This window comes from Macaca thibetana, chromosome 7 (genome assembly GCF_024542745.1).
Source record: "Macaca thibetana thibetana isolate TM-01 chromosome 7, ASM2454274v1, whole genome shotgun sequence".
NCBI classification, from domain to species: Eukaryota; Metazoa; Chordata; class Mammalia; order Primates; family Cercopithecidae; genus Macaca; species Macaca thibetana.
The window spans coordinates 147,252,826-147,397,004 of record NC_065584.1 but is presented as its reverse complement, the minus strand read 5'-3'; the positions used below and the strand labels follow the sequence as shown (position 1 = coordinate 147,397,004).

Here is a 144,179-nt window from a genome sequence, read left to right as displayed (position 1 = left end):
GGCTAACACGGTGAAACCCCGTCTCTACTAAAAAATACAAAAAACTAGCCGGGCGAGGTGGCGGGCGCCTGTAGTCCCAGCTACTCAGGAGGCTGAGACAGGAGAATGGCCCGAACCCGGGAGGCGGAGCTTGCAGTGAGCTGAGATCCGGCCACTGCACTCCAGCCTGGGCGACAGAGCGAGACTCCATCTCAAAAAAAAAAACAAACAAACAAAAAAAAAAAATAAAATATCCATAAAGGAGAGACTTGCAAGAGATATTGCTAAATGTTAGCCAAAGGTTGTTGGTAGATAGTTTTCCCCCTGTAATTTCTACTTCTTTATTATCTTCAAGTTTTAAATAGTAAATTTAAGGTTGGGGGAATTAAATCATGGACAAGGTTATTCATGTATCTTTATGTTCATTTTCTGGACAGGGATATTGTGGTGATGGCCCTGATTCATGTAGTTGGAGCCAAAGTTTCCAAAAAAGAAGTTGATGCCCTTATTGTTATTGATGTGTGTGTATGTGTTTAGTGGGGTGTGGTGTCAGGTGAGTGCCTCCTGAGGAACACTGAAGATTGACAGGGGGTCTCTAGGAAAGGGAGACTCAAATACAGTCCCCCAGGGTCCCAGGCACAACCTGCTCATCACTGCCCTGGCAGTACTTGAAGACACATTGTCCTCTAAAAGAAAGAGCCAGCTTGACATCTCAGATTACTGCCCAGAGCCAGGGAAAGAGAGTGAAGAGATTCCCCAGGGGTGGGGTGCCTCCTCCTGGATGTCTTCAGGACAGTTCCTTTGGCCGTGGAGGTTTTGGAAGGCCCTAGCTGGAGCCCTGAGGTAGGCATTGAGTTGGGCCCTGAGGGAGCTAGGAAACAAGCTGGAACAGAACAGCCATAGCAGCAGAGTAGCTGCTGTTGACCGAGTGCCTACAACACATGTGCATACAGTGAGCTAGTCTGTGAATTTTTCTAATTTAACACTCATAATCATCCTAGGAGAAAGGGTTCCAGCCCCCATTTTGTGGATAAGGAAACAGACCCAGAGAGGTTCGGTCACCTGTACAGTCACACAGCGGGGACTCACACTCAGGTTCAGCTGACTCCAACACTCCCACACTTTCAGTGACGCTGCCATGACTCTCCATGGAAGGGAACTAACACTATTGGCCCCCTTGCCTGCTTGACCAGTTCTGTCAAGCACTGGGTAATTGGGGATGTGGTAATAAATCAAGCCATACTTCCCAGGGGGATACAAACCACATTGCTGCTTCCACTTTTTAAAGTCAACTTCATCTTAGCCTTCTTGGGGCTGCCACCAATGCCCAGCCACAGAGAGGGCTAGGGTCCATGGAAAGTGCTGAGATGCTGATGTGTACACATGTGCTCTATTGTGGCCTCACGGACTGCACTCTACTTCATACAACAGTCATGCTGATTTCCTTCATATTAATGGGACAGTGTATGGCTGGGTACCCCCCTTCCTCCCTGCTTCCTTCTCACTCATCAGCTTTCAGCCTGGAGCACATACTTGTGGTTAAATTATTAAACCTTACAACAGGATAGAAATGATGACAGCTGTAATCCCTACACACACACACACACAAACACACACAAACAAACACACACTTTCACGCCACTAACAATGTGCTGAAAATGCTGACTTAATGTTATTAACCTAATGGCTGGGTTGGAATAATGATAATAATGATAACGATGATAGTAATAGTAAAAGAATTGCTCTCAAATCATTCTGAGAGGTATTGCAGCTTCAGTTGCCACACTCATTCCCTGAGAAAGAATTTGCATTTTAAGATTCAGTTCGTTTCAGGCAAACGGCTCCCCAGGAAGATAAATGAGCCTTTAATGAGGTTTTTCCTTGCCCAGAGTGAAATCTTACTCCTTTCTGCAAAAGCAGGTGAACACCAATTTCCAGACAGGATTCAGGCCAAACCTCTACATTTCCAGACTTCCAGGGGTTAGATTGGAAAATGACAACTATTAAAAATCCTGCACTCACACCTGTAATCCCAGCACTTTGGGAGGCCAAGGCGGGTGGACCACCTGAGGTCAGGAGTTCAAGAGCAGCCTGGCCAACATGGTGAAACCCTGTCTGCACTAAATATACAAAAATTAGCCGGGCATAGTGGTGGGAGCCTGTAATTCCAACTACTCGGGAGGCTGAGGCAGGAGAATTGCCTGAACCCGGGAGGCGGAGGTTGCAGTGAGCTGAGATTGCGCCATTGCACTCCAGCCTGGGTGACAGAGTAAGACTCTATCTCAAAAATCAATCAATCAATCAATCCTGGGCTCTGCGTTAAAGTGGTCCCCAGTGGGGTGTCACTGCATTTTAGCTGTGTTTTGGGTGGGGGCATGATGTGGCAGGAATGTGGCTCTCTGGCTGTCTCTGGCCCAGCGATGGTGGGAGCTTTTTGGGAACACCCCTAGAAACCAGGGGAAGTATCTTCCCTCCAGCCATAGCAGTCAGGCCACGGTTTGAAATGCTCCAGCCAGGTAAAGTAGTGTTGGGGTGCAGGCCCCAAAGGTCTCTCCACAAAGACTTGCTGAATGCCTACTGTGTATGGTTCTACACAGATGAAGATGACTAGGATATAGCTTGAACCCAGGAGGCGGAGGTTGCAGTGAGCTGAGACTACACCATTGCACTTCAGCCTGGGCAACAAGAGAAAAACTCCATCGCAAAAAAAAAAAAAAAAAGCTATTTGAGAGATAGTCTTGTTCAGCCCTTCTAAAACTCTTCTGTTCACTTGCCCTGGTTTTAAGGGTTCTGGTATCTTAGCCTTGGGATGTCCCTGTGCTATGGAGTTGTCTGTGGGACAGTAACTATATTTGTGTTACTCTTTACTATTTTGCTGTATAATATTCTATTGTCATTATAGTTTATAATTTCCATGATTATTCGAGGGCATTCAGACATTTTCTTAACACACGGATTGTGTGGCAAAGTTTTGGTCACTGACGTATAATTTTATTGCGCTGAGGTTTGTGAATGTGAGCTGCCTTTTGATATTTTCTTTGTGGCCTAGGGTACATGGTTAGTTCTTGTAAGTATGTACTTGAATAGCTGTTTATTCTTTATTTTTGAGGTGCAAGTTTACATAAATAACTGTGGTTCAACTCTGCTGTATCCTTCATAATTTTTTGGTTGATTAAATGCTTTCTGAGAGAAGTGATTAAAATCTACCACTTTGATTATTAATTGTCAATAATATCTTTTTGTCAGTTTTTGCTTTATATATTTTGAAGTTGTATTGTCAGGTTACACAGGTTCAGGATAACTATGTTTTTTTTTTTTTTTGGTGAATTGTTCTTTATCAAGACCTTTATATTGTCAAGTTTTTGTCTGAAGGCTCATTTTGTTTCAAATCAATATTGTTAAGATCAACTTCTTTCAGTTAGTATTACCGGGAATATTTTTTCTTAATCTTTTGGTTTTGATCCTTTCCTGTCTTTCGTTTTAAATGTGTCTTTTAGAATAGCTTTTAGCTGGATTACAGTGCCTGGACCACTGCCTAGTATGCATAGTAGGTGCTTAATAATTATTTGTTGAATGAATGAATGAAAAAATTTAATCTAATCTGAAAACATATCCTTTAACAGATGAGTTTAATCTGTTTATACTTGTTGTGATTATTGATAGATTTGATCAACTTCTACCACTTTTTGTTTCCTAAATACATGTTTTATATTTCCTTCTCTTTTTTTTCCTGCTTTATTGACTTCTACTGGATTAGTCGAATATGTTTTATTTCATTTCCCCTTCTACTATATTGAAATGATTCATTTTCTCTTCTTGAGTTGAACAATGGCACAATCACTTCCTATCTCTGTGTTACCAAGAAGAAAATAGAGAACAGAAATACTAACAGCTATTTATTGTATATCTTGGACAACATTTGGAATAAAGGACATTTGCTAACAATGCCCTTTGATCAGCACAATAACCCTGTAAATTCAATATTAGAATCCCCATTTTACAGACAAGAAATTTTGGATTCAGATAGTTTAAGTGACTTGTCCAAGGCCCTACAGCCAGTGACCAGCAGATCTGGGGATGAAACTTGTTCTGTGTGATTTCACAGTATGCCTTTCCTGCTGCCAGCCACACTGCTGATGCAAAGGCTGACCCCAGATTGCTGTAGGACAGTTATCACAGTATTTCTTAGTTCCCACAGCCATATTCTGGTCACCAGACCTTGTTATCTCTGTGTCCTTGTGATAATTCAGAAATGGAAATGAATGAACACAGGCCTGGGTACAAGTACTGGGCAGAGACAGCCATGAGCTGAGAAGTAAGCAGAACCCTTGAAGCCCTCCAAAATTAAATTTGTCACAATCTGAATGGATTCTGTCAAGTCTTTTTAATAACTTCTCCAAATCAGCCACTTACTGTGTTGGGAATGCATTCTCGTCTCCCATTGGATACTTATCCTTAGCCGGAGCCTGTTAACAAGCAGACACAAAGAACTGTAATTCTTGCTACTATCTCTGCAAATTGCTCTTCAGCTATGTGTTCTTTCTTCAAACAGCTTCCATTCTGCTTGTATTGTCTCCCTCTGGAAAGGGTCTGAGGGCCCAGATTAGAGAGAGGGAGGAACATAGGGCCACACGGTCTCTGCTTATAGGAGAGCAAGGACAGAAGCTTCTGAAGCTGTATTAATATTCAGTGCCAGTGGCAGGATGGATGGGAGAGGGGACAGGCTGCAGGAGCCTTTGATGAGGTCACCCACGGAGGAGGCAGTTGCTATCAATAAGATTACCCACAATCCCTCTAGCTCCTGATGAGTTCCCATTGCAGTAAACAATGTGCAGTGGAATGATAATCCTGAGGTTGGATGTCCTGCTGATTTTGCAGGGGTACAGGTGCATCTTTGTCTGAAAGGGCAGTGTTCCTTTCTAGGACGAGAGTATGAAAGAATGTGACCAAATTCCTGAAATGCCGCTCAGGGACTGCAGCCATGCCCAGTAACGGCACCTGCAAGCGTGTTTGAAAGGCATGCAGCCCAGGCTGGCCAGAGCGCCTCACTGGGCCCTGCTCAGGGTTTCATCTCTAGGGGAGGCACGTGTGTCAACTTGCCCTCGAGAGGCACTTTTCAAAGTGGGGACCATCTGAATCCAAGCCACTTGGTGGGGGTACAGGGTTGGTTGTGCCTGTTAAAATATGGGCCCCACCCTAGACTTACTGAATCAGAATCTAATAGGAGGATGCCAGGAATCTACATTTCCAATAAAGTGGCCAGGGTGATTTTGGTACCAAGTCTAACTTGTGCTTCAGGGGCTCTCTGCAGGTGCTGGCAGCCTCCTGTCGGGTGGCTGGGCTGGTGCGAGGGGGCACATGCTGTTAGAGTAGACGAATAGTTAGACATAAACAAAAAAGAGAGCCCCTGGGGAGGAAGTTTTGGAAAATGTGATGTCCCAGAGACTACTTAAAACCTGTGTGTTAAATATAAACAGAGAGGAGGGAAAACACCAATGCAGAAAAAGTGCCCCCAAACGCTCCTTGTAATTTTGTAGTTAACCTGTCGAAAGGTAGCCAGCTACTTATTAATAGAAAGATAAAAAGGGCAAAGAAAAAATTTCCTAAGAGATCGGCAGGTGCGGTAAGCACAGGTGTAACCCCCTGCGACCCTTCTGTGGTGGCGGTAAATGAGCACGGCCACTGTTAGCAAGATTCGTATTGATCACCCGGCCCTGCACAAGTGTATCAGCGACAGTAAGGGAAATCCCACAAACCTGGGTGGAAACTAGGTGGGAACAAAGGCGGAGACTTAAAAGCAGAAAACTAAACAAAGACAAAGGTGGAGTCTTAAGAGGGAGGCAGGAGCTTAAAGAAACAGTCTGGCATAATAAAAACTGCAATACAAAAGTATCAGGGCTGCCCCCAGCCAGACGAACCCAGTCCTCTCCTGGAGTTTACTCTTATTTCCTTTTGCTTACTTTATTAATTGATCTCTTAGCCAAATTCTTTCCTCTGGAAGGACTAAAAACCGAAGATCCCATACTTCCCAGTAACAATAGGAAGTGGCAGAAGGGCCCTGGATGAGGAGTCCTGACCCCAGCTTTCTCTTTGGCTTGCTCTGTGACTTTGAGCATGTCACGTTGCCACCGCGGGCCTCATTTTCTTGTCTGTTAAGTAAGTGCCACCAGAGCTTCTTAGTAGAGGAACAGGACCAGAATTAAGGGCCTAAGTATCTATTTTGGACATAAGAGTCTGAGGTGAGAGTAGAACTTCTGACTGGAGGTAATAATTACAGCTGGTTTTTATCACGTGCTTACTGTGTGCCCGGCACTGCTGTAGAGATTTAGGCATGAGTCTTTTTCTTTCATCGTAGCCCCATGAGGTTGCACTTTCATATTCTCGGTTTACAGATAAAGAACCTGAGGCGAAGAATAGTTAAGGTCATAGCTAGTAAGAGGTGGAACAGGGTTCCAAACGCAGACACTCAGACGCCAGAACTCTCACTGTTTCAACAAAGATCTACTATATCTCTTCATCGTAAATGTCCTGCTGGCAATTGGAAATACCTGAAACAGCTAAGAGGCTTGCTCATCAGGCAGATGTGGCAGTCATCAACATAGAGGTGACAGGTGGAAAGCTAGAGAGGTATTTAAAGAGCATGGAGTTGCAGCACCAGTAAATACCTGTTGACTTAACCAGCCCAGGGTAACAGCCCTATGCACTTCTGTATGGTTGTAAAAATGTGACTTGGGTTAGGGGAGTTTAAAGCATGATTGCAGGTGGGTGTGGAAATCTTGGGGGAGGGGAAGGGGACATTTCCTAGCACCCTGGCCCCACCTGCCCAGAGTGCTCTAGGGGTAATGGCCCTTTCCTTTATAGAGATTTAGGGGTGGAAATGGCTCCCTGCTCATTGTTTCAGGGCTTTGAAGACACATTTGGGAAGTTACAAAGCAACCATGACTCCATACTTCCTTCACCATAGAGACTTGTCTGGTAGATGACACTGGGTATAATCTGGCCTCAGGCTGACACTGGGCCAGAATTTGCTAGTGGGTAAAGCAGGTCCTTGCAGAAGGCTAGATTACAGGAGGTAATGCCTCCTTGCTAGTCCTCCTGGACTAGCAAGGGGCTGGATTTTCCATGGAAGGGAATGACCTTGTTGGTGGCAGATGCCATCCTATGGCCTTCTCATCTCTGTGTACTCTCCTGGGGATGGGAGTGGTCCCTTTTCTGCCCCAGTGTCAACTCTCACCTTCATGATAAGATTCCATAATCTTCGCCTCTAGCCTGGACCTCTCTCTGGCCGCAGGCTTTTATTTATATCCAGCAGGCCAGCTCCTGGACCTTTCTATATGGAGGCCCTGCTGGTAACTCACACTCCATTTGTCCTGGTCTATTTCCCACAACTCCTGCCCTCTTTTGCTCTTCTCTTGTTAATAGAAGCTGTGTTCACCAAATTCTTCAGTGGTTTCCATCACCTGCAGGGGAAAGCCCAGACTCCTGGCCTGGAACCCAGGGATAGTCAGGTGCCAGACTCACCTACGTTTCCAGCCCCATGCCCAGCCTTTGCATTCCAGCCACACCTGTGCCCTTTTACACCTTGGTGTCTTTCCTTTGACTGATTTTTTTATTAGGATGCCTTTGCTTTCTCTAGCAGTCTGATTGCTCCTTTTTATCCTTCAAGACCTGGCATAACACCTTAGAGAAGCTTTGTAAGACTGTAATCCTCTCCCTCCCCAGGAGAGGTCCTCCTTCCTTGGGGCTCCCTTGGCCTTTTTTTTGGAAATACAATCTTGCTCTGTCGTCCAGGCTGGAGTGCAGTGGTGCAATCACAGTTCACTGTAGCCTTGACCTCCCAAGCTAAAGCAATCTTCCCACCTCAGCTTCCTGAGTAGCTGGGACCACAGGCACTTGCCAGCACACCAGGCTAATTTTTAAATTTTTTGTAAAGATGAGGTCTTGTCATGTTGCTCAGGCTGGGCTCAAACTCCTGGGCTCAAATGATCCACCTGCCTCAGCCTCCCAAAGTGTTGGGATTATAGGTGTGAGCCACTGTGTCCGGCCTCCCCTGGCCCTTTCTGCATGCCACTAGTTCATGCTTTCCATGTTGCATTGCTAATATTTGTTCACACGTCCTTCCTGCTAGACACCAACCTTCTCCATGGAGAGAAGCTCTCTGTTGTAGACTCTCATACTCAATTTTGTGTTCCCAGTCCCAGGAAAATGCTCAGGAGATGTGGTTCAATAAATGAACACATGGTTCAACAAATGGGGCAGAATTTCTGGGAGAATGGGCCTATAGTTTACTGGGCCCATCAGAATTTTATCCAAAGCATAATGGTGGTATAGGGAAGGACAGATGTCTGGAGAGGCTGCCCAGATACCATGCCGCCCAGGACTCTGCATATGTGAGGCCCTTGGGTCTCCCTGGCCCATCCTCCCTTCCTCCCCTGTTGTCTCACATCTTGCAACAACTCACCACCTTCCTGTCTCAGCCCAGGACACTCCCTTTGTTCCAATCCTTTCGGAAATCTCTTCACCTCTTCTAGGAAGCCTCTCTTCATTAGATAGGATGGGGGAGAAAAGATGAGCTTTCCTAAAGCTCCTAAGTCAAGCATTTTCCCCCTCTCTGGCATTTCAGATTAATTGAGAGTGAGGAAGGGGAAGCACAGAAAGCACAGATTTTAGTCCTGCTAGGCTCTTGGTTCCATTAGAGAAGCAGTTAGTTCCCTAAACCCTTCATTAGGATCATGCAGGTATTTGTTCAACATACGGCTCCTGGGCTCCATTCTAGATCTGCTGGATGAGAATCTTCAGGATGGGGGCCTGGAACCTCTATTTTTAACAAGCGCCTTGGGTAACTTTTAAAAATCATCAGACAAGTTTGAGAATTCTGTTTAGGTGCCAGATAAGCAAATTAAATAAGTTTCTGTTGGGCTCCTTATATGAGAGTGCTATGTATTAATCATTATCCTTGTAGCAAGAGTTTATTGAGCACTTACTATGTGATTGCTCAATTTCTCTTTCTTTCTTTCTTTCTTTCTTTCTTTCTTTCTTTCTTTCTTTCTTTCTCTTTCTCTTTCTCTCCTTCCTTTCTTCTTTCTTTTTTTCTTTGTCTCTTTTATTTAGAAATAGGGCCTTGCTATATTGTCTGGGTTGGCCTTGAACTCCTGGGCTCAAGTGATCCTCCTGTCTTAGCCTCCCAAGTAGCTGAGACAACAGGCATGCACCCCTGCACCTGGCAATAATTTTGAGCCATTTATATGTATTAACTCATTTGTTCTCGATAACAACCTTATGAAGTAGATACTATTATTATCTTCACTTAACAGATGAGGAAACTGAGGCACAGATTTAAGGTACCCAAGGTCACCCAGCTAGGAAGTGGAGAGCTAGGATTAAAATCTAAGCAGTGTGGATTCTGAGACTTTGCTCTTAGCCTTTGACACACAAAAGAGGAACATTACCAGAGCAGGGGTACGCTGCTCCATGCTGCAGACGATGAGTAAATAAATGTTCACTGAAAGGAGAAATTGGAAACAGACATGATGGGAATGTTTGATTTATTAGTCTGTTCTCTGCCATCAATAACTTATTCACGTTCACAGCATCCCAGGGGAGCAGTTCTGGGGGAGGTAGTATTCTTGGTTTTGTAGATGAAGAAATGAAGCCAGGAAGGAGCAATAATCAGACTTCAGCACAGACCCCACCTCCATTCAGTGGATGGCCAGGGAAATCTACAATCTAATGCTCTGCATTCACAGGCAGAATTTCCATTTACAGGTCCCCTTTCACATTACATCACTGTCTTAAGGCTACAGGGATCTAGTGCAATGAATCATTTCTAGAAATTTGTACATTGGAAGATAGTAGTGATGACCAACTGATAAGCTGACAGCCCAAGGCTGTCACCTCAGTAACACCTCACTCTCAACGGCTTAATCAGGTGGCATCAGGTTAACTGGATTGCACTGCTCTGTGACCTTGCCTCCTGTCTGCCTCCTCTCACACTCTCAGTGAATCCAGATGAATTCCAGACTATGTTCCAGTTGCTGCTGGCTGGAGGAAATCACCTCCTTCCTAGGAAAGCACCAAGGATGTGGCGTGGGGCAGGGCAGGCTGAACTCCACAAAGGGAAGGGAAACCCCATAACACCATTTGCCTGGGTAGAGTTTTGAAGGACTTCAGGCACTGCTGTTCCTTCCCTGCATTGCTGAGAAAATGCCTAAGACAGCAGGGTGAGTAGGAGGAGGGTGAATGAGCTCTCCAGCTAGGCTGGCGCCTGCCTGCTCCAGGCCCTGGTTTCCCTTGGGATTTGCACCTGGGGCTGGCCTGGCCGTGGGTAAAAAACAGGATATAAGTCTCTCCTCACTCCCCTGACACCTCTGAGGCAGTGAGTGGGGAGAGAGTGGTCCCACCAAGGAGAGCTGGCCTACCTCTGTATACCAGGCCCAGCCTTCCAATTTAGCCGAGCAGACTGTGATGTGGCTGAACAGAAATCCTTAATGGCCCATTGCATAGTGGCTCTCTTATGCCTAATTTTTCCACCCGTATTACCAGGAGCCTCCCTCCAAAGGCCCCTTTTGAATGGAACTTTGGGATCCGAGAGTCAGAAGTCAAGCCCTTGGTGGTGATGGACCCAGGAGCACGTCTTGGTCCCCGGGTTAGGTGGCTGGGATAGAGCAGATGTGGGCCCTCTGATAATAGGATCAGGGGAGGGGAGCTGCTGGGGTGGACATGGGGAGGCAAGGGATGAAGGAATGAAGAAACAGAATTAGAATATCCTGTGTCCCTGCACTGCCCCAACCTTTCCCTTAGAACACTCCTTTACAACGATGGCTGCACATTAGAATCAGGTGGGGCACTTTTTAAAAAAGTACTGCCCACTCCCACCCAAACCCACTTTCTGATTTTGGTAGTCTGGGTGGGCCTGGCACCAGTATTTTTATGATTCTCCAGTGCTTCAGATACAAGCCGGGGGTGAGCACCGCCACTTTGAGAGTGTCTGCAGGTCTCCCCTCTGGCCAGGGGGAGCATTTTTTCCCCATACTCAATGTGGGCACAGCTTCAGTCCATGGAAAAAGCAATGTCTTTAGCCCTTCACTAATTGGTAAGCTAAAGACCTCTACACGGGAAGAATGTGCAGGCCTGCAGTTCTGTGAATTTAGCCTGCAAGCTCCGTGAGTGCAGGGACCACAGCTACCTTGTTTTCCCGGGACCTCAGCAGCTTGTAAAAATAAATGTTTGGCCTCTGAGTGCTAAGATAGCTGCTCATGTTTCCCTGGATTTTTTTTTTTTTTTCCAAGATGGAGTCTTGCACTGTCGCCCAGGCTGGAGTCCAATGGCGCGATCTTGGCTCACTGCAAACTCCACCTCCTGGGTTCAAGTGATTCTCCTGCTTCGGCCTCCCAAGTACTGGGATTACAGGCACCCACCACCACACCTGGCTAATTTTTTGTATTTTTAGTAGCGATGGAGTTTCATTATGTTGGCCAGACTAGTCTCGAACTCTTGACCTTGTGATCCGCCCGCCTCGGCCTCCCAAAGTGCTGGGATCCCTTGGAATCTTTTGATCTGGAAATGCTCACTGCTGTAAGTGATCCTTAGCTTCCTCAACGGTAAAATGAGTTCAGCAACAATGACATCTACCTCACAGTGCTGGGAGGATCAAGTGGGGTTGGTATGGAAAAGAGCATCGGAAAGTCTGATTCAGCTGTGACTTGTTGCATCGTTCCCTTGCTCTGCAGTATGAACTCCTATTCAATCTTTAAAACCCAGTTCAAATGTTACGTATCTGCAAATTCTTCAGAAGATTAACCACCCACTTTACACAGAACTCCAGTATGGCATTTATCATTCTACATTCAACGTGAGGTTAGCCAGTGGCTACTGAGCCTTTTCTCTTTCAGGCACTGGGTCAAAAGCTTTAATGCAGTGATTTGATACTTGTTCCTCTACCTCGAAAGAGCTGGAACTCCTCAAGGGCAGATGCCATAAGGTAAATCAGTATATCCTCCACAATGCCTAGAAGGGTTTTCCTTCTGGAAATTTCTTTTGGTAGCTAATAACATGTCTGTCAGTACTTGTGTTGATAAGTTTTGAGTAGCTGTTGGGTATTTGTAGGAAAAATGGGATCTTGGAGTTGGAAGGACAGTGAGCAAAGGGGATAGTGATTTGGAACAGATGGCTTTAGAATGCAGGGTAAGGGATGGTGTAAACGCCACCTGAGCCCCACAGGGCGCTTTGAGTTGATGAGACAGGCTGTTTTAGAAGGAAGACTTTGCAGGTGGAGGGCCAAGGCCATATAGCCCGGTGAACTGGGGGAAGCTTGAGCAAGATTCACTCAACTATAGTGGGAAGGATCCCAAACTCGATCCATCTGAAGGTTCAGAGTTTTTCTGCATGCTTGAGGTTCCAAAGGGACCCAGTGGAGTGAGACAATATCTCAGAATCATAAAAGTGAAAGGCATAAGCTTAGGTTGAAAGATGACTACAGAAAACAATAAATGTCTTATGGTGTAGGGTAGCAGCAATGGAATTTAACTGATTTATAAGCCTCTTATTAGAAGTTCAGACAAGGGAGAGGCTTTCTAGTGAAAACGGTGTAATTCTGATAACAAAACTGACAAAGACAGTGTTTCCAAAAGGCATGCCTCAGACATGAGTTCTGCAGGATGTTAAGAGGAATTATGTGAAATAGGGGGTCTGTGATCAATCGTGTTGGGAAATGCTGGATTATACAAATTGAAGCACAGCGTGCTCCCTTGCTCTTAACTCTAGCAGATCTTAGAATCTTTAAAATAAGAATGTACCTTGTGACTCTCCAAGAAGGATATATGTTATTTCCCAAACCTTGCAATGCCAGACATTTCCTTTCCTTTCCTTTTCTTTCCTCTCTCCCCCTTTTTATTGTCTTTTCTTCTCTTTCCATTTCTGGTGGCACAACTCATAGCAACAGTGTTCTGTAGAACACACTTGGGGACATGCTGCTGTAAAGTCATCTCACTTGTGTGTATAGCAGTTGTGAAATCCTAAATATAATATAAATGAATCAAATTCAATAGTGCATTTTAAAATTTCACCAGAGGGGCCAGGTATGGTGGCTCATGCCTGTAATACCAGTGCTTTGGGAAGATTACTTGAGGCCTGGAACTGGAAACTAGCCTGGGCAACATAGCAAGACCCCTCATTTCTACAAAATATATATATATTTAAAATTAGTCAAGTGTGATAGCACATGCCTGTTATCCCAGCTACTCAGGAGGCTGAGGCAGGAGGACTGCAGGAGCCCAGGAGTTCAAGGCTGCAGTGAGCTATGATTGCACCACTGTACTCCAGTCTGGCCAACAGAGTGAGATCTTGTCTCTAAAAAAAAAAAAAAAAAAAAAAAAAAAAAAAAAAAAATCCCCAGAGAAAAAGAGTTTTGATTCCAGAAATGTAAAGCTATTGTAGTGTTAGAAAATTATGAGGTAATTCTTAACATCAACATGTAAAATAAGAAAAATACAATAATCTCAACAGATAATGAACATGTATGTGATAAATTTCAATACCCATTCTTGACTTGATTTAAAAGTCTAAGAACTAAGATTAGAAAAGTAGATCCTTAATGAGATAAAAATAATCTATGGTAAATTAAGATAAGATCACTGATATTATTACTATTAACATGATTCTTGAAGTTGTACAGTAACTCATGAAAAAGTATTACAGTTATTCAGAGAGTAAGATAATAGCTAGATGCAGGATATTTTTTCCAAACCATAGTTCAAATTAGAAACATTTAGAGGAAAAAGATACCAATTCCCAATGGCCCCCCCAAAAATAAAAAATTTATAAAAACCTCAACAAGAATGTTTAGGACCCATTTGAAAGAAAACTTTGAACTTTATTGAAAGATATTAAAGTCGGTTTGACTAAATAGATAGCCATATATTATTCTTTGAGTAGAAAATCCTAACACTGTAAAATGCCAATTTTACCCAATAAATTTATAAATTTAATGAACTTGCAATCCATGATGGGCTTATCACAATAAGTCTAAAATTAGTTGTTTAGACAATTTAGAAAATAAGTCTAAAATTCATCAGGAAAAAGAAGTAGTTGAGAATAATTTTTAAAATGTTGAAAAAAGGGTGATGATGGAGGATTTGGCCCACTAGGAATTAAAGTCTATTATAACACAACAAGAGTGTAAACACTGTGGTATGGGGGCAGGAACTGGCAGGCACAGCGATGAAAGAACGCCACCTGGAAACAGATTCTAGACTACATATATAGTAGTGTGTATATGTGTTCTAGACTACCTATGTATGTGTGTATATATGTAGTCTACATATGCATACATATGTAGTCTAGAACACATATACACACTAAGACACAGAACTGAACACATACACACTAAGATACTGAACATATACACATTAAGATACATTCACACACACATACACACTCAAAGAACTGGAAGGAAATATGGTGAAGAGTTAATGGAGGGTTTATGGGTGGTGGGATTATGGGTTCTGACTCTCTTCTTGGTCTTTTTTGTACTTTTCAAATTTTCTATGATGGACACATTTTAGCCAGCTAATCAGAAAAACAGTAAATGTTGTGTGTGTGTATGTGTGTACATGTGCAAATGCTTACAGAATGTGCTCTATTAAATAGGAAGGCCCCCTGGGAAAGAATACCCTGCTGAGTATTCTATACGGTGGCTATATGGTGGCTCATGCCTGTAATCCTAGCACTTTGGGAGGCCGAGGTGGGCGGATCACCTGAGGTTGGGAGTTCGAGACCAGCCTGACCAACATGGAGAAACCCCATCTCTACTAAAAATACAAAATTAGCTGGATGTTGTGGTTCATGCCTGTAATCCCAGCTACTCAGGAGGCTGAGGCAGGAGAATCACTTGAACTCGGAAGGCAGAGGTTGCAGTGAGCCAAGATCGTGTTATTGTGCTCCAGCCTGGGCAACAAGAGCAAAACTCAGTCTCAAAAAAACAAACAAACAACAACAAAAAAAAAACCAAAAAGACTTCCCTTAATGCTGACGCACTGCTCTCTTCCTTCCCGGTGTGGGCTGCTGTGAGTGTGGAAAGGGTGGTAACGAGGGCCCAGGCGGCAGGGGTGAGAGGGCCCTGAAGGGAGAGAGGGGTGCAGAGGAGAGCGGCTTCAGGGGTGGTAAGGAGGAATGCTGCCCTTTTGCCCTGAGCTGGGAATTATGAATCCAAGAAAACAACAGTCATAAGCTATTTTCCTTGGCAAAGGAGCTGTGTTCTGAGGTTATAACATTGCCTTGAGGATTAAATGATGGTGAGTGGAGGAAGGGGGGAGATGATTAGGCTTGATCTGGGAAGTTCACCCCCTGTGCTGTCAATAAAATGCCCAACTGGCAAGATTGAGAGGGTATTTGTAGAAGTTGGCCCTAAACGTGGGGTGTGAGCAGCAATTGTTGGCACATACCCTGGGGGCTGCTGTGGCTCCGTGTTGGGGGACTTGCGCCCAGAGCAGGCAGGGTGGGCACGGAGAGATCTTTCCAGTGCTGGCTCCTGCCGGTCTCAGAGCCTCCGTGCGTGCCCGGGCAGTGCGTGCTGTGCCGAGGCGTGTGGGCTGTGGAGGCAGAGGGCTCTGGATTCCCTCCTGACTTCTCCACTTGCCGAGTGGCCTTGTGTAAGTTATAATACTCACCTTCGCTAGCTGCTATGTCTGGAATGGAGATGGTAACTCCTGTTTTCCTTTAGAAACTCCACTTGCCCCTTAATTGAGATTTTCTAAAATCTGTGAGGGATTCAAGTTTGGGTCAGAGAAAAAGGAAGAAAAAGGAAAAACCAGCCTTTGAGCAATAATTCGACCTGTGAGACCCAAAGAGACTTTGTTAAATTCTATAATTTCTGGAATGGTAGTCCTAGAGGTGGCGGCCAGGCCAGTCATTTGAGAGTTGGGGGCCGGTGAGAAGGAGACACCCAGGATCCTGCTTCAGGCTCCAAGGACACTGGGCTATGTTGATCTTTGGTTAGAGAATCACAGACTTCTAGAACTGGAAGAGGTCTCAATTTAACAGGGAGAGACGGGGCACTAAATAATTGGCACACAACGCCGGGCGCAGTGGCTTACACCTATAATCCCAGCACTTTGGGAGCGCCAGGTGGGAGGATCGCACCACTGCACTCCAGCGTTGGGTGACAGAGTGAGATCTTTTCTCAAACAACAACAACAACAACAACAACAACAACAACAACACACCCTCGGCACTGAAGATTGTGTGGCAGATGAACAGCGGATTCCTAAGTAAGGAATATAGTCCCTCTTTCTCTTGGTGTGGCTTCCTGCTTTTTTCTCCTGGTTGCTAGGCTATTAATTTACTGCCAAATGAAACACGTGTGAAAACTTTATACCTTCCTTAGTTTTAATTTTCTTTTGAAACACAATTTCACGCAAATATCTAAGTCCAGATGATTTAGTAGAACGATCCTTTCAGGACTTTCTGTTCTCTAAATGCTGGACAAAGAAAGACTGAAAATGAGAGAAAAAACAAAAAGACACAGGGAGAGTCAGATGCTAGATAAACAGCTCAGTGTTCATTCAACAGCACAAGGCACAGACCCTCGGGTGAGGGTGAATGAGGCTAGGGCTGGGTGGTTCTGGGTCTCGACGAAGGCAGCAACACTGGCCTTCTTGGCCTTTCTTGACATCATGGGGAGTGAAAGCACCCCATGTCAGGTGGGAACCAGTGCCAGGACCACTGTGTGAGGTTGGGGTGGGACAGGCCTCCTCTGCCCAGGAAGGGAGATTGAAGGAAAGCAGTGACTGTTGCCTGGCCTCCCGCTTCCTAAAGCTGCCTCCCCAGGACTACAGAAGGGAGCAGATACCGCTATGTAGCCAGGTCCTGGGCAATGGCAGCCTCTGGCTCTGTCCAATCGCCGGAGTCAGCCCCAGGTAGAGCCTTGAGTCTCCAGTATTAGACTTGGTTGTGAACTGGGGTTCCTGGGTCAGAAAGGAGGCAACGAGGATACTGCCATAGAGGGAGGGAGGGATGACACAGAGGGAGGAAAAATGCAAAACAAAACACAGCAAGCTGCAGCTCCAGAGGCCCCTGCAAGCCCAAATTCCAAAAAGGAAGAGGAGAAGGGAGGCTAAGAGAGGTGGTCAACAGCACCAACAGGCGGGAGAACCCACTTCAAAGAGATACAAGGAGAAATTGACTTGGCAGCAGAAGTCCTGGGAATCTGTAAAACAAACATTAGGCAGCTGTGAAGCAAGATCAGATGGATATGATGAAGAAACAACAAATCCTGGAAATAAAAAATTATTAGCTAAAATGTCAAATTATCTGTAAAAGACTAAAAGTTGTGAGTTATTGAATAAACTCAATAATCAGGATAACGTTTAGTTGGGTAGAGTTGAAGAAAGAGAGTGAGATGAAGAAGAGTATTGAGGACTTCACCCAGAGTACACACGAAACGTTTTTAAAATGCGAGAGAGAACTTATGAGAAAATTAAGCCTGACGGAGAGACTCCCATATGTATCTCATTGAATAGGAGGCCAGAAGGCGAGCGTAGAGGGAATGGTGGAGCACCACTTGAAGAGATAATGGCTGAGACTTCTCTAGACTTGAAGTAAACACAGATTGGGCCAAGCAGTGCTTTCCAGGCGGACGTGTTGGGGAGCTGGCCTTTTCTGTCAGTGCCAGACACACAGCGGGTTGCTGTTACATGTGCTATCTCACGTGATGGCCACCACCGCTTTGCGGGATAGGTGTGATCATCCTTGTTTTCAGATGAGGAATATAAGAAACCTGTGGGTGGAGAGGCTGGCCCCATGTCACATGGTCATAAGTGGTAGAGCTGAGCTTCCATCTCAGGCAGAAGTCTCCAAGTCAAGATACAATGGTCAACTTGTCCCTGTTTGCCTGGGACTTTCCCGGTTTTACCACTGAAAGTCCCATGTCTTGAGCTACACTTCACTCCCTGGGAAACTGGGATAGACCACCCTAGGTGACGGGCATGAACTTTGGAGTTTGCCAGATCTCAGATCCCATTTCTATACTTACTGTGTGTGCCTTAATTTTCTCATTTGCAAAATGGTAATAACAGAGCCAATAGGCGGATGAAATGGCAATTCATTTAAAGCGCTTAGCCTGACACCTGACATCTGCCATGCACTCAATAAATGTTAGATGCTGTTATTTATTTATATCATTACTACATAATTTGTGTGCTTCTTATTATGGTGCTCCACTTCTAGAGAGCAGGGCCTGCTTCTGGAGGCCCTGAATGCCAAGGTTAAGGGTACAGATGTCAACCTTTAGGAGAGTAGTTTCAAAACATGATTGCACATCAAAATCAGCTGGGAGCTTTGACTAAAACCTAGATTCTCCAGTGGCTCACACTTGTAATCCCAGCACTTTGGGAGACCAAGGTGGGAAGATCACCTGAGGTCAGGAGTTCGAGTCCAGCCTGGCCAACATGGTGAAACCCCATCTCCACTAAAAATACAAAAAATTAGCTGGACATGGTGGTGTGCACCTGCAGTCCCAGCTACTTGGGAGGCTGAGGCACAAGAATTGCTTGAACCCGGGAAGAGGAGGCTGCAGTGAGCCAAGGTCACACCACTGCACTCCAGCCTGGGTGACAGAGTGAGACTCCATCTCAGAAAAAATAAATAAATAAATAAATAAATAAATTTTAAAAACCTAGATTCTCAAAACACATAGTCTAAAAGTGTGATTCAGCATGTCTGGGATAGGATCTCCTGGTCTGCAATAATTGGTCTTTGAAAATTGTTTAAATACCATTGAAATTTTAGAAAACATTCTAATCAGTGTGTTGGGCAGTTTTGCTATGTATGAATATTTTGAGTTGTGGCAAGCCTTAACTGTGGTCAGATCCACCAAGTTAATGCAAGGTTGGGGCCTATCCTAGCCAGGAGAGGAAAAAGGCCTATTGTTTGCATTTTTCCTAGGACTTGAGCCTGCAGGAGGGTGAAACTACCAAGCAACCTGTTGAGACCCCAAATGGTTTCTAACCCACAGAATTTATCATCCTCTTTCCATCCATCTGTCTCAGGGCCTGTGCCTACCCAACCATGCTCCTGGCCGCCTTCCCAGGCTCCCGTCTCTGCTGAGGAAGGCATTCCCTCCTCATGACCTCATCAGAAACGGTCCCTTCCTCAGGGCAGTACTTCCCACCATAAATTCTCCATCAGCAGAGGCCCCTCCGGCCAACTGAGGGCGAGTATTATGTTCCAGACAGTGTCCTGTAGCTCTGAGTCAACACGGAGACTCTGCCTCAGTGCACCAGTCATCCCTGGAAGCAGTCTGGCTTAGAGGGCGTTTCTTACATGTTTAGAGATTGCAGAACAGTCATCAGTTTTATCCAGAACACTTGTAAATAGTTTTTTGAAACAAATTATCAGAGCCAAAAAGCAAAATAATTCTCGCTTCTACTCCTCTTCCTTTTTGAATTGACATATCTAAACAAAAACCAAAAGGAAGATGCTAAATTAGGCTTTGCTGCAATGAAGAGATAGTGTCCTATCTCACTGTCCTAAGAGGACATATGTAAACGCTGAGTTATTTCTTCTCTCATGACACATCTGTGTGTTGTTCAGGGGACCAGCATTCTGCCAAAAAACAATTTAGGAACACTAGGTAAATGAGAAAACTTTGAACCAGGAGACAGAGAGATCTGGGATGTTGATGTGGCTTTGTCACAAATGGGTCCAATGGCGTCTGGGAAAGGCCATCTCTCTAAGAGTCTGGGTTCCTCCTTTGTGATGGGTAATGAGGTGAGGTGGGAGGTGCCTGGGGGTGGGAATGGGTGGGATTAATTTAGAGTTGTTTTCTGATGAGGTGGCCACTAGCCACAGGTGGCTATTTAAATTTAAATGCAAAATAATTAAAATGAAATAGAATTAAAAATTCAAATTTTCAGCTGCACCGGCTGCATTGAAAGTGCTCCAAAACTATGTGTGGCTAATGGCTACCATATTGGACAGCACAGATGAAACATTTCCATCGTTGTAGACAGTTTTATTTGCAGTACCTGCCTAGACTGGAAAGTATAGTGTATGATTCTGTTCTACCTCTCCTCTGCATAGTGTCCCTGTGACAGACATTGCTAATTGATCACAGCATTCTTGTCTACTATACCCTGATGTGTCTTCACCATTTTCCTTGGAGATCCATTTGTGCTCAGTTGACCTGGAATATGCATGTGAGACAAACCATGTGCTTCTAGGGACCAGATCTGAGTTCTTAACCATTTTTGTGCTGTGACCCCTTTGGCAGTCTGATGAAACTTATGAACTCCCCTCCCAGAAAAAAAAATGTTTTTAAATGCAAAAAAACACAATGTGAATTACCAAAGAAACCAATTACAGTGAGATATAGCTATCAAAATGTTAAAAGAATAAATGTTTGACATAACAATAGATATGCTTTTTTATTATTACATCAAATAATAAGATTTGGTGACAGGTAATTTTTTTTTTTTACTTATAATTTTATAATGTTAATGTAATTTTGAAGTGGTGCTGAAAGTAAATGGTATTTTAAGTATTTTGCCAAAGCTACCATGGGATATAAAAATAACTTTGATGTCTTTGATGAAACAAAGTCACAGATATTGCCAACATTATTGTGTGATGCTTCCATTCATAACTGAAGAAAATGCTAAATTTCAGTTAGTAGTTAGTAAAAATAAAGACGCAGTTTTCCCATTGTTAAAAGAAAAACTTCAGCTGAATTAAATGTAACGGAGTTTAATTGAGCAATGAATAATTAGCGAATCGGACAGCCCCCACAATCACAGCAGATGCAGAGAGACTCCCGGGATGCCTGCTGGTCAGAACAAATTTATAGACAAAAAAAAGGAAGTGACGTACAGAAGTCAGAAATGAGGTACAGGAACAGTAGGATTGGTACAGCTCTGCATTTGCCTTATTTGAACACAGTTTGAACACTCAACAGCGTATGAATGGTTGAAGTATGGCTGCTGGGATTGGCCAAGACTTAGCCACTGATACAGGTGCATACTCCTAAACTAGGTTTTCAATCTTGTCTACCCACTAAGTTAGGTTGCAGTTCATCCACAGGGCTCAAATATAGAAGTACGGAGTCCTTCTCAGGACATATCTAATTTGCTTTAACACCATCAAAATTCATGGACTCATTAAGTTCTACTGACAAATTTCTTAAGGTTCCATGGACCTTTGCAAGGAATCCCTGAAGTAGGTGATCTGTGAAGTTCCTTCTGGATTTGCCATTTTGTGGCCACATAAAAAAATTTCTCCAAATTGTTCATGCATTTATGGAATATCAGTGTGCCAAGGCTGATGTCCCTAACCATAATCCCCCTTCTTCAAGAGCATCTCATGCAGTTGAGGAGACGTGGTCGGGAGTGGTGGAGAGGGGAGCACAGAGTGAAGAAAGGGGTCAGAAGAAGGCTAGAGAAATCTGCCACCTCCGTCACTTCCTGTGGGGCAGATAGGGAGGGGAGGGGCTCACTGTCACTGCTGACTGCAGCAACCACAAAGGGCATTCCCTCCACAGTGAACTCAAAATTAGTGCCGTGAACTCCATAGACAAAGCTAGAAAACCAAATGGTCAGCATCTGAAAATGACACTCCCTTCTCTGAGCACCCTCTAAAGACCTTTTATGTTGTGGCCTTCAGTGCCTTTGGAACAGTTTTATGTCTTTTTCAAAACCAATAGAATGCCCACTTGTGAAAAAGGACTTGCTACAAATACCAGTGACAGTGCAGAAATAAATATTTATAGCCTGGGGTCTGAGACCTACATATTCTCATGTCTTATAGAGCCTGGAGCCAGGCCTATGCCAGTGAAAATTGATTTACACAATAATTTTTTTCCCATTTATAAGAAACATATGCCTGCCACTACTTTCTTTTCTTTTTTTTTTGTTTTTTTTTTTGTTTTTTGTTTTTTGAGATGGAGTCTCACTCTGTAACCCAGGCTGGAGTGCCCTGGCGCGATCTTGGCTCACTGCAAGCTCCGCCTCCCGGGTTCACGCCATTCTCCTGCTTCAGCCTCCCAAGCAGCTGGGACTACGGGTGCCCGCCACCACGCCTGGCTTATTTATTTATTTATTTTTTATTTTTAATAGAGACGGGGTTTCACCGTGTTAGATAGGATGGTCTCGATCTCCTGACCTCGTGATCTGCCTGCCTCGGCCTCCCAAAGTGCTGGGATTACAGGCGTGAGCCACTGCGCCTGGCCCCCTGCCACTACTTTCTTCTGGGGATCTGGACAGATCACAAACTCAGTCAAATGTATAATAATCAGCTGGCTGTAGCAGCAACACCCAAATCAAACTCGATTTCCCATTAATTGACATTTCATCATCTCCAGCCTAGTAGCACATAGCCCCGCCACAGTCTCCACCAGCAGAAGCTCTCCCCCGCCAGCCGGGGACAGGCACTCAGTTTCTTTGGCACTGTCTCTCTTGTGGACTCAGAATGCGTCATTTTATTCTTTGAGTTCTTTGTCATTTACTCATGCATCATTCACTCATTCAGTTTGCAAATAATTACTTCACAGTTACTGTACCCTCAGCTCAGGAATAGATATTGGGGGGATGGGAACTAACATTTAGTGGGTACCTTCTATGTGCTCCGCACAGCACCACACACTTTCTCATTCCTTATTACATGTACTCGCACAACCATCCCGTCATTCTGGAATTATTATCCCCCAATCTTAGCTATAAAGAGCTCAAGGCTCAGAAGAGTAATTAACTACTTATCTAATTCTCTAGAAAGAGAAAAATGAATAACATGATTCTGATTCTCCAGAAGTTTGCAATCGAGGTGGGGAGACAGTATGATACAGCTGAGGAACTATAGATACAAGAAAGAATTAAATAGCAACGCAAGATAGGGTGATTACATTTTGAAATGAGAGAAGATATAAGAAAGGCACAAGTCACATCTGTAATCCCAGCACTTTGGGAGACTGAGGCAGGCAGATCACGAGGTCAAGAGATCGAGACCATCCTGGCCAACATGGCAAAACCCTGTCTCTACTAAAAATACAAAAATTAGCTGGGCGTGGTGGCACACGCCTGTAGTCCCAGCTATTCAGGAGGCCGAGGCAGGAGAATCGCTTGAACCCGGGAGGCAGAGGTTGCAGTGAGCCAAGATCGTGCCACTATACTCCAGCCTGGTGACAGAGTGAGACATGGTCTCAAAAAAAAAAAAAAAAAAAAAAAAAAAAAAAAAAAAAAAAGAGAGAGAGAAAGGAAAAGAAAAAGAACGGCACAGGGATCATTGTGGACCGGGATAGTCAGTGAAGGTGGGCTTACATCCAAAGATGAAGACTTGGGGATGAAAGAGGACATTCCAGGAAGCAGGGTGGTGTTGAGCAAATGCCTAGACTCAGAAGTTAAATGTAATTTGGGAGATGGAGTGGAGCATGCCATGAAAACTCAGACATGTGGAGTGAGAGTATTCCTTAGCACAATGCCTTATGTGAAGGAATGATCAGATGCATCCGAGAATGAAAAAGTAAGTGGTGGATACTGGTATGTAGGTGGGAATGAAGCTGGATAGATGTGGTTGGATTGGGTTTTGGAGGGCTTTGATTGGCAGGTTGAGGATTGACAACCTCTAGAATCTAGAACACCTAGCTGGAGATTTCATCTGTATAGAAGGGAATTGGATGTTATTTGTGATTCTTTATTTGTAAAGCCTACCCTAGAGTCAAGTATATGAATATCACGAAATCCGAATCCAAGCAAACAAAGAACACGAGTAGCTAGACATTTTTTTAAAAAGTGTAATCATGTACAAAAGCCCTAAACATCCCATGATGCAAGAGTGGTTAAGCAAATTGTGGGGTAAGACTGGAGAAAGGGAGGTCAGTTCAGAGGCTGTTGAGGCTGTGATAGTAAATAGTATCGGAGAAGTGACAGTAGGAATGGAGAGAGGTGGATGGATCCCAGAGATACATCAGAGGTAGAATCTACAGGACACGGTAACTGATGGAGTGAGAGATGAAGAAGAGGGAGGAGTCAAGGATAATTTATGCCTGGGTTTCTGGCTTGGGCAACTGAGTAGATGAAGGTGCCATTTCCTGAAATAGGAGAAGATAAAGAAGTCAGTGTGTCAGGGGAAATGATCAATCTGGCTTTCGACAGTTTGAGTTTGGCATCTGACTAAAGGTGTTCGCCAAACAGCCGGCTGTGTGGGTCTGAAGCTCAAGAGAGAGACCTGAGCTAGAGACTAGATTTACAAAGCACCAGCTTCTAGCTGGTAAGTGAAGGTGTGGGATGGACAACACTGCCCTAGATACACAAGCAGGGTGGGAAGCGGAGCTAGGATGAGGCTGGAGGAACACCAGCATTTAAGTGAGGGGAAGAATTGGAGCCCAGAATGGAGATGGGAAGGAGTGATCAGAGAATTAAAAAAAATGCCAGGGAAGGAGGAGTGGTCAGCACCCTCAGATGGTGCGAAGAGGTCAGGTAAAAAGTGGACTTCATGGCGGCTATTGGATGGAGCAACAAGAAGGCCTTTGATGACTGTGGCAAAGACAATTTTCATGGACTAGTAGGGACCGAAGCCAAATCCAGTGGCTTGAGGAGCAAGCGGGAGGTGAGTCTAGCCACGCCATTCCAGAAGTTAGGCTGTGAAGGACATAAGAGAAATACAACAACAGCTGAAGGAGAACAGGGGATAAGGAAAGACTTAAGATGGGCTAGAATGGGATAGACAGAAACATCTTTAAATGCTTCATGTGGAGGCAGTGGAAAGGACATAGGAAAAACCTGGAAGGCCATATACCCACATGTTAACAGCAGTAACCTGTGGGTAGTGTAATCTAGAGGTTTCTGAATGTTCAAAAACAGGCTAAATGATGTTTGTCGGAGTTTTGGTCTTGTCTGTTTAATTGCTACAAAATTCTCCAAGATGTATCCATTTACATGTAGCATCACACAAGTATGCAGAGATTTGATAAATGGAAGCATCCCCCTGCCTGCCTACATTGGACGGCAGGGAGGTTTGCCCAAAGCATCGCGATGATGAATACCAGTGGTGCCCCGCATCCAAGACGGCCCCAGTGAACCACACCTCCTGGCTTTCAAGCCTTTGTATGAAAGCCCTCCCCACACTGAATCAAGGATGTCTGTGTGACCAACAGAATATGATAGAAGTGACAATTTGGACCAAGGCTAGGTCATAAAGGGATTGCCATTTCAGCCTTAGTCTCCTGCATTGCTCACTCTAAAGAAAGCCAGCACCATATCACAAAGACACTCAAAAAGCTCTGTAGAAAGACTCATGTGGAGAGAAACGGAGGCCTCTGGCCAACAGTCAGCACCCGCTTGCCATTCCTGTGAGTGAGCCATCTCAGAGTGGAGCCTCTAGTCCCAGCAAGCATTTGCCTGCAGCCCCAGCAGACCCTTGACAGCACTTCAGGAGAGACCCTGAACCCGCACCTCCAGCTGAGCCTCTCCAAATCCCTGCCCCACAGGAATCAGGAGAAATTCCCAATGATTAGTACAGAAGCTGCTACATTTTGGGGTGATTTGTTACGTAACAATTAACTATTGTGGGCACCCTACATGTGTTGTGGGGCTCATGGGAGCGTCATCCACTAGACAACAGTCTGGCTATAACAGCATTTAAAAATAGAGGTACCAATTGTGTGTTCGATTTAAACAAGTCACACGCTCCGGTACTCTCCTGTGTGAGGAGCACAACCACTCCTACCACATCACACACACACACACACACACACACACACACACACACACTGATAACGCTACCTGTTTTGTAGATAGTGTTTAGTATGTGAGTGTTGTGTATGACTCAAGTATGAGTCAAGCATATGTGGAGGTTTTCAGATGCTATAGTTTTAGGATTTAATTTTGGAGGAAGTGAACTTGAACAGTTTCAAACTGCATAATTAATGACATTCCATTTCCATGACAACTACAATAAATCATGCCTGTTATCATAAACTTTTAGCCTGTGGGAGTTTGGGTCTTCCTAGCTCACATGGGAGAACAAACTGTGTTAGACTTTCATTTTTTTTTTTTTAATTGTGAAATGACTGGGGTTGAGATGAAGTGGTGGGAAGGGGTGGGGTGGGTGTGCTCCCTGAGAACCGCTGGACCATTCATTTAGCACCTGGGTTTATCAAACCCCCTAAAGTCAGGGGTTAGCTCTTTCACATCTGCCCCATGGCCAGTACAGTGCCTGGCACATAATGCCGGTTCCTTAAGTATTTGTTGAATAAATACTAACTCTGCTTCTCTCCCTGTTCTTTCATTCTACTCGTAGAGTTTAATAAAAACCCTGTGGAAGGTTCAGTATGTTTCACCTCTACAGAGAAGGATTGAGAAAAAGTATTTCACATTTCTCTGGGGTCAGTATGACAGGACAGTGAAATCTCCCTTCCCTTCTCCCTCCTCATGCCCTGGAGCAGTGGACCTGGAGGATAAGAGCTAGGCTCCTCTCCTGGACCCCTTCCCGCTCTGTGAGCACTAGTTGAGGAGTGTGTCAACAACAGCAATAGTGGCAGATACTTGGGGGTGTCTGGAATATCTGAGGAATGGTCTTGTGTGCAGAAGTGAAGTGACTTAATGAGTGAGACCCATTGTCGTTCAACGGGGCCCTTCTGGTTTCATTGTGCGGCCTATGGTTAGAACATGGCAGCTGGGAGACACTTTGATTTCCCAAACAAGCTTGGCCAAGTCTCCCTCTGTCCTCTGAAGAGGAGGCAAATCTCCCCTCAGGGCAGTCAGTGGATTTGCGCCTGGCCCTGGCGAATGTGGTCATTTCCAGAAGGAAACAAGAATACTTTTCCACTCCCGCATTCGGGCCACTGCAGGGCAGGGAAACCACATGCCAAGTCAGACAAAGACATTCCTGGCTCGTCCTGGGGCATTCTTTGAGCTCATTATCTGAACCTGATGACAAGAGACAGGAATTGCTGTTGTGAGACTCATGTGTCAGGGAGCTTTGCTGGTTCAGAGAGAGGATTGAGGTCATGAGACCAGGCAGGCTACCATGGCCACCAGCAGCTCTTTAACTTCCATGATGACTTGTAGATAAGCCTGGAGAGATGGTTGGCTGCAGAATGGCAGGAACACTTGTCCTGGATTTGGGTGGCCAGGGACACCAGACTGCTCTTGCTGGAATACTTAGAGCAAGAGCACTTGTTTCTGAAACCAGATATCTTATCTTATCATAACCAGCTCTTGCCTCTCCATTTATAAAGGATGGGGTCAGCTAGACTTGGGAAAGGACAACATGACACAGACATTAAAACAATTGTGTGTCCAGACCTGCCCAAAGGCTGTGGGCGAGTTAGCCAAGTGTGTTTCTGGTGCCCTCAGGTGCCCCTCTGTGGAGCTCATTTTGGACCCACAGATGCCCCGTGCTTACTCCCTCCTCTGCTCCATCAGAATTTATTTCAGTAAAGGATTCTATATCAGTCATGCATACTATAGTGGGAATTAAAGCCATTTAAGCTTTTCCTCTGAGTGTGGCTCTCATGCCTTAAAAGGCAGTCTACTTTGATTTATCAAAGGCCACAGTACAAACCTTACTTAATTCAAAGAAATTCTAGTTTTTTGCTACTTTAGAAAAAATGAATTAAACGGTTTTTACTTAAAAAAAAAAACTTACAAGGGATGTTAATTAACTTTTTAATCTTGTAACTTTGGGAAGTAAGTTGGACAATTATTATTATTATTTTTAGAGATAGGATCTCAGTCTGTCACCAATGCTGGAGCACAGTGGTGCGATCATAGCTCCCTGTAGCCTCAAACTCCTGACTCGAGTGATTCTCCTGCTTTAGCCTCCTAAGTAGCTAGGTCTACAGCCATGTACCAGCATGTGGAGCTAAATTTTTTTTTTGTAGGAATGAAATCTTGCTATTTTGTCCAGGCTGGTCTCAAACTCCAAGCCTCAAATGATCCTCTCACCTTGGCCTCCCAAAGTACTAGATTTGCAGGTGTGAGCCACCATGCCTGGCATGGACGATTAGTTTTATTTCTATGTTGCAGGGAGGAAACTGAGGCAGAGAGCATGAATGATGTGCACAAGCTCCACAATGAATTAATGAGCTGGCATTAGCATGAAGGGCTGTGACTCAGGCACCAAGGTCTTTCCAGGGACCCTATATTCCCAGGTAGGCCAAAGAAAGCTCCATATACCTCCCCTCTGCAGGTGACAAGTATTTCATGCCTGAGTATCATTCAGCCCACAGAACAGTCCTAGGAGCTAGGGACAGTGCCTGCACTCACAGATGCAGGCATAGGGGCTCAGAGAATTTTTAAAAGTTTTTAAATGTTTGTGGGTACATAGTAGGTGTATATGTTTATGGGGTAATGAGATGTTTTGATATGCAATGCATAATAATCACATCAGGATACATGGTAAGCAACTTGTCCAATTGCTTACAACTAGAAAGAGGCAGCATGAGATTTGAGTCCAGGTCTTTCAGGCTCCCAACAGTGCTCTTTGCTGGTAGTGGGTCATTTACAGAGTCCCCAGACCCCTCTCAGCATCTGAGCAGAGAGGGGAAGAATGACATGCGAGGTCATAGCTTCCAGGCCTTTAGCTCTAGGGGAATAGTTGGTGAGGGGCTCCTGGGACCTTTCTAAGTCACCATGGCACTGGGAGTTCCCATGATGTGAAGATCTGCTGAGCTGGCTGGAAAAATGTAAATGATGCACTTTTGGCTTTTTGAAGCCACATTCCATTTTAGTGATTTATCATCTTATAAAGGCAGAGAAGGGCAAAAACAAAGTATGGGAAGAAGTCATTTCCTCTAGGGAGGAAGAGACTAGTCCCTGCTGTGCTGTTTATTTATATAGGGTGGCAGATGCCGTTCTTCTCCTGGATGTTAAGGAGAGGGGGTCTGATTCTCTGAATTTTTCCTCTGTGCTGTCATGAGACAAGGTGTCTGGTACAATCAAGAAAGGGCTTCAGTGTCCACTGCTGACTGCCCAGCCCCCAACCCTCTCCCCACCTCCATGAGCCTGTTAATTGGAAAGAAAGGTCATAGTCTCTCTAGCAAAGCTGCCAGCAATTCATCGAAATACTCAAAACATTTCTCCCAGTTCATCTACTTTCGTACATTCATTCATAAAACGTTCACTAAGCATCTGTTCATATGAGATGTCATGTTACATACGTGTGTATATTTATATATACACATAGTATGAATAATGTATACATGTTATATGTATACATGTAATATATATGTAATATAATATGAATATATTGCATATAAATTTATATTACATCTATGAATTTATATTATATATGAATATGTTACGTGCATATTCATATTATACACATGTAATATATACATATGTTACATATATTTATATATGCTATATATTATATGTATGCTATATATACATATATGTATATACATATGAACATATATACACATAGTAATAAGAAGCTAATATTTGGTGACACTTTCTATGTCCCCAGGCACCATTCCAAGAAATTTACCTTATAACTCACCTCAGCCTCATATTTGACCCCATGAGGTAGGTATTTTATAATCCTTCATTTACAGATTAGAAAAACAAGGCACAGAGAGAGATAAAATAGCTTGGCCAGGACAACATAGAGAGTTGAACCCAGTCTGCCTGAGTGCACTGTAGTGCTCTCACCCATCACAGAATGCCATCTTCAGGAAGACAAGGCATTCTAACAGAGGTAGGAACAAAGGCCTGGGGAGTGCGGAGGAGGGCGGGGCCGTCTGCCAGGGACAGGCCTGTGGTGAGAGAAGTTTTCACTGAGGAGGTGGCTTGTGAACTGAGAGCTCATCTCTGCCTTGAAAATAATTGCCAGCCAGGTGCAGTGGCTCATGCCTGTAAAACCAACCCTTTGGGAGGTCTAGGTGGGAGGATTGCTTGAAGCCAGGAGTTCGAGACCAGCCTGGGCAAAATAGTGAGACCTCGTCTCTACAAACAAACACACAAAGAAAATAATTGCTTTTATACCAGTGTAATCAATGGTTGCTCCTTCGTCTCTCCATGGGAATACATTGACAATGATCACAGCAGTAAGAGTAGTAGTAGCAGCCGCAGCCATGGTAGTATTAATCATGATGCAATGCTTGATTTGCCCAGCACTGTGACAGCAATCCAGGGCTTTAGATCTGCACGTTTCCCTGGTAACTGATGCCTACTCTTTCAAGAGCAACATCTGTGCTGGCTCCAGTCTATGTTCTTTTTATTTTTATGTTTTTATAGAGTCTCGCTTTGTCACCCAGGCTGGAGTGCAGTGGTGAAATCTCAGCTTACTACAACCTCTGCCTCCCGGGTTCAAGCAATTCTCATGCCTCAGACTCCAAGTCGCTGGGATTACAGGTGTGTGCCACCATGCCTGGCTAATTTTTGTATTTTTAGTAGAGATGGGGTTTCGCCATGTTGCTCAGGCTGGTCTCGAACTCCTGGCCTCAAGTGATTGGCCCATCTCAGCCTCCTAAAGTGCTAGGATTACAGACTTGAGCCACCGCGCCTGGCCTGTTATGTCTTTTTAGCCACTCAACAATTCTGTGAGGTAGCTCTTATTATTCCCATTGTGCACATAAGGAAATGGAGGCTCCAAGGTGTTAGGTAAACTGTATGCCTCAAGGGCCAGGTCTGGATGGAGCTGGATTTGAATCCAGGTCTGCATGACCTTCCCACTTTACCTTACTACCATTTTTAATTGATATCTTTCTAAAACATGCCTCACCTGTACCTTCCTTAGTAAAACATAGCACAACACAATGTAACCTTTTTTTTTGTTGACTCAAAGTCACCCTTTTGAACATATTTGTGAAGCCATTGTCTGTGGTGTCCGTTTGAGCACTAAAAAAGGACCTAGCAGCCACCTGAGCCATCATTGACTTAGCCCAAACTACTCTGCTGTTCTTTACCTTCCCAGAGATACTTTTAGGGATTATTAAGCTTTATGAGGTGATGGAGTTTTATAGCACTATAAATAGCTCAGTCTGTTCTGTCCTTAGAGTTGTTGTTTTTTCAGATTCCCTCGCTGTGACCTTCTTTGTTCTCTGTCATCACTTCTTTAAGCCAGGTGCCTGTCCATCTGTTTCCATGACCTCCACGCTTCCAAACCAGCATTTTCCCACTCTCAGTTTGGAATTTAGGGTGGAACTGATGAAAGGTTGTCCAAGGAAACCAAGGATTGTGTTTGAAATGAAATCCAATATGATCTGTGCCCAAGAAAGAATGAAATGCATGAGCTCTGAGACAGCGGTTTAGATGGGACTTCCCAGATAGCTTCCTCGTTGATTCCTCCCAACAAGACTGTGTCATGGGTAGAGATGGTGGTATCTCCACAGTTTTACTTGCTTAGGGTCATGCAGACTCATGAGCTGGAATTGGAAATCAGGTCTTTTTTATTGCCTAGTTTCCTGCCACTCCCCCTGGTCAGTTTGCAGCAAATGGTCAGACACTTCTGGCCATCCACCTGTGGCTTCAGTGGGACCTATCAGGTAAGATACGGTTGAGAAGGTCCTTGGAATTTGGCTCCATAAATTTTAAGGGCCCCCAAATGACTGCCTCAGCTCAAAAGCATCTCTCTCAGGAACCCTGATGCCACTCTGTGAGACACTGATGGTAGCTGAAAATGGTTTCTGGGATACTAAACTACTATAACCCATTAACATCTTAAGAGTAATTAATTTATCATTCATTCATGCATTCATTTGCATGCCAGGTGTCAAGTTCTTTGGCCATTAAGATACCAATGAAATAGCCTCAACTCCATCCCATATATGGTGGGAACTGCTTTCTTTCCTTCCCTTCACTGCTAATTTTCCCAGGGATTTGGATCAGGAAATGGGCTTGAGTTTTTCTTTGTCACCTGGGCTCTGAGCACCAGCTTCTGCTGAATTCGTTCCGTGGATGGATCAATTCCCCATCCCTATTCTCTCTGGCTTCATTCCAGATGTACAACACAGTTGCATTTCTTTGATTTCCCACAGAAAACATCACCCATACAGGGTACCTGAGGGTGCGTACCCTATAAGCCGCAGATTCAAATATTAACCCCTCTTCCTCCCATTTTAAAAAATTCCTTGCCCGTTTTTACTTATGCAGGTTCCTATCGTGTTTATTAGCTCTCTCCTTTTCTTTTTTATCTTCTGCCTTCCAGAATTCTATTTCATTTCTTTTGCTGGTCAGTTTTGTTCTCTCCAGCTCCAACCTCTCTGGATAACATTTTCTCCTTCCATTACACGTTCATTCGTTCATTCAACAAGGATTAAGCAGTATCTATTCTAACATTTATTAGCAATAGGCTGCCGAATCATTCAGCTTTGGTACACGATACAAGTCATGCCAGGCACTGTTGAGGATACAAAGGTGAATTAGACATGAATCCTGAGCCCATGGTACTGATAATCTCGTAGGGGAGATGAGTTACATGCCAGATAACCAGAACGGAAGTTAGAATGTGTTAAGAAATGTAAATGTGTGGGAAGAGAGGCCATGCTGCAGGTGATGAGATGAACAGGGAATGTAAGGACATACTAGGATACAGTATCAAAAGAGGGATTAGGCACAGGAAGCCTTTGGGATCAATCTTTCTCCCTCCATTCCCCCACCTTAAAATCCTGACTCTTCTCTCAGACTGAGCTAAAGCAGGGATGAGAAGGGAAGTGTGTCCCCTTCCCTGGAAGCATGGCTTGGACCTCTTGACTCTGTTAATAGTGATAGCCATGATCAATACCCCCAGTTCTCTGTGTGTAACTATTAGAAGAAGCACCTGCCACATAGTAGGTACTCAGTGTCCCTTTGCTAAATGAGTGAATGGATGTTGAGGAGGACTGATAACTCATTTGGGTTTGGTACAAGATACAAGTCATCCCAATGAAAGCATAGAAAGATATAAGAACCTGGCTGGGAGTCAGGAGATCTGAGTTTTAGTTCTGGGTTTAGTCATCTTTTACCTTCTACCTTGGGCAGGAAGTCACTTATCCATTCATTCATTCATTCATTCACTCAGTTGTTCAAAGAGCACTGGAAGTATCTCCTTTGTGTCTGACTCTAGGCAATGAAAGCTGAAGAATGGGCACAAGTGGGACAGACAGAAACATACCCAAATGATAAAGAAGTTTCATACAATTTAGGTAAGAAATTTAATAAATATTAGAATACAGAGGTGCTCTGAGATCCCTCTTAAACTGTTTTGCGAACAGAGAGGATGGGATGATTGTCTTAACCTTCCTTTGTCCAGCCTGTCTGGACAGTCTAATTTAAAGCAATATCCTTAGAGTGCATTTAAATTGCTTATATCCTGTGACACTGGGAATAGCGAACTCTGCTTCATTCTGAAAAGCATGATTGCATCAAGGAGTAAGATGTAGGACATATGGGTCACATTTAATGAAAACACATAAACTAGTTTTTCTTTGATCCCATCCACTTAACATCCTCCAGGTGAGTTTAGGAGGCACTTACACCTCTAGGTCGGAGGAAGGCTGCAGCACGGTTACTGAGGAGGGATGCGCAGTGCCTGTGTGGGACTCAAGGTATAGGACGCAAGCCAAGCTCTGCTTCCACTTGCTGCTCTGCTGGAGCTGAAATAATAGCATTTATTCCTTATTCTAGAAGTATCCTGGGACTCAGCTTCCACTTTTATTATATGTGTGTATATATTTGCAAAAATACATTTGCAAAGTTGAAAACAACAGAGAAGGCACATGTCAAAATGTTATTAATAATAGCAGTCCAGCCAGGCACGGTGGCTCAAGCCTGTAATCCCAGCACTTTGGGAGGCCGAGACGGGCGGATCATGAGGTCAGAAGATGGAGACCATCCTGGCTAACACGTTGAAACCCTGTCTCTACTAAAAAATACAAAAAACTAGCCGGGCGAGGTGGCGGGCGCCTGTAGTCCCAGCTACTTGGGAGGCTGAGGCAGGAGAATGGCGTAAAACCCGGAGGCGGAGCTTGCAGTGAGCTGAGATCCGGCCACTGCACTCCAGCCTGGGCGACAGAGCAAGACTCCGTCTCAAAAAAAAGACAAACAAACAAACAAAATAATAGCAGTCCACAGAGTTCTTACTATGGATCAGGTGCTTTAAAAGTATTTTTCCAGTTAATCCCCATAACAAATGGATATAGCTAAGTATTCTCCCCATTTTACAGATGAGGAACCGAAGGCATCATTAGGTGGAGGTGCTTGCCTGAGCTCAGTGCCCAGCCCTCTCTCTGCCAGGTACCAGGAACCAGAGTCCTCCTCTGCAAGGAGCTCCCAGTCCAGCAGCATCTCTTCTCTCACAGTGGTGATGTCATCTTTTCAGATGAGAGTCAGGACCCTGAAGGAATTATGACATCAAGGTAGGTCAAGATGGGAGAGTGGCCACATTACTTCAGTTATTCGAAATATACACATAAGATTTAAAATAACCAGATTTCAATGTTAAGCATCATTCTCATTTTTGAAAATAGAAAAAAAAATGGAAAAAATGTGACTAAAGAGAAAATAAAGTGAAAGCAAAAATCGAAGAGATTTACTATGAGGAAACGAGGTGTGATCATAGATGTAGAAAATTACAATAATTGTAGGCAAGTGCAGGTGTAGCTCTACAGCAACAAATTGGAAAACCTAGAAGAGATGAAGCATAAATAGATGCAATAGGAGGTGAAACACTTGAATAGAGCAATGCAATTCTTTGTATATAATGCTACTTTATTTAGATGACCACTTCTACCGAGGCAGGTGGATCATGAGGTCAGGAGTTTGAGACCAGCCTGGCCAGCATGGTGAAACTTTGTCTCTACTAAAAATACAAAAATCAGTGGTGGTGCACGCCTGTAGTCCCAGCTACTTGGGAGACTACCACTCCTATATTCCTCAACAGATTTAAAGGAGGAGAATATGTGATCAGATTAATAAAGGCTGATAAGACATCCAATAAAATTCAGCAGGCTTTCCTAAAAAAAATTCTGAAGAAGAATAGAAGGAAATAGCTAAATGTGATAAGTATTATCTATCAAAAGCCAACACCAAATATTACAAATGGTGATACATTAAAACATTTCCATTTAAATGTGAAGCAAGGCAAGGGTATGCACTATCTCCATTATTGTTCAACATCATTTTGGAGGTGTTAACAAGTTCTATAAGATGAGAAAGTGAAATAACTTGTACAGGTTGAGCTTCTCTCATCCCAAAACCTGAAATCTGAAATGTCCCCAAATCTGAAATTGTTGAGCACTGACATGTCGCCACAAGTGGAGGATTCCACTCAAAAGTACTTAACACAAACTTTATTTCATGCATAAAATTATTTAAGATATTATATAAAATTATTTTTAGGTTATGTATGTAAGGTGTGTATGGAACATAAGTGAATTTCATGTTTAGATTTGAGTTCCATCACCAAGACATCTTTTATATCTATGCAAATATTCCAAAATATAAAAAAAGTCTGAAATCTGAAACACTTCTGGTGCCAAGCATTTTGGATAAGGGATACTCAACTTGTATAAAATTTTAGAAAAGAAGAGATAAAATTGCCCTTTTAGCCGATGCCATAATTGGATCTAGAAAACCCAAGTATTCTAGAGTTGGTAGCACAGGTATGTGAATGCTGTCCTTGGAGGTGTGTGCAGCACACTGGCATTGGCTGAAACGTGTGTGTAGTGGCTAGACATGGGAACTCAGGCGACAGCCTCTCAGTGGACAAATGGCAGAATGAGTAGAGTGGACGCATACCATGGAATATTGGGCAGTCATTAAAGAGAATGACTCAGATCAATACTACCTGACTCGAAGGAATTTCCAGGATGTATTGTGAAATTAGGAAGGTAAGGTGCAGACAAATTTGTATAGCAAAGTCCCATTTTTGTGACATAAACTGTGCTCCCATGTTTGAATGAGCATGAAGAAAGGTACTGGAGGATACATGCCAAGGAGGGAGATGGGGAAATGAAGCCAACCAAGCCAAACCAGACCAGACCAAACAAGATCAGACCAGATCAAACTACACCTGACCACAGCAGACCAGACCAGACCAAACACAACTAAACCAGACCAGACCAACTAGTCCTGTCCAGATCAGACCAAGTCAAACCAAACCCAAACGTAGCAGACTGTTAAAGTGTCCCTGATTAAGCAACTTGAGTGACATCCCTTTTATGTTATGTATGTGTGTGTCTGTATGTAGATGCATATAATCACAGATGAAATGATGGTCATTGAATTATTGATGGTGACAACTCAGTGTATGGGATCTCAGGTGACTTTTTATTTCCCTTGAACTTTTAATATTATTTGATTTTAAAAATATAGAGAGTATGTATTATTTACATAATTAGGAAAAAATGGAAAATTTTGTTTTCATTGTAGAGTGATTTTTGGAAAAAGGAGGGAAAAAAGGAACCTCATTATTCTGCAAGTGGCAGTATAAGGGGGCCACTCTCCTCGGTGGCCCTTCTGCAGCCCACTTTGGTAAGGTGTATCTATCCCAGAGCCCGCTGGGGAATGCAGAGGCTGAACACTGACCGCACAGACCTGAGGGACCCTCACGCACACAGTACGTTTCTGGACTCCAGCCACATTGCGGTACATCTTCTATGTCTCTGGCTTTTGCTCTGAACCTCTTCCCAGAAATTTCAGGAGAGAGATTGGGAGGGACTGTAGGAAGCAGAGTGAGCTCAAAGTCCTCTTCCAGGACAGGAAACCAAGCCCTGCTGTGGCCCACACAGAAATGAAAAGATAAAGCTGATTGGGACACAGGACTGAGTCATTCCTAAGGGAGCTCACATTTTCACATATTGATGGATAAGAAGAATCTCTAGTTACACTGGTGTAATTCCCCAGGCTTTTCTCTTTCCTGGTCCCAAACTGCTCTGGAGCATGTGGCTTTCCAGGGGGACCTGTGGGATTAAGAAGAGAGTGGGCCTACGGCCCTATTTCCAGTTGTCTACTGTGGAAAACAAAGTACAGGCTCTCATCTGAATCCGTGGCAGAGTCTCTGGTTGGGCTTTCTATAATCCTTTCCTGACTCTGCAACGAAGGGTTGAGCACGTCCACACTCCCTTTCTCCCCACAAGTCTTGATGCTGGAAAGGAAAGCATTGCAAAGCCACAGCTCAGTGTTGCAGCTCTGTTTTCGTGCAAAGCTTGAGCTCTCTTTGTTCTCAACTCTGTTGTCCTTTTACTTTTATTTACCTGATGTGAGGAAAGAGTTAAGTCTAATGGCTGAAACATGAAAAATGTCAAAGACCAGCATGAGAACTAGGCCCAGAGGTGCCTCTCCCTGTCTCTTTCTCCAGTAGCTTTCTCAGTTTTGGGGGACATTGACGAAGTCTCCCACAATATCTTGCACTAAGTAGTTGTTTGTTAAATACGTATTGAAGTAAGGTCTTTGTCTCCCCCAATACCGCATGAGAGGCCATGCATGAACCTGCCTGCTTCACTCACATGTCAGCATGGGCTTGTTTATCTGGTTAACTCACAGACCTACCCATCTGTTAGAATAGCTGGGTGTTGTGGCGGGGGCCTGTAATCCCAGCTACTTGGGAGGCTGAGGCAGGAGAATCTCTTGAACCCGGGAGGCGGAGGTTGCAGTGAGCTGAGATCATGCCACTGCACTCCAGCCTGGGCGACCGAGCAAGACTCCATCTCAAAAAAAGAAAAAAGTCCCCTTTCATTCTCTGGGACTCCTTAGGCCCTGATAGAATGAGTCAAGGGCAGACATCTTTTGAGGCCCGGGGCAGTGGGGAGAGGACAAGCAGAGAGGGAGTGGTAGATCCAGAGAGGCCCTGCCACAGAGAAAGATGGAAGGGAATGCAGTCAGGAAAGGGGAAGGAAAGCCCTTCAAGAGAGCTTGGGGGACCTCAAAGATAGCCAAATGGTAATGGCGACAATAATAGGGTAATCACCACTGGGCAAGGATTGGAAGAAAAATCATTTTCTCTCTTGCTCTCCAGGGGATGTTTCTGGATTGCTTTTTCTTTTACTTTTCAGTGTTCCAGCCCAGGAACAGCAGGAAGGGATCCCTGGGCCAATGCCACATGCATTGGTTCTGGGCTTTCATGCCTGGGTTGCTACGTCTTTCAGTAGGAGATAATTGGGTAAGGCAGGAAGAAGGGCCTTGCACACCTAACAAGGCAGGGGCCCTTGTCCAGCCAGCTGGGCAGGGACAAGGGAGGTTCAGGAGAGGCTAGGGCAGCAAAGAAGTTCACTGTTACAAAACCAGAGAGGTAGGTTGAGCCTGAGCCCCGAGCCCTGGGCCAAGCCGTTTCAACACCACTCTAGCTGGCCTGGGGAAAGGGGTTCATTGCTGGTGCCAGCCCAGGTCTGAGCAGCCTAGGTTCAGGGTGGGTTCCGGTTATACTGTCTGCTTTCCTGCTCCGGGCCCCTCCCCAGCAGGACTGGCTGGCCTGCAGGCCTGCAGAGGGTCAGGCCCACCTCCTCCCTGGGGACAGGAGCTACCCTGACCTGTGGCTCCCTGTGCACCTTGTCTTTGTAACCCAGTGTAAGCTATTCTGGATAGATCCTCCATCTCTTTTCAGGCCTCCCCAGCACTTAGCCAGGTGTCTCCTACACAGGTGATCTCAGAACCAGCTTTGTGTGACCTTTCTGAGGTCACACAGACTTGGGTGCAAATTCTGCCTCTGCCTTGAATCAGCTATGTAGCCATAAGCCGGTGGAATTCTCTGAGCCTGTTTTCTCGCCTATAAATCAGTGATAAATGCTTCTTAGAGCAGTTGTGAGGACCGAATGAAGTAATGCATGGAAGATGCTTGCAGCTCAGTGCCGTGCCACACACACACATACGATGGCCACCAAGCCTGGAAACAGGTCTTATCACTTTATTATGTATTGCAATGTCATATTGATAAGTCATTTATCATGATTTTGCCTGTGTTTGCAGAATCAGTGGCCACTGACTGATTCTGGATTGAGTTGAAAGCCCTCAATCCATGGTCATCCATTCACAGTGACAACCAGGGACAGCAGGTGTCTAAGCACTTGCTGCCTTTCATGGTCGAGATTTCCCTTGGTTGTTTCCCCTCCAGGACACCCCAGCTTTCTCCCACTTTTTGGAAGGGATGCCATCCAGGTCTGTTTCTGATGAACAGGGAAGGTGCTCAGAGGCAGGCGGGGCATGAGGATATCCCAGGGTAAAGTCAGATCAGGGCATCTGCTGATGCGGATGGGGTTGGGCACAAGCATTCCTTAGAGACCAACAAACCATGTGGTACTGACACACCGCCTTCAAGGCCCCACAAATCAGCACTTGGATCTAATTGCTGTTTGCCTGCCACACACAGAGATTTTAAATATTCAGGAGGATCAGAAAAGTGGGCAGATTTCAGTGGTTGCTAAATCATCAATCTGACTGTTCTATGCACAGTTTTTGAGCACCTATGTGGCAAGGGCATAGGCACAGGTACTAAGAGATGGTCCCTGTCCACAGGGGGCAATGTCTGTTTTCGGGGGAAAGGAGAAAGTGCCCAGGATAGCATAAGCTGGAGAAGCTCACAGGGAGAAAGACCACCCAGACCTGGGCATTTAGTGAGAGTTGCCCAGCAGAGCACCCACGTTGATTTAATTGTTTGTTCTTTCATGGAAACATCACACTTAGGCTACTTTGAGAGAATATTGGTGGTGGTAGTGGTGGAGTGTCAGTAACCTGTGACACTCCTCATTTTGGGCTTCTAGAGCAAAGGCTGGCAAACTTTTTCCATAAAGGTCTAGATAGTAAATACAGTCTTTCCCTGTCCTCCTCCTTCTCCTCCTTTTTATAACCCTTTAAAAATGTAACAACCAAAATAAATAAATAAATTTTAAAAATATATAACAACCACTCTTAGCTCAATGGCCATACAAAAGCAGACCAAGGGCTGGATTTGGTATACAGCAGCAGTTTTCTGACCACTGTTCTAGAGAATTACCAGAAGCCTGATATTATTATTAACAATAATAATAACTTAGCCCTGAGTTTAGTGTGCAGACACCAAGCTATGCACTTTACCTACATTATCGTATATGCTTCTCATAACATCCCAGTGAGTGAGGTACTATTATTATACCTTTTCTAGGTGAGAATTAAGGTGCAGAGAGGTTAAGTAACTTTCTCAAGGGCACTCAGCGAGGAAGTGGTAGAGGCTGAATTTAAATTTAGGTCCATGTGATGGAAGCACCCACTTTCTTAGCCTGCATCATGCCAACCTCAGCACTGCCATGTGGGAGCACAAGGAGGCTGGGATAGTGCTTTTCCTTCCAATGGCTCCAGGGAACAACCATGTCACTAATAGGAAAATGTAGGCTGGGTGCGGTGGCTCACGCCTGTAATCCCAGCACTTTGGGAGGCTGAGGCAGGCGGATCACAAGGTCATGAGATCGAGACCATCCTGGCTAACATGGTGAAACCCCGTCTCTACTAAAAACACAAAACAAATTAGCTGGGAGTGGTGGCGGTCACCTGTAGTTCCATCTACTCAGGAGGCAGAGGCAGGTGAATCACTTGAACCTGGGAGGCAGAGGTTGCAGTGAGCCGAGATCGCACCACTGCACTCCAGCCTGGTGACAGAGTGAGACTCTGTCAGAAAGAAAAGAAAAGAAAAGAAAAGAAAAATGTAGAGAAGTAGATGGAATTGGGTAGAGGGTTGAAAGACACACAATCTGGCTTTCTAGTGGTTTCCCTGTACTCCAGGTATTGCTACTGACATAAAGAGGCAGTAGAAGCAGAGAGGATTGTAGCAAGTCGCACTGATTGCAAAGATTATCTTCATTTGATCATATTTAAAATGGGGGTACAGTGGCCACACCTGTCCCCACTGCCCTCCTCTCAGCTCGACTATGATAGAGGACTCTCTGCAAGGACTCTTAGTAGCTTCTGGGGCATTAATTAAATGAGAGTCTGGATTTATTCATTCATTCCATATACACATGGCTCCATTCCAACAAGGATCTGATATATATAAAAGATTGCATATGTGATTATTCTTTCTCCAGTGAGAGTGGGAAAATAGCTACCAGCTCTGAGAACATACTTTAAGATTTTTTTTTATTTTTTTGAATCCAGAGAGGAAATTAAAATGAAGAGAAGAAAATAAATGCATTTATTACTTCCCAGAATGAATTACTTAGAAATTTTTTAAAAACCCAAGAAACAAACAAAAAAACACACACATACACACATAAAAGAAAGGGGTAATTTTGGGTTGTTTTCCCAAAGACAGGCCCTGCCGCAGTACACAGGACCCAGCTGTTGCCCATTAAGGATGACACAGAGGGCTGGGCATGGTGGCTCATGCCTATTATCCCCTTGCTTCCAAGGCAGGAAGATCGCCACCAGTCTGAGGGTAACTCAAGGTAGCCCAACTGAGTGGCACTGACCTCTGTTCCACAGACCCTTGGGCAGCCCTGAGACTCAGAGGGTTGAGAGGTCAAAACTATTTTCATAACAATACCGTGCTGTGTGGACACTTGCACTCCAATGGTGCAAAAGCAAAAGGAGAGTATAAAACGGCTGGTGCCTTAGCATGAATCAAAGCCAGCCCTCAAAGGTGCTAGCAGTCTTGTTCTTCTCTGCTGCTATGCACTCACAAGGAAAAAAAAAAAAAAGGGCAATATGGGTTAAGAATATCCTGATGAAATGGTAAAATAATTATATGGAATCTCAGCCCTGGAGCAGGAGTCTAGTTACCACCATGTGACGGAAGGGACTGAGGCAGAAAGCATGGCGGGGAGCTGCAGCGGTGCTCTGGAGCGAAAGCACGCGTGTGAAAACCGAACTAGCCACTTCTCTTTGAAACACCACTTTTAATCAAAAGAATGACTGACAGGCAAACTCTGTTCTCTAGACCTATATTTGGCAGACAATTTCCTGAATATGGGTGAACTAGATGTCTACTATCGGCCAGAATGGAACAACAGGAACGGAATTACTTTCTCCCACCTTAAAGAACTAAGAAAAAAAAAAAAAGCCAGCTAAAATACTGAAAATAACAGGCTCAGGACAGCGAACCCTGAGAAGGGACACAAACGAGCATCCCAGCTTGCTGTCTGGAGCGAGTGTGCAGGCTACAGAGCAGTGGGGGGATCCAAACAGAGCCAGGGGCTCCCTGAATTGAGAAAACAGTGTTGAGAATTCAGGGAGGTTAAGGTGGCTAGAATTCACAGGGCAGAGCACTAGAGGGGAGAGAGCTGCTCAGAGAAAGAGAGAGATTGCTCCAGAGATCTGCAGAGGAAAGCTTTAAGCACTGAACTGAGCACTGAGCTAGGCCTAGAGGCCTGTGCAGAAATCACTTCCTCATAATGGATGTCAGGCAGCAGGGACTGTAGGTAGATGAGGTTTGGCGGGACGCCTAGGGGCCCCATGACTCTCCATGCGTTTTTGTCTTTTATCCCCAAACCTGTCACCCTTCAGAGCCCATTAACCGAATGGGCTGTGGCTCAGGAAATGGAAGCTAGAGGGGACAGAGCTCGTGGGCTAGGAGTTCTCTTTGCTGGTGTCTTTGGCTCTAAAGCAGTGCCATTGGCAGAAGTGTCCTGAGACACGCTGGGCTGCCTCACCAGGAGCCTGAGGATGGAGTAATGACGCACACGCTGTACAGTGTCTCACGGTAAGTCCTGGAAGTGGCCTACATACGTCCTTCTATGTCACGGGTTTTGTAAAATTTATAGTATAATTATTACTTTTTATATTTTTTTCTTTAAAGGGGCCCCCAAATTAATAAGGTTCAGGGTTCACAAAAATTGGATCCTCCTCTGGTAAGGCAGTTTCCCACACCTAGATTCCTCTTGTTACACAAGAAGCCCCACTAAAAAACCACCCGTTTTTCCTTCCTTCATTCATCCATGTAACACAGAAGCTCTGGGGGCTCGCCACGTGCCGGCCCGGCCAGCTCTGGAACTCAGGGATGAGCGCCACACCACAGCTGCAGCCCCTGCCTTTGTGCTCTTCAGTCTGATGGGGACCAAGGGAGAGGAGGAGTCACCCGAAGCAGTTGAACTGAACGGGTGGTGGGTGCGTTGAGGGAGGGGATGGGCGCTGTAAGCAAGGACACGTCCGGGCCCCAACTGCTGGAGAAGCGGCATTGAGTGCAACTGTGAACAGGAGCAGGGGCTGGCCAGGCAGAGGGCAGAGGGCGGCTGCCGGGAGGGCTGACTTCCAGGCAGAAGGGGAAGGCAGCTGTGTGCAGGGCGGGGACTCAAATGCCGTGGCACGGTTTCAGCCCAAATCATAGGCTCTTTTTACGATTCTTTGTAATTCTGCTCACATCAAAGTGAAAATTGCCTGCATCTGGACAGCCACTCTCTCCAGGCCAATTACAGACACCGTTTCTGGAGTGTCTCCTGGTAGCTCACCACTTCCTCCCTGCAACACCAGCCCTGTGGGCTTGGCCAGAGCTGGTCCTTGTAGGAAAGCCAGAGCAGTGAGGGACAGGGGTGTGGGGTGACGGATGGACAGCTACAGAGGTGACCAGCAGGACCACACCCCCAAAGGGGCATCAGGAATCTGACCTTGTCAGGGAATGTTGGCACCCAGAGTAAGTTGCTCCTAAGCCTCTGCTAAGATGTCTGATAGGTGTGAGTATACTCCCCACACCAGGTCAGAACTGACCGCAAAGCCATTTTCTAGGAGGAGGCAGCTGCCCACAAAACCTCCAGCAGCTCCCTGGGCCTGAAATGCCCACTGTGAGAGTTATCCCTTAAAGAGACATGTCCTGTGCCGTTCAGTTAGGCTGAAGCACGGCTCTCTGGGTCAGCGGATGGAAGGATGGAGGCGAGAGGAGGTGGTGAGATCCGGCACTTAGTGAACACCTGCCCATCTTGTACCAGGCATCGTGCCACTGGGCGTTTACAGGTACATCATCAATTCAATCCTCCAGTGCACCTTGGTGGTGGATAGTCTTGTCTCAGATAAATCGAGGCCTCTTGGTTTGCGCTTTAGCTTTCATTCACAAGGTGTTGCATTCAGAAGTAACAACAGAGCTACATCCAAACATAATTGAAAAGCAATTTAAATAGTTTCTGTTGTCTCTTGAAAAACATCTAAGGGGATTATATATCCATCGAGCATAGCAAAATGTTTAGAATTCTGTGCCACCGTGTAGCTGCTCCCACTCCCCGACATCAGAGTAGGGCAGCTGCTCCGAGATCTGCCATTGCCCCCTCTCAAAATCCCCCCTCACTCTCCAGGGACTTCTCCCTTCTCCCCTTTCCCTTTGTGGATAGCTCTCTGCTCTTTCCAGTGGCGATCTAGCTGGCCTTCCCCGTTCTGCTCAATCCTGCAGGCACAGTCCCCAACCTAGGAGGGCCCAGAACCTCTTGCCAAAGGTCTCTGACCCCAGGGCTACATGTTTGTTTTGTGAAGCCTTTGACGTTTGCGGGGAGGGAAGAGGAGGAAAGGGCCAGGGTCTTGTAAAACTGGAGTCATCACGAGGCTGGCCCGCCCAGCACCCGCTGCGGTCTGGTCCTTGTGCCCACTTCAGACCTGCAGGCTGAGCGACTGAGGGAAGGGAAGGGAGAGAACCCTCCGCCTGGGGAGGGGAGGCCCCGAGTCAAAGGGGTAGCCTTCCAGGTGTGCATCGAGGTGTGCAGGCTGGCTGCAGTCTGCAGGAGACAAATGTTCCCACCTCTGTGAGGCTCTACTGAGAGACTCAAGGTCATCAGTCAAGATAAAAAAGGACTCTCTGGGCAGAAAATTCAAGCCATTGATTCTTTCTCCACTGGGAATGAGAAGAAAGAACCGTGACCTTCTGTAGCCTACAGACAGCAAGACAGAGGCAGCTGCCATTTGGTGTGAACTGTCTTCCCTCCTGCTGCGCTTGCCCTGTTTCCCCTCCCTCTTCCCTTCAATCTGAGAAATCTCTTGGTGTCAGTGGCTCTGCTTCCATTCTTCCCTCCCTCCCTTCTTTCTTTCCTTCCACTTTCTTTTTTTTTGCGGGGGGATGGAGTCTTGCTCTGTCACCCAGGCTGGAATGCAGTGGTGCGATCTCAGCTCACTGCAACATCCATCTCCAGGATTCTAGCAATTCTCCTCCTCAGCCTCATGAGTAGCTGGGAGCACAGGCATGCACCACCACGCCCAGCTAACTGTTTGTATTTTTAGTAGAAACAGGGTTTCTCCATGTTGGCCAGGCTGGTCTCAAACTCCTGACCTCAGGTGATGTTCCCACCTCGGCCTCCCAAAGTGCTGGGATTACAGGCATGAGCCACCATGTCTGGCCCCTTCCTTCCACTTTTTTTCACTCTTATCACCAAGAGGACTGGTTTTTAAAAAAAGTCCTGATCTCATTGTCAGTGTCTGCACATAAGATTCACTTGGGGAACTTTTACAAAAAGGATCTCCCCTCTTTCCAGACCAATTAAATCAGAAACTCTGGGTAGGGCTGGGGCATCAGCATTTTTGAAAAAGCTCCCTCCAGGAGATTCTAAGAGGAAACCAGATTGAGAACCCAGACACCCAGAGACTGTTGGAACTGGAAGGCACCTTAGGGCTTGCCAGGAGCCCAGGAGCCCAGGCCTACAGAGCTGGGACTATGCCCCTGCACTGGGTTTGGTGCCTGGCTCAGCAATGGAGGCCTCTGTGGTGTGGGCAGGAACTGCAGGGCCTCTGAAGGTCAAGCTAACCGGGAAGCTTTATCTGCCCCCCAACCCCTCCTATGCACCCCCACCCCCGCCCCCAGTATCCCACCTCATCCTGAAGGTCTGAGGCACCCTCTGAGAAGTGAACAGAGAGGCTGGAGGGTCTGGGCTCTGCTTGGCCACCACATCTCCAGCTTTTATAAAGAGCAATACTGTGGCTCTAAGTTCCCAAACCTGGGGCATTTTTGGCAAGTTATTAATCCCTATTAAGCCAGCCATTAATCTCAATTAACTTGATTGCTTAATTAGGCAGTGCAAACAAAGAAGGAAGTCCATAGAGATTGCTCCTGGGGCACCAACAGGCTGTGTGGTCTTTGAGAACCAACAGGAGTCAGGGGCCTGAGTTCTGTCAGCCCTTTTGCCAAGATCTGTGTGGAGCACAGCATTTCGCATCACTAAGCCAGGGGTTGATGAATGGGCTGTTCCAGTTAAAGGGTTATGTAGATAAGCAATTTTCAAAGACTTGGAAAAAAAAAATAGATTCAAACTTAAAAACCGTACTAAACAGTCTATAATTTCTCTTTGCTACAAATTGCACTTCAGATGTGTGCCCTGTCATTAGTATTGCACTGTGAAGGTTGATTAGAATCACATAGCACTGTAAATGGTAATAACAGGCACTCAATAAAAAGTTACTAAATAAATAAAAATATTTCTAAGATTCTGAACTGGGCTATCAGGGAATTAACTTTGATTGGTTTATATTAATACATGTTGCCCAGGCACAGTGGCTCATGCCTGTAATCCTAGCACTTTGGGAGGCCAAGGTAGGTGGATCACTTCAGCCCAGGAGTTCAAGACCAGCCTGGGCAGCATGGGAAAACCCTGTCTCTACAAAAAAATACAAAAATTAGCCAGGTGTGGTAACGCACACCTACTCCGGAGGCTGAGGTGGGAGGATGGCTTGAGCCAGGAAGGTCGAGGTTGCAGTGAGCTGCAATTGTGCCACTGCACTCAGCCTGGGCAACAGACTGAGACCCCGTCTCAACAACAACAACAACAAGAATGTATGTTAATGTAGCAAAATTGAAAGTTGTGGAAAAAGACAAGAGAGTCAAGCTGAGATCACCATTGTAAAGTTTTGTGTTGGTGTTTCTAGTTCTGTTTTTTCATGTACATATGCATAACTTTCAAAGATAAAATCTCTGCTAGGCATAAGTGGGGCTGGGCAGATGGCCTGCATGAGTTTTAGGCCCTCATGCTAGATTCTGTTGGGAGCCTGCCTGGATCCTCTATACCGCGGGGGCACCTGCCCCCAGCTGCTGTGAGTGTTGCATGCTGATGGCTCGTGGTTGTTTACTTCTCTGGAGACTTGCCCTTTACCAAATGGGAGCCGCCAACCCTGAAAATGCCTGGAGGTTATCCAGGGAGGGCAATGTCCTTCTCCCAGGGGCATCTCACAGCTCATGACTGCCTGATGCTGGAAGCAAAAACCTAGCTCCTTTGCCTCAGCTGACACTGGAACAGCTTTATGGTGTTTTATGTTTTCTCAGCTTTATGAGTCTTATGTCCCAGAGCAACCTGTGGATCAGGCTGAGGTTAGATTTTTAGCTGAAGCCAGCTCTTTGCTTAGCTTCTCTTCTACCTCATTCTACTTCCTCGACTATGTTACTGGTTTCTCTGGGGCCATATCTATAGGAATTGCTGGCTTAGCTCTACTTCTGGAGCACCTGACCTCTGGCAGCTCCTTTCAGCTCTAGCCCTTTAGGACCAGAGCGTGAGACTTGCTCCTCAAAGCAGCCTCAGCATCACCTGGGGTCTGGTTAGAAGTGCAGAATGTCAGGCCTCAAGCCAGACCTACTGAGTCTGCACCTGCATTTTAACAAGATCCCAGGGAGATTCTTATGCACATTAAAGATTGAGAGGACTATCCTAGATATCAGTGTGGTAGGAGAGAGTGAGGTAGGGCTGGAGGGGAAGGTGGTTCTTCTTTGGCCTAATCTCCACTGGAGCCCAGGGAGGGTGAATGAAGAGGGAAGACTATGTTAGGAAATCTAAGGATTTACGCAGCATCCCTGAAGGCAGGGTGAAGAACACCTTTGCAGTGGAAACATATGAGGAGCTGACAAAAATGGAGGATTCATTCTAGGCAAGGAGGGGTGGTCCCTGGACAGGGAGGGTTGGGTGTGTCGTCTGCGGGTTCTAATTCCTTACCTTCCGCCAATTCAAGGGTGCGTGAGCTGGGGTGAGCCTCTCAGCTCTCTGGGTTTTCTGTCCTTCCATATATAACATATAGGATTTAGACAAGTTGATTTCAAAGATGCCCTACAGGTTACACCCTATATAGGTCCAAGAAGAAAACAACAACAATGAAAATGGCCCCTATAGCTACAGTCACAAATCTTAGGCAAAGATGACAGACACATCAATTGACAGAGGCAGTTGCTGGGATGTAGAACCCATAGCCCCAAACTTAGGACCTGTGCATCAATTCTATTTCATTGCATCAAAACTTTTTTAAAAAAAAGAAAGAAAAAAGGAAGGAAAGAAGGAAGGAAGGAGGGAGGGAGGGAGAAAGGGAGGGAGGGAAGGAAGGAAGGAAGGAAGGAAGGAAGGAAGGAAGGAAGGAAGGAAGGAAGGAAGGAAGGAAGGAAGGAGGGAAGGTGATGAGACCAGCTAGGTCGGGGAGACCCTAACCCAGTGGCGCTAGAGGAATTAAAGACACACACACAGAAATATAGAGGTGTAGAGTGGGAAATCAGGGGTCTCACAGCTTTCAGAGTGAGCCATGTATTTATTAACAGTATTTACCCATGTATTTACCCATGTATTTATTAACAGTAAGCCAGTCATTAGCATTGTTTCTATAGATATTAGCTTAAAGTATCCCTTATGGGAAACGAAGGGATGGGCTGAAATAAAGGGATGGGCTCTGGCTAGTTATCTGCAGTAGGAGCATGTTCTTAAGGCACAGATCGCTCATGCTATTGTCTGTGGTTTAAGAACGCCTTTAAGGGGTTTTCCGCCCTGGGTGGGCCAGGTGTTCCTTGCCCTCATTCCAGTAAACCCACAACCTTCCAGCTTGGGCATTATGGCCATCATGAACATGTCACAGTGCTGCAGAGATTTTGTTTATGGCCAGTTTTGGGGCCAGCTAATGGTCATATTTTGGGGGGCCTGTTCCCAACAGAAGAAAGAAGGAAGGAAAGAAGGAAGAAAAGAAGGAAGGAAGGAAGGAAAGGAAGGAAAGGAAGGAAGGAAGGAAGGAAGGAAGGAAGGAAGGAAGGAAGGAAGGAAGGAAGGAAGGAAGGAAGGAAGGGGTTGAAATCACAGAGTGGGTGCTCTCTGAGAGGTACATGCAGTGACCAAGAGAAACAACGGAGTGAGCAGCAATTCTCCCAGCTTGTGGGACCGCATGATATAGACAGAATGGCCCTGACATTGAAGAATGCTCACTGTCATGTCACATTGCTTCCTGCAGAGCAATGTGCCTCCCAGAGCTTGCACAGAGTTTGGAGGTCAGTTCCATACTGTGGAACCATATCTGCCTGGTCAAATTCCAGATGCTTAATGAAGAGGGTTGTTTCTGGACAAACTTGGGCTGGCGAGGCTGTCACGCTTCTTAGTCAGCTTCCTTCCTTTGGAATTTCCCCTCCTGGCCTCAGATGCCCAGAGCTGCTTAGGAAGCCCTCAGGGTGGTGCCTGATCAAGGCTGACCCCCTATAGACAGTGGTTTATGTTCCAGAATTTTCCCAACCTTTTTCCTTCCATCAAACTTTTAGGTCAGTTTCCTCTCCTGTGCCATCTAATCCAGGAGCCAGTAGTTACATGTGGCTGTTTATGTTTTAAATGCCAATTAATTAAAATTAGGCAAAAAATCAGTTTCCCAGTCTCACAAGCCACATTTCAAGTGCTGAAGAGCTATATGTGGTTAGTGGCCACCGTATTGGACCATGTAAAGAAAATAGTTCCATCATCACAGAGAGTTCTATTGGACAATACTCGTCTATCAAAAAAGAAAGAAAAAAGGAAGGAAAGAAGAAGGAGGAGGGAGGGAGGGAGGGAAGGAAGGAAGGAAGGAAGGAAGGAAGGAAGGAAGGAAGGAAGGAAGGAAGGAAGGAAGGAAGGAAGGAAGGAAGGAAGGCGCTGAGACCAGCTAGGTCGGGGAGACCCTAACCCAGTGGCGCTAGAGGAATTATTCAGCTGGCAATATATCTGACCAGTATATGGCATGCAGGAGGGGGAGTATTCAGAATGCCTCCAGGTTCTGCCTCCATATATCCACTGCTCTGGCAAGCCCTCCTTTCACTCTTCCTTCAGATCCTACCTGCTGTTCTCTGAAAGTTCTGCCTCTGGAGATCTCTGTGTCCCTCCCCTCCTGGTCTTCTATCACCACAGATAACTGAGCTGTCTACCTTCCATCACTGTGCTGAAATCCCCAGTATGGCCTCAGACTTGCCAGCAGCTTCATGGTCATTGCTCATATTAACTAAAATATCAGGCTGGTGCAAAAGGAATTTTTGAAAACATTGAATTGAAGGTGAGGATTTAAAACAATCAGGGGCATGAAGTCCCTCAAACCATCTTCTGCTTGCTCTTCTTACATCCCTAGTACAGCAAGGAGGCCTCAGAGTCTTGAAGTTGAGAGCCAGCTAAGTGCGTGAGATAAGGTTCCAGTTGGCCTGCCTTTTACCCAGCCAATGGCATGCCTCTTTTAGGCCCAGCCTAATTCCCTGGAAGAACAATAGTTGTCATTTTTTTTTTTTTTTGAGACAGAGTCTTACTGTGTTGCCCAGGCTGGAGTGCAGTGGCGCCATCTCGGCTCACTGCAACCTCTGCCTCCCAGGTTCAAGCAATTCTCCTGCCTCAGCCTCCTGAGTAGCTGGGATTACAGGCATGTGTCACCGTGCCTGGCTAATTTTTATACTTTTGGTAGAGTTGGGGTTTCACCGTGTTGGCCAGGCTGGTCTCAAACTCCTGACCTCAAGTGATACGCCTGCCTCGGCCTCCCAAAGTGCTGGGATTAAAGGCGTGAGCCACCATACCCGGCTAATTGTCGCTATTGGACATCACATATGGGACAGGTGCACCCATCATCTCATTTAAGATAATTGAAATATTTCATTTAGTTGGGTATTGGGATGGTTTCTTTCACAGATAATTCCTGTGGTCTCTATTGGGATTAATTTAGTTATTAAGGCAGGGATAGAGGAAGGAAGCAAACACAGCTCAAGACCTTTGCAGATATTCCCTCATTTAATCCTTACAAAAGCCCTGAGTGTAAATCAGGCAGCTTTGCCCACATGAGTGTCCCTATCTCCAGGTTAGCACTGTCACCTGGGTCCCTGGATGGCAGTGACAGTAACAATAAAGAATAGCTATAATAATGATGTTTCACAGTTGCTTACCACTTGATGCTTTTCTCTAATGATGAACTATTTTAAACATATACAAAAAAACACAACACCCAGCTACCCACCCCCTAGATTGAACAAATGTTAACATTTACCATATTCGTTTTAGATTAAAAAAATTATTGCAACAGTTGTAGTGTCCTTTGTATTCTTCCTTGATTCCATTCCCCTTCCTCCTCCTCAGAGGTATGGATTATTCTAACTCGGTGTGTACATTTTTCATCTGAGTTTAGGACTTTTATTGGTACGTGTATATTCAATAAACAATTCATAGTATTTTTGTGTGCTTAAAATTTACATCAATACTGATAAGATTTGGCTGTGTTCCCACCCAGATCTCACCTTGAATTGTAATGATCTGCACATGTCAAGGGTGGTACAGGTGGAGGTAATTGGATCATGGGGGTTGTTTCCCCCATGCTGTTCTCGTGATAGTGAGTGAGTTCTCCCGAGATCTGATGGTTTTATAAGGGACTTCCCTCCCCCCGCCCTCCTTGACACTCATTCTCTCGCCTGCTGCCCTGAGAAGAAGTGCCTTCTGCCATGATTGTAAAAAGTTTCCTGAGTCCTCCTCAGCCATGCGGAACTGTGAGTCAATTAAACCTCTTTTCCTTATAAATTACCCAGTCTTGGGTATTTCTTCACAGCAGTGTGAGAATAGACTAATACAAATACTTTATACATTCTACAACTTTTTCTCTCAGCATTTTGTATTCAAGATTTATGCATATTGATACTTGTAAGATCTAGTTCATTTTATCTGCTGCATAATATTCCATTGCATGAATGAATCATGATTTTTTTTTTTTTTTTAGTAGAGATGGGTTTTTAAACATTAAGACCTTTATTAACAGGTGCTTGGAGTTTGCTGACTTCTTTGAAAAAATCAAGTTGTGAACTTTTATTAAAAATTAAAAATGAAGTTCTTAAAAATCTCAACTTGACCAGCTATGAAACAATTTAAAAACCTTTAAAGACGTATTGAGAAAAACCAGGCTTTAAAAACAAAAAAACACGTTTGTTATTACCAAAAAGAGATCTTTAGGTAAAATTAATAACCTAATGCTGCATAGATAATGCAAATAGTTCTATTTATCTGATCAACGGGCAAAAAAGCAAGCACTTAAGGTCTTCGGCTCCAATCTTTTGTTTATTTCTTATTGCTGGAATTTCATATTTCTTGTTGGATGACTAAACTGTATAATGGTAGAGATGGGAAGCCGGCATTTAGCCCTCCCTGCTCAGCCTCGGGAGCAGACGAATTCTTGGCTGGTGGATGGGCTGCTTTTGTCTCTTTGCCATCTTGTGGTTTAGGGTTTTCTAGGCGTCTGTGTCGGTAATTGAAGTTGCGGAGGTACCGACGTTGAGGTGACTGCTGACCTTGGGTGTCACCTCCTTGATTTTCTTTATCCTCTTCATTGCCGTCCTCTCTAGGTTGTCTTTGGCAAGGAGAGCCCCTGCGGAACGGTGGTCTATATCCCCGATACATACTCTGCCTCACTAGTCTACCTTGTTCTCCTGCACTCTGGTTGTCAGCAGCCTCCATCCCTCCTTCCTGCATGGGAAGGTTGGAATACTGTGGTGGACGCCCATAGGGTCTCCGCAATGGAGTCAGGTGGGAACCTTTGCCTGCGGTAGGGCCGGCGTCGTTGGGCCTGGCCTTAGGGAGCACTCTCTGATCCCTCGTTCTTTTCCCCACTCGATTCTGGTAATTTTGCTGGTAATTGCGTGGAGGACTCCTACGACGTGGACAGCGTCTATAATGGTTACAGTCTGCTGCATATGTACTGCCTTGAACTGGAACACCACCAGGACCTGTAACGGGTGCTGCCTCCGCACCCTTTTCTCCTTCAACAACATCAAGCTCCACAGTTTCTCCATCTCCTACACTGCGAAGGTACTTCCTGGGGGGTTATTCTTTACGGCAGTCTGGGGTACAAATACATCTTCCTTGGTGTCATTCCTGTTGGTGAAACCATATCCGTTCCTTATATGGAACCATTTTACTGTTCCCACAACCTTCGTTGCGATGACCTTCTTGTCCCCGCCAGTAGGCGTCGCCTATGTGAGGCCACCCGGGACACCGCTCCCTGCACCGCTGCCCGTGGTGCCGGGCTTGGTGTCGGCGGCGCTGAGGGCGTGGGCGGCAGGCGGCTGCTGGGTCTCAGCCTCGCTGCTTAAGGTTAAAATGATGGTGACTGGGGCCGGCTGCGGCAGCTGCGGCTCCTCCCGGGGTGTGATGGTAATTAGGCCGGCGGAGGCGGTGGGGCTGCGCAGGGCTCTCTGGTCTGCTCTCAGCTCCCGCTACCGATCGAACTCGAGATGGGGTTTTACCATCTTGGCCAGACTGTTCTGGGACTCCTGACTCAAAGTGATCTGCCCGCCTCAGCCTCCCAAAGTGCTGGGATTATAGGCACATGCCACCGTGCCCAGCCATCGTGATTTCTTCATTCTCCTGCTGATGGACATTTCGGTTGCTTCAAATTTTTCACGGTTACAAAACAATGCTCCAATGAGCGTACTTGTATGCCTCTTCAGGCACATGCTCAGGAGTCCTGGGCTGTGTGTAACTTCAGTGTTCATGTGATTCCACATGGTCTCACGTTTAATCCTCATAAAGTCCCAGTACGTTTCATTGACTAGGTGTAATTGTCCTGTGATAGACTTGAGGCAGTTCATAGACATTACAACTCACCCAAGGCAAGTCAACCGGCTTAATAAGGTGCTAACGTGTATTCCCTTAGTCCAACATCAACGGATGTGGTTCAAGTGATGGCCCTCGAACTTTCCAGTTGTGCAATTTGAGGCAAGTTACTTATACTTACCGAGCCTCAGTTTCCTGTAGCACTACGAATTATACCATTTGTTTTGTACTGTTGTTGTAAAGATTAAATCAATGTGTATAAAAAGCATCCAGCCCAGATTCTAGCATGTGGCAAGTGTATATTCCATATTATTTAAAACTAAGAATGATAAATGCTCAGAAATATTTTTAATAAAAGTAATGGGTTATATGGGCATTTAATTCCCCAAATGTGACATTGTTTTTCCAATTTCCCCCCACCATTCTGAAACAATCATAATTGTGTATAACTAGTTCCTCAGGATTGTACAGTATGCCAGCTTCTGTGACAGAAGAATGTGAACTAGGAACAAAGGCCACTAGGGCAGAAGCCATCTGACTGTTTTATAAGAAGGTGCATTTTGATAACTAATATTCACATGCCAAAGAAGGACTTTGCATGCCACCAGAACACAAACACATCTACATGGTAAAAAAAAAAAAAAAAAAAAATCTCGTTCTTTCCCTTACCGTTTGTGAGCATCTCTTTGGAATTTGGTTTTCCTCATCTGCACAACAGATCTTTGTTCAAGAATCTCTGTTCAAGTGTATGCAAGTATATGTGAATGTATAAAATGCCCCATGGGGCCCTTAAGTAAGTATAGATCAGTATAGATCATTCAAACTAATTTTATTCAATGACGCTTGTTCTCAAGTTTCTTGTTCTGATTTTATTTAAATGTGTCAAGATCCTTTCAAGCAAGGCTTGGGTTTCCCACTTTCCTGAAATGTGCTTGGGGGAGGGTGGACATGTAATAACAGTAGACAGAGGTCAGATTTCAGAATTAGACAACTTGGGTTTGCCATATGCAAGCTGTGAGGCCGTTGGCAAATGACATCACCTCTCTGAGCCTACCTCACCTGACAAATGAGTGCAGAAATACCTGCTTTGTGAGGCTGTGGCAAAGATTTGATGAGGTCCTGTACACAAAACACGAACTCTACAAATATTAGCCTCCCTCCTCTTCCTCCTCTCCTGCTAAACTTAAGGCTACTGCCCTCTATACCAAAATTCAAGACGGCAAATTCTTTTCTTCTCCCTCTAAAGGCTTTAGATGCAGCAGCTTGTCATTCCTTCTTTACCACCAACACTTGGAAAGAGGAGGCTGTATCATTGGCAGTATTCTTTCTTTCCCAACTGTGCCAAATTCTCTGCAAACCATCAGCTCTTTATTTTGTGGCTGAGTTTTATAATTTACCAGTTGATGTGGGTATTTACCATCCTTGGAAACAGCCCAGGGATGCTTTTCTCTGGGGGTTTATCAAAACTGCTGAATTTGAACTCTTTCTGCCAAAGCCCCTTCTATAGGATTTGGAGTAGGTTTGTGGGTTGGCAGATGCTGTCATAGCAGGAGACATCCGTCCATAAAATGAGGGTTCCACTGAATATGCCAGCATGATGTGCCCATGCACCACCAGAGGGGACACCCAGCAGAGACTGACAGGTCAGGTACAACACAACCCATCCCCGTTCTGTCAGGTGACGCTAGAGCAGAGGCAACGGAGCCCTTGGTAATCAATCAAGGTGTCAATCCAGATGGCCTGTGATGGAGGGATGGGGGCTATAGGAGGGCGGGTGGGTAATGAAGCTCTCACAGCTCTCTCCCATGCATGGTTAATGCATGAGGCGACATTCAATCACCTCCCAGCGCAGAAGTTGGGAGCAGGAGAGCAGCTAACTGTGCACCTAACTACATCCCTACCCACACTGCTGGAGTCAGGCTGTAGCTGGACAGTGGCCTTGGACTGTTTCCCAGCACGTTATTTCCGATGGGGCCAGAGAAGATTTCCCAGGGACTGGATTAAATTAGCTGGCATTCTTCCCTCACCCAGAAGGACATGGCAGCAGGGCTGCTGGGCTTCTGTCTCATGTTGAGTGATGGCACAGGAGGTATCACTTTCAATCCTATACAACGCTGGAAAAGGCTGGCGTACAGGAGGGAGATCAGGCATGAGGAACTGGGCCAGGATAAGAATAAGATTGGCAGGAGCACTCTTATTAGGCCAAGGCTGGGGACAAGAACCCAGGGAAGGCAGAGAGGCAGAAGCCATGTGAGGCAGAGAAGCATTTCACAAGTAATATGCTAACAAGAGTTGGCTGCAATGACTGCCTTTGAACAGAGTACCTACCTTGGTCCTGCTGTCCAAGGAAGCTGTCCACCATCCAAGCAGTCATCCATCCATTGCTCCTGGCCTGCAAGGGACCCAGCTGACTCCTCTCCTCCAGCTCTGGAGGTCTCTACACCCACCTGGGAGTGAGGGCAGGTACAGTTCAGTGCCATCAAGGGAGGTGGGAACTAGAAAGAATGCCCCATCTTCTTGGGCTTCTTTTCTTTCTGATTTGTTTTCTGAGGTCAGAGCTAGGAGTAGTTAACAGAGAGAGAGAATGCTATTCCAGGGTCAGGGGACCGTGAAAAATTCCAATGATAAGGAAAAACATCTATGCGGGGAGTTGCATGCAGTTTAGCAAGGTCTGGGCATGTGATTAGCGATGTCAAAGTTCACATGTCCCAAACAATTCCTCATTACGTGACTTCCCCCAGGTCTTCTCTACTCCTCATTCCTTCTTACCTGGGGAGAAGTAAATGGAACTCCATCCTTGTAGCCTTCTAGTAACCCATGCCAAACCCTTTAAAGTCATCCTGACTCCTCACAAACCCCATATTTAATCTCTCAGCAAGTCTTGTTGCTCCTGCTTCACAAATTCCACCATCCAGCTCTAAACCAGCAGCCGTTGTGTTCCTGCTGGTCTCCCTGCCTCCAGTGGTTCCCTCCAATCCACCGTCCAACCTGCCTCCTAAGTGATCTTCCAGAACATGTCACTTCCCTTTTAAGATCCCTCCGGTGGTTCTCTGCAGTTTTTTTCTTTTTGAGACAGGGTCAGTCTCTGTCCCCCAGGCTGCAGTGCAGTGGTGTAAACATGGCTCACTGCAGCCTCGATCTCCCAGGCTTAAGCTATCCGCCCACCTGTCCCCCAAGTAGCTGGGACTACAGGTGGCCATCATACCCAGCTAATTTTTTGTAGAGACCAGGTTTTGCCATGTTGCCCAGGCTGGTCTTGAACTCCTGGGTTCAAGTGATTCGCCCACATCGGCCTCCCAAAGTGCTGGGATTACAGGTGTGCGCCACCATGCCTGGCTGGCTGTCCTCTATAGGATAAAATGAAATCTCCTTTATATGGCTCATAATGCCTTTTGTGATATGACCCCTTCTTACTTTCCAGGCTCCTCCTTCAACATTGGCCCTACCTTTGCCCCAGTAAACACAGCCCAGGCCATTTATTTTTTCATTTTATTAATAAGCCATTCATCAAATATTTATTGAGTGATTACTAAGTGCCAGACCCTGTTGTGGGTACTGGAAATGTAGCAATGCAATAAACAAAATGAATTATCTGCCCTCAAAAAGCTTAGATTCTCTATGGGTTGGGGGAAGTAGGACAGAAGTATTTAAACAGACAAATGCACGGTACATCCGATAAGGGCTAGAGGAGATAAAGCAACGCAGGAGAATGATTGGTAGAGGTTTCTGGTATTCATCCATATTCAGTTGTTGCCTCCTTCCAGACTGCGACTAGGAGGGTTACCCTTCCCTACGCCCCTCACCCCTTGCAGCTAGATGGAGGCATGCAATTAGTTCTTACAGTGGATTGTGTCCCTCATTGGTGCAAGATGTGCCAGCATTCACTTTCCCTGCAGGAACCAAGGAGACCATGTGTACCAGTACCAGTAGCTACAAGATGGCAGAGCCTCCTTCAGCCTGGATGGCAGAGTTGCTACTTGGAGGACAGTGGTGCTGGCAAGTTGGTCAGCCTGCAGCAGAACTTGGGAGAGGGACAATAACAACCTAACTGGAGGCAGTGTGTACTAGGCTGCCTAGAGAAATACCTGAGACTAAGTAATTTATAAGAAAAGAGGTTTAATTGGCTCATGGTTCTGCAGGCTATACAGGAAGCACAGCAGCATATGTTTCTGGTGTGGGGAGGGGGGTGGCTCAGGAAGCTTCTAAGCATGGCAGAAGGCAAAGGGGAAGCAGGCCCATCACATGGTGAGAATGGAAGCAAGAAAGAGAGCATGGTGGGGCGGGGAGGTGCCACACACTTTTATATGACCAGATCTTGTGAGGACTCACTATCACGAGGACAGTACCAAGAGGATGGTGCTAAACCATTCCTGAGAAACCAATACGATCACCTCCCACCAGGCCCCACCTCCAAAACTGGGAATCACATTTCAACATGAGATTTAGGCGGGGACAAATATTCAGACTATATTACAGTGGCAGTGAGGATAGAGCGGGAGGGGGCCAGGATCAAAAACTCTTTTAGGAAGTAGGACTTATAGCAGAATAACCAAGGGGTTAAGGATGAGACAGGAGGCTGGGATGAGTCCCTGGATGGGTGCCTGGGTGACCTAAAGAACACAGAAGATGAGGTTCCAGGGCTGGGGGAGACATGATGAATTCAGCATGGGGCATGGGGAATTTGAAGAGTCTGTTGGAGCCATCTCATAGGTATTTGGATCTGAGTCAGGCACCCAGAAAAGTGGTCTGTGGTGTTTATATAAACTGAGGAGTCCATGAGAGGCAGATGATATTTGAAGCCATGGTAGTCGCTGAGATGACCCAGGAAGAGGGGCAGAAGCAGAAGGAAAAAAAGCAGAGAGCCTCCCAGCATTAAAAGGGGCTGGTAAAGATGTCCTCAAGGAAGACTGAGGAGGAGTGGCCAGGGTGTTATGAGAAGAGCAGGAGAGATTATGGTATAAGATGGGCTTCTCAGAGTTCAACATATACAAATTGCCTGGGGATTTTGTGAAAATGCAGATTCTGGCTCAGTTGGTCTGGGATAGAGCACAAGATTCTGCACTTCCATAAGGCTCCAGGTGATGTTGATGCTACTGGTCTGTAGATCACATGTTGAGTAGCAGAGATGTAGGAGAAATCATGGGAGAGACTTTTCAGGAGGATAAAGTAGTTGGCTATGACAGGCATGCAATGCTTGCCTGTCTAAGGTAGGAGCAGAGAATGAGGAGTACTGAGCTGTTTGGGATTGAGAAATTCCAGGGCAAAAAGACCCTGCTCCTAGTGACCAGGATTACTTTGGCCAGGTAGTGCCATGAGACTGAGCTGCATTCTTGGATTTTGAAGCACATGCTTGCTCCTCTCACCTTTGGTAGAAGGTTCATGTCTCTTGGGACCCTCAGGCAGAGCAGGTGTGTCCCCTCCACCATGTAAGTAGGGCCAGGGCTGTTTGAGCCGACCTCTGATAAATAAACCTGGATGGGCTCTCTAGACTCTCCTTATCCTGTTGATGAGTCAGCACTAATGTTTTAAGCTGCCTTCTGCATGGCATGGTCCTGCAGACACCTGACTCATGGGCTTCCTTAGCTGTTGCACATGTCAGCTAGAGGTACCTTTGGAAGGCAACAGTGTGAGTTCCTCTTCCATGACAACCCCACTTCTGAGAAGGACCCAGGATGCCAGGCTGGAGAGGGAGTTCTCCACTCCAACCTTCTCTGGCTTCCTCCAAGGGCACATACCTCAATGAGACACTTGAAGTGCTCCACAATTTGGACCTTATTCTTAACTCCTACATCTTCCTTAGGCCTCTGTTCCATTCTTCTGGCTCTCTTCTCCTCCAGCCCCAACAATCTACATCTGCTTCCTAGAAGACACCTTGAAATACTGTGCCTTCTTTCTCCACTCTCATATCTGCCAACATTTCAGGGTCCAGCTCAAATTCTACCTCCTCAGGAAGCCTTCCCAGATTTCCCTGTCAGAATGAATCTCTCCTAGCAATAGGACCCACCATTTGCGTTTCTGTTTTAGCATTTCCCACAAGCTGCTTTTGTTCATCGACTGGCTATACACATTTCTTTGCCAACCAGTTTATGAGCTTCTGGGAGCTGAAGGCCCTGCCATGTTCATCTGTGTCTGGGGATGCTGCATTTGGTTGTTTAGGTTGGACACTGCACAAGAGTACCCAGCTGAGGGGGAGCTGGTGGGAGCTGATGTAGCCTGACCTCTGCTCCCTGGCAAGGGTCCGGGTTGGCCCAGAGAGAGAGGTGACTTTTTCTATTTCACACAAAGGTGCTGTACAGGGTAGAAGGAGGCTGGTCTGTATCCCTCTCAGTCCGTGATTGTTTTGCTTTGTAGGTGACAGGGGCTTCATGATTGTTGTTGGAGTTGATGCTTTCCTGAGCTGAACAGCAAATAGAAACACTTTTATTCCGTTGATAATCAGAAGCCCTCTCACTCCCTCTCCTACTTCTGTCTCTCTGGACCCTCAAGCGATCTACTTTGTTATTCTGGAGAGGCCGTGCTTCTCTGAAAGGGTTTTTAAAATGCTGTCCAGATCCTGACACCTATCTGGAAAGATCTCAGTGCCTCCCTCCCAGACAGCCTCTCTCTGTCCTCAGGCGGGATCTCATAGCTGGGCTCCATCTCTGGGTGGCTGGTAGAAGACTATTATCCGAATCGTATGAGAACTGTGTGTAGCTGAGTAGATAATTGTACATATTTCCCCCCCACAAAGTGAAACTGTCCATTTTCCTATTTCCACCCAGTCTGGCCCTGGGTGTTGCCATGGATCCCCACCCTTTGCCCAGCTCACATGGGGAAATCTTGTTAATAAGAAATTTCCTTTGGGGGTATCTTGAGGCCACTTGGACCCCATGTCCAAAAGTCATTACAGGGAGAGAGAAAAGGGGAGTTCGCCCACACGTGCCCTCTTGCCTGCTGCCATGGAAGACGTGACTTTGCTCCTCCTTGGCCTTCTGCCATGATTGTGAGGACTCTCCAGCCATGTGGAACTGTGAGTCCATTGAACCTCTTTCCTTTATAAGTTACCCAATCTTGCGTATGTCATTATTAGCAGAGAGAGAGCAGACTAATACAGAGAGAATGAAGGAAGGTGGGGGAGACAATGGAGGCAAGCTGGCCTTTCTGCCTGAGGCCTGACTGCCTCTGAGGCTGTGAGACACCTGAGAGAGCTGTTCCTGAAAGCCCATTTATCAGAGGTCCTCAGGGGGGCTTGGCCTTCCAGCCTCCTGCCCTTCGGACTTTATCTTTGCTGCCTCCTCAGACACTTCCTGGGCTCCTCATCTCTGCGTGTCCCGGTGGTCACCTTACTTCTTGAAAGTCTCTGCTCTCCTGGTTCCCACAATATTGCATACTCTGGGGTCTTCTGCATCCATTCCCACCCAGGTATCCATGTCTCCTGTCCCACTGCCCACCCACTGAATGTTGGGGGACCTCTGCTCTCACACTGCGGGCTTCCCTGGCTGGCCAGTGGTGTGGTGTGTGGCCTCAGAGCTCTTCTATGCCTTGACCACTATGTGAGTACACACTTGTAAATTATTTTTAAAATAAAAATGGTATCCTATCTGCAATGGCTGTGTTTTGTTTTGTTTTGTTTTTTTTCTGAGACAGAGTCTTGCTCTGTCACCCAGTCTGGAGTGCAGTGGTGCCATCTTGGCTCACTGCAGGCTTCGCCTCCTGGGTTCATGCCATTCTTCTGCCTCAGCCTCCCGAGTAGCTGGGACTAGATGGAGTCTCGCTCTGTTGCCCAGGCTGGAGTATTGCGGCACAATCTCGGCTCACTGCAACCTCCACCTCCCAGGTTCAAGCAATTCTGCCTTAGCCTCCTGAGTAGCTGGGACTACAGGCACACACTGCCACGCCTGGCTAATTTTTTGTATTTTAGTAGAGACAGGGTTTCACTGTTGTGGCCCAGGCTGGTCTTGAACTCCTGAGCTTAACAATCTGCCTGCCTCGGCCCCCCAAAGTGCTAGGATCACAGGCGTGAACCACCACACCCAGCCGGTGTTCTTGATTTCAAAGGGTAGCATCACCGTCCCCTAGTACCCAAAGCAGAATTCTAGAATTACCCTTGATTCTTCCTAACCCTCACACTTTCCAATTTAACCTCCTAAATAGTTCTGGAATCGTCCTGCTTCTCTATTTCAATTACCTTTACCTACTTAACATCTCTCACCTGGATCATTATAATCATTTTCCTAATTGGTCTTACTATCTCCTGGTTGGTTTCTTTTCAATTAATCCTCTATACTGTTAAAAATATGTGCTCTTATTGAGATAGAGTTCATATAAGATTCACCATATTAACCATTTTAAAATTTACAATTCAGTAATGTTTAGTGTATTTACAATGATGTATGATTATTATCACTATCTAACCCCAGAAAATTATGCCAGTGCTTTTTGAACTGTTAGCCTTGATTTATTGGTAGTTTGTGAAATCAGTTTAGTAGTTTGCAACCACAACCAATATGCGTTTCTTCTTTTTTTTTTTTTTTTTTTTTGAGACTGAGTCTCTCTCTGTTGCCCAGGCTGGAGTGCAGTGGTGTGATCTCAGCTCACTGCAACTTCCACCTCCCAGGTTCAAGCAATTCTCATGCCTCAGCCTCCTGAGTAGCTGGGATTACAGGCATGCGCCACTGTACCTAGACCACTATATGTTTTTAAAAATGAAGTAGCTGTAGTATAGCTAGACCAGCATAGCATAGGCTAGGATAGAATAGCATAGCATAGACTAGGATAGACTAGAATAGCATAGCATAGAGTAAAATAGCATAGCATAGACTAGGATAGACTAGAATAGCATACTGTAGACTAGGATAGACTAGCATAGCATAGACTAGACTAGGATAGACTAGCATAGCATAGACTAGACTAGGATAGACTAGGATAGAATAGAAGAGTAGAGTAGAATAGAATACAAAACACTGCAAACAGTGAAAAGTGAAACTACTGTTTCATGAAACTTTTATTTCAGTTAGACTTCTATGTGTGTTCATGGTCATAGTTTAAATGAATGTATTACTGTGGGTCATGATGAAAAAGGTGGAGAATAGCCATTGTGAGTCTACACTATTCAGCTAGAGTGATTTTAATTTGTAAATCTGAGTATGTCCCCCACCTAATGCCTATCAGTGGTTCCCTAGCTTGGTCACTCATTAATTAGGAAATATCTGGTGAGAGTCTGTTGCGTGCTAGTCACTGTTCTAGGTGCTGGGGACAGAGCGGTAAACAAGGCAGACAAAAATACCTGCCCTTGTCAAGTTTATATTCTAGTTGGGTGAATATAATATAGAAATAAACAAGAAAAGCATATACATCAGAAAATTATATAGTATGTTGAGGTGGTACATGCTGTGAAAGAAAACTACTGAAAAGGGTCAGGAGCTTCAGGAGTGTGGAATGAGGACCGGAGGGTGCCGCATGGTGGTCTGGGCAGCCTCATGGAGAAGTAACACTTCGAGAAGACTTGAAGGGGGTGAGGGAGTGAGCCGTGAAGGTATCTGGGAAAGGCACATTTAGGGCAGAGGGAACTGTGGCGCCAAGGGCCTGGGCAGGAGCTGCCTGGGTGGTTTGAGGGAGAGGGAGAACGTGGTGAGAGGGTACAGGCGGGTGGACATGGGAAGGAGATAAGATCAGACAGGCACCTGGAAGCCAAGCTATGTTGGGTCTGTGGGCCGTTGTAAAGACACTGCAGGGGAAACTGAAGTAAAACCTGCAGAGCTTTGAGTAGAGGAGTGATATGCTCTGGGCTACATTTGAAAATATAGGGTTCAATCCTCTTAAACAGGTCCGAGGCCCTTTATATTTGGTTCTAAAATATAAAGATCCAGACTCATTTCTTGCCATTTCTATCAGCAACACCAAAATGTTCACAGTTTTTCCGTGATATTTCCCCCTTCTGGGACTCTGCCTGGATGGCTGTGCCTCCCGTCCCTCTCTTTGGCCTGGCTCACCTCTACTCATCCTTTAGCAACCAGCTCAGACACCACCTCCTATTACAACCTCTCCCCCTAGGCTGGGAGACGTACCTCCCACTCAGCCTGCTAGCACCTTCTGTCTCTCCATCAGTAATGTACTTCATTGTACTCGAACTCACGTGTCTGTGTTCTTTCAAATTCTTGATTCCTGGGAGGTTCAGGAACTTGCTTTTTGCATCTTTTTACCCCCATTCCCTATGATAGTGGTGCACATAGGGCATGCATGCAATACACAAATGGTTGTTGAATGATCTGTGGCTGATGAGGATTCCACAAGGTCTGAATCAAGTTTCCAAGGCCACACAGCACAGTGCTCCCCATGCCCTGCCCGGTGCTCCTTCCGCCATACCACGAGACTCCTTTCCCAGGGTGCTCTGAGGCTTTCCTTATGGGGAGGGGTGTGATTCCCCATTGTCCCTGGAAGAATTTAATTTAATAGATGAGACAAAAACCGCGTGGCGGGAGGGGTGGAGGTGGGGAAGATGCTCAGAGAGGCGGCAGCCTGCTTAAGGTTACACTGTGCTCATTGAACTTGGGAGTCCACTTGCAGCGTCTGGCTCTGCACCGAGGTAAATGTACATGGATACTCCACTGGGCCCAGCTGTATCTCTTCTCCATGGAAGATCCCCTTTCACCCAAAGCGCTTCATCAATATTACAACCAGAGAAGGGGGGCCAGCCTGGGCTTTCCTGTGGCCTATGGTGCAGATTGGGGCTTTGACATAATTTGGGAGCAAACTTGGGGACCCCTTCAGGCATCTGAGGGCATCCTGCCCTGGGCCGGCTTACCAAAGCTTGGAGGTTAGGAAGGAGGACAGGCAGACTCTCCCTGTACGTTTCCTGATCCTGTAATGAGAAAGGCTCACAGATATACACAAGGCCAGGCCACTGTTGAAAATGAAATACACCATTTCCCTGCCTAATAAAACTGGTAGCTTTCCTTTCTTTCTCCTCTGTCTTCCTGTAGGCGACCAAGCATCAAACTTTCTGTATACAGTGTAAAGTGCTTCTTCCAATAACCTTTGCAGCCTAGATTTACAGTTTGTCCTTCCCAGGTCTGTTTCCTTATAAATATTCCAAGGTGAGGCTGCCAGAGGGTGATTTATTTACAAGAGGTATCACTTCTTGCAGCTGTGCCTGGTGTCCAAGTAAATGGCTGACTCCAGCTCTCACCAAACTCAGCCTTGTTATCTATTTTAGATGAGACCAGGGTGATTCACTCTCTCTCTAGTTTCAATTCTCACTGAGCTAAAACGATTTCTGCTTTAAAACTGTCCAGAATGTGGGGGGGAAAACAAACAAACAAACAAAAAACAAGCCTTGTTATTCAGATAGAGACAGTCAGATGGAGAGGGAGACAGAGACTACTCGTCTTATCTGAATGCTGTCACGGAGAAAGCACACCCTGACACCACAGCCTGGAGCCTCCTCAAAGCTTCCCACCCAAAGAGGAAGCCCTACAAAAGAAATGGAGGAGAACCCCCTGTACCCTGCCAGCTCTGTCTTACTAAAGGGATGTATCATTCAATACCTTTCCAGGCTTCCCCATTCCCTCCCAATAGTTCTAAAGCTCTTGGGGGCCAAGGACTCCTTTGAGATTTCCCAGAAAAATATGCATGTCCACATATGCCTAGGATTTCAGGAGGGTGCAGGGGAGTGAAGGGAAGCAGGTGCTGCGGGGGCCAGAGGGGAAGCATCTTAGGGGGTTGCAGGGTTGGAGAACAGGCTGTGTGGACAGGGCCAGGGCTAGGACCCTGGGTTGGATGTGGCTACGGGGAGGATATGAGAGGGCATTTTAGGCAGGAGCGAGGCTAAAGGTAGAGGAGCTGAGATGCAGCTGGCTTGCCTGCAGAGCCGCAGTGAAGGGAACAGAGCTAATGCTTGTTGACCACCTATTGTGTCCCAGCCACTATGATATGTGCTAAAGGGCTGTAAACAGGCGTGCTCCCTTGCCTGAAGGAACGCAGAGTCTAGCAGGCCAGGCAGCCAAGGACTGGGGCAGCATTAACCATGATATGGTCAGAATGAGCTGCAGTCCCTCTCAGCAGGGAGTAAAGCCCTGAGGCTGCAGATGGGAGTCGGTGACCCCTGACAGTCTTCATCACTGGGGCAGGCCCCGACGGCAGGGATGGGACAGGCCAGGCCTTTTGATGTGTCCTTGGCTGCCCCTCTCCATTTAGGGGCTGGACGCTGGGCTCAAATGGGCAACGTTCCAGGGCTTTCAGTGGTCCAGAGATCCCAGCTGGTTCCAGCTCCTCAGAGCAGACATAAAGCGGGTCATTTCTTGCTTTCTGGCATGGTGACTCAGCTGACAAAAATAACTCACGCTAGCAACAGCTCTTTCTGCATCTTATGGGCTGGGAACGGGTACTAGGAAGGATAAAAACTGCTAAGCAGTGAAACAGGACTCCTCCATCTGACTCAGCCACGGAGACACATAGAGAGACAGACACAGAGCGACAGCAAGAGACAGACAGAGACAGAAGCGGAGACAGAGACATAGAAAGACAGAGTCAGACACCCCCACAGATGTGTTCTGAGAAACTGGGGCTTCTTCTCACACTGAAGCCAAGGCACTCCTCATTTCTAGACTCAGCAGCTGGGGAAGTCACAGGGCTCAACTACCAGGGAAAACAGTTTACAGGTCCCAGGACTTAGAACGCTTTCCCAGGTCCACAGAGCACAAGGTTGTGCGACCCCCTGCAAATGGACTTCTCCCAAAGCCAGTTCCTGTGGCAGCTCCCAACTCTTGCAGGCTCCTGCAGCCCCGTTTGCTCGGCTTGAGTGTGGTCTCTGCATTCTGCTCCCAGGAGCCTTTTGTTTTGGTCCCTGGGCACAGGGTCTGAATGTGTACCTAGGATAACTTACCACATGCCCCTTTCCAAAGACTGCCTTGTTCTGTGAGTTGGAATTCACTGATGAGGAGGGATGCCATCTGTCTTTCCCACTTACCCACATCCAGTCCACCCACCAAAGCTCATTTCATCCCCCTTCTTTCATTTACAGTCAGACAAGGAAGTTCACATTTTCAAATGGGTCTGGTGCCGTGCTGGGTGTAGACAACATCCTTTCCCTCCACCTAGACAATAATCCAAGACAGGTATTATTTAACACACGAGCAAACTGAACTTAAAGAGAACAAATGAGGCCAGGCATGATGGCTCACACCTGCAATCCCAGCACTTTGGGAGGTTGAGGAGGGCGCAGCAGATCGCTTGAGCTCAGGAGTTCGAGACCAGCCTGGCCAATATGGCAAAAAATACAAAAAATTATCTGGGCGTGGTAGCACATGCCTGTAGTCCCAGCTACTTGGGAGGCTGAGGTGGGAGGATTGCTTGAGCCTGGGAGGTGGAGGTTGCAGTGAGCCGAGATCGCACCACTGCGCTCCAGCCTGGGTGACAGAGTGAGACCTTGTCTCAAACACAGCAACAAAGAGGATTAATGATTTGCCCAAGACTGCACCACTGGTTAGAGTGGAGCTGGAATTTGGGCCCAATGCGGTGTTGTACCACATCCCATGGGATGCCTCCTGTGGTATCATACTGCATCCCATGCCTGTGGCTGCCATTGGACCCCATCCCTGCCTGTGTGCCTCTCAGAGTTTGACATGCTCTCGGAGCCTGGACAACTCATCTGAAAATGAAAATTTTATCATTGGAAGGTCTCTTGTCCTATATAATTGGGACTAGTAGTTGGTTGGTTAACCAAAGAATTTGATCAAGGTGAGAAATCATAAAATACGACACATATAACCTCTTTTGGTGTGGATCAAAGGCCTTTTCTCAAAGAACCTGGTGATGAAAATTCTACTTTTCTGTCTTGCGTAAGCTACACTAATAATTTCCAGTGTGTTTTCATAAAGAAGAGAGAATCCAACATACTCTTGAAGCAATTTGAGTGCGGAATCCTTCTAGATTTATACAAACTTGCTCTTGTTTTTTTACAGTTATCTCGTCCACACCTCATTGAACAAGTTTCTTAGTGATTCACTTTTATCAAGTCTTTCCTAAAGCAATGTGTTTGACATAAAAAGCAACAATGTCTTTTGTTCCACACTCTTCTTTTTTGGTTTATGTTCCTTTTGGTTAAATTACATAATCATGGTGTCAAGTATAAGTGGTATGGCATAAATAGATTTGGGAACATGAATAACTGATTCTCGGTGAATGTTCTACTCATTTGGAGAGCAGAAGTGTGGAGGCGTGTTATAGATAAGCTGCTAGCTGGGATCATCAACTGCTGTGTTTGGGGCAGAGAATGGAAGCTGGTTAACCTGGCCAGTCATGGGGAATGCGGTTAAGAGGCTCTGCACAGGACCTGATGGAAGGGTTGGGGTGAGAGCCAATGGAGATACCAGGTGAAAGGATTGAGTAAAGTGGTATCTGTATATAAGCCATCTTCATGATTTTGAAGCCTTCCCTGATGCTGCAGCCCACATGGTCCTCTCCTCCCATGAACCTTCTTCCCCGAGGAACATTAGAGAGCCCCCAACCAGCAGCCAGGAGACCCAGATCTAATCCCAGCTCTGCCACTTCCTACCTCTGTGACTTTGGGCAAAAGACTTAGTCTTATCAGCCAGGTTTTCTTCTCTGTACACTGAAGGAATTGGGTAAAATTGTCTTGAAAGTCTCTTCTGGCCCTGTTCTGAGCATCCCAGGGCCAGGTTTCTTACTAACTCCACTCTTCTCTTTGGGGTTCTCAGTCACCCCCAGGGTTCTAGAACACTCCCTATCTGATATGGTTTGGCTGTGTCCCCACCCAAATCTCATTTTGAATTCTAGCTCCCATAATTCCCATGTGTCATGAGAGGGACCCAGTGGGAGGTAATTGAATCATGGGGGTGGGTTTTCCTGTGCTGTTCCCGTGATAGTGAATAAGTCTCACGAGATCTGATGGTTTTATAAATGGGAGTTCCCCTGCACACGCTCTCTTTGCCTGCCACCATGTAAGTTGTGACTTGGCTCCTCATTCACCTTCTGCCATGATTGTGAGGCCTCCCCATCCCATGTGGAACTATGAGTCAACTAAACCTCTTTGCTTTATAAATTACCCAGTCTTGGGCATGTCCTTATTAGCAGTGTGATAACAGTCTAATACACCATCCCAAACCGTATCAACAGCCTCACCTGTGTGCTGTGGTGAGTGGCAGGAGAGCACCCTGTTTCCACCTGTTACCTGGTGCCCTACAAGTGGGATGGCCTGACCTCTCGTGGATGACCAGGTGAGAGTTTTTAGACCCACCAAATACCAAACCATATTATCAAACAAAGATTATTAAACTGTGACTTTGGAGCAAAATGGACCTTTTATAAGAATATAGTATATGATAAAGGAAGCATCACAAAACAGTGGGAAAGGATATAATATTTGGTATTGGAAAAGTTGGATAATAGTTTGGGGACAAAAAAATTTAGGCCCACATCTCAAACTATACATTAAAATAAATGAGGGGTTATTTTTAGATGCAAGATTGCTACAGAAAAAACACAAGAGAAAATATAACTGAATGTTATTAAAGCCTTGGAGAGCAATGCCTTTGAAAGTCTAGAGGCAATAGAAAATTCACAAAGGAAAAGAGAAATCAATTTCATTTTGTAAAAATACATAAAATCAATTTGTAAAATAAATAGGCAAATGAGAGAAACAGATAAAACATGAGAGGTTTATATGTTTATTAAAAACTCATGTACATCAGTAAGAAAATCATTAATAATTTATAATAAACAAATGGGCTGAATACATAGGTAAGTTACAAATGAGGAAATTCAACTGGTATAGAAAAAACCCAAACCTTTCTAGTAGTTAAATGAATGGACATTAAAATAAGAATTAAGAATCCACTAAATGAAGCAGAACATTAAAAAACTTGGCAGATCTAGTGCTGCTGAGGATAGGGCAAAATTGCTAGATGGGAATATAAATCCCAGCCCCTTGGAAACCAATTTTACTACCCAAAATTTTAAAATTGCCTTGCTCCCTTTGACTCAACTTCTAGAAAAGCATCCTAAGAAGATACTAAATATGGATAAAGTTATTTTTAATGAAGATGTTCATTGCATAATTTTATGAAACATATGTTACAAATGAGGGAAGAGTTAAGTATTGTGAAGTATACTGACCCAATTAACTATTTTGCAGACATTAAAAGAAACAAGAGGCTGGGCACGGTGGCTCATGGCTGTAATCCCAGCACATTGGGAGGCTGAGGTGGGTGGATCACCTGGGGTTGGGAGTTCAAGACCAACCTGACCAACATGGAGAAACTCTATCTCTACTAAAAATACAAAATTAGCCAGGTGTGGTGGCACATGCCTGTAATCCCAGCTACTGGGGAGACCAAGGCAGGAGAATCACTTGAACCTGGGAGGTGGAGGTTGCAGTGAGCCAAGATCATGCCATTGCATTCCAGCCTGGGCAATAAGAGCGAAACTCCATCTCAAAAAAAAAAAAAAAAAAGAAAAGAAAAAAGAAAAAGAAACAAGACTACAGCAAGGTAGAAAATTAAGTTTACAAAAAAAAAAAAAAGAAAATTATGTTTACATAGCCAGTCAGTTAATCTCTCTAAGTTTCAGGTCTCTCATTAATAAGGTGTAGATAATAATAATACTACCTTCCTCATCCGATTGTTTTGTGGACTAAATGAGATAATATGTGGTATGTGTTTAGCCCAGCACTTTGGCTATGGTAAACATGCAGTAAATGTTAGTTAATGTTATTGTTTTTGTGATTGTCAAATACAGTTAATACAAATGGAATATGGAAAAAATGATAATAGCTGTGTTAGGGTGTTGGGATTATAGGTGATAATATATCACCTTTTTCTTTTCCAAACTTTATTATTGATATGTTTTGTTTATAATCTTAACAGCTTTATAGAGGTATACTGGACATATAAAATTTACCTACTTTAAGTGTACAATTCAGTAGTGTTTAATATATTGACAGAGTTATACAATCATCACCACAATCCACCACCCTAAAAAGATCCCTCATGCTTGTGGGTAGTCACTCCCCAGCCCAGGCAACAACGAATCTGCTTTCTGCCTCTATAGATTTACCATTTCTGGATGTTTCATATAAATAGAATTATAGGATATGTGATCTTTTGTGTCTGGCTTATTTTGGTTTATAATTTTTAGGAGTTCAAAAACATAGTTTGCCACAGTCATTGTAAAACAAAAACAAAACAAAAATACAACAAAAAGCAACTTCTTAGCATGATTTGCATTTTTAACCAACCTACTGGCATTAGCCACGGTCCTGCCAGGAAACAGGTGGCTCACTCATAAAGGATAACGGGCGAGTTTAACGAAGGGACTATTTACAGAGAGGTCAGGTGAGAGGAGCCAGGGGTTCAGTGAGAAACAGTCCCTGCCCCTGGCCCTAAAGAGACCAAAGGGAAGAGTAGTGTTGCTGGGGCCTGGAGAGGGTTGTACCATGAAGGAGAGGCTGCCTGGAGGGAGCCATGGCCTGGCAGAGAAGGCAGCCATGGCCAAGACTGTGACTGGGCAGGATAGAGCTGGGGACTGTTGAGAATAAACACCCCACCCTCACTCTCTGTCCTCCATCCGAGCTGCTGCTGGCACTTGAGGCACTGAACCTAACTGGAAGGCAGCTGCCCAGGAACCCTGGTGCTGCCGCCCACAGAAGTCAGCCTCCAGGGCCAGAGCAGGGCAGAGAAAGGCCGAGAGCAGGTCTAGAGGGGCCAACGGAGGCAAGTTAGCAAACCACTTTTCCCAGCGTGCCACCCGCCCTCTCTAACCTCCTACATTGTGCACTTAATCACCCAGAAGTACTCGGGATCCTTTAAATGTGCCAGGAACAGTGACATCCTCTTGCCTGTTTCCATGCTGGCACCCGAGCCTAGAATGCTCTTTCTGCCTTCCTGCCTTCGACCCTGGCTCAGGCACCTCCAGGGGTGGGGAAGGGGATTCTCACCTGTGGGATCCCACCATAGGCGTTTCGTTCTGCCAGAGCATCAGCACACTTGGCTGTAATTATTTGCTGGCATGACTATTCTCTACACAAAGCCACATTTCCCTGGAGGGGAATGGCTGTTTTATACATGGTGCCTGGAATAATGCCTGTCATATGGTAGGTGCCCAATAAATATTTCTTAAATCGAACAACGTCCTCTATTTTGTGTTTCTCCCACCCCTACCGTCTACTGGTTTAGAGAATTTATTTTAGTATGCTGCTGGGTGATGAACAATTTCAAATGTGAGAGTTTCTCTCTGAGATAAGTAAATTCCTCTGATTTTAGAAAGATGCGAACAACCTAATAACGGTGGAAAGAACAGGTGTGACTGTCTCTTTTGAACAGATGTGATGCGATTTCCTTACAGTTGTAAGTGGTTTCCATTGTCTCGCTATTTTCTCTATGGTATTTCTCCCACATAAAGTCAACCTCGCTAACCTTTTTGCTCAGCTCTGAATGGGACTTGTCATTTCTGGTTAGGGAGACATTAACCACCCTTCAGACAAAGAGCGAAATGAAGTGAACCCGGGGCACACACCCACAATACAGCTAAGGGGAACTCAGGCGAGAAAAGAAACCTTGCTTTTGAAATTACCAGACCGTTCTCCCACTTAGCTAGTTCTCAAACTCATGCAAGAATCTTCAAGGGAAAGAAAAAAAACTCAGTGATTTTCATACTCAGGCACCCTCCCGGCTGAAGTAGATACTTCTATGTGCAGCCTTGAGGCCAATGGCATTTCCTGACTGGCTGCCACAGTGAACATTCTGTCAGGGGCGTTGTGCTCCAAATATTGTCCCTGGCAGAGTGTCTCTGGGCTGACACCCAGTTTTCCTGCCTGACAGGCCGGAGGATGCTTGGGAGGCCACAGAATTGGGATGAGTGCCACAAAGCAGGCTGGAGAAATTCTAGTTGCTGGGCCTAGGGGCAAAGTTAGTTCTCTGGAGAAAGGAGAGAGGATGGTGTTTGGGAGGGTGACTACTGGTTCCCTAGAAAAATACAAAATGACTATAATGTCACCCAGATTACCATGAAAATGTCCCTTTCAGGAATAATTCAGAGAGGCAGACTGGTATAGTGAGAAGATGATCCTTTGAGAAGACCCATGTTGAGGCCGGGCGCGGTGGCTCATGCCTGTAATCCCAGCACTTTGGGAGGCCGAGGTGGGTGGATCACTTGAGGTCAGGAGTTCGAGACCAGCCTGGCCAACATGGCAAACCCCCGTCTCTACTAAAAATACAAAAATTAGCCAGGTGTGGTGGCACATGCCTGTAATCGTAGCCACTTGGGAGGCTGAGGCACAAGAATCACTTGAGCCTGGGAGGTGGAGGTTGCAGTGAGTGGGGATTGTGCCACTGCACTCCAGCCTGGGTGACACCCGGTCTCCAAAAAAAAAAAAAAAAAAAAAAAAAGGCCCTGGCTCTGGTCACTTATTGCCTGGGGACTTGAGGAATGAGGATTCTTAGGAATCTATTTAAAAATAATATTCTATTAGCTTCTTAATGTAGTCCACAGGGCACAGCTTTTGGATCATACAGACCTGAGTTTGAACGCAGGTCCTTGTCATTTACTATGTGTGTGGATCATTTTTCTTTTGCATAGAACTTTTAGCTGGGCACAAAGCCGCCACGCTAAATGCTCCATTTTCCAGCCTATCTTAAAGCTAGGTATGACCATGTGACTAAGCTGTGGAATTGTGAGTGGGAATGTGCAGCTTCCTCCTTTGCCCTGACAGTGAGAGAAGGTGTCCTGCCCTCCCTTCAGGCTTTTCCTGTTGTCTGGAATGCAGACTTGGTGGGGAAGCCATCTTAGATCATGCCAAGTGTCCCAGGTGACTGGCAGAGCAAACACAATTCATCCCTGGATTTTTTGCAATTTCGATCCAAGCCTTAAAAAGTTCTACAAATAAAATTCTAAGGCACGTATGCTCACTGTAAAGGTATACAGACTTGGAAAAAACTATTTGCAGATGACATATGTGACAAAGAATTTGTATCCAGAATACGCAAAGAACTCTTACCACTTATTAATAAAAATATAAACAATTTAAAAATAGGCAAAAGGGTGGGCATGGTGGCTCACACTTGTAATCCCAGAACTTTTGGTGGCTGAGGTCGATCACTTGAGGCCAGGAGTTCAAGACCAGCCTGGTCAACATAGTGAGACCCCCCACCCCAGTCTCTTAAAAAAAATACAAAAATTAGTGGATACGGTGGTGCCTGCTTGTAGTCCTGGCTACTCAGGAGGCTGAGGTAGGAGGATCATTTGAGCCCAGGAGGTCAAGGCTGCAGTGAGCTATGATCATTCCACTGCACTCCAGCCTGGGTGACAGAGTGAGATCCTGTCTCTAAAAATAAAATAGGCAAAAGATTTGAATAGACATTTCACCAAAGAAGATATTCAAATGGCTAATAAGCACATGAAAAGATGCTCAAAAGTATTAAGGAAACACAAAGTAAAACCACAATGAGATACCATTTCACACCCACCACAACAATCAAAGACAGACAAGAACTTTGGGCCAGGATGTGGAGAAATCAAAATTCTTCAACATTCCTACTGGGTAGGAAGCTACTTTGGAAAACAGTTAGGCAGTTTCTTAAAAAGTCAAACAAATACTTGACACATGACACAACTTTACACCCTGTAGTATCTACCCAAGAGAAATAAAAACCTATGTCCATAAAAAGACTTGTATAATGTTCACAGCATCAGTGACTGAAAAGTAGAAGCAACTCAACTGCCCATGAGTTAGCAAATGGATACAATGAGATAGAGTCATACAGCAGAGTACTAAATGGAACGCTAAATGAAAGAAGTCAGACATAAAAGCCACATATACTCTGGTTTTTTTTGAAATGTCCAGGAAAGGCAAATGTCCAGGAGAGACTAAGGTTGCCTGGGCTTGCAAGCAAGGATGGGGATTAATTTGAAATGGGTACAAGAGATATTATTGATATGTTATACAAGCTGTAAAACTGGATTATGGTAATGGTGACATAACTTGATAAGCTTACTAAAAATCATTGAATCACATGTTTCAAATGGGTGAATTTTATGATATATATACTTTATACCTCAGTAAAGTTAAAAGGCATAGAATTTTACACCAATAAAACTTTCAGGAACGGGAGCAAAATAAAAGATTTTCAGAAAAACAAAAATCAAGAGAGATCACCGTAACTACATTTTCTATTAAAGGAGCTTCTCAAGGGCATGTTTTAGAAGAAAAATAATGTCAAAAGGAAGGTTGGAGGTATTAGAAGAAATGACCACCAAACAATCTAGGAAAGAAGGAAATGTATTAACCCAATTTGCAAAAGCCTACAGCAAGCATTAATCTAATCGCAAGATGTCAGATGGTTTCTCTTTACAAACAAGTTCAAGCTAGGATGTGTTTCATCATCAGTTCTCTTCAATTTTGTCCAGGCCAGTAGCAAAACAAGAAGAGGAAATAGAATAAGGATCAGAAAGGAGGAAATAAAACTGTCATGGTCTGCAAATTGTATGATTATCTTCTCAGAAAAACCAGAAGAATTTATGAATACATTATTAGAATTGATGAGATTTTAGCAAAGTTAATAAAAAATTAATACACTAAGTTCAACTGTATTTCCACAATCAGTTTGAAAGTATAACTGAAACAATATTTATAAGAAAAACAAAGTGCAAAATACTTATGTGTGTACCTACCCAAATATGTGCGAAACTCTTCATGGATAGTTGCAACACTTTACTGAAAGGCATTAAAGAAAATGCAGATAAATTAAACCTAAATCATATTCTTGGATAGGAAGATTCACTATTGTAAAGATGTCAATTCTCCACAAAGCAGTTTAATACAGTTTCAATAAAATCCTAAGAAGATTATTTGTGAAACTTGAAAGTTTTATTCTAGAATTTTAAGAATTTATTGAAGATTTTAAAAAAGCCAAGAATAGCCAAGATACTCTTGAAGAAGAACACAATCTTGGAAATCATCCTGCCATATAGCAATATTTAGTATTAATATAATTAAAATAGTACCATGTTAAAGCAGGGATGGATAAATAGATCAATGGAATAGAATGGAGAGATCAGAAACAAACCTACACAGATGGAGAAACTTGATTTTTGTGAGAAAAGGCATAGCACATCAGTGGGGAAAGGGATGGACTATTCAAAAAAATGATACTAGAATAATTGGTTATCCATTTGGGAGAAAATAAACTGAATCTCCACCTCACATCGTGCATAAAATCTATTTCGTTGATTAAACACAAAAAAATGCAAGCCAAATTTATACATGTGACACCAACTTGCATAAAAACTACACACACATACATCCTCAACACACGTAAGAGTGCATGAAGAAACTGGTAAAAACTGAATAAGTTCTGATAGCAATGTTTACCAATGTCAATTTGCAGGTTTTTATATTGTACTACAATCATTTAAGATATTGCTATTAGGGAAAACTGGGGGTAGAATTTGCAATTTTTTGTGAGTCTATAATTATTTCAGAAGTAAAAGTTAAAGTGAAAGGAAAAACATAAACGTACTTAGAAGGCAATATAAAATATTTTATGACTTCAAGGTAGAGAAAACTTTCTTGGCCTAGACACAAGATGCAGGAGTCCTAAAGAAAAAGATTAATAAATATATACTATGTTAGAAACTTCTTGAAATGACACCATAAATAGGATGAAAATGCAAGAGAAGACATGTGGCATATGTAATCACCAAATAATGTCCAGAATACAAAAATAACTATGAAGCACTGAGAAAAAGAAAACCCAATAGAAAAATAGGTTAAACAGACATTTTCACAGAAGAAATCCAAACAGCCCAGAAGCATAAGGAAAAAAAGCATACACAACCAAACCACTCAACCTAATGAGTGATCAGGGATGTATTAAATAAAACTCAACAAAATACCATTTTGCATTCAACAGATGAGCAAAAGTTTAAAAATCAGACAGTATCAGATGTAGACAAAGATGTAGAGCAATAGGAATTCACATATACTGAGGATGGAAATATAAAATTTATATATCTGCTATGGAAAAGTGTTTGGCAATAGCTACCAATGCCAATCATACAAAACTGCATGACCCAGCGGTTCCAATCCTGGGTCTAGAGAAACTCACGCACATGTGCACCAGAATACGTGAAGAAGAATGTTCCCGGCAGCATTATTCCAGATAGGCAAAAACCGGACACAATACAAATGTCCATCAAGAGTTGATTAGATACACTTTAGTATACTTATATGATGGGATATTATACAACAATTAAAAAGAACAAGCCATAGCTCTACAAAACAAAATGAGTGACTGTCACAAACATAAGTTTGAATGAAAGATGTTAGGTGCTAAGAAATACTAGCGGATGACTCCATTACTAGAACAGGTGAAATTAAGCTATATTCCTTAGGGATTATATATATATATGGTAAAACAAAGGCAGGAAAGTGGTTACCACTGAGGTGGTGGAGTGAGATTTGCTTTCGATGAGGGAGAAGTAGACAAGGGACTTCTGGGGAACTGGCAACTAATCTCAATGTAGACCTCGGTTATGGTTTTATTGGTGTCCATTTAATAATTATGTTCATTTGTATGCATGGTGTATAGACTTTTCTATATGGATATGTCCCAATGTAAGAGGAAAAAACTACCCCACCTTTCATCACAGCATTTATCGTCAGATGATAATTGCGCATTGAACTATCAGTTAATTCCATTACAATGCAAGATACAGGAGAGCAGGAGCTGTGACTCATGGCATGCTCACAGCCTTGCTGAGCATTCAGTGGGTGCTCAATGAGGGAATAGTAAACTGATACTATTTACAGTTAAGCCTGGGCTTATGAAAGGCATCTGATTTTGTAGCCCAGGAATGGCAGAGCAGGACTCAACCAGTTCCCCTCCCCTGTGTGTGGGGACTGTGACCAGAAAGAAGCCAAGAACTGAGCAGAGACCGAGGATGGACACATCCTGTTAAATCTGCTGGGCCTTGCCTCGACAAATTACATTAGACAACTCTGTGGTAGGAGATTACAGCTCAGCTGGATGACAGCCTCCTGATCGAGCTACTCTACCACTTACCGCCTTCGACATAACATTCTTCAGCGATGGTCTTTGGCAAGAGCCTTCACGGAAATGTGCCTGCCTGGAGCCAGCTCCTGTCTGGAGAGGTTCCTGTAGAATCTTTAAATGATGACATCAGTCTGCATATGCCCCAGCATCAGGCTGCTCACCCAGCTGCCTGGAGATAGTAGCATCTTTTCTTTTCTACATGGGCCCTGGGGACAGAGATAAGGAGGAGAAAGTTCAGGGGTTAGGCAGTCCATCATTGCACAGGCAAGTTGTGGTCTAGGTGGTCCAGACAAAAGTCTGTATTTCCGCCTTCCTGCCTCCACAGGCTTGCAGTCTGGCCTCTGACTAAGCCTGGGGCAAATTAACCCAGTCATGGGTTAAGCCATGAAGAAAGGTGCCAGGAAGTTGGGGCACATACATGAGATGTATTAAGTCTCGGGGGTATACACTTGGTCTTCATTCATTCCTTCAATAAGTGTGTGTGGAGCGCTTATATGGGCAGATGCTGCAGCAGGCACCAGGGATACTGTCCAGCAGGGGACTGTCACACCAGCTTTTCAGATTAGACTGTGTGGATGTTGTTCAAGAAGGAACAGATAGGGTAGAATTGATCAGCAGTCTCCAGATATGGGTTCCAGAGGATTCCCCTTAAGGATGGAAGGCAGTAGTATTAGGACCAAGGAAAGGAAGCACCTGGTCACATTGCCAAATTTCTCTATGGCAAGTACTGGAACAGGTTGGAGAATGTAAATGTTTACAACATACATTTTTAAATGAGCACACCATAAAGGGAGACACAGATGTGTAGGGAAAGACTCCAGACATTTGAAGCGACAGCAGGAAGGGCGATTGTTCTTCCCAGAGAGCTGTGCTTGGTCCTGCTGCTAGAGACAGCATGCTTGGCTGTAAAAACCTCAGTGTGCCCATCTCCGTGGCCCACAGCATTTATGGAGCACCCCCTAGACCCAAGCTCTGTGGTTGAGTGGTAGAATCCAGACTGAGTTACTCAGCAGTATAGTTCAGCGGGCCCGTGCGGTGATGTGCCTCTATAAAGCACAGTGTCCTTTTTTTTCCTCAGAGTTCATCTGGGCACCTTTTAAAATTTGATCACTCCTGCTAATGACCACAAAACATTCACCGGTTGTGTGAGGAGCATGTGTGTTACTTGTATAAATGTTGACACTGAGAGGTGACAGGCAAGTGTGGAGCTGTGTATAAGAATCAGATACATTTCTGATCATTTATGTAGTTAACCTTCTTGAATTTAAACTTAGAATTCCTACTTTGTGTAGTGTTTTTTTTTTTAAACTTTGTGTAATGTTTTGTGTGAAACACAGGCATTTCTGACTGTATATTTACTTAAAGAATTTTATGCATTCTGAGCTCTTATTTGTTTAATCATGGATTTGAAAGTTTTAAGAAATACAGAAATAGTTCAACTATCAGTAGGAGCTTTGAGAAATCACAGAAGAAACATTAGTTAACCATTACAGGAGAAAGCAGATAGACTGCAAGACAGATTTAAACTCTATGATAAAGAGGATAGACAGCTGGGTGTGGTGGCTCACACCTATAATCCCAGTAATTTTGGAGGCCAAAGCAGGAGGATCACTTGAGGCCAAGAGTTCAAAACCAGGCTGGGAAACATAGTGAGACTCCATCTCTTAAAAAAAAAAAAAAATTTAATTAACCAGGTATGGTGGTGTGCACCTCTAGTCCCATCTACTTGGGAGGCTGAGGCGGGAGGATCACTTGAGCCCAGGAGGTCGAGGCTGCAGTAAGCTATGATTGTGCTACTGTACTCCATCCTGGATGTCTCAGGAAAAAAAAATAAAAAGAACATGGACAAAGAACTTTGAAAAAAAAAACCTCATTGGAATTGAAAAGCCTGAAATGCTACAGACCTTAAAAAAAAAAAAAAAAAAGGAAAAGAAAAAAAAGTAATACCAGCTGCAAACCTTGAACAAGCTGCAAGCAGTATGGAAAACTTTAACACAGGATGTTCCTGTTATGATAGCGAGCCCTGCACTGGAGTGTGTAGTGAAAAAAGAGTTTGGACTAAATCACAGAAGATTTAAAAGCCAGGGGGATATTGTCAGACCTGGGGTTTTATAAGTAACCATGGTAGCACTGTAATGTGGGTTTAGAGAAGAGCGAGGCTGGAGTGAAGGAGGCCAGGCTGGAGAAGATGCCAACAGCCCAGGGAGAGAGGATGAGTCTGCTCTAAGGCAGGGCAATCAGGATGAGGAGAATGGCCAGTTTGAGAAGCCTGTGAAGGGTAGAGACAACAGACCTTGGTGGCAGGTAGTTGATGGAGAAGGAGAGCCCAATAGGACCATGATTCTAGAGAGGGTGAGCCCAGGCCAGTAGAGGGGCTCAGGCTGAGGGCAGGCATGGATCCAATGGTGGGCATGTTGGGATCCTTGTGGAAATGTCAAAGGGACCACTCAGAGAGAAAGCTTAAGGCAAGAAGGAGCATTTAGGAGAGGGCAGAAGAAGACAAAGGCAGTAGGCGAGGCTGTGAGAGGTAAGTTAGCCTGGTAAGGTTATTTCTTATCATCGTAGCAGTGAAAACAATTCCCCTTGACTGGGTGCCTCCAGTGTCCTAAGGTCTTTGCCTCTGGTACTTCTTTTTCTTGCCTCTTCCCTGCATTATTGAACTTCCTGGGTCCCTTCCCACATTGCCCTGGAGTTGACCGTGGACTCCTGGTTCTGGTGGGGAGATGAGTTCTGGAGCTTCTTCCTTTACTGCCCACGTGGGCCAGAGCCAGAAGCGATTCTTGGCTCAAGGCAGGTAGACAGAAGTGAATGACCGGAATGATCCTCGGACCTTACCCTGCTGCCTTTAACAATTCAGCTCTAAATTCACACCCCATGACCTATGGGAACCTATAGTTTCCAACGCACAGGAGCAGTCAACCTGAGGGGTTATTTCCCATAAGATTCCTCTGCTAAAATAGCACCTTGTGATTCTCTTGTTCAAACAAAAGCACAGCTGGGAAACAAAGATGCACTTGGGAAGACATTTGCACATTTGCCTGGAATGTGGTGTCAGAACTCAAGACCAGGCTCTTAATGGAATAAAGTTGGGATAATTCTCATGAACTATTGAAGACAGAGCAGTCTTGAGGGGAAGAGCACATCCTGAGGGCTCAGACTGTGGCTGTGGGTGTGGTGTGGATTCAATATCAGAATCTGGAGAAATGTTTGCCAGTGCCTCTGTGCCAGGTGCTGTGCTAGGCCCTGAGAACGGGAGACAGTCTGGCTGTGCTTCCCTTTCTGTTTGCTCCAAGGAGAGGGAAGGTAGACGCTTAGAGTTTGTCAAGGGAAGTGTAGTCCATCTTAGAGAAGTCCTACGTAGATAGTCAGTGGGCGAATCCATTATAGTGAAATAAAATAGCAAAAAAGAACACCATATGAAAGAAATTTGGATGGCAACTTAAGATCCTCAATTTTTATATACCTCAAAGACAGGAATATCTAGAAAGACTTTTGTTTTACAGTAATAAAGGGCAAATCAGAAGCTTCCTTTCTGTTTGGGATTGAGGGACAACCTGTATTAAATACTGCAGTAAAGCCAAAAAAAAAAAGATAATGCAAAATATATTTCATTGAACTAAAGCATTTGTGTTTCTTTTAATTTTGCTTAAGTTGATATGCATTTAAGTCTTGTTTAAAATTGTGTATTTTTATATAATGTAAAAATTTGCAATTGTTTATTCTCTGCTATTTTGATATTTTAAAATTATTTTTCTACAAAAGCATAATGGAGTAGGGTCTTTAAATTATTTATCCATGCCTCAGGGAAGCATGTCTGTGAGATTTTAAGATTAGACATAGGCTCTATTATTCAGCTGGTAGAGGGTTATCTAGATGACAGGAATAAGAAAATCTCTATGATAACACATATGCATAAAAATGATTATCAAAATATTGTATATAATAGCAGTAAACTAAAAACAAGCTAAATGTCCAACAAAGAATTGAACAAATTTATCATGGGTATAACCATACAAAGTATTTCTACATTGCCATTAAAACATGATCATGTAGAGTATATTCTAGGGATTTAGGGGTGAGTTTGGGTGTAAGAGTTCTAGGCAATAGAAAATCCCTAGGCTAATGGGTATTAAAACAATAGCTTTATTACTAACCAGGCAAGCACCAACCGTTCCCTGTGCAGGGCTGTCTTTGTTCATTTGGGCTACTATGACAAAATACCATAGACTGAGCAGTTTATAAACAATGGAAATTTATGCCTCACATTTCTGAAGGCTGGGAAGTCTAAGATCAAGGTGCCAACAAATTCTGTGTCTGATAAAGTTATGCTTCCTCATAAATGGTGATTTTCTCACTATAACCTCACAAGGTAAAAGATTCAAGGGTCTCTCTGGGGTCTCTTCGTTAAGGGCATTAATCCCATTCCTGAAGGCTCTGCCCTCGTGGCCTAGTCACCTCCTAATAAGGTCTTATCTCCTAACACCATCACCTTGGAGGCTAAGATTTGAACATATAAATTTTTGGGGGGACACAAATAGTCCATTGCAAGGACTGTTTTGAATCAGCTTCCTGGGAGAACAGAACTTGGAGTTGAAGCCAAAGCAGAGCCTGCTACTCCTCTGGGATCAAGACCTGAGGACCTGGCTACTGGGAGAGCTGGGCCTACAGAATGGACTCTGAGTCCAGTACCCCAGCTGGCTTCCTGGACTACCAGCCTGTCTCACTTGCCTAATTACTGTGGATGAGAGAATAAAAGAGGCAGTTCTGGGCCTTCCCCTGGGTGAATTTACCCCATGGAGACAGGAAGTCAAAGAGAGGTCATGTAAGCCTGCCCCACAGGCTGACCTTTAACACTTTAAACCCTGTCCACAGCAAAATATGGCCTAAGTATCAGCCTTACTAGCTCATAGCTACTTCAGTACGCCTGAAAAGAGTAGCTGAGTATGGAGATAAAAAACCAAGTGGGGCTTAGCCTGTGAGGGTTCTTGGCTGTGCCCAGGGAATTCAAGGGTGAGCTGGTGGTCACAGAAAACAGCTTTAAGCAGCAGTGTTACAGCTCTGGCAGTGTCAGAGCTCTGTGCCCGCTCCTGCAGAGCAAGGCTACCCCATAGGCAGTGTGCTAAGAGTGGCAGCTCAGGGCAGTTTTGCAGTCATGTTTAGACCTACTTTTAATTACATGTAAATTAAGTGGCATTTATGCAAAAATTTCTAGGGAAAGGCTAGTAACCTTTGGGTTGTTGGGTCATTGCCATGGAAAGGCACAATAATTCCCAGGTGTTGCCATGGCAGCAGTAAACTGACATGGTGCACTGGTGGGTGTGTCTTACAGAAAGCAGCTTCTGCCCTTTCCTGGTTTTAGGTAGTCCTCAATTTGGTCCAGTGTCTGAACCCTGCCTCTGGAGTTGAGTCCCACCTCCTACCTCTCTTACAACATTCCCAAGGGGGAGAGGAGTGGCAGTCCCCTCTTCTTTGGGCTGCAGCAGGAATATGGAAAGAGTGAGGACAGTGTCTCTCCCCTCCCATATATGCTTATTTGTTAGGTTTTGAAGGGAAGGCAAGGGTTAAAGACACACACACACACACACACACACACACACACACACACACAGAGAGAGAGAGAGAGAGAGAAAGGGGGTGGCTCGACAGCAAATGCAGGCTTTATGTCCAGCATAAAATCTACGGAAGTGGGGGACCAGCCTAATGCCAGAGCCCACCGCTGCTTACAGGCTGGTGCGGTTTCTAGGTGTGGGCAGGAAGGGTCTGGGCAGTATGGCTCGCTGCCCAGCAGGATATTGATAAGATGGTCCCATGTTGAGGCGATTCTGGCCCTTGTTCCTGAGGAATGTGGTGCCCCTTGCTCCTGCATATGATAAGAGTCAGGCTGTTTCTTCCGTTGGGCCTTTGTCTACCTGTGGTCAGGTGGCTAGGCAGGATGTTCCTCACAGCCCAAACTCCAGAGAAATGCTTCACTTTGACCAAGGTCTGCAAAATGGCAGGCAGCTTACAAAATGGTACAGTTTGGACTAACACTTAATAAATTGAGAAAAATGTGATATGTGAATATGATATTTACATTTTCATATGCAAAATATATTTTAAATATACTTTATATTTTTAATATACTTTATAATTTTCTTCTACCATTAACATTCATTACTTTTGTACTCAAAATACAAATAAAAAATACTAACATTAGGGGAAGCTGTGTGAAAGTTGTACTGGAACTCTCTGCATATATTTGCAACTATTGTTCAATTTTTAAATTATTTCAAAATGTAAAAGTTTAAAATATGCTAGCCTTGAAAACACTATAAGATGGTGGAAAAAACACGCCACAAACATCTTTAGGTCAACTGGGTTTATGTATCCTTTCTGTCCCAGCCAGGATGAAGTAGCAGTGACTGAATTTACTTTCCCACATGAAACAACTAAACAACTGGGTCAAGTGTATGAAATAATGGTTTTCAAGACATTAGACAACAGGCAATGAAGGTTGGAGATCCCTACAGTTACCCCAGCTTGCTGCATGGAGAGTTTCCAGAACGTGGCATCGGGACAGGGAACCCAGGCAGAGTCTCGGTGGGCTCCCTGAGTTGAGGAGATGGAGTTGGGATTCAAGGATGCCGAGGTGTCTAGATTTGACAGGGCGGGGCACCAGAGAGGAGAAAGCTTTACAGAGAGGAAATTCCAGAGACCAGCAGCGTAGTCAGCTGCCTACTGACCAGCGTATTCATATGAAGACACTACCCAAGGCCGGAAAACCACCCTAAAGGATTAGAAGGAACAATCCTTGAAGACCACACAGAGCTGAAAATAGAGCCTGTTTCCACAGCCAGACTGGAAAATTCAGAGAACACTGGGTAGAATACATAGGAAGGCTCTGCCTCAGCAATGGGGAATAATTAACCCTAGGTGGAGTCTTGTTCCAGATATACTGAATAAATCACAAAAGCAAGATCCAAAAGCATCAAGTTGTCCCAGAGTAAAGCTCCGAAAGATTTATAGGAATACAAAAATATCCAACACCCGACAATATCTGGCACCCAATAAAAAATTATCAGGCAGGCAAAGAAGTGGGAAAATAGGACCCACACCAAGGAGATCAATCAATCAATTGAAACTGACCCAGAACTGACACAGGTGTTACAGTTAGCAGAGAAGGACATTAAAACAGTTCTTATAACTGTGTTTCATGAATTCAAGAAACTAAAGACTGAACAGGTGAAGTGGCAACATGGAAGATATATAAAAATCTGAAAGCAAACATCTAGAGATGAGCACTACAGTATCTCAGGTTAGAATAATGGAAGATAAAACACCGTAGAAGAAAGATTAGAGAACTTGAAGACATGGAAATAGAAACCAGACAGAGAGAAAAAAACATTTGAAAATGAAAAGCATCCATGAGCTGTGAGACTATAAGCAGCCTAATATAAGTAACAGGATTCTTTGAAGGAGAACGGGAGAAGATTGGGAAACAAAAAATTATTTGAAGGAATAATGGCCAAAATGTTTCAAATTTGATGAACACTGTAAACCCACATATCCAAGAAGCCCAATAAACTGTAAGCATGGGATATATGGAGAAAGCTACACTGCAGCACACCATCATCATATTGCTCAAAACCAGGAGTAAAGAGAAGCTCCTAAAAGCAGACAGAGAAAGAAGGCAAGTTACATACGGAGGAACAAAGATAAGAATGACTGCTGTTATTTATGTATTTATCTATTTTGAGGAAACCTAACAAGAATGGAATAACATCTTTAAAGGACTGGAAGGTGGGAACCCAGTCAACCTAGAAGTCTATACCTGGCAAAAATATTTTTCACCTGAAAGTAAAATAAAAATTTTCAGACATACAAAATCTTCTAGACTTCATCACCAGCAGAACCAAAGTAGGAGAAATGTTTAAGGGGCTGGGCGCAGTGGCTCATGCCTGTAATCTCAGCATTTTGGAAGGCTGAGGCGGGAGGATTGCTTAAGCCCAGGAGTTTGAGGCTGCAATGAGTTATGATGGTGTCACTGCACCAAATAAAAAACAAAACAAAACAACAAAAGTGTTAATGGAAGTTCTTTAGACAGAAGGAAATGACACAAAATGAAAATATGGATCTAAATAAAGGAATGAACAGTATAAACTGTTAAACTTCATGGCTAAATAATAGCATTTTTCAATTATTTAAGTCTCAAAGGTATTTGGCTGTTTTGAGCAAAAATAATAGCAATGTAGTGTAAAGTTTATAAAATATGTAGAATTCTGTAGGACAACAATAGCACAAAGGTGGAGACGGGAGAAATGGAACTTTCTCTGCTGTCCAGGGAAATGGAATACTCTGCTGTCCAGTTCTCACACACTATGTAAAGGGGTGTGATGTTGAAAGTGTTGGGTGGGCTGGGTGCAGTGACTCACGCCTGTAATCCCAGCACTTTGGGAGGCCGAGGCAGGTAGATCACGAGGTCAGGAGATTGAGACCATCCTGGCTAACATGGTGAAACCCTTTCTCTACTAAAAATACAAAAAATTAGCCAGGTGTGGTGGTGGGCGCCTGTAGTCCCAGCTACTCAGGAGGCTGAGGCAGGTGAGCCGAGATCGCACCACTGCACTCCAGCCTGGGTGACAGAGCGAGACTCCGTCTCAAAAAAGAAAAAAAAGAAAGTGTTAGGTGATAAGTGAATGGTGTGCACTCTGTTTTTTTTCTGTTGGGACTGATAGAAGAGAACAAATGGGAAAGGACATATTCCAGAACATAAGCAAATAAGCTTCCATATTCCCAGAGGGTGCCATATTCTGTTCCATATTTTGAGGCCAAATACCATCATGTGATAAGGTGAAACACTCAGATTGAGGAGTTACTCCGTGAGACTGAGGCGCTGTAGAGAATAAACAAAGTGGAAGGAAGGTGGGATTCAAAGAGCGAGTCAGAGGGGATATTGAAAAGGCCAGGTTTCAGGAAATAAAGTTTAATGGAGGGCGGGCTCCTAAGTACCAACAGTGAACTTGCACCAAGAAGCCCCACGTCTGCTACTTGGTATGCCAGGTTTCCCTACATATAATAAAGCAGCCAGCTGTGAGACACAAGGAGAAAGCCTTACCACCACTCCATGGATGAAAAAACCAAGGCACAAAGAGACGGATTTGCCCAAGGAGATGATCAACAGTCAGAATCAGCTCTAAGATTCAGGCTTCTTGACTGGTGATTCCAAATTCTGTCAATTTTTAAATTGGTGACTCTTTAAAACTTTTTAATGAAGTATAGTATCTAGACCAAAAAATGAACAAAAAATGTTTCAGAAATGAACACACCAATAGGGCTAGCTCCCAGATCAAGAACAATGTTCCCAGCCCCAGAAGTCCCCTCCTGTCTCTTTTTTTCAGTCACTGTCCCTCTGTCCCTCCAAAATAGCCACTATCATGACTTCTAAGAGCATAGAATACTTTTGCCTGTTTTTGTCCTTTCTAGAAATAGAAAAATAAATTGTGGGTTTTTTTTGTTTGTTTGTTTGTTTTGTTTTTTGTTTTTTGCTTCTGGTTGCTCTAAGCATTATTTTTGTGAGGTTCGTCTATATTATTGCATATTCAAATAGATCATTCTCATTGCTACATAGTATCCCATTATTTGATTATACCACAATTTACGTATCCCTTCTATCAAATGTCAAGGGCACTTGGGTAGTTTCCAGTCTGGTGCTGTTACAAAGAGTGCTGTTATGAACATTCTTGAAAGTGTCTTTTGATGAATATATGTACACAGTCCTATTGGATGGATATTTAGGACTGACATTGCTGAGTCTTACAGTATATGCATATTAAGCTTTAGTAGATACATAGATACTGTAATTGGCAAGTTTAAATTTTGTCTATCGAAAGTTAAAACTCACCTGACTATAAAATTCTGTATTTGTTTACATCCGGGCATCTGTCTTACATTGCTGGATAATTGTCTTCTCTTCTCATCTAGATCTTGAGGAGAGGATCATGACTTAAACTTGCCTCGAATCTCTAGAGTGCTGGGTACTTGGGACTGGATACAGAACACTTGTTACATGAATACTTTCTTATTCAAATGTACAAAGAATTGCATAAACATAGTTCTGCTTCTAGAAGAAAGCCACAGACTTACATTCAAAGTCTAAGGCAGGGCCACAAAACATCTCAATAGAAAGAATAACTAAACCAAGATTGACTTAAAAACTTGATAGCAGAGGTCATGGCTCATTAATCTTTGCATCCTTCACAGTGTCCAACACAATGTCTTATACATAGTAGGTGCTCAATAAATATTTGCCCCCAAAAATGGAATCAACAAAGAAATGATTGTGAATTGCTTATATCACATCTAGCTCAAAGTCAAGTGCTTTTTGAGACAGAAAAACAAGATGAATATAGAATTGGGTAAAAGTTGGAGGAAAACATGCATTAATCCTACTCATGAAAAATATTTCATATAAGGAAAGCAACTTCATTGTTTTATTTTTCAGCCACTCCTCCCAGAAAGAGAATTCCTAAACCCCTTGCTCTGATCCTAAACAATGTAAAACTAAAGAACAGATAAATTTGAGGGCTGGAGGTTATATTTTATTCCTCAATAACTAGATGTAGCAGGAGAAGAAAGATTTGAAAACTTTTTTTAAGACCAGAACTTTGTCTAAGAGATCTCCCCTTCAGAGGCTCAAGGTAAGACCTGGGAGTGGTGAGGACACAGACCAAGGGAAGGCCGGATCTTTGGCATGGGCTTGAGTGTCTAGCAACTAAGCCTGGACTTCTCTCTCTGGGCAGCAACAACATTCATAAAGACAGCGCAAGTCACAAGAAACAAAGATGAGATGCTGAGGCATTCCTGAAGGGCCTTTGTGAAGAAAAGGGGAGCTTGGAAAAGAGATCTGAAGTTGACAGCATCTCTGAAGTGTCCCGCAGTCCCGGAAAGACTGAGAGCTGGTTACACAGTTGTGTGCATGTCTGCTGAGGGCAACATAAAGGAAGTGCTTTTTGTTCATTTCAAAACCAAATGAATGAAATACAAACCTCGGCAAGTTATGCCCAGTGGCATGTTTTGACATCTCACTGGAAATCAAATTTCTGCCCCACGAAAGTCAAGAGGTTTTGGCCAGGACCCAAAAGCCTTTCTCAAACTTCTCATTAGCAAACAAGAGAGTAATCTGAGGTTTCTAACCCATTGTGTAAACTGCAGTATCTCCCTTTCCCTAAAACCAGAAAAACCCCAGAATATGTTCTAAATGGAAAAAGAGCTTTCCTGCAGCTGAAGACGGGAGCGGAGTGACCTCAGGGCCGCTGTAGTCAGGCGAGCCAAACCCCTGGGTTCTAGAGAGGAAGGAAAGGGAACACAGCTGGGGGTAAGGGTGAGAGGGGTCATGAAGGGAAAGGACGGGAAGAACAGGGAAGTACTAGGAAGGTCAGAGACAAAAAAGAAAATGAACATTTATTGAGCACCTACTGTGTACCAGATTTTTTACATAAAGTATTTCATTTGATCCTCAAAGCAACTCTACAAAATAGGTCATGGTATCTGTATTTTGATGGTCAAGAAGATTAATCCTCACCTGAAATTTCATGGCCAGTACTCCCTGACCCCTGGGCAAGTCGGCTCCTAATGTGGACTCCATGCCTTAGAGGGCTTCACTTTGGCCCTCCTCTGGCCACACTGCTATCCAAGAGGTAAACAGTCCCAGGAACAAGGAGGTGCATCCACGCAGAGCCTGTGTGACCCTACTTGACAGTACTCTAGGTTCCTAGAACCCCAGAATTTTCTGCCCAAACTTCTGCTCACAGTCCACTGGCTAGACCTCGTTATGTACCTCCATAGAGATACAAAGAGAGAGATGTAGAGCCTGACTTCCCAGCAACAACTTCACAGCGCGGAAGGGCAGCATGAATCTTGTGGTCAGTTAATCATCTTAGGCATTCATGGCCTCAAACCCAGGTCAGTTCTATGTCGTGAGGAATCTGTGTCCCACCGGATTGCTACTGTATTGCCTGAATTTGGTCTTCTGTGTCTTGTGTGTGCATAAAGGGCCTTATCTGGTCAGGTTGCTCAACAGAGATGAAAACACTAAGGAGTCGCTTTAATGTAGGAGAAAGAACATCGAATGCTCAAATAGATGTCAGCAACTTGGACTTAGTAGATTCGGTGCAATTCTTCATGGGTCCTGAAGTCTTTAATCTGAGAGATAGGGAAGTTAGCTACATGCAGGGACCATAGAAATCATAGCCACAGCCGGACTTTTCATCCATTTTTTTATCAGATGGCAATCCCACAGTCTATGATAATTTTGAAAAATTATTCTGGTCCCTAATACAGCCAGAATACCATTTGCCACTACTATTAATCAGATTTTACATGTCCTTTACCCCATGGTTAGGGCCAAAAGGTTTGGGAGTCAGGCAGTCTTTGGTTTAAATCCCGGCTCTGCCTTTTACTAGCTGTAAGACCTTGAGCAACTCTCTTCACCTCAGTTTCCTCATGTATGAAACAGATCTCAGTACCACCTAATAGTGTTGTTGTGTGAAGATTAAATGAAAGCATCTGCCCTGGTGCTTGACACATGGTAGATGCTCAATACATTTAATTCCCTTCCTCCTATCTGTAGCTGACAGGAGCTAGTTACACTTGTGGTAGGTTTATTCTCCTACCATCCATCTAGTGATAGAAATATTCAGTACAAATTCTTTTCCCAGTATCCAGTGTTTATACAGGTACATATTTATGCAAGCTATTTTGACAATTTGAATTAATTTAGTTTTTTAAAGAAGAGCTTTATTGATGTAATTCTTGTACCACAAAACTAGCCTTTCCAATTATACATTTCAGTGGATTTTAGTATATTTAATGGTGCAAGCAGCCATCACTGCTATTTAATTTTAGGACATTTTCATCACCCCCAAAAGAAACCCCAAACCCATTACTAGTCACTTCCCACTTTCTCCCACCCCCCTCCCAGCCCTAGGCAACTACTAGTCTACTTTGTCGATATAGATTGGCCTATTCTGGACATTTCATGTAATTTGTAGTCTTTTGGGCTAGGTGCAGCGGCTCATGCCTGTAACCCCAGCACTTTTGCAGGTCGAGGCGGACAGATCACTTGAGGTCAGGGGTTCAAGACCAGCCTGGCCAACATGGTGAAACCCCATCTCTACTGAAAATACAAAAATTAGCCAGGTGTGGTTTCGGGCACCTGTAGTCCCACCTACTCAGGAGGCCGAGGCAGGAGAATCGCTTGAACCTGGGAGGTGGAGGTTGCAGTGAGCTGAGATCGTGCCACTGTACTCTAGCCTGTGTGACAGTGAGACTCTGTCTCAAAAAAAAAAAAAAAAAAAGAAGTCTTTTGTGTCTGTTTTTTCTTTCACTTAGCATAATGTTTTCAGGTTTCACCCATATTGTAGCATATATCAGCACTTCATTCCCTTTTATTCCTGAAGCATAGTCCATAGTCCATGTATACTACATTTTGTATGTTACATATACTACGTTTTGTTCATTCACTGGTTGATGGTCACCTGGATTATTTCTCCCTTTTAGTTATGAGTAATACTGCTGTGAACATTTGTGTACAAATTTTTGTGTGGACATTTGTTTCAAATTCTCTTGGGTATGCACTTAAGAGTGGAATTGCTGGGTCATGTAGTAACTGTATGTTTACACTTTTGAGAAGCTGACAGACCTTCCAAAATAGCTGCACCATTTACTTTCCCATCAGACAGGTAAGAGGGTTCTAATTTCTCCACAACACTTATTAATAGCTGTCTTTTTAATTATTACCATCCTAATGGGTAAAGTGCTATGTTATAGTGGTTTTGATTTGCATTTCCCTGATGGTTAATGATGTTGAGCATCTTTTCATGTATTTATCGGCAGTTTGTAGCTTTTCATTGAGGAAATGTTAATTTAAATCCTTTGCTCATTTTTAATTGGGTTATTTGTCCTTTTATTGAGTTGTAAGAGTTGTTTATAATTTTGAATATAAATGTCAGATATATGATTTGAAGTGTTTTTTCCGCTTCTGTGGGTTGTTGTTTTACATTCTTGATGATGTCCTTTGAAGAACAAAAGTTTTAAATTTTTATGAAGTCCAATCTGTTTTTTCCTTTTGTTGTTTGTACTTTTGGTGTCATATCTAAGAAGGTGTTGCTTATCTAAGGTAATGAAGATCTATTCCCAGGTTTTCTTTTAAGAGTGTGTGGTTTTAGCTCTTACATTTAAGTCTCTGATCCAGTCTGTGTTAATTTCTGAATATGGTGTGAGATAGAGATTCTGATTTAACTCTTGTACGTAGATACCAGTTGCCAGACCAAGCACCATTTGTTAAAAAGTTTTTTTTCTCCAATGAATTGACTTGACACTCTAATACAAAACCAGTTGACCACAAATGTGTTTCTTTCTCAGCTCTCAATTCCATTCCATTGATCTATATTTCTATTCTTATCCTGGTATCACATAATATTGATTGCTATAGCTGTGTAGTAAGTTTTGAAATTGGGGAGCGTGAGTCCTCCAATTTATTTTTCAGGATTGTTTTGACTATTTTGGATTCCTTGATTTTTCATATGAATTTTAGGATCAGCTTGTCAAGGTCTGCAAAAAAGACAGCTGAGATTTTGGTAGGGGTTGCATTGACTGTGTACATCAAATTGGAGAGTAATGCCATCTTAATATTAAGCCTTCAATCCATGAACATGGGACATCTTTTTATTTATTTAAGTCTTCTTTAATTTCTTTCAGTGGTGTTTGGTAATTTCCAGTGTACAAATTTTAAACTTTTTTGTTATATTGACTTTTAGTTTCATTTTTCAGATTGTTTCTTGTTAAAGTATACAAATACAATTGATTTTTGTATGTTGTATAATGTATAATATATAAAAGTACTTTTTTGTTTGTTGGTTGGTTTGTTTTGATGGGGTCTTGCTCTGTTGTTCAGACTAGAGTACAGTGGTGTGATCTTGGCTCACTGCAACCTCCACCTTCCGGGTTCAAAGTGATTCTTCCACCTCCGCCTCCCAAGTAGCTGGGATTACAGGCATGCACCACCATGCCCAGCTAATTTTTGTATTTTTGGTAGAGATGGAGTTTTGCCATGTTGACCAGGCTTGTATAAGTGTGTATTTGTATTTTGTCATGTATCCTACAACCTTTTGAACTTATTTAATAATTTTAATAATTTCTAGAATTTTCTGCATACAAGATCATGTTATCTATAACTACAATTAGTTTTACTTCTTCCTTTGCAATCTAGATGCTTTTAATTTTTTTTTTCTTGCCAATTGCCATGGCTAGAACCTCCAGTACAGTGTTGCATAGAAGTAGCAAGAGTGGACATCCTTCTGTTATTACTGGTATTAAAGGAAAAGCCCCCAGTCTTTCACTATTAAGTACGATGTTAGCTGTGGGTTTTTCATAGTTGCTATTTATCAAGTTGAGGACATTTCTTTTTATTCCTAATTTGTAGATTGCTTTTATCATGAAATTGAAGTGGTGTCATTGTCTGGGGTAAATATCCAAGGTTCTTTGTCTCACACCAAGGAAATCAAGGACATGGACACACAAGGAATGAGGTTAAGAGAGGAGGTTAAATAGGGGAAAGAAAGAGAAAAGCTCTCTCCTGAAGAGAGGGGTCTCGAGCAGGTCTTCTGGTCTGTGGTGAAATGCAGGAGGTTTTATAGATGAGCTTGAGGAGGTGGTGTCTGATTTACATAGCGCATAAAAGATTGGTCAGACCAGGTGTGCCATTTGCATAGCGAGTGAAAAATCTAGCCGCCTCCAACCTATTTTATTATGCTACCTGGCCAGCACCATGTTGCCTGCTTCTTTGTGCACATGGTGACAAAGAAAAGGGAAGATAGAGCCTCCATGCTGAATATACCTGGCTTCCAGGTAGCCCTTTTCTATTGGCACAGCTGCCGGCATTCAGCTGTGCAAGCTTCCAGCTTGCTTATCTCTGTTTGCAGCTCGATTTTTCAGGCTGCTCTTTGTTAGAAAGGAAATTACTTTGGGGCTGGCTACTTTTTGTTAAAAGGGAAATTCCACTGATGACTCTGTTGCTCTTGCTATCTGCCTAAATAATTTCTCCTGTATCAAAAGGGTGCTGGATTTTGTTAAATGCATTTTCTCTGTCTATTGAGATGATCATATGGTTTTTGTCTTTTTATCTTGTCCTTTATTTCACTTGATTGCTTTTTGTATTTCATACCAAACTTGTTTTTCTGGGATAACTCCTTACTTGATCATGGGATACAGTCATTCTGATATGTGGCTGGATCTGGTTTGCTAGTATTTTGTTGAGTAGCTTGTGCTTATATTTGTAAGAGATATTATAGTAAATATCTTTGTATGCTTTTGGCATCAGGATAATACTGGCCTCACAGAATGAGTTGGGAAGTGTTGCCTCCTGTTCTCATTTTTGGAAGAGTTTGGGAAGGATTGGTGTTAATTCTTCCTAAGTACTTGGTAGAATTCACCAGTGAAGGCATCTGGGTCTGGGCTTTGCTTTGTGGGGAAGAAAGAATGTATTACTGATTCAATGTCTTATAGGTTCTCTTAAGTTTTTTATTTCTCTGTTAGTCAGTTTTGGTAGTTTGTATGTTTTTAGAAATTTTTATGTTTCATTTAAGCTATTGAATTTTTTGGCACACCATTGTTCACAGTATTCTTTCACAATCGTTTTTATTTCTGTAGGGTCTATAGTGATATTTCTTTCGGTGTTATTCCAGATCTTCATAATTTGAGCCTTCTCAATTCTTGGTCAAGCTAAAGTTTTGTCAATGTTGATCTTTTCAAAGAGAGGTTGTCTTTTAACCACAGCATAGCTGAGCCTATTCTTAATTAACACGTGAGGAGATAACATACATAATTTTCCAATCTTCTCTCAAAGGCTTCTAACCTACAATTCATTCAAGGGCTATGGCCAGCCCAACTTCAGTATACACCATTCACATTGCCAGTGTGAACATTCCACAAACATTTGTGGAAGCTCTACTATATAGAAGCAGCATTTGCCATGCTGTGGACCTCCAAACTGAGTGGCACATGCTGGATAGTCCCTGTGCTCAGCGTTACAGTCTCGGGTAGAGTTCAGGGGTGGAAGTTGGAGTCAGTCTAGGATAACAGCTAGATAGTACAATGGGATAAGACTGAGGCCACCTAAGTATGGCTGTGTAAGCTATCTACTCCACAACTCTAGGTTCCAGTGACCTAGGCTACTGGCAATATGAATGGTGTATACTGAAGTTGGGCTAGCCGTAGCCCTTGAATAAGTGCTGACACTGGAATATCTGTAAACCAGAAATAAGATTCTAAGCCTCCTCCCCCAGCTGACTGAATACACCTCTTTTCCTGACCAAGGAGATTCCAAAAAAACCTGAAAAACTAGTTCAGGCCATGAGGCAAGTGGGGTGGGGGTTGGATATGCCTCAGTATACTCTCCTCTCTTTGGAATTCAGGTACAACTGGCCAGCATTAACACAAAAACAGAGGTTTTAAGACTGGAAAAAGAGAGCCCGGCATGGTGGCTCACGGCTGTAATCCCAGCACTTTGGGAGGCCGAGGTGGGTGGCCTCGAGGTCAGAAGATCAAGACCATCCTGGCCAACACAGTGAAACCCCGTCTCTACTAAAATACAAAACATTAGCCGGGTGTGGTGGTGCATGCCAGTAGTCCCAGCCACTCGGGAGGCTGAGGCAGGGGAATCGCTTGAACCCAGGAGGCAAAGGTTGCAGTGAGCCAAGATCACACCACTGCATTCCAGCCTGGCAAAAGAGCGAGACTCTGTCTCAAAAAAAAGAAAAAGAAAAAAAAGACTAGCAATAAGATACCAAATTCCAGCCTGACTCTAGTATAGCATCACATGACAGACAGCAGGCCCTGAAAGAAATCAAAATATTTTACCCCAAAATATATTTTTTGACATATTTTGATACAGCCCGTAAAACTGTCTCCTGTAGAAAAAATTTACATTCTGTAGAGAATCCCCTTCCCTTTCCAGGTCTTTTTCTGATCCTGAAGAGATTAGCTAAGAATATAGCACATTTTAAAGGTCTGAATAGAAAATATTTGCCATCGATTGCCTCTAAGGGCGGCCGTCTATAAGACTTTATCTGTATAGTAACAACCTTGGTCTCTATAACCCTTTATCTTAACCCAGACATTCCTTTCTCTTGATTCTAGGTCTTTAGGTAATAATTCTTTCAACCAATTGCCAATCAGAAAATCTTCACATCCACTTATGACTTGTAAGCCACCTCTTTGAGTTGTCCCATCTGTCCGGACTGAACCAATGTATACCTTATACATATTGACTGATGACTTATGCCTCTCTAAAATGTATAAAACCAAGCTATAACCCAACCACCTTGGGCACATGTGGTCATGAGTTCATGGTCCTCACATTTGGCTCAGAGTAAATCTCTTCAAATATTTTACAGAGCTTGGCTTTTTTCATCAACAATGCCTACAGGGATCTGGAGACATAAATGAGAGGGCCGTTATTTCTGGCTGTTGGGGGCAGGGCAAGGGAGAGAGAAATATCAATATTTATTCCATCCATCTCTCCTCCATACCTTCATTCTGCACCTCTCTCTTCTTTGGCAAAATTTCCTACTTTTTGAAAGAGCATCATAATTTCTAAAATGATTCTTGGCCCCACGCTTCTTTGACATGCCTAGGACTTGGCAGACTCACAGGAAAATGAGGTCATTTTACACAAACCTTGCAATGATTGAAACCTGTGCTTTCTTTGGAGCGCAGCAAGACGGAGAGAGAAGAGGGAAGTAACCTGGGACATAATTAAATCAGCCCAAAGATCCGAGCTAGGAACTCTTCTCACTTGAAGAGGTGTAACAGACAAGGGCCTTTTACTCCTGCGAGTGGGTTTCACACCATTGATGCTAACACTTGTCACCTGTAGGCTAGAAGGATGGCTGGGCCTCCCACTCTTCTCAGCTGCTTTGCACATAAAATTTGAGTGATGTTATTTTAGAAAGGCATTTAACGCTGATGCTGAAAGACTGCTCTGCAGTGGCTCACACATACCTGGGACCAGGGCCGGTGCCTGTCCATCACAGTCAAAAGGGCAATCAGTGTTGTCTGAGTAACACTAGCTGCCCAGGGAATAAACTTGAGAGAAAGCGGTTCTCCTCTTGACCTCTAGAGTTGCCAATTCACATTCTATCAGGGCAGCCGGCAGATTAACAGCTGCAGGTTTTCTCCCCACCTCGACTCCTGAGATCTGTAAAGCCACCTTCTGCCAGGGATGCCTTGGAGAAGTAGGTTTTCCCAGCGCTGCACAATAGTCTGTGCACATACAACAAACTGCTTTTTAATTTTTTTATTTTTTATTTATTTTTATTTTTATTTTTTTTTTGAGACGGAGTCTCGCCTGTCGCCCGGGCTGGAGTGCAGTGGCCGGATCTCAGCTCACTGCAAGCTCCGCCTCCCGGGTTCACGCCATTCTCCTGCCTCAGCCTCCCGAGTAGCTGGGACTACAAGCGCCGCCACCTCGCCCGGCTAGTTTTTGTATTTTTTAGTAGAGACGGGGTTTCACCGTGTTAGCCAGGATGGTCTCGAACTCCTGACCTCGTGATCCGCCCGTCTCGGCCTCCCAAAGTGCTGGGATTACAGGCTTGAGCCACCGCGCCCGGCTGCTTTTTTATTTTTAAAAGAAAAAGGAAAAGAAATTTCCCTGAGGTTCTAATCCTTCTCTCTATGAAGCCTGTCTTTCTAGTGCTGTTTGTAAAAGGAGGTTTCATGAGTTGAGGTTGATGTTTGCTGCAAGGATACAAAATTAAGACATCTTTTTGGTCTGTTCACAGCTCTTCTATGGCAGAGGTTCAGAGGTCTGCTGACCAAATGCAAACGGAGGAGGAGAGTAGGGGGCTAAGTGTGGGCTGCTGGAAAGGACTAATGATACCAGAGTCTGGCTGTGCTCTGCCTCTGCAGGGTAACAGCTCCCAGGTCCTTGGCCAGATCACAGAACTTCTCTGCTTTAACTTTTTTTTGTCTGTTTACATGGGAGCAAGGTTTACCTACCCCTTGGGTCCAAGATAAATAGATAAGTATGTGTGGGTACTTCAAAAGCTAAAAGTGCAATAGCATTATGAAGGGTTATTGTTATTTTGCTGAATAGTCAATGTTGGATTGTTCTTCCTTATGAGCACTAACACTATTCAGCAAGTCCAAGGAATTCATCCCACTAATGCATATTTAGAACCTACTAAGTGCTGGGAATTGATTCTGCCAGTTGGAATTCAGGCTTGACATATACACATACATGCATGCATACACATGTGCATACACACACACACACACACACACACCTGCTTGCAGCTAGGGTGCACTGAGATAAGGCAGAGAGATCACCTCAGCCTGCACAGCTAGCACCACAGGCAGATGGCTGCCTTGCAGATAAAAGGGTTTAGTGCCATAAACACGTGCACCCTAAGGACCTTGGAAGGTGGTTGGTGTGGCTCAGTGGGGAAAGGAGAGAGCCTAGACTCAGTCAGACCTGGGTTTGAGTCCCAACCCAGTCAGTTATTAATTTTATTAACTGTATTACCTTCAGCAAGACTGAGTCTCAGATTCTCTGCCTATATAGTTACCCCCACCTCCAAGTGCTCTTGCGAGGATTAAACGAGATCAGCATGGTGGAGTCCCCAGCGGAGAAGGTGCTCCCTCAGTGCAGACTCCTTCGCCTGCCTGGACAGCTTCTCAGTCTCGTTTAGGAAGAGTGGAAGTCGAGCATTCATTCACTCCATAAATATGCATGGAGCACCTACTATGTGCCAGACTGTTCTAGATGTGGGAACATAGCAGTGGGCAAGGCCGGGGAGGTCCATGTCTCCTGGAGCTCACATCTACCCTCATGCTTCTTATCACAGGGATTGTTTAGAGGACACAAAGGACCTTGAAATCCCAAAGAAGGATATTGACTTGGCTCTGTTCTTCTGACATGGAATAATTGGTTGGGTTTTTACAGACACTGCCTTATTTTAACTGCTGTCTGACATCTGGTAAAGAATTAAGTCATGACTTAGATTTTAATCTGTTCTCAGTATTTGCTTTCCAGTTGAAATGGTAGCTGTCAAGTTGCCCCAAATAGAAAGCTTGTGAGGGTCCCACAGACAGAGGGGCACATGCTACAGAATGTGCGTCATCTGCAGCTGCCAGCATGGGGAATTAGGAAGCGCATTGCCCAAGGGGCTTGGCCATATGCTTTACTGAGAGCCCAGTGGCAGCGCTGGACCCCGAGGTGGGGCACAGATGGCACAAGACCTGGGTTTCCATCATGACTCTGCTGTGTGCTGGCCCATTGACCTTGGATAACTCCAGCTCTTTGCACCACAGTGGCCTCATCTCCCATTGAGACTGTCATTGGTTCCACTGTCCTCTGGTTTTTATAAGGACCAAATAAACTAACAAGAAGTTTCTTTACAATAAACACACACATGCAGAAATGCAACATTTGACAACAATTATATTCTCTCATTTAAGGACCATCTCACTGTCTGTATCTTGATATTGTCATCATCCTCTTCATGCTCATTTTTACTTGAGCCATTAGTTTTCCCTGGTAGAGAAAATGAAACCTGTTGTCAGTTACAAAGCTGTGTCTCTGGACCTGAATTTAGCTGGGTGCATTTGTGACTATAAAAACAAGGAGGGTAGGGGGAGACAAAGAAAATATGTGTGGGGACAGGGAGGAGGCAGGCATGCAGGTTTTGCTGGTGTTATAGACAGACCATGAGACCTCCTCACACCAGACTGAGGCGGGACCAGCAGGCCCAGAATAAGTCCACCTGCCCAGGATAAGTCTTGGTGTTTGCACCATCAGCAAGGCCTGGAGGTTGGGTGCAATGACCCTATTGACTGTGTCCTTCATCATCCAAGGCAGCCGCCAGGTGTGGTTGTCCTTGCACGCTTGGAACCTGACCTTCAGCTGGAGCCTCAGCAGCCACAGTGGTGCTAGCCTGGGAGTGGGAATGGGGTGGGCACTGGGGGTTGTGTCTTCCTCCAGGGCTCCTGGTACCCTAAAGAGAGGGCGGATCCTGTAGCATTTAACATTATTACAGTTCAGCCAGGGCCTTCCATGCCAGAAGCTGGCTCTGCTTCTATGCTCTGGTGCAAAGTGGGTGCAGATCTGGAACTCCTGCCTCTTCTGTGAGGGACCCACGGGGTGGGACTCTCTGATCTGAGAGCAACAGACATAGAGGCTGCTGAGTGGCGAGGGAGGCAACCAGCCCGGAACAGCAGTGACTGTGTCACGGGCGGGAAGAAATCAAAAAGAAGGAAACGAACATTTGAGTGAGATTGCACCATGCACTTACACTAGGGGCTCACAGCTGGTTTGCTGGGGCTCACGTCTGGCTCTGCTGCTCCCTTCCTGTGGGATCACTTACCTCTCTGGGTTTGTTTTCCTCATCTGAAAATTCGGGATGATCCCCGTGGGTGATTTTTGGTTGCAGGCGTTAGAAACAGACTGGTTCACTTAAACAAAGGGGACCTTATGAACTGGATACAGGTGGCTCTCTGCATGAAGGGAAGGGCTTCAGAAACGGAGCTCAGAAACCTCAGGCTCCAGAGTTACTCCAGGGGTACCAGAAGCCAGACCTGGACCAAGGTCATTTGGGAGCTCTCTACAAAGAGTGGGGACGAATCAGGTCCTCTGAAGAATCCAAACTCTGGGGACAGCCTGTATTAGTCCATTCACTCTGCTGATAATGACACACCCAAGACTAGGTAATTTATAAAGAAAAAGAGGTTTTTTTCATGGACTCACAGTTCCATGTGGCTGGGGAGGCCTCAAAATCATGGTGGAAGGTGAAAGGCACGTCTTACATGGTGGCAGACAAGAGAGAAAATGAAAACCAAGTGAAAGGGGTTTCCCTTATAAAACCATTAGATCTCATGAGAGTTATTCACTACCACGAGAACAGTATGGGGGAGCTGCCCCCATGATTTAGTGATCTCCCACTGGGTCCCTCCCACAACACACACGAATTATGGGAGCTACAATTCAAGATGAGATTTGGGTGGGGACACAGCCAAACCATATTACAGCCTGACTGGACTTTTGGGGTCAAAGGGCCACTCACTGACTGAGAAAGGATGTGAGACGGTCCTACCAAGACCACACACAACAGGACAGAGTTTGTTTCCCAGAACAGAGCTGGGGTACAGTCCAAGAGAAAATGCCAGTGGCTGCAGGAGGCTGGAAAGATCACAAAATCCACAGCAGAGGACAGTAATTCCTGCTAGGTAGGGCCATTGTGAGGCGGATATGAGATCAAGCAGTATAGCACTTAGCACGGCACCTTGTCCTTACTGAGGAATCAGCAACATTCAGCTGCCCTTACAGTTACTTACCTTAACCCTCAACAACTCTGAAACATCTTCATTCTCCATTGTGAACCCGGGACTCCAACTGGTGAAAAGCATTGCCCAGGGTTGCTCAAGTGTCAAGCAAGATTCTGACCCCAGTGTTGCCTTCAGAGCCAGCTACGTACATTGCAGAGCTGGGTATACAATGCAAATAAAGGACCTCTTCTTTAAGAAGCAGGAAAAAATACTGTTCATTAAAATGTAAAGCTGTTTCCTTTCTTCCAGTGTCTCTTTCTCAACTGCCTTGGTGTGTTTTTAATTTGCTACTTAATGTCATTCAAAGTAAAGAAAAATTAAAATGTAAAATTATTAGCATGAATTTTACTCTCCTTTTTATTATGCAATGCTGGTTTTATTTTTTTATTTTTATTTTTTGAGACAGAGTCTTGGTCTGTCGCTCAGGCTGGAGTGCAGTGGCGCCGTCTTGGCTCACTGCAATCTCTGCCTCCCAGGTTCAAGCAATTCACCTGTCTTAGCCTCCCAGGTAGCTGGGATTACAGGCGAGCACCACCACACCTGGCTAATTTTTGTATTTTTCATAGAGACGGGGTTTCACCATGTTGACCAGGCTGGTCTTGAGCTCCTGACCTCAGGTGATCCGCCCACCTCGGCCTCCCAGCTATTGAAAAGATATTTGCCACTTTTTAAGCAAATGAAATTGATAGAGACAATAACCTTTCTCTTCACCAGTTTCAGTATTTTCACTTTAAAGAAAGAGCCATTGTAGTAGAGAACAGGAAATAGGATTTGACCCGCAAGTATTTCAGTTTACCAACTCTGCATCAGGGAAACTTCTTGGGTAACACTGTCCCCACTTAGAAGCTTGTTGGAAATCTCCCTCAGGAGTTGGAGAGTCTTTGTTTGCCTGGCAGAAATAGGACCTCTCCAAGTCTGCAAGAAGCCCTTGCTGGTCAAGGAGCCCGGTGGGAGGTGGGCTGCTTCAGGCTGGGGGCAGCTGAGAAGTCAGCTGGTGCATTGCCTTTTAGGATGGGGAGGCATCTCATAAACTTCCTCCCCTCTGCCCACACAGAAATACTATATAGTTTGCAATTAAAGCCAGGCTTCCATTGATACTGGAAAAAAAGGGGGCTTGATCCAGACCCCCAGAGAGGGTTCTTGGATCTCATGAAGGAAGGAATTCAAGGTGAGCTGCAAAGTGCAGTGAAATAAGCAAATTTATTAAAAGCTACTCCATTACAGAGTAGGGTGTCCTCAGAGAGCAAGCAGAGGCATGTACCATCTTTGTTTTAAGTTTTTCTTATATAGAGGTCCTAACTATGTGAAGACTAAACTAAGCTGTGACTACATGAGGGTGAGCAGACTGCATGACAAAATTTATTATTCTATTGACTTAAACAACACTATCTTTGACATTATCATATGTGAGTATATCAAAGCATAACTACAATGATCTTGAAAGCATATATTGTTATGGGTATGGGGACATCTGGACTTTCTGTTGTTGTAGGAGTTTGACCTTGCAGGCATTACCAAGCTGCTGCCTTAGCTGTAAACATCCTATGACCATGGGTTGTGACTGGCAAGGATTGGGCCTTGCTAGTTTTAAGATGAAGTTAATTTTAAAATGGCGCCACTCTGGCTCTCCTAGGCTCCTGCTTCCCTAATACCATGCTCCTTTCCTTTTGTTCTAAAATGTGTGTGGAGCCCAGAATGCCCTGAATTCTCCACGGGCTGGATCTGTCTGCTGAATGTTCCAGGGACAGGTCTGTGCAGCTCAACTGCTGCAGCAACAGAATAAATATTTTGAGAGCTCCAATTTGGAACCAGCTGCAGTGAAATCACTTCTTTCTGGCTTGGGTCAGAAAGTTAGAGAAGAAAACCCACTCTCGTACCAACTTGTCTGCACCTGTTGCTCAGGCCCTTGAAGCCCGTATGCCCCTGGTGGGCTACTGGGCTGGACCAAGTGCTGTGCATGGTCTGTCTAATGAAGCACTGAAGTGCTGCCTGCCAACCCTGTCCCTTGGGGACCAGCAGCACACAGGGCACTCTCATTATGCTTCTGTGGTAAGAGCTGGTGCCTGGCCAGCCTTCTGAGCACAGGTGCCACCAGCAAAATTCCCTTTCCTTACAGTTGCTCCACCACTCCAGGTCAGGGAAAGACCCGGGCTGGTGAGACCCACTCACTACTCCTAAAACAACGGCAAGGGAAGGCACCATTGACTGTGCCTGTATCCTGACCCCTCCTGTCCCCACCCACAGCGCACACACAGTCCTGCTGGTAAGGTCCAGCACAGGGGCCTGGGGGACCTCAATGGGGACTGGGGGACCGCACTGGCGTCAGTGAGTTGGAGTGAGGAATCTGTCAAGTGTAGCAACCGCAGCAGAGGACAATGGAACTGGCACCTTTGCGTGACAGGGTGTTTGCTCACATTCCAACTCCTCCAGAAAGCCTTCCTTGACTTCTCCAGACAAGAGGGATTGCTCCTTCTTGGCAACTCTTACAGTACAGATAATCTGCACTATAAAATGTGCCCATGGTTAGGAACACAATCTGCAGGCCTCAAATCCCAGCTCTTCCATTCACCAGGTGTATGACTTTCGGCAAGTTACTTAACTTCTCCATATCTCATTCCTTTACTTATAAAAAAAATAAATAGAATAGTGACAATGCCAATTGGACAGGGGAAGGAAGAACATGATTTAATATACATACATTGCTTAGAGCAGTGTCTGGCACAAAACGAGTCCTCCACAAGAGGCTACTATTATAATCATACAACTATTTTTTTTTTTTTGTACAACTATTTTTTAATGGTACAGGATCCATAACAAAAAGTTTATCAATTTAACTGTTTTGAGTTACAATCAGTGGCATTAAGTACATTCACATTGTTGTGCAACCATCACCACCATCCATCTTCAGAACTTTTTCATCATCTCAAACTGAAGTGCTGTCACTCATTAAACAATAACTTCTGTCAGGCCCTGGTAACCACTATTCTACTTTCTTTTAATTAACATAACTTTTGGTTATAAAGTGTCTTTTTTTAATTTAACAAATATATTTATTGAACAGCCACTTTGCACCAGGAACTGGAGTAGAATCTAGGGACAAGACTGGTCATCAAGACAGGGTTTAGGACAGTACAGAGCTTTCCTAATAGGCGTTTGAGATTGACAAGAAACAAACACACAAGACAATCTCAGACAGTGATGCATGTTACTGTTGAGAAAAACTACCAAAACAACAACAACAAAAAAACATGACATGTCCTTTCAAATCATATGGGGGCTTTGTTTTAGCAGGACTACCCAAAGATTATTTAATTTTCTAGAATATTTGCTTGACATACCTATTTACTATCTGATCAGGGTCTAGACACTTGGAAGTGACCTGTTAACTTGTAGATTTCTAGCACATAGAAAAGATAATCCAAAAGGTTATGGTTTTGTTATCCTGTAGGACAGTAAGAACTTTTATATCTAACCTAGCAATCTTCTAACATGTTTTCTCTTTAATGTCTCTAAACACCCAGTTTCTCAAATGCTTTTGGAACCAACGTTAAGTAATCTTACTAGTTCCTGCGTTAATCAGTTAACAAATCTTTGAGATGTGTTTATTCTATTTTTGTATGAGAGCTGTGTCTTTAACTTTTGAAAATTATACTTTGCCACTCTAAGGAACGGAAGTCAGGACAAAGGGATAGAGTGGCTGGAGCTGGTATGACAGCGTTTGAGACAGGGTGCTGAGGGAAGACGTCTTTGAGTAGGAACTTGGATGATGAGAAGGAAACAGACACCCCAGCTTTTGGGAGAAGAGCCTTCCCAGCAGAAGGAATGGACAGGAAGGGCCAGGGTGCTCCTGGGACTGTGAAGAGACCCATGTGACCAGGGCAGCAGGCCAGGAGAGTGGGGCTAGACTGGGTCAGATCCTGAGGAGCCCTGTAGCCTGTGCCGGGCCGGGGCTGGGGTGGTCAAGTCCAACTTGAAACTGATGTTGAAGAATAGGCTCTATCCTCATGACAGGCACGTGTCCTCAGGCCACTCTTCCTATCTCATTGACTCCCCTCCTTCTCCCCATCCCATTTAGTTCAGTGAAGCCAACTGATGCTGGTTCATCTTGGCTGTGTACATCAAACTGCTCCAAACCTGAAGCCAATTTCTTCAGCATCAGACCTTGCACTCAGCCCTGCCTGTGAGACTTTGGGGATGGGGAAGGGGGGCCCAGCACTGGACTGGCTGCTCAGGAACCCAATGTGGGACTTTAGTGGCTGCCTGTGAAATTCCATGGGGGGCCGAACAGTCGTCCGTGGCCATTTGTGTGTTGGGCTGTCAGGCGACCCAGTCCTGGCACCTCCTCAGAGGAGCCGCAACTGAGCAAGGACCTCTTGCTAAAACGCGAGTGATTTCTTCTAGTTCTACAACCCTCTAAGGTTTCCCTGAACAACCCAACCTGCCCTTCCAATCTCCCCTCCTGCACAGAATTGAGTCCTCAGGGCAGCCCTACTGAACAGCGCCCTCTAGTGAAATTTTGTGTTCCTGTTGTAACCCCTGAAGACAGGAATCGCTGCAGCCACCAAGGAGAGGGGCTTTTCTGCAAAAGGCAGAACCCACCCTATTCTTTCAAAGCTCTGTTGTGCTCCTACTGTGTCCCAGGCACTATCAGCCACTGTAAAGTGCTGGCAGCAGTGTGAGAGCAGGGGCCACGTCTGTCTTGGGCACCACTGGGCCTCAGGACATATTTCCCAGCATCTACTGGATATTCTGTAAGTACTGCACTAGTGAACAAATAAACAAAAATAAGATGCAGTACCTAAGTGTGGGGACTGCTCAGTGTTACTTCAGAGCACAGGGATGAGCAGGAGTTGATTTATGTCTTTTTAATGAAGCTCAACCTAATGGGCAGCTGTGTATAGTATTAAGCACAAGAATTCTGGCATCGGACTGCCTGGGTTCAATTCCTGGCTCTGCCACTTATTAACTCTGTGACCTTGGGCAAGTTACTTAATCTCTCTGTGCCTTATTTTCTCAGAAATGGGGAAACCTCATAGTATTGTCATGAGGATTCAAATAGTTAAAGTTGGCAAAGCACTTGAGAAAGTGCCTTGCACATTCTATGTACAGTGGCAGATTTTGTTAAATAAATAAGGGAAGACTTGCTAAAAACTAGAGTGATGTCCAACAATAAGTGGTTGCCTAATAAGGTGCTGAACTGCCCACAACCAGAGGTATGGGCAGATGTATTAGCTCTTCCAGACAATTAATAATATCTATTATCTATTGAACACTTAATATTGTCCAGCATTGTGCTAAGCACCTTACATTTATTATCCTATTTTGTCTTTACAATAACTCCATGTTACTATCACCACTTGACACAGGAAACAGGCTTTGTGATGGCCTGAGATCCCTCTGTTTGAATGACAGATCTGGGATTCTATGGATTCTGAAGTGAGTTGTGCTCAGAATTCAGAGAACACTTGGGTGTCTGAGGTCACGTAGGGCATGGGAATCATGGGGAAAAGGCAGGTAAGCAATCCGTGGGCTGGAGGGAGGAGACTCCGGGGACAGCCAGAGCCCAGGGCTTAGTGATAAGGAACCCTTTGTGCTGGTGTTCAAGGACAAAGAGTGGGTGGGGACTAGAAGGTGGAGAGTTTTTGCAGCAGTCAATCAACCAACAAACCAGCCAACCAGCCCACCAAGCCAGAGACACACTGTATATTTGGTAATGAATGGAAGGAAGGTGTTGGGAGGTCGCTCCATAGGCCCCCGCTGCAAGACACCATTATGGCTGGTCAGGGCCACTCTTCATAGCAAGATAGTGTCCGCTGGGGGAGAAAGAGACAGACAGAAAGTACTGCAGAAGGAGGCGGCAGCAGGTAGATGGGATAGAAGATACAGGTAGGGGCCTCTCCTTGGGAAAGAGGGGACAAACTTTCCACAGTAATAGCAGGATAGAGGAGAGGAGTATGGATACATATTTAGGAGCAAAGAAGAAAACCAAGGGGGTTCTGCCTTTGTCTTTACTGTAAAAAAGGAACTGAGATAATCTGTTCAAGGGTTGAGGCAGTGAGTTTTGGGACTTGTGAAAGGCAAAGTTTGGAATAAACCTGAGGAGGTGTGCTAGGAGAGCAAGCAGGGAAGAGGAATCTTGTTAACCTGCAGGAGGCCCTGCTGGAGACAGAAGGCAGGAAATTGGGCTGAGTCAGGGGTGACCATTTGTAGTATGCAGGAGAGGCCACTGCTAGGCCATACTCACTGCTATCCAGCCCTCTGTTTTTCCCACAAGGGCCCAAGCTCTGGGGCTATGGAAGCTGTCCCATCCACCTAAGAGTAATCCTTCTTTCTTGACCAGCCTCCCGGAAACTCTCAGGGTCCATGAGAGCCACTTCTCTCAAGGACCCTCCTGCGGCTCCAGGCAGCATCAGGAAACAATTGCAGTGGAAACTCCAGACAAATCTTTCTGCCACCCCCATGTGGGATCTGTAACTCTAGCACCTTCTTCCCTATTGTCTGTGAGGCAGGATGGCCCTCCGTAAAACTGTGAAAGGGTGAGGTATGTCTTCGGCCTGTAAGCAGCCCTCTCCTATAGGCCCCTAGAGGTGGGTTCTCTTCCAACAGCTACAGCGCTGTTGTGGCTTAAAGGTTTAGAGCAGCCTCTACCCATCTTGCATATCCTATTCCCTCTCCACACTGACTCTGAAAAACACCAGTGGCCCGAGAGGAACATGGCTGGAAAGTCCACGCGGTTTCCTTAGGTATGTGGGACACCTCACTGCTAAAGCGTTTCCCACAATCATTTCACAGGCCTCTAAGTGGGCATCCGATGAGCGTGACTTCATTTTCCAGGTGCGAAGGCTGTCCCTCTCAGGTTCCGCATGGTCGGCTAGAGGCAGCGGGCCTTCTGAGCAGCTGTCTCGCTATCAAGGCAAGTAGTATCTGTTTTTGTGGTGTGTTCACCACCACCCCCCTACCCTGAGGGCCCCTCTCATCATTACCCTTACTGTGGAGGGCCAGGTGGTTCGGGGCAGGGATGGCAAACTCTTGAAACACACGTCTTGTCATGTCCTAACCCGGCACCAAGGGCAGACCGCAATAATATATCAGGCCTCGTTGCTCAACACAGAGCTCCAGGCAGCATCAGGAAACAATTGCGGTGGGAACTCTAGACAAATCTTTCTGCCACCCCCATGTGGGATCTGTAGCTCTAGCACCTTCTTCCCTATTGTCTGTGAGGCAGGATGTGGCCTTCCGTAAAACAGTGAAAGGGTGAGGTATGTCTTTGGCCTGTAAGCAACTCTCTCCTATAGGCCCCTAGAGGTGGATTCTCTTCCAACAGTCATTCCTGCTCTGTCCCACTCCCCTCCTCAGGGGCCTGAGGAGCTGAGCAGCTACTCTAGTCACTGACTGGTCATAATGAGGAGAGCGGTGGGTTGGCATCACACCTGCATCTCTGCAACACTGTGGCTCTGAGGCTGTGTTCTCCTCCATGCGGGATACTGATTACACCTACTCGCGGGTCCTTAGCACGCGAATAAGGATCAGAATGGAAGTGAGGTCCTGTATTTGTAAGGTTTTTAAATTGCAGTGATCTCTGGCCTCCTAAGAAAGCCTCACTTCTAATCGCCAGCACCAACCCTCCCAGGTATTTTAACAGGGCACAATTTTTGAATCTGGAAGGAGTAATTCTGATGGTGGATGGGTAAAATTGTGGAGCTCTTTGGGCTAAACCCGGCCTTGTGGCACCCTTCGAATACTACCTCATGCTGCGGCGGAACTTACATTTGCACGATGCTTCCTAGTTGATAAAGGGGTTGTCACTTTAGTTCAAGATCCCTCTGTTGCTATTCTAGTGGCATCGACTTGCTATTACAATGAGGCTTTGTGACTTTCCTACCTGGTAGAGACTACAAATCCCTCTCTCTCATTCATTCTTTCTTCCTTCCTTTCTTTTTTTAAACCATGGGATCATGACGAAGGGTGGCTGGCTGGGCAGGGAATCTGGTGGAAAAAGGGCGGCCTAGGCTGAGAACACCCAAGCCGGGAGCATCGCCCCCACCTCTGTCACCAGGGCAGAGAAAGAACAGCCAAGCTGAACTGAGGGTTATTTTTAGTCTCAAAGATGCAGCCTTTGAGAACAAACAGCCTAGGAGGACCTGCCAAATGAGCGTGGCCCCGGAGGAGGTGTCAGCATGCAGCTGCTTCACGTTGCCCCAGTCCCTCCGGAAACCAGAGCTGGGGCAGTGTGTGTGTTTCCTCAGGCTGACTTGCAGGGCACCCCGAGTGCCACAGGGTCCTGTGAGGACAGCGTGAGAGCCCCACGCACCATGACCTTTAAAACCAGCCTGGGCTTAACCTGAACGGGCTCCCTCCAACACCCACCCACAAGAGGAGCCAACTTTGCAAGGGCCCCGCCTGCCTCATTTGGTCCCATGCTCCTGCCTGTGGCCCCTCCCGCTGCCTTCGTTACCACCCCAGCCCCAGACTGCTGGGGGACACCTTAGAATATCGTTTTCTTCTTCCTTTCTTGTTTCCTCTCCTAACTTTTCTTCCTTTACTCTCTGTAACACAGGTAATCCATATTCATGGTGGAACAAATTCAAAAATTGAGATAAGCGAAAAAGAACAATCCCGATGACCAGCCCTGCCCCAGCCACTGTGAGTGGGCGGAGACTGGCACTTGCTAATGTTTGGTGGATGTTTTTCCGGACTTTTTTCTATGCATACTTACTTATAAGGCACTTATTTTTTTTTCAAAAGCATGGAATCTCACCCGCGGCCTGGCACTGAGGAGCCAGGACAGCCACTCATTCAGGAAGGGCCTCCACCAGTTTGGATGATGACTGTTATCTCCCAGTAATGACCTGCAGCTCTGTGCAGGAGGCTGTTAGGACATGACATTTCAAAACAGAATTGTTCTGAAATAATTTTACTTGGCTACAAAGAACAAATAGCAAGAGTGATGCCAGTCCGAGGTAGGATAGGCAGCTGCTGGGCAGATGAAGTATTTTTTGTGTAAGGTAGTGATGATCTCTGTGGAAGGTTACAGTTTTTGCTTGAGCACGGTGCCTGGTCTCTGAGTATTGCATGGCAGTGTTTGATAAAGGCAACTTTCTTCTTCATCCTCACCTGTCCCAGCAGGAATCATTTTGCCTGTGTCAGGCTTTTATTCAGGGGTCACCTGATTCAGAACCAACCCCCACCTCCCCACCCAGTGTACTGGCTAAGAAGACAGACTCTCAAGTAAGAAGGCTTGAGTTCAAATCCTAGCCCTGCCTCTAAATAACTGTGTGAAATTGGGCAAGTGGTTTAGCTTGCTTGTGTCAAATTTCCTCATTTGAAAAACAGGGATGAAGATAGAAGATACAGCTGGGGCTTGGCGTGAGAATTCAGTGAAATGAAACAGGTAGAGCACTCAGAAGACAGCATAGCACATAGCGAGTGCCCACTAATTCATTCTTCTTCTGCTATTATTGTTTTTTCAACTCTTATGGAACGGTTCCTGTGTTAAAGGCACTTGCCTGGATTCCAGTATGATTTAGGGCAAATTGGTGAACTTACCTCTTTCTTTCTTCAGATAGGAGCTCAAGGCAGTTGGGGAATGAGATGAGGGATAATTTCAGGTGCTTGGATATCAGGAGATTGAATAAGTTTGCATTATGGGGTCACTGGAGCTTGTTGACACATTGGGAAAATGTTAAGAGCCATGTTACTTTAATTGGGACTCTCATAAACACACCACTCCCGTTGCTGAAGGTGGATCTTGAGTACATCAGGGTCCAACATGCTATTCATGCTACTTTCGTGTATGTGTGAAAGCTTCCGTAATACAACGTTTTTATACATGTATAGGTATGTGTGTCCTGAAAAAAAATCTACAAGCACTCTATTTTACTTTCATACTTTTACCAAATTGTTTTAATATACATTTTATACAATGCTCATGAATCTTTTTTGTTAAGACGACAAAAGCACTAAAAATGCATCCTCGTTGGACGTACTGGTGTTGAGAGAAGCCACAGGTGGTCTGTTACAAGGTTTTCACTCTGGCGATCACATTTTATTGCACTGATGACATGCAGAATTCCTTAGCTGACAGGTGATGGGGACAAAGAGCAGACACCTCACTGGTGCCTGGTGCCAGGCTGCCTGCTCCCTTTGCCCTTCCTCCCAGTCTTGGCTTCCAGCCCTTGTTTCAGGTCATACATCTCCCATCTATGTCAATGCCCAGCACATGGTGTGCCCCATTAAAACTCTGAGAACAGAAGAGGTGGAGGTTAGAGACATTCATCCAGATTAATCACAGAACTTTCCACCTCAAGACTGGGGTCATTGACATCTGTCCCCTCCCTCTTCCAGGCCAGCCTCACCTCCTCTTTCTCTTTGGTCCTGGCAATCCCTCCAGACTTTTGGCAACAACATAGAGGTCACATTCTTGTTACTACGTAGGCCTGAATTCACCTTCTTTTTAGTGATCGGTCATTCAGATGTTTGGCCTGGGTTTGTTGCTACCACTATTATTATTAGGAATAATTGTAGCTGTCGATTATTGAGTGGTTATTGGGTGCCAGATGCCATACATCCATAGGCATGGTCTCATTTAATCCATACAACAGCCGTGAGGGAAGTACTGTTACTCCATTTCACAGATGAGGAAATTGAAGCTTGCAAAGGTTGAGTGTTACGGCCATAGAGCTAATAAATGGAAATTGTAATTCCAGGCTTAAGCTAATAAATGGAAATTGTAATTCCAGGCTTACTTATTCCGAAGCTCATGCTCTTCACATCTTGCTTATTTGTGATTCTTTTTCCATCTGTGGAAAGAGGAGGGGGGTGTAAAAGAATGGCTTTCACTAGACCTACAGTTCTGTTGTGGTTTTGTATGCACATGGTAAATGGAGACTACCATAATGTGGACACCCTTGCTGTCTAGGCTCTAGTGTCTTATAAAAGGGCTCTAAGGTGTGCGTGTGTGTGTGGGTGTGCGTGTGTGTGTGGGGGTGTGTGTGTGTGTGTGAGCGCGCGCACACACACTTCTAAATGTAAAGAGAGGGCCATCCAGAGGTAGAGGGCTGTCAGGTAAGAAAATGACTCCGGAATTCACACCCGGGTTCTGCCTCAGCTCTGACACTCATGAGCTTGTTATCTTAAGCAACCCGCTTCTCCTCCCTGTGCCTCGGTTTCCTTATTTGTAGAAGAGGAATAACAAAGCCTAGGTTACTGTTAAGTACATTAAGTGAGATCAGTGGAAAGTGTCCAGAGGAGTACCCAACCAAAGTTGGCACTCAAAAGTAAGGGTGTTCCTGTCCCACATTCCCCAGCACAGGAGGGTTTCCCAAAGCAGCGCTGGGAAGAGAGAGAAGTGTGAGCCTTTGCCTGGATGCGTGGGCAAAGATGCAGTTTGGGGGAGGAGGGTACTCCGCAAACCCCAGCAATGTTTCCACTGGGCACTGCTGGGTTGTGTGTTGGGAGCTTTGGAGTGAGGTTTGGGCCCCACCCCGCCTTGGTCTCCCCAGCTGCTCGGGAGGGTGCAGGTCTGCTCCCCACACACACCCTCCCTTCTGCTTTCTTCCCCACGCATCTCAACCTAACCAAAGTTCACGCCCAGCCCTTGCTTTCATTCCTGACTGCCACTCAGGCCACAGCCACGAGGGGCAGGAGCCACACTGGGCGGGGCTGCAGGTGGTCTGCAGGTCCCAGAGGGCAGTTCTGGACTGAAGAGTTAGCCAACCCCTGCTGTGAACCTCCTACTCTTAGAAAACAAGGACTCCAAAAGCATTCCTGTCCCCTCTCCCGACCACAGACAGACAAAGCGACCCACACAGACTTAGACACACACACATAGGCACACAGACACATAGAGACACAGACCCTCGCCGCAAAACATGTACAGATATGCAAAGACACACACAGCCACATAGAGACAGACACACACAGAAATATGAACAGAGACAGACATACACACATGGACCCACGCACACAGAAACATGTACAGATATACAAAGACATGCAGAGATGCCCAGACACAGACACACAGAAATACCCAGACACATAGAGACACAGAGGCACATGCACAGACGCAGACACACACGGAGACACTATGACATGCGAACAATGTGTGCACGCACACACAGGTTCCCTCCCACCCGGCAGGCGCTGCCCTCTGCCCCGTGGCCCCCACCCCTGCAGCTCTTCCTCTTTGGTCTAATAAGGGTAGGTGAGAAAGCATTATGAAATTCCAGAGATATTTCCCAGCTCCCCACATGCTCCTCCTGTGGTGCGTCCAGTTGAATGTTCAGCTCTGGGCAAGTGTCCAGGGCCCCGGGCCCCAAGGCTGAGTCATGTAGATGAAGATTCCGAGGCCCTGAGTAGCATTTCTAGATCCCCAGCCTTTAAAAAACACCGCAGGATGCCCTAGGAGGCAGCGAAGTTTCCCACAGACACTCCACTTGGTGCAGATTTAATCACAGGGCATTTAAATAGCATCATCTGGAGGTAATTTGGAATTGACATTACCAGGCTAGAGGAAATTTTTTTTACCAAAAGAAGGGGTTGGAATATTATATTGTGTTAGTTATCAATCAGCCATTTCCAGGGGATTACAAAAGCGGTAAGACCTGTTTTACACAATATGTTAGAACAATTTACAACAGGATTTGCTCATCACTAGTGTAAATGGTATTAGTTGTTCCACAATGCTTGGGGCAACAAATGACACATTTCATGAATTTCTAAATCAAATCATTCTAGACCCCACACCTACCAGGACCTCAGAAATATTCAATCCCAGCCTCTTTTCAGGGCCCCTCCTCTCCTGCTATGCAGAACTCTGAGGCCTCAGGATCCTGGAAACTTGGGGGAAAGGCATCGGGTCTGTGATGGTCACTGCCCGGTGGCTTATTGTCCACGCCCAGGTAGACCAGTAAAAGACTGCCGCTCATGGCATCCTCTTCAAATTCAAGGCCACAGTGCAAGTGTCCAGTCCTCAGAAGCACACTGCCCCCCCAGCCACTCCCCAGAGGCCTTGGCACCTCAGGGTCCTGGGTAAGAGGCTGGGCACCCAAGGGTCCTGCCAGTCCTTGAATGACCTCCAGCCCTCGGCCCCCTCCCCAGCCCTCGCAATCTCTAACAGTAAGTGTTAGGTCTACAGACCCTTAGAAAATCAAAGAAAGGCCTTTAATTTTCCCCCAGAGCAAGAGAAGCCTAGCCTTCAAGACACGAAGGCCTCTAGAGAAGAAGAGGGGAAATCCGCCACATTCTTTTCCAGTGAGCTACAGAGGAAAAACAGACATGGTTAATTTGTCAATCACAGTGGCCAGTCACTTAGTCAATAATTACCTGATTTACTTAGTAATCCATACTCTTCGGGGAGTAGATAGAGTTGTGGTCCAAAAAAAAATCCAAAAAACCAACAAACAAAACCCTTTCTTTGAATAAAGATGATGAAATCTCTTGGCTTCTGTAATTTTCAGAGTCCTTCTGGAACACTCCTGTTCAGACATGAATGGGTTCAGTCCCATACAGCTTGGTGTCTAGTAGCTCAGTCTCTTCGTTCCCTTTCATGGAAGAGTTGTACCCCTATTTGAGGACTGATAAGGGTGTGATGAGGGGTGTCCCTCAACTCAAGAAACCCAATCTAGCTCCCACTCACACCCAACACCACACAGGCAGTAGAGCTTAAGGTTGGAAGGGATGGCTGTGGAATCAGATAAAACAGAGTTTGAGTTCTGGCTACATCACTTTTTATCTGTGTGACTTTAGGCAATTTACTTTACCTCTCTGAGCCTCAATTTCTTCCTTTCTAAAATAGGGATGATAAAGTACCTCATAGGATGATGTAGAAGTTAAATGGCAGACATGCAGACATGCCAGGATAGTGGCGTCAATTCATGCCGCAATGTACGCCCTGTGCTCCAAATACTCTCTGCTCTATGTGTGATAGAGAAACGTAAATTAAAGTGATACAGCCGCATTTGAAAAGCAGCGTTAGTGTCGCTGATGACAAGACCAAGATGCATCTATGTCCCTCCTCCAGGGTCCCTAATGGGATGGAGCCCTGTTTGCCTATGGTGGTGATGAGCTTTCTCTTCATCCCTTTTTCATTCTTCCCAGCCCCCGCCCCACTCCTATTCCTTGAATCATTTCCTAAAATAAACAAGCTGCAGACAAGCCATTATTTCAGAGTCTGCTGTGTGTGTGTGTGTGTGTGTGTGTGTGTGTGTGTGTGTGTGTGTGTGTGTGTTGGGGGGACTAAGACAGCTAGAAAGGAGAAAAAACAAAGCAAGGCAAAAGGGTGGGAAATAGAAAACAAAATATGGCAGAAATCAGTTAAACTACATGTCATTATAATAAATGTAAACAGATTACCTCTCAAATGAAACATTCTCAGATTAGATAAAACAAATGAACAAAGTTTCTAAGAGCTATACCTAAAGCAAGACCATAACAATTGGAAATAAAAAGTTAGAAAAAGAAATACCAGTCCAATGCTAACCAAAACATGAAATATATATTGTTATGGGTGAAACTGTGTGCCCCCAAAAGATATGTTGAAGTCTCAACTCCCAGTATCTCACAATGTGACCTTATTTGAAAAGAGTCATTGCAGATGTAATAAAATTAAGATGAGGTCATATTGGAATAGGGTGGGCCCTTAAGCCAGTATGAGTGGTGTCCTTTTTATTGTTGTTGTTGAGATAGAGTCTCACCCTGTCACCCCGACTGGAGCGCAATGGTGCCATCTCAGCTCACTGCAACCTCTGCCTCCCGGGTTCAAGCGATTCTCCTGCCTCAGCCTCCTGAGTAGCTGGGATCACAGGCGCCTGCCACCATGCCCGGCTGATTTTTTGTATCTTTAGTAGAGACGGGATTTCACCATGTTGGCCAGGCTGGTCTCCAATTCCTGACCTCGTGATCTGCCTTCCTTGGCCTCCCGAAGTGCTGGGTTTACAGGCGTGAGCCACCGTGCCCAACTGGTGTTCTTATAAGAAGATGAGAGACACAGATGCACAGAAGACAGCCATGTGATGGGGGAGGCAGACACTGGTGTTACGCTGCCACAAGCCGAAGAATGCCTAGGGCTACTAAGAGCTAGAAGAGACAAGAAAGGTTCCCCTCCTAGAATATTTGGAGGGAGCATGGCCCTGCCAATTTCAGGCTTTGATTCCACTTTGATTTCAGACTTCCAGCATCTAGAACTGTGAGAAAATAAATTTCTATGGGTTTAAGCCACCCAGTTTATGGTAATGTGTTATGGCAGCCCTATGTAATTAATATACATATCTAACAATATTTATATCAGACCACATAAAATTTAAGACCTGATACGGTTTGTCCCCACCCAAATCTCATGTTGAATTGTAATTCCCAGGCCCTGGTGGGAGGTGATTGGATCATGGGGGCGGATTTCCCCCTTGCTGTTCTCATGATAATGAGTCAGTTGTCATGAGATCTGGTTGTTTAAAAGTGTGTAGTACTTTCCCCCTCACTCTCTCTCTCCTGCTCTGCCATGGTAAGATGTGCTTGCTCCTCCTTCGCCTTCCACTATGATTGTAAGTTTCCTGAGGCCCCCCAGCCATGCTTCCTATACAGCATGCATAACGATGAGTCAATTAAACCTCTTTCTTCATACATTACCCAGTTTCCCATAGTTTTTTATAGCAGTATGAGAACAGACAAATACAAGACCAAAGCATTATCAAGAATAAGAACATTACAAAGTTATAAAAGCAACATCCCATTAAGAATATATAATGGTTGTGAATTTGTATGTACTTAACATGACTAAATTATAAAGAGAAGTTACATTCATTCATATTCACCATGTAATGTATTTTTTAAATTATACATTCATCCCTATCATGGTGTAATATTTTTAATGTACTTTATCAGGACCAAATAAATCAAGCAGTAAAACAGTAAGGATATGTAAAGTAAGAAAGAGTAAGGATAAACAAAAAGAGTAAGGATATGTAAGGTATGAAGAGATAATTTAGTAAACCTGCTCCAATATAGAAATATGGAAGCCTGCATCAAAATAGAGAATATATATATTTTTCAAGCACATGTCGACCATTTTAGCAAAGAGAGTCTCAAGAAATTTCAAATAATTTAAAGCATAGAAATCATATTTTCTATGCAGAATACTATTAAATCAGAAAAAACATACTCCTAAGTTTACTGTGGAGGAAAGGGAAAGTTTTAATAAAAAATTACAAAATATTTAGGTTTGAACAACTGTAAAAAATCTACTCAATAACACTTGTGGGAAGCAGATAAAGCAGTACCTAGACATATATTTATAGCTTTAAGACATGTTACTGGCAAAACAGGATTGAAAATAAATGAATGAAAAGAATACCAAAAGCTATTTTAGAAAAGAATAAATGAGATAATACATGTAAAGTCTTTTGCATAGTGCTTGACACTCTAAGTATTCAATAAAAGGTCTTCCTTCCACAGTAAATGGAAATTATAGTTGTTGTTATTCCACCTATATCTTTCCAGTGAAAAGAGATTTTCTTTCCAGGATTAAATTAAAACTTCATAAGTTACTATGGCACACCAAGAAGGAGATACCTCTGTGCCTGGAACTTCAGAAATTAGTTTTTATACAATTTTGCAGAGTGCAGTGATATCCCAGAAAGATAAATTCTCTGGCCCAAGTTGGTCTCTTCTGCCTCTATTAAATATAAACCTGTTCCTTACCCATTGAATGGGCTAGAGACAGAATCCAGAGGTCACAGTGACATGATATGTATTAGAAGCTAAGTTCCTAAATACAAGCTGCGCTCTGAAAACCCTTATTAGCATCCAGGGAATTCTGTCATGAATCCTTATTTTAGGAATGAAGTAAAGATTTCGGTAATTAGGGAGTATCACCTTTCCTGAAGGTACTGTTGATAAACCAGTCCCGTAAAATTATTCTTCAGTAAAGGAGTGGCCTTAGGCGCTTAATGACAGGGTGTTTTTTCAATAACTATTTTTGACTAACAAAATACTATTTGGGGAACATACAAAACCCTCAAAGGAACTCAATCAATGCTATTTTTAGATTGGAAAAGTGATCCCTTGACAGAATTTGTTAAAAAGAAAGCCAAGAAATCAGTAGTAGTACCTCATTAGTAGTATTTGACTTTTTTATCTATATTAGTAAAAGTTTATATGTCAAGTTGGCTCCAGAAGGTCTTTTTGTTTAATTTTCTCATTTGGAAAAAAAATAAAGCCTAGGTTTTCAGGGTTGCCTTTTATCCAAGCATATGTATTCATCTGCAAAAGAGAAGAGGGCATTGAGGGTCCCCTTCCCTGACACTCCAGGTCAAGCAGAACCACCTGTGGAGAAGGCAGCAGCTGACACTGAAACTTGCTTTAATTTGTGCCACTTTGGGTGGGTGTGTTCTAACTGTCCAGGAGGCTGAGCACATTGGGAAATGAGGTCGCTTAGAAGGGATGGCCTTCACTGATAGGTGAACACTTAACTGCCTGGCCCTTCCCAGTACAATTTGCTAAGGACGCTGGGCAGCTCTTGGGCACTAGTTCTTGAGAGGGCTTGGTTCTGTCATCAGAGGAAAGCCCAGCATCTATGCAGCACCTTGCTCTTGTCATGCAGCTCCCCAACACCCCTTAGGGTAGGGAGGGAATGTTCTGTTGCCCCCTTTAGACAAGTGACTAGACTATACACTCCCAGATTAATGACAGGAGAGGAGATCCATCCTTCAGCTGTTGATGAGGGAGGAAGACTTGTGGGGGAGGATGCTTGGTTCTCAGGGCCCTCACCTGCTCCTTCTGTACCTTGTCTTTGAGCAAATCTGCTTCCCTGTGGGATAAATGAACATAACCCATACCAATCCTCCTTGCTGCCAGATACCTACCATGCTCACTGCACCTTCTTGACCATTGTGCAACTAACACCCAGCACAGAACATCCATCCACACCCATGTATGTCTTGAGTGTCCGCTATGGACTTGGTACTGTGCTTGTACTTGGGATGCAGTGACAAATAAGACAGACTGAGAGCATTGCTGAAAACCAAGCTTGGGTGTGTCTGTTGTAGAAGGACACATTTCTGTGGAGAACAGGGCTGTGGCGGGCGGTGAGCAAAGTAATGACCTTCTGTCTGGCTTCCCCCCTGGAGAAGCAGCTGAGCTGATTTTCTCCAGCAGCAGCTTCAAAAGACAAAGCTCAGCATAGCAGAGAACTACTAAAACCACAAGTCTGAAAGGTGTACGATGCCACAGAGAATGTGTTGCTTCCCTCCTCATTCAGGAGGTCCCCAGGCATCGAGGCAGGCAGTGAGGGGGTGGTTCTTAGATATCACTGTCCTCTGTGGTGGTGAGACAGTCACCATCTGCACAGGCTTCACCTGGGCCTGCAGAAGCAGTGCCCCACCCCCACATGCCCTCCAGCTGCAGACCCTCTGAACTGTAAATAAAGCTAATTGTAACTGAAATGAGGGCGTATAAGACATCCAAAGTTGTTTCCAATTAGTTTGTTTTTTTAAAGTGCTACTTTGCACATTAGGTAATCATCACTTTCAGCCTCTCCGAGCAGAAAGCCCAGAGCACATTCTCTTGGGTTCCTGGGCAGAAAGGCAGAAGTCTCCGTTTCAGGGTAATACAGAAACATTACCCTCCCCTGTTAACTTTGCTAATAAAAGTTGTACGTAGCTAGATCTTAGGGTACATGAACGTGACCACAGAGTTTTCTTTTATGATTTCTACTTTAAAAATTACCTTATAGGCCAGGTGCAGTGGCTCATGCCTGTAATCCCAGCACTTTGGGAGGCCAAGACAGGCAGATCACGAAGTCAAGAGATAGACACCATATTGGCCAACATGGTGAAATCCCGTCTCTATCAAAAATACAAAAATTAGCTGAGCATGGTGGCGCACACCTGTAGTCCCAGCTACTCGGGAGGCTGAGGCAGGAGAATCTCTTGAACCCAGGAGGTGGAGGTTGCAGTGAGCTGAGATTGCACCACTGCACTCCAGCCTGATGACAGAGTGAGACTCCACCCAAAAAAAAAAAAAAAAAAAAAGAAAAAATTTACCTTATAAACTCATCTGAATATCAAAGCAAGCTCTTCCTGGTGAATTGTTTTTCCTTCACCAGCTCCGTCTCCAATAATGCTGCCCCATGTGGAGGTTTGTGCAGAGACTTGGCCAGGTGGTAAAATGACCTCATTGGTTTGTTTGTTTTGGGTAGAGGAAGGTTGTTTCAGCTGAGTTCAGAAGCTGAACATAAGGAAATCAGTCCCATTAGAAAACCACCCTGATGAGCAGGAGTGAACTAATGTGGTTAGAACACCTTTGTATTAATGCTGAATTCACAAACTCCCCTACCCTCAATTGTTCACGAAATTCTGAAACACACAAGTGGAAGACCTCAGAGTTACTGCAATCCCACTGATTGGACCTCTGCAAGCTGTAAAGAGTCCCTCCACAACGTGTTCAGAAAACACAAGTGGGATGAAGTTCTGGATATGTGAGTACAATAGCTTCAAGCTCTGTGCCTCCTCCAAGCCTCTGCTCACGCAGTTCCCATCTTCTAGGAAACACTTTTCCCCACTTCCCACTTGGCCAACACGTAGCATTCTCAAGGGCCAGCTAATGTCCTCACAATTCATCTTGTGATCAGTATTGGGAAAGACCTTAAATACCATCTGGTTCTAGGAGCTACTCCCTTCTAAAATTGAATGTCCTCTATAATTTCTAGCCAGAGTTGAAATACCATTGATGACTGGGGGCTCAATCTCCTGAAGATAACCCATTTTATCTTCATATAGCTTTATTTGTATTCATGATAATTACTACTATTTGTGGCAAGTCACCTTATAGTAGTTGGCAAATGTTACATGAATGTAATTCTCACAACAACCCTACGAAGGAAGTATCGCTGTTATCTTCTCATCTCATTTTACAGAAGAGAAGATCAAGTCTGAGGGAGGCTCAATGACCTGCCCACGGTCACAGAGCAGGAAGCAGCAGAGCCTGGAGGTCTAACTCCAAACATTGTGTGCTCTTCGCTGCTGCACTGCAACCTCCAGGACTTCCTGCCGTGCGGAAATTTTTCACGGTCACAGGCGCACTCAAGATAGAGTTGTGCACAGTTGTCAAATGACCTCTTAGAATTCTCAGTGCTTAGAGTCTGTCCTGCACACAACATAGCAGGTCATGACCTAGACTTGCAATCTTTCATTGATCATTGTTTCAAGAATTTAGTTTCACTCTCCACCAAAACTAAGTTCCTGGAAGGTGGGACCATGCTCTATGCTCATTTTGTGTATTTAACTTTTGTGTGCTTAATTTTCAAGACTTTTTGCATCCATTTCAGAACCTATTAGGTGGGTGAGCAATTGTGGGTTTTGCCGTTAAAAGTAATAATGAAAACTGCAATTATGTTTGCACCAACCTCATAGTATAGACAGCACTGAGCACATGGCAAGTGCTGATTGATTGAACAGTGCTGGGGAGAAGAGCAGACAAAGAGGCAGGAGCCCTGGATTCTAGTTCCAGCTCTGCCACTATAAGAACAGTCTTCCCCACTTGCCTCAGTTTCCCCATATGAACTGGACGATGTGTGCCACAACCACCTTTTGATTGGTGCTCTCCCAGGCTATAGGACTGGTGGCAAAGCCAGGAAGAACTAGCCCATTACTCAGACTGAATCATGCCCTCATGCACTCACCCAGGAAGCAGTGATCATCCCCTAGAACACAGCTGGGACAGGGAGCGGGACGTCACCCACAGGACATAGACTAACTTCTGCTGGCGCTCCTGGTCTATCCATCCCTTATGCTCCTAGGCCAGCAAAAAGCAGAAATCCTGCACAATTCATAGTCTTTCAGTCTCTCACATGCCTTAGGAAGTTTCTCAGTGTTTAGACAAAAGATTTTTGTCTAATATCAATGAGAAACAACAGAATATCTAGAAATTTCCTTGGGAAATCCCTTACTGGCTAACTCACCAACGAAGTAAGGAAGCTGGTCTATGTTCAGCCTTCACTACTGTGTTGGGCAATTTTTCAATCATTTATTCGTTTATTTCACAATATATTTTTTTGTGGGTCTGTCATGGACTAGACACTGTGCAGGGTGGTGTAGATACAATGATGAACAAGACAGGACACAGTTTCTATCTCAGGGGGCTTACAATCTTGCTGGAGAGGGAGATTTAAGCAAATAATCATACAAAGCTCTGATGAAAATCAGATAAGTGCCACAAAGAAAACGCACATAGAGCGCCAACAGGGAGGCCTGACTTGAGGGTGGGTTTGGGTCGGGGAGGGTTTCTGGGTGGAAGCTGCTTTTACGCTAGGACCTGGCACATCCAGGAAAGAGAACGTGGTGGGGTCTGGGGGGTGCTCTGATCTACAGCGCACTGTGGGAGACAGGAATCAGACTCCTCATCTCAGCTCCGACTCCCAGTGACTGTGAAACTGTGTGAGTTACCTCTTCTCTCTGGGCCTCAGCTTTGGTTTGGTTTTGTATTTTCGTCGTTGTTGTTACTGGTTTTCCCCATCTGCAAAATGAAGATCTGTTACTTTAAGCAAATGTGATGCTCAGATAAAAGCCATGGTTAAGATGTCACCTTGAAGACTGTCGTTCTGCACAAATTAACCAGAGGGATCCTTATCATGGACTCTTCCCCTTCATATCCACCTCATCTGTGAAAGGGAGAGTGTCTGAGGGAGAATTTCATTTGACATTTAGAAAAATGACAGTGAAATGGGTTTTCCTTATTTGGATTCTCCACTTTATACGCCATATACCCAGATTATATACAGACACATGTGGGGGGCTGCAGAGGGACTGGAAAACCTGGTCCCAGGTGGCCTGCGGACGGGAAAGCCAGCAGACGTGTGAGGGGAGAAAGGTGCTTATTAAACAAACCTCACTGGCAGTCCTTCTCCTCATTTCTTTTCCAGATGCGCCTCAAAATGCTCCGCCAAGAATTCTAATGAGAAACAGATTTCCTCTGGCTCAGCCCGTCCTTCACCTGCAGATTTCTAAGCGGAGATATTGCTGTCCACTCCTGCCGAGAGTCGAAGGGGGGGGGGTTGTTTTAAATTCTCTTCTGCAGGAATTGGAGCTTTGAACGTTCAAGAACACATTTCAGATTTCTCTTCTTTTATACTTTAGCCAAAAAGCACGGGGTCAAAATATGAAAGGAAGCAAACACAGTCATTTGGTGGAGGATTGGGGCTAATCACCCCCAAAGTCCTGGTCACTCATCAGCAAGCCCTTAAGTTGAAAGTGTAGGGATCCTAGTTTGCATGGAGAAATGTTTGTTCTGTCGTGTGAATGTTCCTGTTTGTGGTCCCACCCACAGACTCCAGCGTGGGTCAATGACCCTATTGTGAAGCAAAGAAAGCCAAGGCAAGACCTTAGCCAGAAAGATGTGAAAGTGGGTTTTGTCCCTTTAACCTGAAACAGAGGTTATGAAAGAGATTAGCCAGCCTCTACTATGTGGGCTCAGGAAATGTCCTGAATTTTCATAGCTGTGTAGAGTTCGAAGACAAACATGGTCTCTGCTCTTGCCCTTGCGGCCAGAACCCCAAGCCTGCCTGGCCCCCTGCAGCCCTGCCATTGTCTCTCGCAGCCCCGTCTCCATCTGTCTTGTTTGCTCTGTTTCCCACAGGCTTGGCCTGCTCAGTCCACAGGGTGGAGGAAGGGTGGGGGCATTCCTTCCAGCAACCCAGTGCAGACCCTCAGCTCCCCCTGGGTTTACACATCACTGTGGAAAGAGCGTTCTTTTTATTTCCTATGTCATCCTGTCTCAAAAAAAGATTATTTCTTAAAAGCTTCCCTTCCTATGAGCAATCAGGATGGAGGTTTGCTAAAAAATACTTTGGCTTGTGGCTGGGCATGGTGGCTGACACCTGTAATCCCCGCACTTTGGGAGGCCGAGGTGGGCAGATCACCTGAGGTCAGGAGTTCAAGACCAGCCTGGCCGACATGGTGAAACCCCGTCTTTACTAAAAATACAAAAATTAACCGGGCATGGTGGCTCAGGCCTGTAATCCCAGCTACTAGGGAGGATGAGGCAGGAGAAACTCTTGAACCCAGGAAGTGAAGGTTGCAGTGAGTCGAGATTGCGCCACTGCACTCCAGGCTGGGCGACAGAGTGAGACTCTGTCTCAAAAAAATATATATATATCTATATATATATACACACATACGTATATATGTGTAGGTACACGTATATATGTGTAGGTATACGTATATATGTATATATATGTGTCTATATGTAAATATATGTGTGTGTGTATATATATAAAAAATATAGGCTTTTATCTGTGTGTGGTGGGAAAGGAGAGATCTTGACTTCCCTTGAGTCTGCCATCCCAACTTCTCCCCCAGTACCAGATTCCCTTTCATGAGAGTGATTTGCTCTTTGAACCAAGTTTCATCAACAGACAAGTTTGCCAAGACAAACTTTACCTGGGAGGAACTCCCCTGAAAGCCTGGTGTTCAGAGCATGTGTCGTCTGGCAAATGAATGCTCAAGGGCTAAAAACTAAATGGAAAACGACTTCTGTTAACAAGTTTGTCAGCCTAAATAACAGACACTGAGAGGAAATTCGGGAACAGGTATTGCAATGGAATATGCTTCCCATAGTAAACTGTGACATTCACAGAGGTAAAGGAAGACAAAGGTTTTTAAAGGAAAAAAATGAGGAGGATGACGTAATTGTTTTGAGATAATTATCCTTGCCTGCGAAGACCAATAACAAAGGTGGTGTCATTCCCAGGTTGCACAGGCAGTTGCTGGGCAGTTGTCCTCCCGGAAGTGTTTTTGTGTAAGGTTGTGATGGTCTTTGAGCGAGGCTGTGATTTTTGCAGTCTTTTGTGATAGTTCTTGTTATCAGGCATTTGTGCATGAGAACCCTTCTTCATGGCCTTCCCGGTTGTATTTGTCAGGTTTTTTAATACAAGTGACTCCACTTTGATTCTGACAACTTTCACAAGTTACAAAAAAAAAAAAAAAAAAAAAAAAAAGGCTGGAAGCAAAACTGGATTTTTGATATGCTCGAAAATACGGAATCCAGAGGCTGGGTGAAGTGGTGTATGCCTGTAATCCCAGCTTCTCGGGGGGCTGAGGCAGGAGGATTCCTGTAGCCCAGGAGTTCAAGACTAGCCTGAGCAACATAGAGAGAGAGACCCCCATCTCAAAAAGAAAAAACTGGAATCTGAACATCACATCAAAAATAAAAATGCTTAACAAAAGAAAGGATATAAGGAAATATTCCAAAATGTACTCAGGCTGGGAGGTGTAATGGGATGAGAATGAGCTTTGGAGTCAGGCCACCTGCTTCCCTGGGAGCTCTGAGCAAACCATTGTATGTCATTAAGCCTCAGTGTCTTCATCTGAAAACAAATAAGGCTTCTCCCCATGAGAGTTCTTGCAAGGATTAAATAAGGTGATGTATGTCAAGTTCTAACGTGGTACTAGTCATGCAAAACTCTTGTTGGACTACTGTTCTGCATCTTCTAAATTTTCAAGATGTGGATTTTAACTTCATAAAGGGAAACATTAAGCTTAAAATCATTACAGCAACAATATGGTTCATGTTATAGGGACATTTCACGCAAAGAAATATTACCCAGATTAGATGTCGCATCTGGAGTAGGACGACTTCTAAGGACATCCTGAAGCTTTAGTAAGATCTAGCCTAAAAATGCGATCATTTTGTCCTGCCAATAACAGAAGCTGGGACCTTAATCTGCCTTTTTAGTGAGCAGGTTCCCTGTCTCAGTCACTGGACTCCTCCAGGCAGCACATCTCCAGGATGCTATTGCCTCCCACGGTGATGCAAGGAACTTTGCTTTCTGCTTTGAAATATGCCCCCGAAGGCCAAATGCCTCTAAGAAATGAGAGTCCCACCATATCCTCTGAAATGGCAACATTCCTCTCATCAAACATTTTTATTAGCATCCTTTTGTAACCCATTAAGTCCTTAACAGCAGCTTTGAGGAGTCACACCTGTTTTTCATCAGGCTTGCAACCGTAAGCCAGCACAAACATGTGTGATAAGTTGATGCTCAAATACCATGACACACTCCTTGGATTTACTAGCATTTAATAAATGAAGGAGAAAGCTTTGCCTTTTATAGCCCTGAGCCTCCCAGGCCTAAAGCAGATGGAGCGGTTGCCTCCTGCAAAGCATTCATTGCTCACTGCTTCCAAATCCAAGGAACAGGCATCTCGGATCATTGTGCTGTGAGGGCAGGAGGACCCTTCTTTTGGAAAGCGGTAAGTCCAGTGTTCTCAACCCCGACCATTGCTCAGCATCAAATGGGGAGCTTTTGAAAAATACCCAGGCCTAGGTACCAGTCCCAGAGATTCAGATGTAGTTGGTGTGGGGGGAACTCTAGTAGCCTGAATTTTTAGCAGCTTCCCCAGAAGTCTCCCATCCATAGGCAAGACTGATATCTGCTAAAAATGATTTGGACCACAGGCAGTCTAGGGCAGTGGGAAGAACCTGGACTTTGGAGATAAGAAATAATGGATTTAGATTCAATGTCTGGGAAGGATAAGCTGTGTTATTTTAGACAAATTTCTTAAATTCTTTGAGTCTTAGTTTCTTGACTTGAAAAATGAGGTTAACAATATTTATCTCATAGGCAAATAAATGGGAGTTTGTTATGTAGATTCCCCTGGTGCCATCTTCAGACTGATAAGGATTTAAAGTTATCCTCAATAATCAACCTTTATCTTTCTCGCTAGAGAGGGGAGGAGAGACACCTCATAAACTTACGTCCTGCTTTTAGGGTTTTAGGCACATTTTAGGGGAGGGCAGAGAGCTTTTCTTGTATCTGCTCTTTCTCAGTTGCCTTCAGCTCAGAACAGTCCTCATGCCAAAGTGGCATATTTTGGGGTGGCATCTATAGGCGTCTCCTATACAAATCGAGACAGAGTGGTATGCGTGAATGGAATGAGAAGAAAGCCTAGCCATAGACCCACGCAAGTGTGGTCAATTGACAAAGATGTAATGGCAAATCAATGAAGAAAGGATAGTCTTTTCAACAAATTGTGCTGGGATAATGGGATATCCATATGCACAAGTAACAACAAAAAATCTTGACCCTTGACCCATACCCTAGGTACCTAATTTTGTACCTTGTACAAAAATTAAAATGCATCATAGACCTAAATGTCAAACCTAAAACAATAAAACTATTGGAAGAAAGCTTAGGAGAGAAAATCTTTGTGATGTTGAGTTAGGCAAAAATTTCTTAGATACAACAATATCAAAAGCATAATCCATAAAAGAAAAATTGATGAATCAGAGTTCATCAAAATTAAAGCCACTTGCTCTGTAAATGACACTGCTAAGTAAATGAAAAGACAAGCCACAGACTAGGATAACGTATTTGCAAAGGATATATTTGATAAATAACTTAAATTCAGAATATATAAAGAATCCTCAAAACTCAGTAACAAACAACCTAACTAAAAACACGGATAACAGATTTGTACAGGCGGCTCACCAAAGAACATATATAGATGGCAATTAAGCATAGAAAATATCCTCAGCTTCATTAGTTATTAGGAAAATGTAAAATAAAACCATCACACACCTATTAGAATGGCTAAAACAATTTTTTTAGATGATAATATCAAGTCCTGGTGAAGATGGAGAGCAACCACACCTCTCACACATTACTGGTGGGAGGGAAAAGTTCGGTGAAAAAGTCTAATAGGGTATCTCTGGATTGAAGAACTATAGTACCTTGTTTTCTGTGTAGATGGGCTTGATCCAAAGGCAGGAGTGGAAAGTGAGTGGCGATTCGTCCCGAGGTCAACCACAAAGTTAACTGTGTTGAGAAAATCAGACCGGTGGTTTCAAATCCAGGTCAGTGGACCCCTGAGGATTTATCTGAAAAGGTAGTGAGTGGAACTATGGAGTTATTTTTCACATTTCAAGAAAAAGCTTAAGGAAAATCATGTTTTACCTGAGATAAGGTTCTCTTGGCAGACTGAGTAAAATCTCATGTTCTTTTCCTTTTGGCTGGAATTTATTTTCTGCTGATTATATCTATTTCATAGAGAATTTTTTTAAAGCCAACATGCAAGTTGGTGGATAAAAATATTTCATAGGAAGAGGCCCAGCAGGAAAAGTTATAGAATGGGGTTTTTGGTGATGAAAAGTTCGTGACTGGCCAAACTAAGCCATGCATTTGAGGGTGATGAAGGAACACTCTCCTTTAGCAAGGTCTGTGTAAGTTTTTACTTGTCCAAGATCGCTTAGGGGTTGTTGTAGCTGATGTTAGGGAACCCTCCCCCCGCCCCTCAGGTCTCTTCAGGTCTGTAGGAGCTCCAAATGGACCTGTGTGTAATTTGGAGACTGGCAGAAATATAAACCGTTGAGTCTGATTCAGCACCACCACGCATCACTCTTTTTTTTTTTCTTTCTTTTTGAGGTGGAGTCTCGCTCTGTCGCCAGGCTGGAGTGCAGTGGCGCTATCTCAGCTCACTGCAACATCTATCTACTGGGTTCAAGTGATTCTCCTGCCTCAGCCTCCTGAGTAGCTGGGACTACATGTGCGTGCCACCAGGTCCAGCTAATTTTTGTATTTTTAGTAGAGATGGGGTTTCACCATGTTGGCCAGGATGGTCTTGATCTCTTAACCTCGTGATTCACCTGCTTTGGCCTCCCAAAGTGCTGGGATTAAAGGTGTGAGCCACTGTGCCTGGCCAGGACACTCTTAATGAAAAGAAGTACATTTCCAGGGCCGAAACTGAGCCTCCTTATTGACATTAGCACATCAGTTTTATGATTGTTCATCATAACAACACATTAGGGTTTTGCACCCAAGAACACTCGAAAAAGTGACAGCAAGCCCTGGCTGAGGTTGGAAGATGTAGGAGGTTGTAACAGCAACCTTAGACGCACCTGTACGCAAGCAAATTAACATGCCCTCTCCTTCTCGGCTTGTGCAGAGCTCAAGGGAGCTTAACGGGATTAGGAGCAAATACCTTGTTATTTTTAACATTGCTCAACTCTCTTGTAAATCTCTCCATTGTCCCTGCCAGTAACCCCTTCCTAAAGGGAGGCATCCAACCTCAGAGACATAACAGGCAGAACTGGCAATAATTCATTCGAGGTCTTACCTAGTAGGGGCCCATGGAGTTTTGTAACTAAAAAAGAGATTCATAATGTGGGAGAAAGTTTATGGGCCTTGAAGTTAGATAGACCTAGATTTGAATTCTGATTCTGCAGCTTATGAGTCTTGGTCAAGTTATCTTGACCCTTTAAACCTCAGTTTCCTTTAAAATGAGGATGTTATCTACCTCATAAAATTACTGTAAAGATTAGCAATAATAAAGGGAGAGTCCCTGACATGGAGTCATGGAAGTTATCACCTGGTAGATGCTTAATAAATGTTGGCTACACACACACACGTGCATGCACACACACTCACCTATATATATATATGCACATATATATATACACACACACATTTAAAACTTAATTACTAGATAATTAGAGGAAAAATAAGATGTACACTCTTTCACTTCTGAATGTTTCTGAAATTCGGTTGTGTCTTTTAATTGATGTCAACCCAAATTTACTAGCAGCAAATAGAGGAGTGAGTTGTGACATGGTTGTCATCACTGAGCTATGAAAACTTAGCTAAATCTTTCCAAAGAGATTGTGGAATTGAGAGCTGGGAGAGGCTTCTGTGGTTAATTTGTGCCCTGTGAAAGATTATCACTAGATACTGCACATTCATCTGTCAAAAGTATCTGGGTGACTTTCAAATTTCCAGTGATGTGTGATTCAATTGCAGAGAAAATGAAACCATGAGTTTAACCAAATAAGAAATGCATGCAAAACCTGGCATATTAACTGTCTCTACTAAGTCTGCTCAAGAGGTCGAGTTCACGGGTACAGGTTCCGTAAGTCTACATTTCTATGACAGTATTTGCCTCAACAGGGAAGTCTTCAGACTGTAAATGTGAAGGAAATTTAGAATTGATGGTGATATTAAAGAAGAAAATGCTGTATGATTATATAGATAAATGTGCATGATATGGTTTGGCTCTGTGTCCCCACCCAAATCTCATCTTGAATTGTAACCCCCACGTTTCGGGGGAGGGACGTGGTGGGAGGTGACCAGATCGTGGAGGCAGTTTCCCCATGCTGTTCTCATGATAGTGGCGGAGTTCTCAGAGATCTGATGGTTTTTAAAGTGGCAGTTTCCCCCGCGTGCTGTCTCCTTCCTGCTGCCATGTACAACATGCCTGACATGCCTTGCTTCCCCTTCGACTTCTGCCACAATTGTAAGTTTCCCGCAGAACTGTGAGTCAATTAAACCACTTTCCTTTATAAGTTACCCAGTCTCAGGCAGTTCTTTATAGCAGTGTGAAAATGGACTGATACAGTACAGTATCGTTTGTTTTTAAAAAAGTGTTTAATTTGATATTTTTTTCCAGTAAATCTATATTAAGCTGATGCTGCATCTTATAACTGATGGCATCTTATAACACATTAAATACGGTCACACTAAACCACCTCTCCCATCCCTGGCTAGTACCACCTGTGCTCATGTTGATGTATTCTGTGACATTAGCTGACTAGGCTGATTCAAAATTAGCAGTGGCAGGCAATCTGTGTGGCCAATGAACACTCAGCCACATTAATGATTAGGAAAACAAAAATCAAGAAAGAAATGAAAGACCATTTCATTTGGCCAAAAAACTGTCAAGGTGTAATAATTCCTTTGGAGAACAGTTTGATATTTTCTCATGAGGTTGAACATCCACATACTCTATGACCTAGAAATTCCAGCCCAAAACAAGAGTCTCTGCATTTGCACACCAAGAATCACGTACAAGGAAGCGGCTGGTTCCGTTTGCAACTCATACAATCTCACAAATACTTTTCTCCAAGCAGTCCCCTGTACTTCAGTATTTAGCAGAAATGCTTTATGCAAACTCCCTATTTTGTCACACAGGATATTAAAAAGACATGCATTCAAGGGTTGAAACTGACTAAAATTAATAACTTTTACTGCTTCGTCAAGATACAATCTTGAGTGAAATTGGAAAATTTGTAGTGAGGATGTATGGGAGTGAATAATTCAATGACTATTAGTTTTGTTTAGTGCTATTGTTTGATCTGCGTTAAGTCACCTGCAGTTTTACCTACCATTGCTTTTGTACATCAATGTGGAAAAGCAAATAATATCTTAGAATTATTATGAAAATAGGTTTCATTTTGCAGCTTCCTTGAAAGGATCACAGGGACCCACGGGGCAGACCAGGCTCCAAGAATGCAGCTGTACTACAACAGTATTCCAATATATGAATATATTATAGTTTATTCTAGTGTTGTTGCACATTTGGGTAGCTTCCAGTTTCAGGTTATTACATACAGTGTGTAGCAAGGTTTTAGAATATATTCTTCTCCCTGCCACATAAAAGTGTACTTAACCCAGCACCTGGCATACACTAGGCATTTAATAAATTGCAATCGTGGAAATTCCTTTACAGAGGAGTCCTCATTATGCTCGGTTTAGGATTCCCCTGCCTCTACCTCGTACTGTACACAGTGGGATCTCTATACAGATGATAACAAGATATTTTCTCAAAAAGCCATAGAAAGAAATGAATTAGTTATTAAGAAAGGCAGAAACTGGAAAAGTAACTTCTGCCCTTCTCCCAACCTGGGACCCTGGGATGGCTCCAACCCCCGGCTGTTACTCAACTTTTCCATGACTTAGGAGGAGTAAAACCCCTGGGAGAACAGATGCTTCCTCCTGACAACTGCTGCCCAATCCCCAAAGTCAGCAGCTCTCTAGCCACTGCAAGTCTGCATGGAGAAAAGCTGGATGTCTGTCCCTAAGGCGTCCAGGCCTCCCTTCCCCAGACACCAGGACCCAGAAAGGCCTGCTCCCTGCCCTCTGGCAGCCAGATGCGGGGGTTGGGATTCATGTTTCTGTCATTTGAAACTTCGACCCTTGGAGGAAAGATGACAAGATGCAGGGACAGTTGAAAGGTGACCTCGGGCAATGGCAGGTGTTTCTGGGATGTGTGCTTGACCTGCTGGCTGCTGTCTAGCCTCTCTTGGTTCCTATCTATTTTCCAAGCCCCACTTCTCCAAAAAGTTCTGCTGATTCTGGAACACCTCAACATCCTCCCTATAGATTTCTTCTTAGCTTACATAGGCCCACTGGTTTCTGTTACTTGCACCCAATGACCGTGACTCATTCTGCACCTTCATCAGAAGCCTATTCTGAGAATCTGCTCTCAGGAGTGGACAAGGGTCAGGCCTGCCACCCAGGGAGCCACATTAGGAGTTATTAACATGTTGGGGCAGCCCTTTGACCCTTCCTTTTAGCCCTTATCTTCCCATTCGCCTCTCCAGGCCTCCCCAGACAGGCTGTCAGCCTTCTAAGCAGGCAGTACCCATGGCAGGCTATGGTGGCATCATGCCCTCACAGCCTCTGCTCCCACCGCATTAGTCATGACCACCCCCACTCTCCCAGCACCATGTCCTTGCCTCCATGAAGGACAGATCACGTTCTCTTGCAGCTGTTTGTTTACTCACCTGCGGTCCCACCTGCTTCTGATCACCTTAGGCCTGTGAGCCATCAGCCCCTGATTCACAAACGGTGACGCAGAAAGCAGTTTACACCTTTGCCAACCCCAGCACCCCAAATAGCCAAGAGTGAAGGATAAAAGGTGCTGTTCTCACACTGCCACAGGAGCCTGAGGGCTGAGTACACAGGTCTACAGAGAGGAGTTGCTGTCACGGGGAAGGTTGGCCTTCACAGCACAGAGCTGAGCCATTTGCTTGGTAGAGCGTCCTCTCCTTCGTTTCCCGAGGACTTTTCCTAGCAGGGCACTGGGAGGAGCTGGCCCCCAAAGGAAGGCTGGAGTCACCCACCAGCTCTCTGTCCGGTCCGAGAGAGCAGCTCCAGCAGCCGCTTAGAGGAATCTCTCCGGACACAGATGTGTGAGGTCCCTCTTTACTAGAGGCAAGAATCTCTGAGCGCGCATGTGAGTGCTTCTCCACCCCAAGTCCGCTTCAGAACCCTGTAACTGCTGGGACAGCCAGCCAACCCTGAGAGGCGAGATCATGACTTTGGTTGGAGGGTCCTCTGTGCTGCTCCATGACACTCATGTATGAGGTCTTTCCTGACAGCGCAACTCAATGTGGAGCCCAGTGTCTTCAGCCAGGCTGCACGAGCTTCCTTCCCTGCACACCACTCCTCTGGGAAGAGAGTCAGAGGAGATGGCACCTGGATCAAGCCGGAGTTCCACTGCTGAGGCCTCATGTGGCTCCCTCTGACTGCCTGACCCGCTCTGCCCCCTGCTTTGGGCCCCATTTGTCCAGCAACATCCTGTTAAGTGCTAAGGCTTGCCCTCCACCACTGCAGGATTGGGGGCGGGGAGCCTTGGAGGTCATCCAGGCCTGTGCCTGTAGGACCACCTCAGCATTGACCACTGGTGTGGGCAAACCGCTACTCCCCACAGGTGGCTTTACCGAGACAAGGGCTAACCTCACTTAGGTCCCAAAAGTGAGGTTAGCCCTCTTTCTCATCATGACCCAAGCCCAGGAAGGTAGGATGCAGGGCCTATTACATTATGGCTAGAAAGTTGGAGGGTTTCTTTCACCTGGGCATGTTGGTAAATAACCTGCTGAGTGGCCACGGTCACATCCCAAGAAGGATCCCAAAGATGAGTTTCACCCACCAATGCTCCTGAGATGGCCAAAGGCAGGCTCCTTACCCCAGAAACCAGGCACAGGAGGCATAGGGAGAGAGAGATTGGAGTGTTAAATTTAAATCTCTCCATTTAAGTTTACATTTAATATTTAATTTAGGAAAGAAAAGTAAAATTAAACAGATTGCTCCGCTGATTGAAACTCCTGATTTGTATGTTTCTAAGCTCAGAGAATGATCCCTCGAGGACTCATGGCTGGTGGCCACCCATGATGAGACAAAGGCAAGAAACGGGCCCTGGGCTCACTGCACTTCTGGCCCCAGTGCCCTGCACCGTTCCTGCTCTGCTCCTCACCCCAAAAATGCCAGACAGCAGAGGGAACCCTGGGCTGAGACGGAGAGACCTGGGACCTAGTGCCAGCTCTCCCATGGAGTGACCTTAGACACCCCCTTTCACCCACCAAGCCTCAGCTTCCTCATCTATAAAGAAGGACAATGGGCTGTCACTTGCAAACCCTGTAAAGTTTTTATAAAGCTCCAGCAAGACGGGGCATGAGAAGCGTGCCGTGGGAAGAACCTTACAATGCGAGCTATTGTTAGTGTTATTTTCGCTCACAGAGTGTGGACATCCCTGCCTGGGAGGTGGCATGAGGAGTATGCCAGGCTGGCAGGGAATGCGGTGGCCACAGGGGACCTGGCAGTGGCCTGTGATTCTGGACAGCGTGCCCAGCAGCTAGGTGTCTAAATAAGCAAACGCAGACCTCCCTGAGGGTGTGGACAGTCATGCACCCCACAGAGGGTCTGAGTGGGTAGCTATGGACACCCCAGGTTTCTGGGCCAGCTGTTCCTCCAGCCTGTCTTGGAGCTGGAAGCAGAATAGCGACCAGAGTCTGGAGTCAGGGTTGGGGTGGGGGCTGCTGCGAATCTGCCTTGAGCGTTTGCTGTGGGAATGCCGGTGGCCACATGCTTTCTGCCATTGCCTGCCTGGCTGGGTAAAACTGAGCTTCTGTGCCTTTAAAATTGTTTGACATCCTTAAGATTGGAAACAGAGCTCCCCAGTGGAAGACCAGCAGTAGCTATGGAATGCTGTTCTAATATAAAACTTGCTCTCAGTGGATTTAAACTGATACTCCCACTGGCAGGCTTTGGAACGAAATCACCTATTATGGTCCTGGAAAAGGCCCCAGATTCTCTGGGCTGATCCTTTGCCCATGTGGGTTAGCGAGAATAGAGCTGTTTTCCCTCTCAGGCTATGCAGCCCCATCTCCCACCCTCGGCTGACCAGACGACCCTGAGATTCTAGCCCGGATGCAGGACTGAGAGCTCAGGGCTTGGGGGAGTCCCCGTGGTGTTTTGCTCTAAGACACTCTCTAGCCCAACCCCTTAGGGGTGCCTGGCCAACCACTCGACATCAGCAGATGGCAAAGCCCGTGCTGGCAGCCAGGTCTCCATTCCAGGCTGCCTCCCTCTCCCAGACCATAACATCAAGGATGCGGGCCCATTTCGCAGTGGGGCCAAGCCTGGGTACTCCAGTTTCTCCTCATGGCCAGTCAGCTCCCGAGGGGACAGTTCCTGTTTCCCACTGCGGAGTCCCTCATGACCGCTTGGGGACTCTCCAGCTCCTCCCTCCTGGGTCTGGCCCCTCCATGGTCAAGTCCTTTGTTCCAATGGAGGCTCTGGAGGCAGAGGAGAGCAGGGTGAAATCCTGGTCTGCCACGAAGGGCAAGTTACTTAGGCCTTTCTGATCTTCAGTGTCTTCTCCTGTCAAATGGGAATAGTGATCACACTATTTCAGCGTGAAGAGAATGAAATGAGCTAGACTAGAATCAACAGCCTAGCACGGTGGCTCTCAGTGTGGTCCAGGAGTCCCCAAGACCCTTTCAGGGTAGCTTCGAGGTCAACACTGTTTTCATGAAAATACCAAGATGTTATTTGCCTTTCTACTCTCATTTTCTCACCCTCCTGGTTTCCAAAGGCTACTGGCTCTGGCAGCTGTTGGGATGTGTGCTATGTATTCTTCTTCTTAAAATATTCTCAGTTTCAATTTATAAAATGGTAATGATCCATAAACAGAAGTCTGGGGCCATCAATCATTTTTAAGGGGTCTCAAGACCAAAAACATGGAGAACCACTGGACCAGCACAACACTGGGCACTTAGTAGGTTTTCTTTTCATGGGCTCTGAGCTATCTTCTTTGCCCTGTTTCCCCATTCCTTGATGCAGGGAGTTCCTGTCCTTTGCACCATAAAGGATGCATTTTATTGTTCATTTACTCCCAGTCCTATTCGCTGCACCTGCCCATGTGGAAAGACTCTAACTACCAACTTAATACCTTGGTAGTGGTTTTCCTTTTCTCATGTTGCACGAGCCCGAGTGCCCACAGGCCAGTAGTAGTATTACCTCACTATGCTGATTTCATCCTGGTAAAAAAAAAAAAAAAAAAAATACAAAACAAAAAACAAATACATTGGAGTGTTATGAAGGCTGAGCAGCCTCACGGAAGTTTGTCATGGTCAGACAAAGACCTGTGTGGGCTGGACAGAAATCGGGGTACAAAGGAATGTGGCTTTAGCCTTGGTAGTTTAGGCAAGATCTGCTTTGCTTTGTCTTCAGCCTTTGGAAGGCCACATCCTCAAATGCCTGCTTCAAGATACTGTGTCTTCCCCGAACCTGAGGGTGATCAGTGATCTTGTTACTGTCTGTGCATGTTGTTGTATTAGTTGGGGTTTGGTCAGAAAAACAGAAGCCACTCTAGGTATTTAGAGAAGGAAGAGGTTCAATACAGGGAGCCAGAGGCATTCACAACCTCACAAGGGCAGCAGGAAGAAAGGTCAGAAAGGCCACTTTGAAATCTGAAGTTCAGAGATCCCAGGGCAGTGGCTGTGAATGGTGTCAGCTTCCAGCAGCATCGAAGTGGGGGATTCTCAAGGAGATGCCCCAAACGCCATGCAAAACCCCACAGGAGCTGCTGCTGCTGTCAGCCTGCCTGTCCTGCCTCCCGAACACTGGCTTCTCCTTGTCTTCTGCATCCCCCAAACGAGCGAGTGCCTCTCGCGGGTAGAATCTAACGTGAAGCCTGCCAGCCAGGGAGTCTGGGAAGTGTTGCTTCCAGGCTTCTTGCCCCTCTGGTTTGGGCGATTGCTTAGGTCAGGGAGTTGACACATAGTATCTCTCGTGGTTGCATATCATAGCTAGCCTGTGAAATAATGGTGGTTGTAGGAACAAAGTACATCAATCAGATATACTGTTTATTAGCTTTTTTTTTTTTTTTTGCATTTTCTGTTTTTTGACTATTTCCTCTTAATTTTTTTTTTTTTTTTTTTTTTTTTTTTTTTTTGAGACAGTCTCACCCTGTCACCCAGGTTGGAGTTCAGTGGTGCCATCTCGACTCACTGCAAGCTCCGCCTCCTGGGTTCAAGCAATTCTCCTGCCTCAGCCTCCCAAGTAGCTGGGATTACAGGCACCAGCCACTATGCCCAGCTAATTTTTTGTATTTTTAGTAGAGAGAGGGTTTCACTATGTTGGCCAGGCTGGTCTTGAACTCCTGACCTCCTGATCCACCTGGCTTGGCTTCCCAAAGTGCTGGGATTACAGGCGTGAGCCACCATACCTGACCCTCTCAAATTCTGATAAGGATTCTAGATGTATATTTTGGAGAAAAACAGCTCCTTGAAATATATGTAATTATATGAGTAAAATGATGCAAAATGTCGTGATGATTGTGAATGCTGTTCATATTATGCAAAATATAAGTATTAAATTCACATAGTTTAAAAAATGAGAGGCTAGGCGCAGTGACTCACACCTGTAATCCCGGCAGTTTGGGAGGCTGAGGCAGGAGGATTGCTTTAGGCCAGGAGGTCAAAACCAGCCTGGGCAACATAGCAAGGCCCCATCTCTACAAAAAAGAAATTTTCTAAATTAGGAAACTAGTTAATAAAAATATTAGGAAAAATGCATTATCTCTAGCTGAGAAATAATATTGTCTTTTTTAACTAAGTTTATAGAGTTTAATATTAAGCTTAATAAGAGATTAATAAGAATTTGCATGATAATTCTAATCTTTGTAGAACTATTTTATTCACTAGCATTTAAACATTAATAACTGTAATTTGTAGCTATTTAATTTTTTAGGGCAAACATATTTCAGGAATATATTCTACTTGGAAATTCTTCACATTTTATTAAAGATTAATTAAAAGTAGAATGTCAGTTTTGCCACCAACCTCAACTTTTCACAAGGTGGAAAAAAAATCTAAAATCACGTAAACATGTATGATAAATTATCTTCAATCCAGAAATAATAAAGAATATTAGCCAGGTACAGGGGCTCATAGCTGTAATCCCAGCACTTTGGGAGACCAAGGCAGGCAGATCGTCTGAGCTCGGGAGTTCAAGACCAGTCTGGGCAACACAGTGAGACCCCATCTATACAGAAAATAAAAAACAAAATAGCCGGGCATGGTGACACACACCTGTAGTCCCAGCTATTCAGAATGCTGAGGTGGGAAGTTCACTTGAGTCCAAGAGGTCCAGGGTGCAGTGAGCTGAGATCACACCACTGCACTCCAGCCTGGGTGACAGAGTGAGACCCTGTCTCAAAAAAAGAATATTAAGAATATGAAACGAAGTGCTAGAGGAAAATAAGGGGCTCTAAACACACTTTGATCTTCCTAATCATCAAACTTCATAACAATACATTTTTGTAAAAATGCTTTAAGAAGGTAACTTCTTATACTTTTGATTTCTGGAGACTGAATTTTTAAATTGTCAGGATGATTGCTGTAGACCACCAATCATTTTCATAAGCTTAAGATAAGAAATGTTAAAAAGATTTTCCTAAGTTATTTTATTCATTCCCTATTTCTGCTGTAGCAAAGTAACCACAGATTCAGTGACTTAAAACAACACACATTTATTATCTTACAGTTGTGGAGGTCACAAGTCCAAAACAGGTTTTACTGAGCCCAGAGTTATGAGCATGATTGTGTTTCTTCAGGAGGCTCTAAAGGAAAAATCCATTTCCTTGCCTTTTCAGCTTCTGCAGGCTGCCTGCATTCCTTGGCTTTCAGCTTCTTCCTCCATCTTTAAAGCCAGTTGTAGTATCTTCAAATCAATTCTCCCACCACCACCTGCCTGCACCCCGCTCGCCTCCTTGCTCGCCCCCTTGCTCTTGCTCGCCCTGGCTCACGCTTGCTCTTTCTCTCACCTCTTCTTCTTTTGTCACACCTCCTTCTCTGACTCCATGCTTCTCCCTTCCCCTTATAAAGGCTACGTGATCACATTAGGCTCACTCAGTTAATCCAGAATAATCTCCCCATTTCAAGATCTTAATTACATCTTGAAAATCCCTTTTGCTTAGGGAACACTCATAAACTGTTGGTGGGAGTGTAAATTAATTCAACCATTGTGGAAAGCAGTGTGGTGATTCCTCAAAGAGCTATAAACAGAACTACCATTAGACCCAGCAATCCCATTACTGGGTGTATACCCAGGGGAATGTAAATCATTCTATCATAAAGATACATGCACGTGAATATTCATTGCAGTACTATTCACAATAGCAAATACATGGAATCAACATAAATGTCCATCAATGACAGAATGGATAAAGAAAATGTGGTACATAAACACCATGGAATACTACGCAGCCATAAAAAAAGAACAAGATCATGTCTTTTGTGGGAACATGGATGGAGCTGGAGCCTCTTATCCTTAGCAAACTTACACAGCATCAGAAAACTGAATACTGCATGTTCTCACTTAAAAGTGGGAGCTAAATAATGAGAACATATGGACGCAAAGAGGGGAACCATACACACTGGGTCTACTGGAGAGTGGAGGATGGCAAGAGGGAGAGGAGCAGAAAAAATATTGAGTGAGTACAAGGCTTAGTACCTGGGTGACAAAATAATCTGAACGAAAAACCACTGTGACATGAGTTTGCCTATATAACAAACTTACACATGTACCCCTGAACCTAAAATAAATTAAAAAAAAAAAAAAAAGAAACACTGCAAAATCAAAAAAGAAAATCCCTTTTACCAAGTAAGGTAATATGCTCACAGGCTTGAGTTATTAAAATGTGAACATCTTTGTGGGCTATTCTTCCTATCACAGTTATGAATCACAAAAACGTGTTACTGAAAAACATTTTCCAAAATTACATTGCCTTAAGTCAAAAGGTTAGTGATACCATCAAATGTGCCAGCTAAAAGTGAACAACTACTTAGCAATGTAAAGGTGCAGTATAATAACTGTTGGAAGAATCCGGCAACTGACAGTGCTGTCTGTTTTCCTGTATCATGTCAAAGTTTAACATTTTAATAACTAAAATAAGATTTTCATAGTACAATTATAAAAATTGACATTTAAAAATAAAATTACAGGTTTATTTGTATATCTCAGAAGGTTTTCTGTGATCGTGATATTTAGCTTTTGTTGAATATCTATTTTGATACTTTGGCTTTCAGTTTTAGACAAAAATATATTTTGGATACACTTTTGCTAGGCCTTTCCAATTGATATAGCACAGGGGTAGAGAGATAGTAATGCTACTTTTCTTTCTTTTTTTTTTTTGAAATGGAGTCACGCTCTGTAGCCCAGGCTGGAGTGCAGGGTTGTGATCTTGGCTCACCGCAACCTCTGCCACCTGAGTTCAAGTGATTCTCGTGCCTCAGCCTCCCGAGTAGCTGGGATTACAGGCATGCACCACCGCACCTGGCTAATTTTTGTATTTTTTGTAGAGATGTTGTTTCGCCATGTTGGCCAGGCTGGTCTCAAACTCCTGGCCTCAAGTGATCCACCCACCTTGGCCTCCCAAAATGCTTATTTGTCTTTTATTAAAACATTATACTTTTCTTTATGCTCAAAATAATGGATATATCATACATTGAACTTATTTGAAACTTCCATTGTACATTTTCTGTTATTTGTACACAGATGGCATGAGACTCATTCACTCACCGAGGACAGAGTTATTAACATGGTAGGAGATAAAAAGTCTGTAATTTTAAAAGTTCTCTCTTTTTATAAATGGACTTTCATAGTTTTAATTTTTTTTTTTTTTTTTTTTTTTTTTTTTTTTTTTTGGTGGCTTTCGTGATTTTCTGAGCTAACTTCCTGGAAAGCAGGATTTAAAACCTGGATAACAATATTCCAAGGAATGGCACTATGAGGGGAATTCCTGGTTTTCTGGTGTTCAGCTAACTGACACTGGCCCTCCAGGTCCCTGTTGACGGGCCAAGCTGAGGGCTGCAGGTGCCTCTGTGCATATCCAGGACATGTTCCTCGCTTGAGCAGCCAAGAGGCTAGGCAGAGTCTTATTAGAACAGAAGCCATTTCCTATTTCAATTCATTTCCTTTCTCTCTCTCTCTCTCTCTCTCTCTCTCTTTTTCTTTAGACAGGGTTTTGCTCTGCCACCTAGCCTGGAGTGCAGTGGCACTATCATGGCTCACTGCAGCCTCCAATTCCTGGGTTCAAGCAATCCTCCCGCCTCCGCCTCATGACTAGCTAGGACTATACATGGGTGCCCACCATGCCTGGCTTATTTTATTTTATTTTATTACAGAGATGGGGTCTCACTAGGTTCCCCAGGTTGGTCTCAAACTCCTGGCCTCAACAGATCCTCCAGAAAAGTCTGTGCAGAAGGAGTGGCTTAAGTAATTCATTTGTGTACAGGTTAAGAGTAAGGACCCTATTGGAGAAAGGGATGAGGGAGAAAGTTTAATCCAAGGATCGACTCCAGGGGTAGGGCAAAGGAATAGGGGTTGGTGATAAGGGGCAAGAAGTAAGCAGAGACCAAAAGAAATGCTGAATAAGTGCTTGTGTTAATTTTCTAGGGCTGCCCATAGCATCACAGACTGGGGTGTTTTAGCAATAGAAACTTATTGCCTCACAGTTCTGGAGCCTGGAAGTCCAAGATCAAGGTGTTGACAGAGTCAATTCCTTCTGAGGGTTCTCGGGGAAGGATCTGTTCCCGGCCGCCTCTTTCTTTGACTTGCAGATGGCCGTCTTCAGCTTACATCTTTTCATATCATTCTCCCTCTGTCCGTCTGTCTCCACATTTCCCTTTCTCTGTGCTGGGTACCATTCTAGACCTTTCATGCATATTTGTGCATCTAATTCTCCATATCACTCTGACATAGGTACTATTTCCATTACTCTCTTGCAAAAGGGAGCTAAGGTACAAAGACTGCTAGGTGGCAGAGCAGGATTTGAGCAGCCTGGCTCTTAACCATTTTGTGGTTACCTCCCAAGTGCATGCAATACAGAACTACTGCAGGGCTGAGATGGTGGAAGACAGCCTGGGGCATTACCAGTCATGGCACATGAGCTATTTAGGAAGAAATGATACTTTTACACTTAGACAAAGCACTTCAAAGATTGGGGTGCACCTACAGCCACTGTTTTACTACACAGTGTCTCTTGGCTGGGCCCAGGGGCGCAGGGCTGGAGATTGGAATTAGGTAGCTTCAAATGGATTCTCCTACCTTCAGTTTTCTTTTGCAATAGCACCAGTATTTGTATGTTAGATCCCACGACCACCATTTCATTTCATTCTCAAAAGGAGCCTGATTCAAGAGAATCGAGGCTCAAACGGGTTTAAGAACCTTCCCAAATTCACACAGAGAGGAAGGACAGAGAGGAAGGACAGAGCCAGGACTAGAGGTTGGGTTTCCTGACCACTGACCCACAGCAGCTGCTGCTTCTTGGGACCCTGTGGCTTCCCCAGGGGACATGTCCTTCCCCAGGAGAGTGTGGGCATGAAGGGATTCTTCCCGGGACAGAAAAGCATCCATGTGTTCAGGGAGCTCCTTCCGCTCCTGCTTCTGTGTCTGCTCCTGCTCTGGGAGGGCAGGGTCTCCAGCTCTGTGCTTCCCCAGCATGGAACACAGGGTCTGGCACAGAGAGTCCCGGATAGGCAGGGCTGGAGGGGACCTGGAGATTGCCTTGTTTTTAATCATTGTTAAAGCAGCAGAACATTTTTCCAAATGGAATATACATGGAACCCCAATACAAAAAGCAGATAAAAGCAGCACTGGTGAAACAAGCGTGGGGGTCCAGTCCTAACCTTTAGCCTCCTCTTCATAAGCTCCTGCCCAGGAGGCTCCTGGGAACCTCTTAAAAACCCTAAACTCCAAGGAAATTCAGAGTGAAAACTGCCAACCTCATCCACCTTCTCCACAGCTGGGAAGACTGAGACTCAAGAGTGGGCAGGTGACTTCTCATAGATCCCTAACAAGGGTGTCAGGGCCAGGGTCATGAAGACAGGTGCCCTGACTCTGAGTCCATACTCTTTCCAGTACCCCACCCTTCTATCTTCATAGCAGGTATTCAGTAAATATTTGTTAAACGAATATAAAAACTTTCCCAGAAAGTCTTCCATGATTTATCCCCTGTCCTGACCCCACTTTCTTCACCCTGAGAGCCTTTTTTTTTTTTTTTTTTCCCCCTGAGACAGAGTTTCTCTCTTGTTGCCTAGGCTGGAGTGCAATGGCACAATCTCGGCTAACTGCAACCTCTGCCTCTTGGGTTCAAAGCAATTCTCCTGCCTCAGCCTCCCGAGTAGCTGGGATTACAGGTGCACACCACCATGCTCGGCTAATTTTTGTGATTTTTAGTAGAGACAGCATTTCACCATGTAGGCCAGCCTGGTCTCAAACTCCTGACCTCAGGTGATCCACCCACCTCGGCCTCCCAAAGTGCTGGGATTACAGGCATGAGTCACCACTCCTGGCCCTGGGAGCCTTTTTGATTCCTGAGTTGGTTCCAAGCACAGATCATGTACTCCATCAACATTAGTCACTGCTATCTCTGGTGCGATGATGGTTCTGTTTCTAAGGCCCATGGTTACCCAGATGAGAGCTAAATTCATACCAAGACTGCAGCAGTGCCTACAGCATTGCTCTGTCATGGGGCGCCAGAACTGCTGGTGACCTTCCGAGCCATCCCGCTCTATTCCACCTTCACTAGTAAGGATATTTTTTTTTTCCATCTTTATTTTAGGTTCAAGGGGTACATGTGCAGGTTTGTTACATGGGTAAATTGCATGTCACGGGGATTTGGTGTACAGATAATGTTGTCACCCAGGTAGGTATAATACCCGATAGGTAGGTTTTCAATTCTCACCCTCCTCTCACCTTTACCCTCAAATAGGTCCCAGCGTCTATTATTCTCTTCTTTATGTCCATGAGTACTCAGTGTTTAGCTCTCACTTATAAGGGAGAACATGGGCATTTGGTGTTCTGTTCTTGCATTAATTCACTTAGGATTACGGCCGCCAGCTCCAAACATGTTGTTGCAAAGGCCATGATCTCTATTTTGTAGCTGCACAGTATTCCATGGTGTAGATATACCACATTTTCTTTAGTCCACCAGTGATGGACATCTAGGTTGACTGTATGTCTTTGCTATTGTGAGTAGTGCTGCAATGAACATACATGTGCTTGTGTCTTTATGGTAGAATGATTTATATACCTTTAGGTATGAATTGCTGGTGGAATGGTAGTTCTATTTTAAGTTATTTGAGAAAAATCCATA

At 44.6% G+C, this 144,179-nt stretch overlaps 1 pseudogene; it reads right to left on the bottom strand.

Moving 5' to 3' along the window:
* Positions 1-52,099: 52,099 nt before the first annotated feature.
* Positions 52,100-142,603, bottom strand: LOC126959299 (Y-box-binding protein 1-like; annotated as a pseudogene).
* Positions 142,604-144,179: the final 1,576 nt, after the last annotated feature.